This window comes from Maniola jurtina, chromosome 10 (assembly GCF_905333055.1).
Source record: "Maniola jurtina chromosome 10, ilManJurt1.1, whole genome shotgun sequence".
Taxonomy (NCBI): domain Eukaryota; kingdom Metazoa; phylum Arthropoda; class Insecta; order Lepidoptera; family Nymphalidae; genus Maniola; species Maniola jurtina.
This window is the reverse complement of record NC_060038.1, coordinates 6,815,622-6,959,800: the sequence shown is the minus strand read 5'-3', so window position 1 is coordinate 6,959,800 and position 144,179 is coordinate 6,815,622. Positions and strand designations below refer to the sequence as shown.

General features: G+C 35.5%; 8 protein-coding genes across 11 annotated transcripts; 2 read left to right on the top strand and 6 right to left on the bottom strand.

The window, feature by feature from the left end:
* Positions 1–54,926: 54,926 nt before the first annotated feature.
* On the bottom strand, positions 54,927–66,667 carry LOC123869056 (WD repeat-containing protein 36). The gene is made up of 8 exons (XM_045911792.1): positions 65,571–66,667; positions 65,082–65,251; positions 64,145–64,381; positions 62,988–63,170; positions 62,462–62,657; positions 62,081–62,159; positions 60,862–61,024; positions 54,927–55,638 (listed from the first exon to the last, which is right to left on the bottom strand). Exons 1-8 carry the CDS (start codon positions 66,515–66,517, stop codon positions 54,938–54,940), a joined length of 2,676 nt encoding a protein of 891 aa, XP_045767748.1. The 5' UTR covers positions 66,518–66,667; the 3' UTR covers positions 54,927–54,937.
* On the top strand, positions 64,960–88,775 carry LOC123869061 (ATP-dependent RNA helicase DDX18-like). 2 transcript variants are annotated; one of them, XM_045911797.1, is made up of 11 exons: positions 64,960–64,970; positions 81,945–81,956; positions 82,921–83,172; positions 83,906–84,055; positions 84,417–84,581; positions 84,857–84,995; positions 85,644–85,806; positions 86,181–86,333; positions 86,829–86,996; positions 87,570–87,747; positions 88,660–88,775. In XM_045911797.1, exons 3-11 carry the CDS (start codon positions 82,926–82,928, stop codon positions 88,710–88,712), a joined length of 1,416 nt encoding a protein of 471 aa, XP_045767753.1. In that variant the 5' UTR covers positions 64,960–64,970; positions 81,945–81,956; positions 82,921–82,925; the 3' UTR covers positions 88,713–88,775. The 2 variants fall into 2 exon arrangements, with proteins under 2 accessions (XP_045767753.1, XP_045767754.1); XM_045911798.1 differs by lacking the exons at positions 64,960–64,970; positions 81,945–81,956 and adding an exon at positions 82,838–82,846.
* Positions 67,442–77,820, bottom strand: LOC123869060 (splicing factor 3A subunit 3). The gene is made up of 11 exons (XM_045911795.1): positions 77,538–77,820; positions 77,387–77,434; positions 76,517–76,675; positions 76,095–76,167; positions 75,360–75,451; positions 75,072–75,293; positions 74,557–74,717; positions 72,110–72,238; positions 69,988–70,180; positions 69,105–69,306; positions 67,442–67,657 (listed from the first exon to the last, which is right to left on the bottom strand). The coding sequence occupies exons 1-11, from the start codon at positions 77,631–77,633 to the stop codon at positions 67,524–67,526; spliced, it is 1,509 nt and encodes a 502-aa protein (XP_045767751.1). The 5' UTR covers positions 77,634–77,820; the 3' UTR covers positions 67,442–67,523.
* Positions 78,654–81,145, bottom strand: LOC123869059 (glucosidase 2 subunit beta). The gene has a single exon (XM_045911794.1). The coding sequence runs from the start codon at positions 80,992–80,994 to the stop codon at positions 79,417–79,419; it is 1,578 nt and encodes a 525-aa protein (XP_045767750.1). The 5' UTR covers positions 80,995–81,145; the 3' UTR covers positions 78,654–79,416.
* LOC123869058 (probable ATP-dependent RNA helicase pitchoune) lies at positions 88,768–94,666 on the bottom strand. The gene is made up of 11 exons (XM_045911793.1): positions 94,457–94,666; positions 93,751–93,837; positions 93,526–93,660; positions 92,981–93,241; positions 92,289–92,438; positions 91,874–92,038; positions 91,166–91,307; positions 90,741–90,900; positions 90,374–90,526; positions 90,016–90,186; positions 88,768–89,360 (listed from the first exon to the last, which is right to left on the bottom strand). The coding sequence occupies exons 1-11, from the start codon at positions 94,560–94,562 to the stop codon at positions 89,037–89,039; spliced, it is 1,854 nt and encodes a 617-aa protein (XP_045767749.1). The 5' UTR covers positions 94,563–94,666; the 3' UTR covers positions 88,768–89,036.
* Positions 94,667–95,890: 1,224 nt separating this feature from the next.
* Positions 95,891–101,990, bottom strand: LOC123868694 (spermine oxidase-like). Its single transcript, XM_045911244.1, has 8 exons — positions 101,771–101,990; positions 100,292–100,474; positions 99,785–99,994; positions 99,432–99,648; positions 99,134–99,312; positions 98,409–98,673; positions 97,967–98,070; positions 95,891–96,314 (listed from the first exon to the last, which is right to left on the bottom strand). Exons 1-8 carry the CDS (start codon positions 101,836–101,838, stop codon positions 95,960–95,962), a joined length of 1,581 nt encoding a protein of 526 aa, XP_045767200.1. The 5' UTR covers positions 101,839–101,990; the 3' UTR covers positions 95,891–95,959.
* A 2,020-nt stretch (positions 101,991–104,010) lies between these two features.
* Positions 104,011–111,424, top strand: LOC123868695 (probable ATP-dependent RNA helicase pitchoune). 2 transcript variants are annotated; one of them, XM_045911246.1, is made up of 10 exons: positions 104,011–104,171; positions 104,993–105,333; positions 105,848–106,000; positions 106,787–106,948; positions 107,470–107,611; positions 108,122–108,284; positions 108,640–108,792; positions 109,784–109,951; positions 110,864–111,038; positions 111,254–111,424. In XM_045911246.1, exons 2-10 carry the CDS (start codon positions 105,090–105,092, stop codon positions 111,349–111,351), a joined length of 1,458 nt encoding a protein of 485 aa, XP_045767202.1. In that variant the 5' UTR covers positions 104,011–104,171; positions 104,993–105,089; the 3' UTR covers positions 111,352–111,424. The 2 variants fall into 2 exon arrangements, with proteins under 2 accessions (XP_045767202.1, XP_045767201.1); XM_045911245.1 differs by having other exon boundaries at positions 104,011–104,267.
* A 1,048-nt stretch (positions 111,425–112,472) lies between these two features.
* Positions 112,473–120,751, bottom strand: LOC123868696 (modifier of mdg4-like). 2 transcript variants are annotated; one of them, XM_045911249.1, is made up of 4 exons: positions 120,351–120,751; positions 119,612–119,757; positions 118,312–118,909; positions 112,473–114,244 (listed from the first exon to the last, which is right to left on the bottom strand). In XM_045911249.1, exons 1-4 carry the CDS (start codon positions 120,553–120,555, stop codon positions 113,937–113,939), a joined length of 1,257 nt encoding a protein of 418 aa, XP_045767205.1. In that variant the 5' UTR covers positions 120,556–120,751; the 3' UTR covers positions 112,473–113,936. The 2 variants fall into 2 exon arrangements, with proteins under 2 accessions (XP_045767205.1, XP_045767204.1); XM_045911248.1 differs by lacking the exon at positions 112,473–114,244 and adding an exon at positions 115,682–117,691.
* Positions 120,752–144,179: the final 23,428 nt, after the last annotated feature.

Below are 144,179 nucleotides of genomic sequence, written 5' to 3'. Positions count from 1 at the left end.
CAATTTCTAAAGGACAGCCTTTGTTGCCAACGTAGAAGTTATACTCCCAAGAGAGCTTTCCAACTATTATGGAGGCAGTTAACGAAACGTTGGCTTTGAACTTGTCACAATTTTTGGGTTCTGTATATACAATATACATTTCCTTAGTTTTTTATTTCCATCTAATGTCACTTTCTTATTCATTAGTATAAAACGTATAAGTTATTAAAGCATTACAAGCATGCATTAAACATAAAAAATATTTTAAATTGGAAAAAGACTATCAAAAATATAACCCTCTAATTTAAGGCCTATCCTTTCCTCTCTAATTTAGAAGTCCACTGTAATATTCTTGTTAAAATTGATTATAATTTTTAGAATTTTAAGCAATTACTGCATCCTATAACACTGCTTTTAAATATAATGTCTGCTTCTGGAACGATGTTGGTTTTAATCTACGACCTTTAAATTTACAGCTGCTTTTTAACATATTATAACGAATTGAGGCGGAGGAGGATAATTGCATGAAATAAAATCTTACAGGAGGACAAAAAGAATGAAAACTGATGAAACTTTACTGTAATTTTACCGTTTTGATCGAAATCACGAAATTTGGTCTCAATTTAAGCTCATTTTTAGGCCATTTTGCTTGAAATGAGTTGAAATTTACATTTGGTGATCGTAATTATTAACTTTGGACTCAATTATAGTGCAGTTTTAAGTCGTTTTGCTTGGAAATGAATTCAGATTTGTATTCAGTGGGCCAAAAACATCCATATTACAGAAAAAAATCAGAAGTGAATTATCACACCGTTTTGTTCGCCAGTTCCTTAATCAATAATTCACAAAATTTTCCACGCCTTTTAAACAGAAAACATCACTTGATTCGCGGTAAATTACATTTCGATTCGATTACGAAAGGAATTTTTTAATATCTTTTTTTAACTTCATTCCCACGTTAAATATTGCAACGAACTCGACAAAAGGACTCTCGTTAATGTGAATTGTTTAATCATTTTGACCTGCCCCTAGATTACGTAGCTTTTGATTGGTGCATTGCCAATGTTACAGTTGAAAATCAGTGTTGTTAAATCGTAGTACCTACTGCTATAATATATGCGACCTATTTACATGGTTACATCTTCAAATCTACTGAACCGATTCTGATGAAACTTCACGGGCAAATAATCTAGGTAATCCCAGAATCTTTGAGCCAACCCCAAAGCCTTTGGAATAGCTTTTGACTATTTCAAGGCACTTATAAAAGTTCAAATTTCAAAATATTAGACCCGATCCTAATCTTCTTGATAGAAAAGAAGATTTTGAACCAATGGCATTCATTTGACTATTTCGAAGCATATCCCACCAATTATCCCAAAAAAATTAAAACACATTAAATTAACGATAAATCTTATTATGATGTGTAAGAGTTCTTGGAACGCTAGCACATACGAGTATTAGCTTGTTTTGAAGAAATCGACGCGGCTTGGATATTTACAAGCGAAGTGCGATAAGTAGTTTCTCCTTAGATTTTCTCTTTCAACGTCGTCAAAGGGCTGCGAGTCTATTCAGGAGTTCTCATCCATACAAAATACTTCCCAGGAACTACATGGAAGTAGCTATAAAGCTCTTCTTAGAATATTCACCAATACTTACTCTTATTTTATAAAAAAAAATCTTATGTTGATGTCAATAAAAATTTTGTCTGCCAATGATAGGTGATGTAAATTGCAGCACATATTTTTAAAAACTTTCAAGATGATGCGCGCGACTTCATCCTCGCAGAATTAAGTTTTTAAAAATTTCTTGGGAAGTCTTAGATTTTCCGGGATAAAAAGTACCGTTACTTTCCAGGTCTAACTATATCCTGAAAAAAATTAACTTGATCAGTTGATCCATTGCGTTGATAGAAGGACAAACTAACAAACAAGCACACTTTCACATTTATAATGTGATTTATTTTTTAATTTATAAACTAGCGCTGGGCTGCAATCAGACCTGCTGCCGCTGGCAACTGGCAAGTGATATTGTAGTCTATGAAGGAGGGTGCTTGCCTAGAAAATGCGTATTCACTGTCGATATTAAGGTAAGGTAGATATATTGAAATTGGAGGAGGAAGCTGATGATTTTTTATTTATATAATTTAAATTTCTTTAACTAACCTCTTCAGCAAAATATGAATATTTAGATTTTTAATATACAAGAAAGTCTGTAGGTCTCAGAAGTTTATCACAATACTACGATTGTCCTAAAAGAAATTTCATCCGAGAGCTCTCAATTTCTCATGAAGCCTATCAAATCATTTGTCGGCATAGCAACGCTCAACTCCAGCCGTTATTCCGGCCCGTTTACTAAAACAAAAGTGTTCTTATTTCTTGATCTGGGATTATGAGTGATCGTTACTTTTCATGGCATTGCTTGACGAGCACGAGAGTCGACTACTTTGTTTTTCTACCTTACTACAAGCGCTTTTGTCCGACAACGGCTGAATTTAAACGATAGTAACAAGAGGTGCCTGATTTTATGCTAATTCAACCTCTCATCAATTTATATACTCAGCTTATATTGCTATATATTAGCAATTTATTACTGTAGCACATGTTCACTGGTATGTTCTATGCTTCACTCCATCAAAACTTGGATTGACTCAGAGAGAGAGCATAGTAAAATATACGACTGCGCCGAAGCCCAACAGGAGCAATGATTACGTTATTAGATTCGTCTTGATGGCATGAGTGTCACTGGATACGCATAAAATTCTTAAAAAATCAAAATGGCGGATTTTATGTGCTTTTAATTATGTGCGAGCTGAAAAAGATGCATTGCACACCAGAGTTGGGGTTTTTTATAAACTTTTTAAATTATTTGTTGTAGGACTGTTTTTGTAGAGAGGCTTTAAAGTAGGCATAGCCGGCCGCCGCGCCTGGTCGAACCTACTATTATCTTCTGCGACAATTCTTAGTTCTTGCTAAAGATTTAGAATCTTGTTATAACTAGAATAAGTATTCTAACTTAAGTAACCAAATTTAATGTCCTGAAGTTGTAGCGTCCGAATGAAAAGTAAAGCGTCGGGTGCTTTTTTTGCTTATAAATTTAGAGGAGAGGGCCTTTTCCACTTTTGTACCTCTCGCTGATTAAATTCTGTAACGTTAACTTATACAGACTAATACTTTATTCAATCGTCGATGAAAACGTAATGTTACACATATACAGAAAAAACTGTGTTTTATAGGTATTTAGTACGAGTAGGTAGGATAGGTTATTCAATAAAGCGACTGAAAGTCTTTTTTTTAATAATATTCGATGTGTGTTTAGGTCTAGAACCAGCGCGGCGTCGCGTGTGAGCGAGTAACTTTCGGTTCGATCTAAAGTTCGAAAATAAGATTGTGCCGAGCATCCACTGGTAATAGCTTTGTTGTGTTCCGGCTGCAGTCTGCCGGCACGCGAGCTTCCTGTACAGATATTTTGGTAAGAGTTTTCAATGCACTCTACATATGTTTAGGTTAAGTTGGCTAAACTTAATACAACGATTCTCTTGTGACAGCTTCTCTTTGCGGGGCAGGTTTATGGAGGTAATCGAGGTAAGTAGGGGACGCAGTACGCTCTACCGAAATTACTGGCGCAAGTGGCACTCATAACTTTTAAATCAATGTTTTTCAATTTTAATATTTTATATATAAATAAACCTAGATAATGACGGGACAAATCGATGTAATACTTAGTTTGGAGCGCACATTGTCAAATAATACAGTAATTGCCCTCCTACGTTTGTATGAAGAAAGCACCGGCTTGGGTTAACTTAGATCTCAGCTTAGAGCGTTTACAGACAAGATGTTGCAGAAAACAATCTATAGCCGAACGTCTACTAGAGACGAAGCAAGGCGTGCCAAATAAAATCGGGTAATATTACAGTCTGCTAATACCTATATTTAAAGTTTCGATTCGGTTTGGAGTGCCACCAATGCTAATGACCGCACTTTCATAATGCTATTCTATTAGGCAACGTAATGGACGTAAGACTTTATGCTTGCTACCTTTCCACTAGAGATTTACTATGTTCCTAATCGTGGGGTTAAAACTATATGAAACTATGTGTCTATTTCCATGAAAGCTAAAAGATGCGCGTTATGTACGGTCGACGTCGAAAGTCCATACATAGCTTAAAGGCTAAATCCGTGCAGCAAGGAATGCTTTGAATCACTCGCATGCTCACTCACACAAATAAATATTAACTGTCAATAATATTATCAACCTTAAGTAAACTACATAAGGTTCAAACGATTTCGGTTCAATACTTCCATAAAATGTCTACAATATCAACCTTAAGACAACAACCATTAAGTTTAAAATAATTTTCTATTCCTACTCAACCTATCTACTGACTTTAGTGATTGTTTATTTCATATCTCTGCGTATACTCACTCTCAGTGTCGTAGTACCATAGTCGGCACACAATGCATTAGCTCCAAATGATCTAGGATCGAATCTCTTATTGCATTTTTTTAGTTTTTAATAAAATGACTTTTTGTTTATATAATTATTGTTTATTGATATTATAAAAAGAGTAAATAAGAAAAAAAAACACTTTTTACTAGATAATCGACTTTATTGTGATTTTTTCATTGTTATCTTTTTACATTTGCTAAAAAGTAATAAATAGATAATATTAGCTATTTTTTTCAATCTGTTTTAAAGGTTATAGCTTAAGTAATCGTTTTCATAAAGAAAAGAAAATTGAAGCTAAACCTTACAAAAACTAGTAATCATTCGGCGGCGCTGCTTTTGTTGTCTGTTAATTTTAGTAAGATATATTATTAACATAATATAAGTTAAGAAAAGAAAATACTTTATGTTCTATGTTTAAAGACTTAAAAAGTAAAATGGATATAACTTTATAAGTAAATTGTTTAAGTATTTAATATAACCTCCACTATTTTCAATAACAGCAAGCAAGCGCCACCGCATGGATCCTATATTATATCGCTATATCGCTATATTGAAACAGATATTATCCGTTCTTCTAATATTCTCCCACACTTCCATATAGTGAGCCTCTAATTCTTCTGCAGTCCTCTCGTTTCGCATATCCCGTCTGGTGATCTTGCTGGCCAGGGAATAATAGTTATGTCTGGGTTTTCATTAAGCCAATCACGCACTATATGTGCTCGATGCACAGGACAGTTATCATGCACAAAAGATAGTTGTGGCATATTAACAACTGGATACACACACCACACAGTCGGCAACATGCTGTCACGTAACACTTCCACATAATGTGCAGCTGTGGGGCGCCCTGCAATTGACACTAGTTCACCAGGTGCAGCGGCACTCATCTAGCCCCACATATTGACAGATATCCGTCCAGATTCCATGTTTGGGACAACATTTTCATATTGTTCGACCATAGATCTCCGCTGTGAATCATTAATATGACGCGGGTGGCCACTTCGCGGTCTAGATGTTAAATTACCTTCTTCTTCGTGGCGCGACACCCCCAACGCTTTTCGGTGATCCACTAAAAACCAAACAGTGAGATTAATATAACACCAAATAAAACAACACTTTAACCTACTAAGTATCTTGTCTAAATTTTATGGATATTCCTTCGATCACTTATTCGAGTATTCGAGTATTATTTACTCACAAAACTTTATGTAATGCTATGTTTATGAACACAATTTCTTAACCTAATACATGTTATCTAACAATAAAAACAATACTCACGGTGAAATCAGTTTCATTGCAAATGTTCAAAATCAGTTTTATCAACAATACACATTAGCCTGCATTATTCTTGAAGACAAGTAAAATAAAACGTTATCAACACCCAAGAAACAACATGAATTAATGTTGTAGCCTTTGCAAGTAACGACTGTCAAAATCTTTTGTCCGTCGGTACTCAGTGACCATATTTTATCTAACTTCATAACTGCGATTTTTTAAACTACCCACTTAAGCTATTATTAGTCTAAACGTATCATTTAAAAAAATAAAAATAGAAAAAAGCATACACGGACCCGAGATTCGAACCATAAACCGTCGCGTTTGCAGTCCGGGTACCCCCGCGCTGTGCCATTCAACTCTTTTGCTTTATAAATGAAATTTTTAGATATAACTCAGGCTTACAAATTGAATGACTTGTATAATATTACAGTGCAAGTGTGTGCGTGACAGAGTGCATGCAAGGCAACTTGTTTACTTATTCTATATGGACTTTTGACGTCGACTGTACATAGCTGTGTGAGTAACACGCGAGCTAAAGTACGCTTAATCATTGGCTCCATATTTCCCATAAATAATTTATACCACTTGCCTATGCCTAGCTCATATCCTTTGCTCGCATCTCTCGCTTCAACTAGTATGTAAAACGTTTCGTTGAACCCGTTCATAATAAGCTCTAAAAATAAAAATCAAGTGACTCTAAATTAGCGGGCTATAAAAGCGTTGAATAGAATGTGAAGAACACCCGAGGAGTATTGATATATAAACAGACTAATGAATGACCGCGATGTACTGCTGCAGCAATAGTGATAGATCATGATGATAGTGTACTACTATAGATAGAAAGATTTCATTCAAATAAACTTTTAATGAGAGATGCTTCCGAAATAGTGGTAGGTTTATTTACCAGTATTTCAGAATAAATAAGTACGTAGTTATTTACTTTTTTGGTATAGCTAACGTATAACTTCCATGCTCTAATTAGATTTTTAGTTTCGTTTTTTCAACGCTGATTGCACTTAATTAACTAGTTTTGTTTAACTTTCATAATAACGGACAATTCCGAGAACACTCTGGAGCTAATTAAATGCTTGCGCTTCAGAATTTATTCTATTGCTTTTATTATTTCTTTAGAAAATCCTAGAGGAATCTTTCTGTACTTTTATTTTTGTTTAACAGAAGAGTTAACGATAATTATGAAAGTCGACTAAGCAAAAACAATTCTATTATTGCATTTACCTTCAATGGAAATAAGTCGTTGTCGTTTCCTACGATGGACGCCCACAGCTGAAGGCCTCTCTACGGCTCTAGCAACTCCCTGTAACTCATTTGATTTCTCTTTCCACGGGGTTGTATAAACGTTGCGCTTTTTTTAAAGTTTTATAGACTACGCTTTCATAATGAGGCCTCAATTCCAACATGATTCAAACCTCCACTTGGATAACCGATGGATGATGAACTATATGCCCCATCCATTGCCAAATCAGCTTTGCGACTCGTTGTGCTTTGGTTCTTCTACGTTGTTGCTATACAGTTTTAGGTCAGGAAGTTACGAATGTAACCGTCACTTACCGTTGTGCCAATGCTGGGGACGTCCTATACCTGAGTTTGGGTACCCCGTTCAGGACTCCAAAGGTATGCAGCGATTCTAAGTACTGCTGAGTGCTGGTCACCGTGGTAATGGGGTATCGTGCCAACATAATGAATTCACACCGGGCCGAATTAAGCACGTAATTACGTGTAATTAAGTATGTGTATGTATTTGTTTTGATGGTTATTCAACAGCTAACAATTAGCTCTAACAATTCAGCTGTTTTGCTTTGACCCTAATTGGTAGATGATTGGCCGTTACAGATGCACGTTCGGAAATTATGACATATACATTCGTTTGATTATTGTAAAAATTAGAATTTGGAATTATGGCAATTAAAATTATTTCGGTAGTTGTGCTTACACTTTTAAGAAACAGAAAGATATATACTTATTCTATGAAACATTCGGACCACAAAAAGCTACTTCAAGCGCGGCACTTTCCATCGCTTGTTAACAGGGCTCTCTCCGTCACTCGTTTCATACAATCGTAGTTCCAATTTCATTTGAATATTAAGCAACCAAAGTCCATGAAATTTTGCAGACATATTCTAGAAACTAATATCTGTGTCTGTGGTGTTTTAGATTTTTCTAAAAATATGTAGTTTTAAAATTACAGGGGCTCAAAGATTTGTATGAAAATTTTTAAGACCACGTAACTTTGAAACCGAATATTTTAACAGAAATCTGTAAAACAACAGACATAGATATTAGTTTCTAGAATATGTCTGCAAAATTTCATGGACTTTGGTTGCTTAATATTCAAATGAAATTGGAACTACGCTTGTATGAAGCGAGTGACGGAGAGACCCCTCTTAAGAGGGCTCTCTCCGTCACTCGTTTCATACAATCGTAGTTCCAATTTCACATACAAGTCTTTAAGCCCCTGTAATTTTAAAACTACATATTTTTAGAAAAATATAAAACACCACAGACACAGTTTCTAGAATATGTCTGCAAAATTTCATGGACTTCGGTTGCTTAATATTCAAATGAAATTGGAACTACGATTATATGAAGCGAGTGACGGAGAGAGCCCTGTTAATAAGCTAATTTATTATTCTGAGATTTCTTATCGGACCCGTAAAGAATATGCAAAAAAAAGAGTATATTATAATAATCACTAAGAGAATCTAAGAATATGTTTTGGAATGAAACCGTATGTCATCCGTGGAAATTTCCAGGAATTTCAAATAGTACTTTTGAAATCCATAAAATCGAGTCCATCATAGAAATAATGACGACAGAATGAAACTTTTCCCGGTAAAGTATTGAATGGAAAGAACGTAGCGTACAACCTATACGCGAATAAAAAATGTATCTTATTTTTTATTCGCGTATACATACGATACTTGATATTAATTTGTATCTATATTCTTTATAGCATACCATTTCACAGGAAATATTCATTTTGCTCCATTGCAGTGGAGTAGAGTACTGACTACTGAAGAGCACTCTCGACTTTTTCATTTTAGAAAACCCCGCACGAGTGAAGTCGGTAGTGAAATTGGCTGCTACTAGCCTATTCTATTAGTATCGAATGAGGCCTTTCATACAGACCTCAGGCCTTGAGTAGGGTAATATTGTGTGTTCTAGCTCAAGTCTCTAGATGACGCGGCGCGCCAGCGCGCCGGATCTATAAGACTTAAGCTAGAACACACAATATTTTCACAATAGATATCAGTTACAAGAGAATGATCAGGTTATTGTTACTAACTCATGTAGAAAGATGATTCAATGGTTGATTTAGCACATTCTTAAGTGATGCAACTAGTTACGATACTGAGTTGGAATATTTTATAGAAATTCTATTCTTAAGCATCGATTAGATTATTTAGAATAATTTATATTTTGTACTGGAACCCTTAAGAACCTACCTAATGCAATTAATGTAGCACTCATCTCAAATTTATGTTAAGCGGAGGTTCAGTTTAAGATGGGAGCATGTTAAAGCGGAACAGGTATGTCAGTTTATTAATATAAGTAATTAGTAACCACACTCCTTTATCGTAAAGTAAAAATTCAAGTGTTGCGGTATAAAGGTTCAAACACGATCGTTCAATTATTCAATCATTCATTTATTCATTTATTCAAGTATTCAACTCATGGTAAGTGGTGTGTCAGTTTAAGATGGAAGCATACTAAACCAGAACAGGTACGTTTGTCAGTTTATTAATATAAGTATAATTAGTGACCACACTCCCTTACCGAACATTCAAGTGTTGCGGTATAAAGGTTCAAAGACAATCGATCAATCATTCAATCATTCATTCATTCATTTATTCGAGTATTCAACTCATGGTAAGTGGTGTGTTAGTTTAAGATGGAAGCATACTAAACCGGAACAGGTACGTTTGTCAGTTTATTAATATAAGTATAATTAGTAACCACACTCCCTTATCGAAATTCAAGTGTTGCGGTATAAAGGTTCAAAGACGATCGTTCAATCATTCATTCATTCATTTATTCAAGTATTCAAAACATGGTAAGTGGTGTGTCAGTACTCAGTTTAGGATGGAAAGCATGCTATGCCGGAACAGGTAAGTATGTCGGTATATAAGTATCAATAATAATTACTAACCACACTCTTATAATAGAAGGTTAAAATTCAAGTGTTGTAGTATTAAGGCTCATCCAATTCATTCATTCATTCTAGTGTTATGGTATCCCACTAAAGCAAGTGTCCGAGTCAGAGGTGCATGCCCGGGATCGAACCCCTGCCCGACTTATAACCGGAGGCAGCGGACGTCTTAATCACTATGCTATCATGACTCATAGAGTAGATCGAGTTCGGTTGATAGACCTACTATTCCATAAAATACTTACATTAACACCTTTCTACCTAACTATTTTTGCCGATAAAATCATATTTCATATAAGTAAGTATAAGTACTTTTTATTCTCTAAATGGGCGATAATTTTTATAAAATTATTATTAATCGATCCGCTTTTGGTAAGTAACTAATGAAATATTATATTGTATTTTGGCATTACACTATTTCAACTGCTGTAAACATTACCTACATAGTGCATAATATGCATACTTATCTAATGTAGAAATACAGAACAGACGCCATGAGTGTTAAAAAATAATATCAAAGTAGGTATAGTCGGGATACATCATGTGTTAACTAAAAGTGATTCTTTTTCGGTGTCTAATGACTCGTATTGCAGGATTGCATATTTGCAGTTTGCTTCCTAATAGGGAATCCTAAACATGCATGCGGCATCTTATGTATGTGTGTAATAATGAGATCTTTGAATGTCATTCTAATTACTTTTATGTTTAAGAGTCATTATTCTATGCAAATACTATGAACTTTTGACTTTATTGATTGACTATTAGAAGAACCTAAATTCTGTAAGCACTGTTTTCACTACGCATTTCTTTTGTGAGCACTTCAACGAGCAAACGTTTACTTAATTCACTTAAAAAATCATTTTTTAAATTTCAAAAAGCAGTTGTTTAGCTTCAGTATGTATGTATTTTTTTATTTATTTTTATTTTTTACATATTTTAATGAAAGAGTTGTTGCATCTACAGAGAAATAATATTTTTTTTAATATTAACTTCTTACCTAATAGTATTTTAAAAAGTTACATTAAGTACATACATGTTTAAATTTCATTTCACCAAAAAATCTTTAATTGTTTCAGAACTAGATAATAGTATGATGTAACAACATTAAAAAAATGTTTTTTCTATAACAGGGCTTCGAACTTTAGTAATAATCCTTTTAATTCGGATGACGAATTACCTATAACTTCAAATTCAACTTCAAAGAGTAAATCACTCAATAAATTGAAGAAATCAAAAAAGCGACAGTCAGATTCAGAATCTGAACCGGAACCACCTGTAAAGCGTAAGAAAGCGCTTCAAAAAAAGCCTGTCAAGGCTGCACGTCCTTCATGGGAGTCTGAGGTGAGTTATTACACTTTATTTTTACTGTAAATATAATATTATTACAATTGTTTTCAAGAAATATTAGAATTCTGACTGAATATAAGCATCAACTAAACCCTTTAAGAAGATATTAATGGTTTTTTTACATCATTATATTTAATTATTTAATTATTAGTTAATATTAGCTTAGCACGTTTGAATATGGAGCCTAAGGTCTCAAGTTCGATTCTTGAGCTGGATCAAATAAATTGTTAGCTTTAGGGAAGGTTTCGCAACTCAACTCTGGGTTGTTGAATTTATTGATGGAAACCTATAAACAATTTATTAATAAACATTTTATTAACTGAGTTAATATTTTTTAATAACTAAAAATATTATTTTTGTCTTTTCAGTACGAAGAAGAAGTGGTGCAAAAGCTTGAACCACTTAAAAATTTTATCACCAAGAAAATAGCATCAGGGTATTCTACCCAGCGAAAACCAGAGAAATTAATAACGGAAGGCGATTATTACTTAGAACTCCGCATCTATAACGCTGCTGAAGCATCAAAGATAAGCCCGGGTAATCGATGGCGTCACGCCCTTTTTACTTATAAGTCATGTATGGATACCAACTCAGAAATTTGGCAGGCAACGAATCGCTTGGTCGCTGCTGCTAAGGAAGATTTTAAAGGGGTTAAACCTACACTATACCCAGCATGAAAATTTTAACTGCATTTTACTAACTTCAAATAATAAGTACTCTTACTTAGTATAATCTCATAATGACTTTTTGTGATATTTGTAATATAACAGTGCCAAAATACTTTTCACACAAGAAAAGTTATATTCATAAGTCTAATTGTTTACTTCGCACAGAATTCGATAATGTTCAAATAATTGGAACTGCTTTTAAGAACAGAATACTAAGCTATCGTGTATGTCCATCAAAAAAATTTTTGTTACCTGAGCAATTTTTATCTGAAGTTGTAAATACGATATGTAATTTAGTAAAAAGAAGTCTTGAGAAACATAATGCTCTTAAAATAAATTTTGAACTATTTGCGACTTTTACTTTGCCAAAAAATAATGAAAAATCTTTGAAGTCGTTTAATACTAAATATGTACAAATTTTTCAATCCACAAACATAAAAAATATATATTTAGAGTGTGTAAAAAGCCTGCTTAACAAATTATCAGAGTTTGAACATTCAGAATCAGGCTGGTCTTTTGACTCTTTGAATAATTTAGAAGTAAACATTAATAAATACAATCCTTTAAGGACAGGCTCCTATATTCCACTACCAATAAAAATTCTGAAAACTAGATCTTGTGTAAATATTAAAAATAGTGATGATAAGTGTTTTCTGTGGAGTATATTAGCACATATGTATCCCACCAATAAAAACTTTAATAGAGTATCTTCATATCCTCATTATTCAAAAGTTTTAAAAATAGATGGTATGTCGTTTCCACCATCTTTTGAGGATATCACATTATTTGAAAAAAATAATTCTGACATAAGTGTTAATATATACAGTTTAGAAAAAAATGGTGATATTAACGGACCTCTGTACAAAACCAGCAAGCGTAAACTTGTTCATGTTAATTTGCTTTACATTACTAAAAACAATAAAAGACATTTTTGTTTGATAAGAAACTTTGAACGGTTGGTTCATAGTCAACTTACTAAAAATAAGTCTAAAATTTTTTTATGTGAGGAGTGCTTCATTTATTTCAATTCAGAAGAAAAATTATGCAAACATAATTGTGCTAGAATTAAAACTGTTCTTCCAGAGAAAAATAGTAAATTATATTTTGATAATTATGAAAGAACTCAAAGAATACCAATTGTGATTTATGGTGATTTTGAAAGTTTATTAAGAGAATATTCTGATAAAAGTAAATCTGGGCATACTGAAACCATACAGGTTCATGAAGCCACATCTTTCGCGTACTATATTTGTTGTGAATCTAAACCTGAACTTAATGAACTGGTTTCATACATAGGAGCTAACTGTGCTCAAAAATTTGTAGAAACAATTTCAAATGATGTCAAACGATTACATGCAATTTTGTTAGAAAATAATCCCATGAAACTACTTACTGAAACTGAAAAGAAATGTTTTCATAATGCAAAAGTTTGCTGTATATGTAAACAAAAATTTACATCCACAGATAAAATTGTGGCAGATCATGATCATTTTACAGGGGAATATAGAGGCGCGGCTCACAACATTTGCAAGTTGAGTGCAAAGAAATGTCCTTTTATACCTATTATATTTCATAATTTAAGTAATTACGATTGCCATCTTTTTATTAAAGAGTTAGCGAGTATTAACGGTCGTATAAATATTATTCCGAAAAATAAAGAAAAATACATATCGTTCACAAAATTTATATCAGTTGATTCAAAAACTGCTGCTCAACTGAAATTCATCGATTCTTTTAATTTTCTCAGTTGTAGCTTAGATAAATTAGCTAGATCTTTACATCAAGACGACTTCGTAAACTTGCGTAGGTATTACAGTGATCAGTATTTATTTGATTTGATTTGCAGAAAGGGTGTGTACTGCTATGATTATATAGACTCTTTAAAACGTTACGATGAAACTGAGTTACCAAAACGAAAACATTTTTTTAATAAACTTACTTCAGAACTTATTTCTGAAGAAGATTATAAACATGCATTGAAAGTTTGGAAAACTTTTAAAATAAAAAATTTAGGCGAATATACAGATTTATATTTAAAATGTGATGTACTATTACTAGCAGATAGTTTTGAAAAATTCAGGAAAATTAGCTTAGCAACCTATTGCTTAGATCCGTGCTATTATGTTTCTTCACCTTCTTTAAGTTGGGATGCAATGCTTTTGCATACCAATGTAAAATTAGACCTTATAACTGATGTGGAGATGTATCAAATGATTGAAAAAGGTATACGAGGTGGTCTAGCTCAGTGTTCATTAAGATATGCTAAAGCTAACAATAAATATATGTCTGACTATGATATCAACAAATCAAGTAGCTTTTTGGTATATTTAGACTGTGTGAACCTGTATGGTTATGCAATGATGATGAAACTTCCTACAAGTAATTTTAAATTTTTGAACAAAGACCAAATTGAGACTTTTGAAATTGATTCTATTACTGTTGACAGTAACATTGGGTATATACTTGAAGTAGATCTTAGTTATCCATCTGAAATACATGACGCTCACTCAGATTTACCATTTGCTGCTGAAAAATTTACACCTTTTGGTCATAGAAATGCCAAGCTTATTGCAAATTTATACGACAAATGTTCCTATGTTATTCACTATATCCATTTAAAAGAATGTCTTAAAAACGGTCTAAAATTGTTAAAAATTCATAGAATTCTATCATTTGAACAAAAAGAATTTTTAAAACCATATATTGAATTGAATACCTCTTTGAGGCAAAAAGCAGAGTCTGAATTTGAAAAAGACTTTTTCAAAAAACAAAATAATGCTATTTTTGGTAAAACCATAGAAAATAAAAGAAAACAAGTAAATGTAAAACTTGTTAATACATGGACAGATAAGAATAATAAGACAAACAGGATTATTGGAGCAGAAAAGTATGTAAGTGCGCCTAACTTTAAATGTTTGTCGATATTTACAGATAATTTGGTAGCAATCCAATTAGAACAAACGAAATTAATTTTGGATAGACCAATTTATGTGGGGTTTACTGTTTTAGAGTTAGCTAAAACACATTTATATAACTTTCACTATTCTATAATGAAACCATTATATAAAGAAAATATTGAACTTTGTTATACTGATACTGATAGCTTACTATATCGCATATATACTGATGATTTTTATTCAGACATGAAAAAGAATATTAAGTTTTTCGATACCAGCAATTTTAGCGATAAAAATGTTTACAATATCCCTCAAGCAAATATGAAAATTCCGGGGTTTTTTAAAGATGAGATGGGTGGAGATGTTATTGTTGAATTTGTTGGCTTACGAGCAAAATTGTATTGTATTGAATCACAAAAAATGTCTATTAAAAAGGCAAAAGGAGTGACAACATCTGTTACCAAAAGGTTGGATATAGATAAATACAAAAATGTGTTATACTACAATCAATCAGTCAGAAAGAATATGTGTGTTATTAGATCTAAAAATCATAATGTATATACCCAAAAAATTAATAAGTTAGTTTTAAATAGTGAAGATGATAAAAGACAAATTTTAAAGAAGCAATTTAAAACGTTGCCGTGGGGGCACTACAGTACAATTTTTTAGTTGTTAATTTGTACTAGATTTTATGTGATTTATTACTGTGCAATTTTGATTGTTCATGTATGCATGCAAATATTGAAATAAATATTTACTACTCATCATCACTGACATTTTATTATTTTACCTTTCAGTTTTTTATTTTTATATTTATCGAGATCAATAACTTGAGTTATAGTGATATCATAGCAGGTGATAATGTTTGCTTACTGACCTTTACGTTTGTTTATATAGACCTTCAATTTCAACATTATATCCTTATCACCTTGGTCAAGAAATGAAAATGCAGGAAGCAAACATTAAGCAAAATTAAAAAAACCTTTACATTTAAGGGAATCGAACCCTTGAAATATTTGAAAAAACTTGATTGTACTACCTAATATTTACATGGAATACGTTAATATTATTAGGTACTTAGTACAATCATAATGTTTTCAATTAATAATTTAAAATTTAAAAAAACAATTTTATTCTTTAAACCACGTTTATTTCATAAATAATGAATTCATGCTACAGCTCCTTACTCTAAAAAACACTATTTTTATAAACAAAAAATATGATGATATTTAAAAATAAGCAAATTACATTTCAACAATAGTTCACATTTATATGGAGTGAGTAATTTTTGACATTATTTTACCTATCAAATTTTCTGTAGCATCCATAACTTCATCGTAATTATCCTTGACTACATACTGTGCACTAACACTAGGAGTATCACCATTTATATTTTCATCTTGTTCTCCTCCATTTAGTCCATAAATATTTATTTTTATTAAATGAAGCCGTCTTCCAGTTGCTTTGCGAATAACATAGGATGTTGATGTAGAAGTCGGGGGTGAAACAGGCTTCAATAGTGATAAACTGCATTTTTTCTTTTTTTTCATCTCCTTACTAGATGCTTGAACTGGTTCTGCTGCTTGTTTTTGAGCTAAATCCTCGCAAAGTCTCTGAAATTCAGTTTCCGCGAACCCGTTTACATCTTGTGCGTAGTAAAAAGGATTTGTTAGACTTTCGTTGGGTAAGATAGGAGTCGACATAATTCTGAAACAAAAAGAAAAATAATTAATAAATAACGGTAAAAAAATACATGCTTTATTAAAAGTCAGCACATTGTTATAAAATAATTATAATAACTTACCAAGTAAAATACTCGATATTTATTATGATAAAATTATGAGCGTGGCTACTGTTTTCTTCGGGAGCTGTAGCAGGAATGAAGCTTTAATAAATAATAATTAATCTAATACTGTCTTGCGATCTAAAACGATGTAATTTGAGCAAAACGAAAACATAATGCTTTAGTGACACAGCATCACATTCCAAGTTTTTCCCGAGAGCTGTAACAGGAATGAACATGCATCGATAGTAAAATCTTATATAATCTTGTATTCTCAAATGGGTAATTTGAGCAAAGTGAAAACAAATCTTTAGTGACACAGCAACGCATTCCGAGTTTACACGTGTATGGTGTCATTTCTTTAAATTGGTTATTAACATTATGTTACATTTTAGTTATAAAATTATATAGAATATAATGTGAAGACTTTATAACAGGATTTTATCTTTTTTAACAGAAAACACAATGAAGTTGATCAAACAACCAGTAACATTGGAAATTAACAATTTAAATATAGAAGCGTCATCAATCCAAAAAAGGCATAGTTTGCTGTTGCCCGATACGATTCGCTGTATAATATGTGGACCGTCAAATTGTGGAAAAACAAACACAATGTTAAGCTTATTACTACATCAAAATGGTCTCAAGTTTCAAAATGTTTACCTATATTCTAAAACAACATTTCAACCAAAATATTGTTTTTTGAATAAAGTTTTAAGCATGGTTCCAGCTGTTAAGCTCTTTACCTTCAAAGATGATAAAGAGGTTATTCCTCCTACTGAAGCCTTGAAAAATTCTGTATTTATTTTTGATGATGTTACTTGCGAGAACCAAGTAAATATCCGAGATTATTTTTCAATGGGTAGACATAAGAACATCGACTGTTTTTATTTGACTCAAACATATTCTAAGATACCAAAACAATTAATTCGAGATAACGTAAATTTTTTAATAATTTTTAAACAAGATGATATAAATTTGAAACACATCTATAACGAACATGTCAATTCTGACATGACTTGGTCAGACTTCAAAAAATTATGTTCAGATATATGGAAAGATCCATACACATGTTTAATAATTAACAAAGATTGTGAATTAAACAACGGTAGATATAGAAAATCTTTCGACGTTTTTGTAAAATTTTGAATGAAATTATTTAAACAGATTGTAATTTAAAATTAGTTTCATTTTAATTTTTGCTACATAGTTCAATGGTTGTGTAAAATAATTAAAAAAAGAAATGGAAACAAGTTTGAAAAAAGAGTTAATTAAAGCAGTAAAGGCTATTAAAAGTAAAGTAAAAAGATTACGTGATGAAGATGAAGAGTTAGAACTGAGGCGGAAAAAAATATTTAAACCACTGTCTGATCCTTTGAAAGCAATTGTTACACTAAGTAAATATGCTACAAACAAATCTTATCACGAAACTAATTGTAACAACGCAAGTGTTGGAAATAATCAATCGCCTGAAATTCCAAATATAAACTCAAAACAAGATGGTGATATTGAAATTACTTACAACGATAATAACTTTGAAGAAAATCCGAAAAAACAAGAGGAAATGTCTGAACCTTTGGAATTTCTAAATGATGAAGTCAACATTTCCGAAACACTGGCAGACAATGATCTGTTTGGCGAGCAAAGCAATGTATCTATACCATTTGGTATACGTCGCATTAACAAAAAATTGATGATAGGAAATACCCCCGTCAAATTTTCAACTGTAGATGATATGTCTTCAAACAAATTAACGTTTATTACTATTGATGATAAAAGTTATGAACTAACTGCTGGTTTAATAGAACTTTTATTAAGAAATAAACCAAACTTGAATAAAGTAACTGAAAGTGATAAAATCACATATAAAGATATCTTAATTAGTACTAGTGCTCATAAAAGAGATTACAATCCTGCTAATCAAATCAAAGGTGACAAAGGAAAAAAATATTCTCAAATCATCAAACCATTATTTTATGAAAAGGATATGTGTGAAACAAACAAATTAAAGTACGGTGGTAGGCTACCAGTTTTAAAGAAATACAAAACTGATACTGATCTCATCTATTGGGATGATCCTAATGAGTTAATTGAAAGATTAAGATTGATTATTGCGTCCAGAGACGCTGGCAACACTAATCATGATAATGAAATTCTTTCGATTATTGAAGAGTTAAAAGAAGCGGGTATAATAAAAGAATAAAAGAAAGCACATTTATGGAGCGTGTTCAGTATTGATAAGCAGGTTGAACATGAAAGTTGATAAGTTTGGACATCATGTTAATAAGATGCGAAGAATGAAAGGAGTGTTATTCGAATGCGCTTTGAAGTGTACAAACAATAATTTGGATGCTCAGCATAAAAGAGTAAAAAATCTTGCGCAACCGGTAGATTCTAACGATTGTGTTACAAAAGAATACGTTGATGTTTTGGCAGACAATCTTTCAAAAAAAATATCATCAATTAATCAGTTTATTACAGAAATAAATATTAAAGTAAGTAATTTGATCGAAATCACCGAGGCTAGTAAAGTAAAACATGAGCAAAAACAGCGTCGTAAATGAAATACATAAAAATGCAAGAGTAAACTTTCCTCGTCGACATGTTGTCATGAGAGATATAGACGATTTATGGCAAGCTGACTTGATTGATATGAAATCTCTTTCGAAACAAAATTCAGGTTATAAATATATTTTAGTTATAATTGATACATTCTCAAAATATGCTTGGGCATTTCCACTAAAGTTTAAAAATAAAGATCAGGTCTCTAAAGCGTTTGAATCTATATTAAAGAAAGGACGTATTCCAAAAAACCTTCAAACTGATTTTGGAACTGAGTTTTACAACGAAAATTTTAAAACGATAGTCAATAAATTTAACATCAATCATTATTCTACATATTCCACTAAAAAAGCTTCTATAGTTGAAAGACTTATAAGAACTTTAAAAAATAAAATGTATAAACAATTCAGTTTCCAAGGAAACTACACTTGGATTAAAGGTGTGCTAGAAGAAATAGTTGAAAATTATAACACCTCTAAACACAGAACGATCGGTTTATCTCCTAAGGAAGTTAATGAAAATAATAAGAAACTTATACTTCAAAGATTTAATGTAGGAAAACAGTTAAAAATCCTTAAGAAGAGAAATTTAAAAGTTGGAGATTTTGTGCGGATTAGTAAGTATAAAGGTGTTTTTGAAAAAGGTTACACTCCTAATTGGTCCACCGAAATATTCCGTATTAAAAAAGTACAGAAAACGAATCCTGTTACTTACCTTATAGAAGATGCTAAACATCAGCCAATTTTGGGCTCATTTTATGCAGAAGAACTTCAAAAAACAGAAAATCCTAATGTCTATCTTATTGAAAAAGTTTTAAAAAGAAAAGGAAACAAGATATTTGTAAAGTGGTTAGGATTTCCATCGAGTGAAAATAGTTGGATAGATAGAACGAATATTTTATAACTAACCAGTTCCCAATTTATTTATTGTTATTTAAGTGATAGTATAGTTATTTTACATTCATTGTAATAAAAGTAATGAAAGAGAGCAGTATTCTCAATTGGTTTATAAATCATTTACCATTTGAACTTCATCTACCTGGATATAATTACTGTGGTGCTGGTACAAAATTGTATAAAAGGCTTGCACGGGGAGATCAAGGTGTAAATAAATTGGATGAATATTGTAAACAACACGATATTGCATACGACTTGTCAACTTCATTAAGTGATCGTCATAAGGCTGATAAAATATTGATGAAAAGGGCTAAGCAACGTGCTTTAGCATCTGATGCAACTTTGAGAGAAAAGATAGCAGCAAATTTAGTTAATAAAGCTATGATAGCTAAATTGTATACCGGGTCGGGACTGACTAGTAAAGCCAACAATTCTAAAACAGTGTCGCCAAAAAAATCCGCTTCAGGCACTGGTTTGAAAAAACACTTTAAACATGTTGTTGCTCATGCAAAAAAGCATGTGCAAAAAATGAAACCCAAATGTAAGAAAATGGCTATAGAATTAGCCATAGCAGCGGCTAAAGAATTGACTAAAGACTCGTCAATAAAACTTCCTCGAATTATACCAATTCCAAAAACTGGTGGAGTACTTCCTTTGATACCTATTTTTGCCGGATTATCTGCTGCGGGTAGCTTAGCTGGTGGTGCTGCAGGAATCGCTAAAGTTATAAATGATTTGAAAGACGCTAAAAAACGTTTTACAGAATTAAAGAGGCATCATGAAAAAATGGAAACCCTCCATATAGGCAAAGGTTTACATATCAAACCGCATAGAGGTAGTTTAGGAATTTACATTTCAAATGAAAAAAACTAAGAGAAAGGCTACCCAAACGAGCGCTCACCAATATCGACATCATCAACCATTCGCAAGACATTCCTTACTTTCGAGGGGTGTTTATGAGAGATGAGATGCCAACACATCCTTTTCGAAAAGAATGTGGTATAGTTAATTTGGATAGCTCCAATAATCCTGGCTCTCATTGGGTAGCCTATGCAAAAGTAAATAATGAAATTCAATACTTTGACAGCTATGGAAATTTAAAACCACCTAAAGAGTTAATTCAATATTTAGGAACTGGTATGAGTTATAATTACAAAAATTTTCAAGGTAGTCATCCTTATAACTGCGGTCATCTATGTATAAAGTTTTTAAGAAGTTTTTGGAATACACAAAATAAAATGTATAAATAGTTCAGTAAAATTAGTAAATTTTTAGTTTATGATCATGTCTGTAACAATCACTATTACCGGGCACAAATCTGTGTTGGAATCATTTTTTCAACCTCCTCTTATTCTCGATGGTGAATATGAATGCGGTTTATTATATTTTTCTGCTCTGAACTCAATACCAAACATAAATCATAGCAATAACATATTTGCATATGGTGATGAATGTAAATATTTAAAAATTCCATATGGTACTTATGATTTATATGACATAAGAGAATATCTTGCGAGTAAGTTAGACAACTGTGAAATTGAAATAAAACCAAATAATAATACTTTAACATGCTCGCTTTTTTGTTCCAAAACTGTACATTTTGACGTAGAAAACAGTTTAGGACGCTTACTTGGTTTCCCAAATGTAAAACTTGAAGCAAATAAATGGCATGAGTCTGTTAATCCAGTTAACATTCTTCCCTTGTCTGTCATCAGGATCGAATGTGATCTTATATTCGGATCATTTAATAATGGGTTTGCATCACATATTATTCATGAATTTATTCCTAACGTTCCTCCAGGATATCGATATATAGAAATTCCAAAAAATATTATTTATCTTCCTGTTAATAAGAGTAATATATCATCCATAACTGTTAAAATCATTGACGAAAACGGTAACAATATTGATTTTAGAGAAGAAAATATCCAACTGAGACTTCATTTACGTAGAGCAAAATGATAGTGTTTAATAAAACACTTGGATATGAGGTGAAAAGAATCAATCATTTGCCTGCTACTAAAGCGCGTACACGTATTAAAGCAAATCGTAATATTGTAACAAAAAGAAACAAAGATTTTCTCCGATCACTCGGATTCAAAGTATGAATATTCTAAATATTAATAACACCCCAGTATTCGATAATTCTATCGAAAGTTATGAGATCCACACGTACAATCCATACAATAACAGCTTTAAAGAAAATGATGAAATTCGCATTCCAATACATCAGCAAGACATATACATATTACCATGTAATAGTTCAATTTATGTTGAAGGCTTTGCCACAGTGACTGGAAAAGATCAATCGGGGAAAGAAGTAAAGAAACCTGTAAATTTTACTAATAACCCTGTTATGTTTCTATTTCAAGACATTAGGTATGAAATGAACGGTATTGAAATAGATCGCGTAAGAAACCCTGGAATAACCACAACATTAAAATCATACATATCGATGAATGAGGGGGATAGCAAAGTCGCAGCATTGTGGGGTTGGCAAATGGATGGTTTTAAAATGACAGAGGGATATTTTAATGCTGTTATACCATTGAATAAAATAATGGGATTTGCCGAGGATTATAATAAAATTATTATAAACTGTAAACATGAACTTATTCTGAATAGAAGTAATAGTAATTTAAATAGTGTAACAATTCACAAGGATGATAATATACATATAGAAGTACGAACAATTCAGTGGCGTGTGCCGCATATAAAAGTTTCGGATCGTGAAAGACTCTCACTACTTAAGTATTTAGAAAAAGACAAACCTATTCAAATAGCATTCAGAAATTGGGATTTATATGAATATCCTTTACTTCCTAAAACTACAAAACATTCGTGGTCAATTAAAACTACTTCTCAACTTGAAAAGCCTCGATATGTTATTTTTGGTCTACAAACTAATAGGAAAAACAGTAAGACTAATGATAGTTCTATATTTGATCATTGCAAATTAACAAATGTAACACTGTTTTTAAATTCACAATATTACCCATACGATTCACTTAATTTGAAATTTGATGAAAATAAATACAGTATATTATACGAAATGTACACTCAATTTCGTCAGTCTTATTATAATCTTCCTGTTGACCCGTTGTTTGATCTGATCACATTTAAAGAAAAGGCACCACTGTTTGTAATTGACTGTTCAAGACAAAACGAGAATTTAAAGACAGGACCTGTAGACGTACGTTTGGAAATTGAAAGTTCGCAAGAAATCCCGGATAAAACATCAGCATATTGTCTTATAATAAACGATCGCCTCTTTGAATATAAACCCTTAAGTAATATTGTCCGCAAGTTGACATGAATGTCATCATTGATGTACAAGGATTCAAGACGGATTCCAATGAGTTTATAGTAAAAGAAATAGCTATATTATGTAATAACCATATCCAGACTTATTTAATCAAGCCACCATACCCATTTTATAATTTAACGAAAACGGAAAGAAAACAAGTTTGTTGGATAGAAAGAAACAGAGGAATACATTGGAAAGAAGGTTTTATTTCATACTTAAACTACAAAGGATATGTAAACATGAATAATTATTTAAATAATAAACGTGTTTATGCTAAAGGTGTAGAAAAAGTGCAGTGGATATCGAAAATGTTTGGTTGCGATAGTGTTTATAATTTGGAAGATAAATCTTGCCCTAGCTTATTAAGTTTGTATGAACAATACGAAACGAATAGTGATGTGTTTAGTTGTTTATACCATCCTTCAATATGTGCATTAAAAAACGTGCTTGTTTTAAGAAAATGGTGTCTCGATAATAAAATTTTCTAATAAATATATATCTAGTAGTTTTTATTTACTTTCCTTTTGTTAAGGGTTGATTAGTAATATAAGTATGACTAGCAAAGCAAAGTATAGTCAATATTTTTATTAGTTGTTGATTAATACGACTTTAGTTTATTCATGTACATGGTCTAAGAAAGTCATTCCTTTTCAAAAACTCAAAGTAATCATCATAATTATAAACAAATAAAAATGATATTAAAAGTTAATGATTTAGTTGACGTTGTTATTGCAAAATGGAATTTGTGTGGGCTGCATCATGTACATATATTAAACTATAAGGAATACGATGGTATTCTGATATCAACGATCTCAAAGAAATCCAACGTTTATTATAAAGGTCTTAAAGTTTCCGCACGCGTATTAAGAATAAATAATAAGTATGTTGACTTGATACCATCAGCTGATTAATGTGTAACTAAAACCGTCTGATTTTCATAAATAACCTTATAAAGCTGAGTCATTAGGATTTATCTGAAATTGACACATTAAAAGTAATTTGTTGAACGATTTAAAAAAACCATTACTTATATAAATCCAAATAATTCTAAAATGAGATGTCAATAGTGATAAGTAGGCTATCCAAGAATAATATCACCATTGAATCATCTTCGAGGAGTTTGTGACAACCTGATCATTCTCTTGTTACTGATCATATTTAACATCGATCGTGAAATTGGAAGTTGTAGCTCACGTCTATACGATGCGCGGCGCGGCGCAGCTACACCGCTAGACGCGCCGCGCTTTATCTAGAGACGTGAGCTACAACTCCCAATTTTACCCTACTGCCTTGTAATTATAGATATGTGTTGTGAAGCTTTTCAGGCCAACTGCGTGTTTTTCAGCCGCATCGTATTTTCCAAATATATATTCTTTTATGTTATCTGTCTTGTAACTTGTTACTCTACACACTATATTTTTAACCGCCTTCAAAAAGGAGGCGCATATTTCTTTTTTTGATATTACTTCATAGCTCCGTCTAATCGAATTCAATAACCATGTGACCAAGTGAGCCCGGCCAGAATGACGCACAGTAGGTACAAGGAAGTGGGTTAACTTTGAATTATGTCTATGTTGTGTTACTGGATGTCTATATTATAATATAGGTATTGGCCTGTGTTGACCTCTATTGAGCCACGTGTAAAGCCGTAAGACAAATCACTTAACAACTTAGTAAGCAACTTTAGCCAACTTGAAGCTTCAGTAAAATCAATACTTCGATAAACTCTCAGCGATAAACCGATTTCAAAAGGAATTTATCTTAACACCCCATAAATGAAACCCAAACAAAATGTTTGTGAACTATTAATAAATCAATATAAGCGTAAACAGAATTTCAGGAGAAATAATAATAATGGGGGTCAGTATTGTTTCCATAATAGTGTCGTCGAAAATGTCAATCGCTGAACTTTGAAAGGTCTACTGAGGAAGCTTATTAATGAACCGTGTCGTTGTAAATCGATACATAATATTCTGTCAACAAAATTAATGAGTTCTAAGGCATTACGCACACCTAAAGAGTGAAGTGGAGCCGAAACGTAGCGTCTATTTATTTAGGTATAATCTTTATGCTAGTTTTTGTGGTAAGTTGCATTCAGGTTCAGCTGTATAAGAATAAAAACAAAGACTGTTAGTTCAGTTCACGGTTGGTAAATGTCTGCTTTATATGCTTCGGAATCCAGCATTATTCCATAAAACCTCGTCAACCCTACCCGATAATTGCAAACCTTTTGGTGTACCTATTTCGAAACCGCAGTTATATGGCACAAAGTGAAAACTGTCGCATTTATTGAAATCCGATAAGCCGCTGTTCTGAAATGAACGTAAATTTCAATTTATTTTTGTATGCGCGGTGTAAAATTTTGTAGCTGGTTATGTAAAATAAAATTATTTGTTTACATATTCGCTTGCAAATATGGGTTAATAATATGAGCATAAAAGCGGTTAATAATGAAGATTATACCCGCAATAAACCTTAAATACAGTACGTAGGTGTTTGCAATATAAAGACTTGTAAAACACAACGCGCGGCGGCAGCGATGCAATACCATAACATGTTCAGCTCCTAGGAGTTGTTATATGAGGTCACTTCATATTGCAAAAGACAGGAATGCTCCATATTGTTCCTTATATTATTAATTTATTAGAAATCAAATTTCGAAAAATCCAAATTAATTTTTTTTACCAACTCATGTAGAACAACTAGAACCGGTCCGGAAAGAAAATTCCACTGCCAAAGTCAGCAAAAAACTCAGCATTTAACTACTCTTTACATATCATACACATGGTTACTACACTAACTTTCGGGCAACTGAAAACTCAGCTGATTCATCAATAAATAATTATTTTAAATGTGTTTTTACTGGGTACTTGCTTTTGCTTGCTAATGCTTTTTTCGTAATAGCACTAGAAATAAATTCGGAACCATATTAGGTATAAAAGCAAATTCTCAGCCCTACAAAAGATATTTCTGTATCACAAAAAAAAATTACACTCTTCTGTGTAACATTTTTTTTCGCTGTTGTCGTACCTGTGACTTCTGTTATTTTGTTTTATGCCTTGAATTTGCACTTTTTATCTACCCAGACCTTACACGTGTTTGGGTGTCTTTTTTTACGCTAATAACTTTGTATAAATTTAATACAGCCGCTAATAAGCAATTAGAATTTTATTTTTATCTCTACTTTTTTAGGTTACCATTGAACAGTATCTTACAGACTAAAGTAAGTCAAGGTAAAAAAGCAGTGTCTAAAACATTATATCACCATCATCTTTTTCAGCACTCCATCATCGACTCACTACTGAGTACGAATCTACTCTCAAATTAACAAGGGTTCAGCAATTTAGTTCACCACGCTGGTCAAGTCCAGATTGGCAGACTTCACAATCATATCAATAATGATCAAAATGTCATGAAACACATTTTTCATAATGAATGATATACTTAATTACATATAGGCACCTCCTTCCCGACGTATTGCGATAAGGAGTCATTAATGGATGTCATTTTCTCCTTCGCTAGATAAGCAAGGCTTGCCTACTTTCAATCTCGAATAAAGAGACAATCTAAATTGCAATTTCTGTATGAGAGGTTAGGAGACGTAATATAAAATTAACAGTAGAAGGAACATAAAGATTGCAGTTCAGAGCTCATAATGGAAAAGTTACTCGAGTCAAATGGCGGACAAAGTAATCAGCTCAAGTTATTATTTATATAGGGGAGTGAGGATCTTTATTACCAAGATACTTTTTTCATTAGTACTTTACAAATTCAAAACAAACCTGAACGAAATATCATATTGTAAATAGGTAACTTCTATAGGTAATTCTATAAATCTTGTATTGTATTGTCACATAAACATTTTTTTTAACTTCTATAATATAAATGCTGTAGTCAGTACTGAGTGAGCATACATATAGTTTGTCACTGGCAGTAAGCGAACCCTGGATTAGCAGTCAAAGTGTCGGGCGCGAACCCAGAAGACGCAGGTTTGAATCCTGCCGATTCTGCAATTTTGCATAATAATGGTACATATTATCACACTAATATTATAAAGGAGAAAGTTTGTATGTGTGAGTGTGTGTGTGTGTGTGTGTGTGTGTGTGTATGTTTGTTACTCCTTCACGCAAAAACTACTGGACGGATTGGGCTGAAATTTAGAATGGAGATAGATTATACCCTGGATTAGCACATAGGCTACTTTTTATCCCGGAAAATCAAAGAGTTCCCACGGGAATTTTAAAAACCTACATCCACGCGAACGAAGTCGCGGGTATCAGCTAGTTTATTATATTTTAGAAATTTCCTTGAAGTTTAGGTAAAAAAACTACCCTAAAAATTATAAAAGATTCCGCCGTGCGAAGCAGGAGGTGGGTCAACTAGTTATGTGCATTTGCATAATATGGACCTGGCCATCCGATACATTGTTAAAGTAGGTAAAACGTTTATTAAATAGCCTTCCGTATAGCAATGCACTATAAACAAAGCTGATAAAAAATTAAACTTGACATGCTTCTAGCTTATCGAGGGAGTCATGCTAACACAGGCGTTGCGTGTTTTATTTATCACGGTAATGTATTAAAGTCTACTCTAATGTGCAAAAGTTTATTTTGGTATCAAGTTCAAGAATTATAGCGTCCGCCGATTCACGACGGTTAGGCTACGGTATTGGCGTAGAAGCGCTACGAATATTCGTAGTCGTAACAGTTGTTTTCGTAGTACGTTCTACGCAGGATTTTAAGTATTCTTTTTATAATTGTGTTTTATGTTAGTTTATAGTTGTTAATGTTAATAAGCTCTTAGTTGATGGTAATAATTTTTTTCATAATTTATTATCAAACATATTCCACTAGATCAAATAAGTTTCACAACCATATTTTACAAAATTTGTCGAAGATGATGATAATTCAACCCTCGGTTTTTATCAATGTTTTAAAGATGTCTTATACGTTTTTCTGCCGTACAGTTACTGTCCTGCTGTCTAACGATTTGTATGTTTCAGACTTAACAAAACTTTTTTAATTATATAAAGTATCTTAGCTATCTTAATCATGACTAATATTCCCCGTTTCCCCTCCATCTAAGCCTAAACCGCCAACCTTTCAGATTTTAATTTGCTCTTTAACCGTTTAGCTATTGAGGCTATAAAAAGTGGTTACAGAAGGTGTAAAATGAAACAAAGCTGTATATTTTCATGAACGCTAAAGAAGCGATGACACTCAGCGGCTCAGCGTAATTACAGAGATAATGATGTCAAGAAGCGGAAGAAGCAATTAGTATCCCGAGCAGCTTGCGTCGCTCAGAACCGCTTGTGAGCAAAGTAGGTATTTACACAGACAATTTAAATTACGCTTTTAATTCCTTTGAATTGTGTTGCTTTAATGTAAAGCAGGCTATAAAATGAAGTTTTCGAGAAATGATAGGCATGAGTAGCTGTTTTTTATTGTAATATGACTTAATACCTAGCCTAATCTAATTACAGTACAAGTCATAAGCGCTTGGAATGGTGCGTGGGTTTTTTTTATTGCCACAACGCTTTGTGATCGTACCTATAGGTAGAGTGATAGCCACAATACAAATTTCGCTATAGAACTTTTCTGTGATTGCCATAACGCGTCGTGAGCGTTTTTATAAAAGCCATAACATGAATTTCGCGTCGTCGGTCGTGGCCTTTCTGCGATTGCCACACTGCGTTGTTTTTTCGCGCGTAACTTATAAACTTTATAAATATAAATCGTTCTTTTGTGGTAGTTTAATATAAACATTTAATTATAGGTAAATATCGAAAGATAAGATTAGTTGGGCACTGGGTAATAGCCTTACAGCATCAAGATTAAGTAGCTCGAACCCAAGATCCACATACGGTTGCAATGAATTCCAGTCCTGAAAACGAAATTCATGCTTTTTCTTACGAACTTTTATAAGAAACGGTGCAGAAAATTAAAAAATCCATCGCAATATAAATGAAACCAATATATACAATAGGGAGGAAGAAATATTAAACATATATTCCATTGAGTCCTAGATTTTGCCAGTAGGCATATACCACATTTTAGGTGGTATCATTAAATGACTTCGAAAAAGAATCTCAAAGAGGTTCTCAAACCTCAGTTCGGCACATATGTTTTTTGTACCTATTTTATGTCTATTTAAATAATTATCCTCGAAACCTATTTAAATTTTATGCTATTAATGAATATCTTTGAAACAACGCAATAGCAAAGCGTGTCAGCTATCGCGAACTGGACGCCTCGTCGCTCAGAATCTGATTTGTCCACAATTTGTGGCCATTTTGCCGCTACTTTATGCTCTTTGAGTGTGTACAATCATGTGGAAAAACTATTCTATTGGAATTAATGTTATTTTTATTAATAAATATTCCATCCATGCTTATACATTTGCGATCGTCTCCATCCATGTAGCTGTCTAACAGTAATTGTGCTAAAAAACATTTAATAAATACCTAAAAGTGTAAAGTTTTCATTAAAATTGCATTTAGTAGAGCATTTAAGTACTTAATAAGTTAAAAAACACGTAGATACATACCTACTCAAAAACAATTTTGATGGGGATGTAAAAGAAGTTAGTTAACTTTACTCGGTGAAGTTAAAGCCCGGCCACTCTATTGAAGTTCTTTTTCAGCATGAGATGCGTAGATACTTAGTGTTAACCATCGATGTATAGTTAAGCAGTTTGAAACTAACGAAGCAACGACTTGACTGCTAAAATTATTCCCCTCACCTTTGTTAGCCTGCCTTGTTTTACCGTAGTCGGTTAAATATTAAAGTTGTTTCACCCATCGATCAAAACGGTGACACCGTTTGTGCCGGGGTCCAGTGATTGCGCTCACGAATGCAAACGGGCAATGGACGCCCAAATCTGATTTACCTCTGATTTGCGGTCGCACCGACAACGTCGCTGCATGAAGGATTCATACGTAGTTCAAAAACCAAGCATTGATAGTTCACACATTGTTATCATAGTTTTGACGAACTTTCTGATATATGACGCGTGGTGGTGCATTTCTAAATAACGCGGACCTCTGCTAAGTTCATCTATCTTTACCACTTAGAACTGTTTATAAAAATCTGTACTCTTGTTGTTGTATAAAGCGTCTATACTGCAACACAATCTTGCTATAAATACATTGCTTGACTTATTAGCAAATAGCTGTTTTTGACAAGTGTAAATTAAAAATTTATAACACCCCCGACAAGTGAAGGTTACAGTAACTAGAAAAGAGCTGATAACTTTTAAATGGCTGAACCGATTTTCTTGGATTATAGCTAAGAACACTCTCGATCAAGCCATTTTTCAAACAAAAAAAAATAAATTAAAATCGCTTCATTAGTTTAGGAGCTACGATGCCACAGACAAATACACAGATACCCACGTCAAACTTATAACACCTCTCTTTTTGGGTCGGGGGTTAAAAATAAAGAATAAACAAAATAAAATAGGAATTGTGAGCTTATTTTGTTTAATTTTACTTTTATTTACGTTACCGTCATAAACTTTCTATAGCCATAAATATCGTAAACAGAAACTATGCCTGCCCATAATAGATTATTTTGTAAGAGCTTTTCTGAATCGTTCTTATTCACTTTACGTGTTTTATATTGTCGAGAGAAGGCCTGAATAGACTGGGGAACGCTTTGACGGCATAGAAAGGAGAAAATGCTTACACATAGCTAGTAGCGGGGTGCTGATTCCTTCGAAAACACACTTATCCTTTCAAATCAAACTGTTTACACGTTTCGTCCCCTAACCTGGAACTTATTTGCCAAAGTCCTTTCAGAAAATAGTTCGTTTTTTTGGCGATAACTATGAAAAATGGCTTGAGGGGAAATTGATTATCACGCATTGAAATTTTGCCAAATTCAAAAGCAAAGTTTGTAAAATATTTTTTTGGGCATCTGCTGTCGCCAAAATTAAACATGAACACTTCGAAACAGGAAAAAACTAATATAGGTACTCTAGGCTAGCCTCATTTTATTAGGGTTCTTATAGTTTCGTCCAGTCCGTCTTTCTATCTGTCTATCCCGTCCGTGTGTCACAGCCATTTAATCCAGAATTAAACTGTAAAATTGAACTTTTCCAGTTTTGTAAACTTGTAACCAACTTGTTATATAGTTGTTGTTGTATTGTTGTTGAGTTGTAGAGGAAAAAATTCAGTGTAATGAGACAAAAAAATTGACTAACTGGCATATTATCTTCTGAACTAGCCAGTTGTTAATGTTTATGTCATGTGTCTTTTAGTTATAAATCCTTAGTAGTTCTTAGAGCCTCGGTAGCTTAACGGTTGAGGAGCGAACTCATTACTAACATTAGTTTTAAGGTGTGTTATTACTAACAATTATGATCAATTTTATGGTCGAAGTAAAGGATTTTTTTTTTTTTTTTTTTTGTTTTTCATTTCCGAAAGGTCGGCGGTTCAAACCCCACCCGTTGCGCTATTGTTGTACCCACTCCTGGCACAAGCTTTACGCTTAATTGGAGGGGAATCGGTCATGATTAGCATGGCTAATATTCTTTTTAAAAAACCCTTTTTCATTTATGTAAATATTAGAGGATGCCCGCGGCTTCGTCCGCGTGGATTTAGGTTTTTAAAGATCCCGTGGGAACTGTTTGATTTTCCGGGATAAAATGCCTATGTCAATTATAGGGACGCAAGCTACCTCGGTACCAAATTTCATACAAATCGGTTAAACGGATGAGTTTTTAAACATCCCGTGGGAACTGTTTGATTTTTCGGGATAGAAAGTAGCCTATGTCCGTCCCCGGGATATAAGCTAACCCTGTACCAAATTTCGTCAGAATCGGTTAAACTGTTGGGCCGTGAAAAGGTGGCAGACAGACACATAGACAGGCAGACAGACACACTTTCGCATTTATAATATTAGTATGGATTTTTTATGTAATGAATGTTGTTTGTCAGTCAAATAAAATAAAAATATCAATGTACCTCTCAAACCGCTGGTTCATGAAATTTAAGTTTTACATGTAGGTTTTGTTTATGACATAGACCCTCCCTAAAATGGATTTTTAGAGATTCGACCCGAGTAAAGCCGTGGTGTGTCAGATAATATTATACTAAGTTTCGTACGGGATAAACCTATGGAAATATACAATATCTCACATAGGTAGAACTCAAGCGTTAGCAGAGTGCCTGAGGGCGAACAAGAGCGCAAAGCTTAAGGAATAGGGATGAGCTCGGCTAATATAAACGGACAGCGATATTAATAACAATTATTGTGAATCTTCGCTAGCTCTTCAATTTATACTTATCAACACTCAGAATATTATTAGCTTGTGCCCACGACTTCGTCCGCGTAGACTAAAAAAATTTCAAATCCCTATTCCCCTTGGTAAACCCACCAACTTAGGAATAGAATGTTCAATAACTCAAAATTTAAAAACCCCCGACACAAAAACCTCTATAAGAAAACTAGAAAAGAGCTGATAACTTTCAAACGACTGAACCAATTTTCTTGGATTATAGCTAAGAACACTCTCGATCAAGCCACCTTTAAAAAAAAACTTAATAAAAATCGGTTCATACGTTTAGGAGCTACGATGCCACAGACAGATACACACGTCAAACTTATAACACCCCTCTTTTTGGGTCGGGGGTTAAAAGTCTTTTCTAGCGGATGTCTACGTCATATCAATCACCTTTTTACTTTTAGTCATGTAACAGCTACTCAGGTAAGTAAAAGTAAAAATCTCTATAATTTTAACCATAGATAACGTAATGCACAAAAGTGACTAGTTAATTATTTGTTTAATTTGGGTTTATAGGTACTACCTAAGTTAAACTTTACCCAAACTTTAATATGTCAATATAGAAACAATTTGTTTAGTACGATACGCTCCAACCAGTTTTATTACAAAAGTCAGTAGACCTTTTAAAGTTCAACCATTGACTTTTGCAACGACACTGGTATAGCGCAATTTTATCAGTGACCCTGGAAGTGTAGATACTTTATTGCTTTCTCTATAAGTATACCTAAATATTACGTACAATAGTTACTTGTATATTTCCTCATATGTTTGAAATCGTACGAGTGTACTTTAGAAAAGGATACTTTATTAAAGTTTCGTTTAACTCATTCTATAAGTATTGCCAATTTATTAGATTGAGATTGTATATTTCCTCAAATAAAGTTCAGTTCTGCAGAAAATGAGTTTCGTCTTTATTGAACTCTACACCGAGTTTAGAAAAATCTAACCTACGAAATGTTGAATTTATTTTAACCCGCTTATAGTAAAAAACTCGAATTTTGCTGTCTCTGCTAAAATGTATTCATATTAATTAAGATTAGTAAGTTATAACGAGGCCAACATTTAAAACGAATAGAAAAATAAACTCTCGATAGCAAGGGATATGATATCTTCAATCACCACTTACTATTTCAAACTAGCTGATGCCCACGACTTCGTCCTCGTGGATTTAGGTTTTTGAAAGCCCGTGGGAAATCTTTGATTTTCCGGGATAAAAAGTAGCCTATGTGCTAATCCAGAACATTATCTATCTCCATTTCAAATTTCAGCCAAATCCATCCATTAGTTTTTGCGTGAAGGAGTAACAAACATATACACACACATACACACGTCATACACACAAACATTCGCCTTTATAATACTAGTGTGAAATGTGATTCAAGTACTATGTGATTTTATGTTGTGATAACATAAAAACTATCCTCCTATCTTTTAATGGAATCGAGTTAAAAACGAATGTCAGTGTGAACGGTTTTACGAAGAAATGTACCTAACTGTTCCTATCTTGTCTGTTCAAACCATTCTCTGTCGTAAAAATAATTATTCATCCATTTTTTTCTAGTTATTTGTCTAATGAAAGGCTTTGGCCGTGGCTACCACGGTACCGGCAAAGATGATGCCGATACCGGATATATTATATGCCCATCGTATGTCTCTTCCAAGTTAAACCGCTTAGGTAAACAAACAAAAGGTAAACTGAGGAATTTAATTTGTGACTCTGTACAGTGGATAGGAATAAAAATACACAAGGCTTAATTCGTGTTTAAAGTTGGACGTCAGTTAGCCAAATAGGCACTATGGCCTGCAGTTCACTTAGCCTGAAGTGAATGGTCGCTTCTTTTCAAATATTCAACAACTCAATAAAGCAGCTTCGACCATCGTGACTCGGGGTAGCAAAAAAATGGCATATTTTAAGGATTTCATAGCTGCCGTAGAGTTGCCTAAGCTTATATTTTTATACGATACTAGAGGTTGCCCACGACTTCGTCCACGTGGATTTAAGTTTTTAATGATTCCGTGGGAACTGTTTGATTTTCCGGGATAAAATGCCTATGTCAATTATAGGGACGCAAGCTACCTCGGTACCAAATTTCATACCAATCGGTTAAGCGGATGGGTTTTTAGGAATCCTGTGGGAACTCTTTGATTTTCCGGGATAAAAGTAGCCTATGTCCATCCCCGGGATATAAGCTAACCCTGTACCAAATTTCGTCAGAATCGGTTAAACTGTTGGACTGTGAAAAGGTAGCGGACAGACAGATAGACAGACAGACTCACTTTCGCATTTATAATATTAGTATGAATGGGGGCCAAAGGTGGTCAGGCGATGGTAAACAATGTGCACCCAGTCTAAACATTAAAACTCTTCAATGTTCACAGATAAACTTAAAAAATTATTTACAAAATGATTATGCAGTAAAAGCATAGTTCTAAAAACCACAAGTATTAGCTGGAAGAAGACTCATTTATTTAATTGCAGTGTTTTGACTGTCTTGCCGTAAAATGAAACCGGTGTTCTTTTGCTGAAAATTAAAACGTGTTGCATATTTTAATGAAATAACACGCGCTGTTGGCTTTACTGAAATTTAAATACCTTGTTTGTAGCATATACAGCTTACATAAAAGAATTACTTAAGCTAAGAGTTTAAGTTTAAATAAACTAAATGTGAACGTGAACCTCTCACAATATTATCGGGAATCAAAAAAATGCCCACAACCACCCCAACTATAGTGATCATAAGCATATTAGTTTAGAACTATTATAATAATATAATAGTTTATATACAAGATAAAGTTGAAAACTAAAACCCGACTGCAATCGTCTTAAAACATTGAAATATTTGTTTGTCTGCCGTTTGGTGTATTCTATTGTTGTTGTACATTTATACCCATGAATTCAGAATTTTCTCCTCTTTCATTTGACACCTCACTCTATATAATAGCAAAAAAATATTTTCCGAGACCCCCGCTTTTTTTGATGTAACATCCGTTAGGTTAATTTTTTTCCTATAAAATAATATAGCCTATGTTACCCGGGCCTTTACAACGAATCAATTGACACTTTATTCATCAAAATCAGCCCAGTAGTTTAGGCGCTATGGTGGAACACACAGAATCTGGATACAAACATACAAACACACATACATACATAGACTGCTAAAATCATTACCCTTCCTTTTGGCTTTGCCGCAGTTAGGTTAAAACGTGTGCCTGATCGTAGGGCGGCGGCGATCTCAGGCGGCGCAAAACTGAGGTGTGTTAAAGTCCCTACAAGAGACCTATTTCACGCAGTGGACCTCTATCGGTTGATAATGATGATGATATTAAAACCGAGCATAATAGGGGTTATTGAAACACGAATGTGAGTTTAATACCCAAGCCACGGGCGAGGTTTTTAATTCATAAGGAGGATTTTAAGATATGAGTGAGATTAAATCTAGAGCTCAACCTTTTAATTACTCTTTCGCTTTTGTAAAGAGTATACCTACCTATTTTTTTATCATCGGAAGATTTTCGTCATATAAGTAATAAAAATAGCGATATTATTTACATACATAATTTAGTGTTAATCTCAATAACTTAACTTGTACCGTAGTATCCATTTTGCAGGACACTGTTTCTCTAGAAAATAGAATTATGTCAGCTACTATGCCTCCCTATGTCCTAGTCGAGTATTTTATTTGAGTGGCCTATAATAACTAACGAATAATTATGAAAAACGATTTATTTGATAATTTCTTCTTTCTTTTGAAAGTGAATTGTTTAAGAAAAAGTAGGCAATCAAAACAGTAATTTCGCCAAGCTAAATATTAAGAATACCTTAAATAATATAAAAAGCAAGAAACTAAGAGTACGATTCAATTACTAGGCAATTACTACTATAGACACAGCACTCAAGTCACCATATTTACGAGAAAATGAGTAAATAGTTATTCATTATTTTAATAAAACGTTTCTTTTTAAGTTTTTTAGTATATTATCTATCAGAACAATGTTTTCCACAGTTTTAAAAGACCTTCTTTATAATTACAATCTATACAACAAGAAAAAAAAAACAGGCAAACCCACATTTTCGCGATAACAATATGAGTATAAACTTTTCACAATAGCTTCCATATTTTTTTATCCCAGTAAGTATTTAATTTTCATCCCTGTAAGTATTAATAATTCACCCGGAAAAATAATATCCTTGTCGCAAAGAAACACTGAACCCGTTTCAATCATATTACGACGTTGACACAAACCCATATCATTTGAATTTTTAGGTTTCAATCCGCCCACCTTTGGATACCTTTTTACAGAAAAAAAAAATCACAATACAATAATCGTTGTAGTTGACTACGATTTATTATTTATTTTTAAACAGCGGAACGCAAGAGCGCTTAGAATCTAAATATCTAAATCTAAAATCTAAACTTTTGATGCCAACGCCAGAAACGCTAAATGCTAAAATTAAAATTGCGCCGTTAATGATTAGTCACCTTTGAAATTTTTCAGGACTTCGGGTCTGTCGATGTATTAATTAACCACTCCTATTATTAAATAGCCCCACGTGGAAGCTGGTTCCGCAATTTGATATCCAACTAGATGAAGCCCGCGAATGTTTGCGTGGATGTACCTAGGTTTTCAAAATCCCGGGGAACTGTTTGATTTTTGGGAAAAAAGTTGGGGGTGTTTTACTCCTAGTGCTTCGGATAGCATGTATAACCATCGATCCTGCACCTGATCTCTCTCCGATTGTGTCGACTTTCCGTTCCATCGGGTTATGAGAGTTAAGATTTAGAGAGTGCACCTGTAGATATTTACGCACTCTCTTGTGTATTATAATATCTCCCGCGTAGATGGCTAATATCTCTGTGGAGACTGGCTGGCTGAAATTCGGTCATGAGGACATTATTATTACTACGTGAAATAAAGGTTTTCCTGACTTGCATGTAGCGTTTCACGATCGCAGTAGGTAGCTATATTTGTTGGCGTCGCGCGGCGAATCAGCGATAATTGTGGTAAATCTGATGTGGGCGCGCGTCGGCCACCCGTTGCATTCGTGATCGCAATCAAACTGCGACGAATGCAAACACTGCTATGAATATTTAACGGAAAGCGGCGTTTGCAACATCGATCAACAATGCAACTTTAAAACCACTCTACGAAGATATATCTACGTGCACTTATATAATGCTTTAAACTGTATTGTATTGTCTTCAATCATTAAAATGCTATGTCCTCCTTCGGGGTAGAGAGAAGCAGATGAGTGGGAATAGTTACAAGATGAAAAAAGTTACAAGTTTAGATAGATCGAAATTTTTCGGCCGCCTTAATTTTAAACTACCCCAAAGTAGGTAGGTACTAAGTGTTATTTAATATGTGCCCCAAAAGAGCCTGTTCATTTCAGCGTCGAATCGTGTAGTCTATTGTTCATGAGATGCAGCCTCTACAAGCATAACCAAAAAAGCAGCAGTCGGTTCAGAGGGTCCAAGATTCGATCCCGGGCATGCACCTCTAACTTTCAAGTGCGTTTAAATCGCTTGCTATAACGGAAGGAAAACATCGTAAGTAAATCTGCTTGCCTGAAAATTCTCCATTTAATGAACTCAAAGATATGTGAAATCTACCAATCCACACTTGGCCAGCAGCGTGGTAAACTATGGTCCAAACTATTTTCTTTCCGAGAGTAGACCCTTGTTCAATTGTTCGTTAGAGCTGGGTTGAAATTATGTGATAACTAAGTACGTGCTACTTAGTTAAAAACTTTAAAACAAAATCGGTGTATACTTACGTCATGTTTTAAGCATAGCTACAACTTGAACTGAAATTGTTTGGTATTGAAACCAGAAAAATGTCTAGACCGTTTGATCTGAATAAAATATATCAATTTCTAAATAAACCGATAGAGCGGCATAGCTGACACGAAGCCAACCAATGCAAAACTTGGCAAATAAGTTAGCGACATCAATCGGTAATGGCTTTGTTGTGTACTAGGAGTTTGACGGTAACGGAAATTCCCTGCTGCAATATTCGGATGCAACCTATCACTGTACTCGTACATACAGTACTATACGTCAATACGACGATTAGGTAGGTACTCAACTTGTTACTATTGTTGTCTGTACTGTTATGTATTCTGTTGGCTGACCAAGTGCGGATTTGCATACTTTACACATCTTTGAGAAGATTATGGAGAATTCTCAGGCATGGGGTTTTCTCATTCAAAATACCTATATGTATATAATTAGAAAGTTCGGACAATGTCTACCTAAGGATTATTGTAGTACCAGCCCTGCTCTTCAATCCTATACTAACTGCTACTTAATTATCATCATGATCAACCCTTTGCCGGTCCATTACTGAGCAGGGGTCTCTTATCAGAGTGAGTTTATTTGTAGTTTGTTTATTTGTTTGTCCTTCTTTCACACCCTAACTAAGCAACCAATCTACTTAATTTATTGACATAGATATAGTTGAAAGGACGGAGAGTAACATAGGCTACTTTTTATCCCGGAAAATCAAGGAGTTCCCACGGGGTTTTTAAAAACCTAAATCCACGTGGGTGAAGTCGCGGGCATCAGCTAGTTATAAATATATTACTACCTACTTTAATCAGTGAGCTCTAAACAAGGATACGCCACATGATAGTGTAAAAAACTGGCTCCATTTTCATGTTTGCCTACTGAAAAATAACTTAATTGAATTTTTAATTCAATACTTGGTTTTGCGTCAACGTTTTACAACAAATACCAAAATTTCAGGTTTGCAACTCATTTTTTCTCTGAGCTAGCGACTTGTGATAGACAGACAGCAGAGCGTCATTAATACGTTTTACCACTTTGTAAAGTTAAAAAAGCTAAAGTTAAAAAAAACACTGCAAATCCGTGCTGCAAATCGACGTCAGTGTGACAACGCAATGGCGAAGCGTGTTTGCTATCGCAAAATGGCGCTCCGAAACTGATTTGTTCACAATTTGTGGCCGTTTCACTGCTACTTTACGTACTTACAATGTGTACAATCGAGTGGAATAATGGACTGAGCATTTGATTCAATTTCCTTAAAAGCTCAAGGGCTGAGAAAAGACTATTATTATATACTACGACAAGATCAAAACAAGACTACGACAAGACAACGACAAGACTACACCAAATTGATGGCAAGTATACGACAAATCCACGACTTATCTACGATTTAACTACGACAAAACGAAAAGAAAACAAAAGACGAGCAAGTTAAGGACAAGTCCACCACACGACCAAGACGAGACTGCGTGAAGACCAAGAAACGACCAAGTGAAGACCAAGACACAATCAGGACGAGACTAAGACAAGACTAATAAGCTAACAGCTAAGGTAAGCGGATGTTATCTATTCTTTGAAAAAACTATTACAGACCCAATTGGTGCATTTCCATTAGAACTTTACTCAGTAATTAATCATGTTCTTCGTCTGATGTCTTTAATTTAACAAGCGGAGCTATGCAACTTTACAAGTCATGTCTCGCCTTTATTTGGCAAATTAATTCACAAACTTCGAAGTCTGCCTTTAAGACATGGGTGCAGGGTGAAAGCCATTCGCCCAGATAAACTTTGTCACAAAGTGTTTTGGCGATTTCAATTAAAGCCCTATCCAATTAATATGTATCTACATAATTTTGTTGTCCTTTAAATAAAATGCCGTTAACTGCGAAATATATTTTTTGAGTTATCGACAAAATTTTCGTCGCAGGACTTTTCAAAATTTAATGTTCCTAAAAAAGAATTAATCTGGAACAATTTTTAGTTAGTTTTTCTTTATCAGAAAAAGTTAAGTATCTTTAGATCGAAAAAATATAGTCAAAAGATTGATGGATCCATGTATTTTTAATAATTAGCATAACTCTATGACGTAAAAAGAAGAAAATGTTATTTCTGTGGATTTATTACATTTTACTCATTTCATAGATCAAGGAGTTACAGGATTATAGAAAATTTCAGGCAAGCAAGGTAATCGTTCCTTGTACGTGTATTAAAAGTAGGTATCTAAAGAAGCATAAGAGACACTGTTTATTTAAAGGTTTTCTCTATCTCGCAAGTTGTAACAGTTTAAAAGCTCCGTCGTGAACAAAACTTGGCAGTGTTGTGTTGTGTAGAATACACAAAGAGGCTTTCATTCAGAAGTCGGTGCGGCGTTTCACAGTTGCAATTCCCCGAAGGTTTTCTCCGACCCAACACATGCGAATTTTCATACTTTCGCGAACGCAAAACAAAATAAGTATTAGCTTTTCCTGTGTTGAATGTCTGTTATTAGGTATCTATAGATTTTATTCTAGACTAGCTGATGCCCATGACTTAGTCCACGTGGATTTAGGTTTTTGAAAATTCTTTAAGAACTTTCCTGGGGTCAAAAATAGCCTGTCTTTCCCCGGGATGCAAGCTTTCTTTATACCTACCTTTCGTCAAAATTGGTTAAATGCATGGGCAGTAAAAAGCTCTAACAAACAGATAGTCAGACACACTTTCACATTTATAATATTAGAAATTCCCTCAGGATATAAAATAAAAAATGGACTTCGTCTGTTTTGGTGTTAGCTGGCGGGCGTGCTCTGCCTTTTTGGAGTGTTTTTTTTTTTGTTAAAACTGACTGGAAAGCGCTCTAAGGGGGTGCCGTGCGTATGTCAGCGAGCGCCGGCACAGACGGGGTCCATACTTGTATAGTTTAACTAACTTGTTACAAATAACTACAAACTTGACATTGGCTAATCTTTGTGAAGCCAGACGAGAGACAAAAAAAAAAGGATTTATTTTTCGCCGGACGAATCCGCGGGCGGTTGCTAGGCCTATCATACGCTTAGTCAGTATAGTGGTCGACTTTTAAAAAATAAAAAATATTTCATTGAACACACACAAACCAGATTTCGTGTATCTACACATTTTAATCCACGTGGTGTTCTGTATTAATCAAGTTGATTGCGTAATTAAGTTTTAATCCATAAATATACGCAGCCGCTTCGGGCGCAGATGTCGTATGATAATCCCGAACACCGCAAGTGTCTTGGTAAAATTTTGAACGCAAATAAATATAGATTCATGCCGTAGCAGTTCCGAATATATTTGTGAGCATCTACCAAAGGCAATGTTTATAGACGTGAAGGTTCCACCCTCCCCCCCCCCTCCATATATCATATCATCATCAACCATCATCATCATCAACTCATCACTGGATTACTACTGCGGCGAGTGCGGGTCTCCTCTAAGAATGAGAAGGCTCCAAATATTATAAGCGCAGTTCGCTTATAATAAATAATATGTGGAGCCTTTTAATAATCTATTTAATAAGCTATTACTACTTCCGGATTACAAGCTGAAAGAATTCTCTGTTTTGGGATAAGCATTTCCAATGTAACAATTTACTATTACTTTGTAACTACAATTTTGCTAAATATGAAAAATAAAAATTAATAAATAAAAACTAAAGCAAACTTAGCATTAGGAGAGAACAAAGACATCTTTACCTACGCTCGCCGTACACTGAAGTACTGAAAACTTACTTTTCATTATTAAATTGTGTTTGCTGTTTATACAAATTAGTAGCGGAAACTTTGCAATGCATATTGTTATGGTAAACAATATTCATATTAACGTTAACGCAGTTGTTAAATTTTGGTACGTAATTCTAAACGTTGCATCATGAAATTCAGTTATTACAATATACATTTCTGATAATTTCAGTGGTTTCCTAATCCCCAATAGAATGCAGTGATATAGCTCATATTTTAGTGAACCTATAAAGCAGATAATATCTAGTAATAATAATATAGTTACGTAATAATTCAACATGTATTCGAGTACTTAATGTATCTAATATCTATAGCTTAATTTTTGTTATGCTAGTTTAAGTTCTATTATGCTACTATTAAGAAGTACTGAAGTTGCAAAGTTTTCCTACATGTTTCATTCGTTATAGACTCAAAGCATATTGCGGCAAAGCCAAAGCGGAGCGACGCGGATGCTTCATTTCTAAAATACCTAGTTAACAAACCGAATTTTTCAGCACTCCACAATGTAGCAATCTAAATATTTGAACCAAAAGGTGACTAACTGACTTATTATCATCGCACAGCTCAAACTTAAACGGATCGGCCTGAAAGGCATACAGATAGCTAGTATGACGTAGACATCCGCTAAGAAAAGTCAACCCCTAAGGGGGTAAAATAGGAATTTGATGGTTTATGAAGTCCACGCGAATGAAGTCGTGGGCATAAGTTACGAGTTACATAATTAACATACTGAACTTTTCAGCACTCAAGAATGTAGCACAACAAAGGCATATAAAAGAAATACGAACGCATTAGACGACGACGGTCCGCATCGATTTGTTTTGGTAAAGTTTCTCAAAAGTAAGTATGCGTGCACATTATGCAGAGAAGATAAAATTCAGTTTACTTTGCAGCATTTATGCACTTCTATTCTCCTACAATGTGGTTTGAGCCGTAGTTTACGTAAGTACTTCACATAAGTACTAATTAAGTAAGCATAAAGCAACTTTCACAAGTAAATTAATAAATGATAGATCTAACATAGATGCTGTGTATGACAAAATGTGACTTAGACGACGTGGCGCGAACTGGTCTCCTCAATAGACTTGTAAGACATAAATATTGGGGCCTGCGCCATTAACCATCTGCATTACCATATTTTATAAAGGAGTTAAGTGTCCGCGCCACATTACTTCTGTATCACTACTCATATTATAAATGCAAGTGTTTACCTATTTGTTGATTTATTGATTTGTCCTTCAATCACGTCGCAACAGTGCAGCGGAACAACGTGATTTTTTGCATGGATAAAGACCTGGAACTTGAACGCTACTTTTATCCAGGGAAATCAAAGAGTTTGCTCGAGATTTAAAAACCTAAATTCACGCGAACCAACTAATAAACCACTTATTATGTGGTAGATATCCGAGATTTGGTTCATAAATCCAAAATGTTTCAACAAACTAATTCAGAAAATTTAAATAAGTACCTACGTTGAAAGGATCGCAGGTACCTACACCAATCGTAATAATTAACACAGGTGTGGTGTGGCAAAATATTTTTCTTTGATATTCGAGGGATCGCCGGAATTATTTTCGGGGCTGAGGTTTTCAATGTGAAACCTTCTAATAACGTGGCAAAAATAAACCTCTCCTGTATACCTGTTACATGTTCCCTTTCATGTATAAATCAAGCTTAGGCAGGTACTGCGGCGAAAACTTGCTCGTCTAGGCGTACCTTAACTAAAATCTCCAATTATTAGAAAAATCCGCGCGGAAGTAAACAAAATACCTATGATTTTTCAGTATTTCAGATTTTTTCTACATTTTAGCTTCTAAGATTTTAGATCTCACCTTATATTCAGAGACGATGCTAGGCTAAGAAAAGAGTCAAAGGCTTCAATCGTTTTCTACGTCGCATCGCACCAGAGCGCTAACTAATTAACAGCTAAATCTGCGGTACGTAGGTATACGCTTTATAGCTATAACTACCTAAATATCAAAAATATATCCACCGCTTAGAAAAGTGTCTCAAATCTAGTTTCTATACCTAAGTACCTTTTGTAGTAGATATTATGTTCTTTTATAGAAACAGAAAGAATACATAACATTTTTGTATTTTGTTACTTTTTAAAACTAAAACTCTTTTAACTTTTGTTTTCCTTCGCTACGAGCAAAGTATATTTATTCAGAGCTCTACGTCAAAGAATATTAAAAAATCCTATTCTGCTAGTAATGAAAACGACAAATGGCTGCCATTCTTATTCTAAGCTTAATTGATTCCACTAGGACCTACTTTGTTACTACTACGCTTTTTTGTACAATTTACATTTTTTTACTTGATAAGAAGTCTTTCTATCACCAGATAGTATCTTAGTGCAATGATATCTAAAATAGATAGGTACCTACCCGGTAGCCTGGAAGGGGTTAGGCAATTTATAAGATGGCCATAGATTTCTTATAATGCACCGTACCGAAACGCTGAAAAAAGTTTATACTGGCACGGATTTACCAGTGAATAAATAATCGCAGCCTCATCCTTTTACCATTCCAGAACCAATGCATGAAATATAGTTTCTCAAATTGACGCAACAGTACATCGAATCTGAAACTTTTGGAGTTAACAGTAGGTCCACACTTCTGCGCTAGATTATATTTTAATAAAAGATCCACTGGTGTAGACAGGAATATAGGGAAACACCTAAATCAATGGAATTACACGAAAGTACAGGACCTCATAAACTCACATCTAACTGGGGCACCAATTACAGCCCTATTCCGGTCCACGTTGACATATCCAGCCAAATTGTACGTCCATAATTAAAGCAATAGGCACTACGGAGGCCATACAAGCTGATCGAATGTGCATAGCTTTGGATCGCAGCCATCTTTAGTACAACCATCGCTATTTTAAGGTACTGCACATTAGTAACAAGTGTATATTAAAAATTTTCAACACCCCCGACAAGTGAAGGTTACAGTAACTAGAAAAGAGCTAATAACTTTCAAACGGCTGAACTGAACCGATTTTCTTGGACTATTTATGAACCTAAGGGTTATCTAACCTTCTTTTCTACAAGAAAACTGGAAAAGAGCTGATAACTTTTAAACGGCTGAACCAATTTTTTTGGATTATAGCTAAGAACACTCAATCAAGCCACCTTTCAAACAAAGATAATATCGTAGCAGTTAATAAAGAGCTTCAGAATCATACGTAATGTAATCCTGTTAATCCTACTGAAATACACAGGATGCACTGTTTCATCGGTAAATCGTTTCGTTTCTGTAATAACTAGTTAATGTTGAGATTTTCTAGGAATAACTAAGCATATCATGTTAGTGTGAAAAAAATAGACTCTTAACTGAAATAAATTATTGAATAATGCATACGATTAGGTCTGAGCATCCCGACTTCAAGCAGTCCTATCTGTGACCCTAGTAATAATTTTGGAAAGCATAACGCCATAAAGGTACTAATATTGCTATAATATTTCCTATGTGAAAACGTTTCCGCAGTGTCGCTCGTAAATCGGGGCTTTTCCGTTAGAGGCAGGCCTGCAGGCGATCACTAACCATGTGAACTGCTAGAAATGATATGCTAATTATTATTAATTGCATACTCATTTTAATACTAGGATGTAATTAATCATGTGAACGATGACCTAGATTCAACCAGCGTACTCGTAGGTACCTACTATTTTTTTCCTAAGGCGTCCTAATAAAATTAAAAGAGTGAACCCAGCTTATAGTAATTTGCATATTAAGTAGGTCTAGGTTCCTATACTTATTATGAATATTCTCTCAAACTTGTATCTAGCTGCTAGCATCAGCAATAAATATTTCCGTTTGATTTTATTTCACTTTAACCCGAACAAAAATATTATTAGTAGGTAAGAGTTAAAAAATAAATAGGATTTGAGTTAAATATAGCAACGCCAAACAATAATTTGTGTTGAAATATTTATGTTTTAACAACTGAAAAGGTATTTATGAAAAGCTAATTATGAAAAACATTCGATTATGTTATTTATACGATGTTACCTACCTACAAATACGCTTCATATAATTTGAATAATTTTACGCATTCAATATTCATATCTATGCTCGCCGCGACACATAATAACAATATCCGACTTTCATAGGGATAAATTTTAATGCATTGAATAATATATTCCACGTTTATACTCAGTTTATGAATTTCCCTTTATAGCCAGAGAACTGATGAAAAATTTTGTGGAAAATCTTACTTGTTTAAAAGCAATAGGTATAATTAATAACTCTGTCCTACATACCGTAGTACAACCTACAGTATATAATATGTATCTATGCCATTGGAAAAGTCAGCCAAAGATAAGAGGACATCGAAAGAGAACATCGAAGACCCCCCATTAGGTACATTAGGAGATAGACAGGCGTAAAAGGCGTTGAAAATCCATGATTTTACATATATTTTTATGGAAATCTAATAAACCACAGATACGGTATGTATATTATAAGATTCTAGAGCGCGTTTGCAAATCAACAGTTTGACTTCCTAAAATTTACCTACCAGCACTTAGTCTACTATAACCACGCGACCGCTGTTTGACAACGACGATGCAAACTACCACGCCTAGTGTTAAAAGGATTATGCTATAATGGAAATTTCGTTCAAGCACCTAATTTAAACTAGTACAGTAAGCAAAACTTAATGTTTGTCAATTTATGCAGAGCTTTGAGTAGGTTGTAATTATCATGATCAACCCGCCGCCGGCTCACTACGGAGCACGGGTCTCCTCTCACAATGAGAAGGGGTTGGCCAGTGGCCACAGTTTATCACGCTGGCCAAGTGCGGACTGGCAGGCTGAGTAGGTAATTGACTTTAATTAACTTAATACTAATAATGGAGAAGGATTTGGGAGCCCACCACATTATTATACTTATAAAACAATTACTATTACAATATAATTCATAATATCATTCATATCAGTTAATAAGAGGAGACAAGTCAAATGAGGGATATAATATTATGACGCAGAGAAAGACACCTAATTGTGCATTCCTAACTTATCCAACAGACCGCCAGGAAGTGCTAGAGCCGCCAAGAACTGAAAGAGGCGCATTTTTCAGCACTGAAAACGCAAATGATGTCAGCAGTATCAGGCGCATTATAGAAATGTGAAGCAGATGCCATGTCTGAACTGACCTTTGCTGATGACGTCAGCAAGTGTTCAGTTGAGTCAATGCGGGTAAGAACTCGCTGCTGACGTTAGATGGATTTTCAGTATTGAAAAATTGCGTGATTTTCAATGTATATATATATATACATATACTTGTATATATTACGAATTGAGAACCTCCTCCTTTTTATGAAGTCAGTTAGAAACGAAAAACTTACTGACTGAATATCAAAGTATACCTACAACTCAACCGCTCCAGAAACTTAAGATTTTACACGTAGATTTTGCTTACAAAAAAATTGGTTGTCTGTATAGTCGGTTTACTGACGATAGTTGAACGTGACAAAAAAGGCCGAAGGTGTTTCTTTGTCGCTCGTTCCGCGCTCTCGCTTGCACTTCAAGCCTTACATGGAACGCCTCAGAGCGAGTTAACGCCGCATGAGTCATGTTTTTTTGTGCGTGCAGCCGGCTCTATCGAATTATAAGACGTTGTCACGTCAAAAGATTTGCAGATATTCCAGCCGAACTATGTCGGGTCGGGTCAGTTAGTATTGTCATAAGTATAATTAATGAAATGTATTGTGAACTTCGCATTACATTTTCTGTGGATCCATATAAAGATACGTGCAGAAATTACTTAATCATCAAATGCAAGCTCGCATAGAGAATGTCGGTAATGCCTTTACTTCATAACGTGAATGTTACTTCGTAGAGCAAACAGCATTGAAAAGGCCATTCTTAATCACTGCACGCCAAAGCCACATCAAAAGCAAGAAATCAACCACACTTCACTTACATCCATTGAGAAACACATCCTAGGAGAAGACATAGAGTTTAATTTTAAGTTTTCTTTTTTTTTTTGTAACCTTTTATTTACATTGTATGGTGCAATAAAGTATATACATACATAGTAAATAGAGCCTTAAATTAAGAATTTATTTCACAACTTCGCACTTTTCCGTTCCGCGTGGTTCTTTGTATTGCATTATGTAGGTATAAGAAAATTATTATCAATCGGAAAAGTTTTCCTTGGGTATTTCTGTTCTTGTTGTCTGACTGGATTGTTAGTGTAGGCAGGTAGATAGGAATTTATAGGCAAATTATAGTGAAGTGATTACCTAGAATGTGAAGTAATTACCCAGTAACTTATTAGTTACCGCAATAGCTAGAGAAATAGCACTGTCACCAACTTCCTATATTCTCAGATCGAATAGCCTTAACAGGACTCTCTCCGTCACTGGCTTCATACAAACGTAGTTCCGATTTCATTTCAATATTAAGCAACCCAAGTCCATGAAATTTTGCAGACATATTCTAGAAACTAATATCTATGTCTGTGGTTTTCCAGATTTCTGTTAAAATATTCGGTTTCAAAGTTACGCGGTCTTAAAAATTTACATACAAATATTTGAGCCCCTGTAATTTTAAAACTACATATTTTTAGAAAAATCTAAAACACCACAGACACAGATATTAGTTTCTAGACTATGTCTGCAAAATTTCATCGACTTTGGTTGCTTAATATTCAAATGAAATTGGAACTACGATTGTATGAAGCCAGTGACGGAGAGAGTCCTGTTAAGGCTATTCAATCTGAGAATATAGGAAGTTGGTGACAGTGCTATTTCTCTAGCTATTGCGGTAACTAATAAGTTACTGGGTAATTACTTCACATTCTAGGTAATCACTTCACTATAATTTGCCTATAAATTCCTATCTACCTGCCTACACTAACAATCCAGTCAGACAACAAGAACAGAAATACCCAAGGAAAACTTTTCCGATTGATAATAATTTTCTTATACCTACATAATGCAATACAAAGAACCACGCGGAACGGAAAAGTGCGAAGTTGTGAAATAAATTCTTAATTTAAGGCTTGAGTTAACTGAATATAATAGAAAAGTTGTATTCAGCCAACCTCATTACCTAGGTACCATTTCTTCTAGTTAATGTGAATGACCAACAACTCTATTCCATTAGTAAATAAAGGTTTTAAGGATGAATAATGGAGAAACAATGAGGAATATGCAGAGAAACTGAGATACTACATTTTAATCAAGTTATTCATACTAATCTATACTAACATTATAAATACGAAAGAGTGCCTTCTGTCTGTCTGCTAGCTTTTCACTACCAGTCAGTACAGAGATAACTTGCATCCCGGGGACATAAGCTTTTTTTGTGCCGGAATATCAAAAAGATCCCACTGCAATTTTCAAAACCTAAATCCAAGTAGATGAAGTCGATGGCACCATCAATCGGTACAAAAATAACTTATCCTTAGATCTTTATCCCGGAAATCCAAAGTGTTTCCGCGGAATTTTAAAAACTTAAATCCACATGAAATCGAAGGCATCATTTAGTTTTCAATAACTTCAAAAATATGAAACCGAATAAGGAAATAGAGACCAAGCTTCCATTTTCTATTAGATACAGATGCCGTTCCGAGCCGTTTAACGTTTTCCCCCGACAGTTGGCGTTTCGCTTAAACTGGAACACTGAGAAAAGCCACAGCTTGCGGTCAATCTTGTCCGCAGGGACTGAACGGACGATGTGTTAAGTAAGTAGCTAGAAACTATTAAAATATGAATTATTAATGCTAAGACTAAAATAGGTACTTAGTTGAGTTCTCGCTTCACTGACCCGTGTCAAACTCACGCCCCTAACCTCACCCTTTATGTTGTACTTAATCGTCATTGCTGAGTTTCGTACTTAACGTCTTGGTAGGGGCTATCTTGGAAAAGTAAAGTGGTGGTTCCTAGATCCTTTTGTATTTGACTCGATGAATGGCCAATTATAAGGGCAGTGCATAACAAGCTGTTATATAAGGTTACCGTTAAATTTAAAGATCACAAAAAAGCGACATTGTAATGTACGAGTACAAGGGAGGATTTGTCAACATAAACAAGCAGATTTGAATACTGACTTCTTTCTTTTATTGCTATACTTTGTTATCTATCAAGTGGTCAAATTTAACTTTAACGGTAACTTTACCTACCGGATATGCTGATTTCCAAACCAAATTCGAATGTCTAAGTCGGTCATCCATCCAAATACCATCTGGATAGATCTAACGTAGATCTACGTTGTTTTAACAGCAAAATAGACCACATATACCTACCTATAATGCGCTGCCACAACTAGCTAACTAATTTCTGCTTTCACTCGACTTTGTACCACTAGAGTAGACGTGCCATGGTAACTCTTCTCCTTGTTATACCTACCTGTGATCACTGAAATGTAATGAACACGCCTAATGGACTAGAACTCTACAGGGTATAATAGAGACGCTAACAAGTTTAAGAAACGATGATTTTGTGTCATTATCATCTTTATCAACCGAAAGACATCCACTGCTGGCCATAAGTAGGTCTCTCGTAGAGACGTCTTGCACCCACCACACCTAATGAGGGATTTTCCAACGCTGCACTTTCTGGTACTAACTACTAAATGATTTATTAGATATAGTTTCTACCAAACAGCAAGAGTTCATCACGTAATCATGAAACAATCAGTTTTAATCTCTTGTTAATACTGAGGAATTGTTGACACGAAGTAATTTACCAATTCGTAAAATGTACGCAAACAAGGCACTGCATTAAGTGTGGGTATAGAGCGTACCTGACTGTTTACTGAAGGGTAATTGAAAGCAAACATTGCAGTTTACCTTGCACAGTTCGCAGGACGAATTTGTTACATACCCATGTCGTATAATTGGACCAAAAAAATTAATCTTTTTAAACTAACTGACCTATTTTCACGATTTTTAACAGCGTACCTACTTTATACAATACAGAATACCTAAGAACCTACCTAAAGCCGACATAATTAGGTAATTACAAGTAATAACTAATCTCTGTTACAGTGAAAGTTACATTTTGATTAAAAAACCGGCCAAGTGCGGGTCAGAGTTCCGTACTCGGGTATTTTTTCCAACATTTTGCACGATAAATCAAAAATTATTATAAAAATAAATAAAAATTTGTTTTAGAATGTACAGATAAAGCCCTTTCATATGGTACCCCACTTGGTATAGTTATCTTACTTTGAAAATTGGAACACATTTTAATTTTTTTTTTAAATGATATAACCACAAATTCACAGTTTTCAGATTTATTCCTTTACTTGTGTTATTACACCTACCTACCTGCCAAAATTCATGATTCTAGGTCAACGGGAAGTACCCTATAGGTTTTATTGACAGATAGACAGATATTTTAAAATATCGATAGGTAATAAATATGTACGTATTTTAAGGTAGGTATTGCATATTTATATAATAAAGTATTTAATAGATATGTTGACAGAAAAGCTCTATATTTTATCCAGTAACTAGGCACTAATTAACCGTAATTAGAGAAAAGCGATTAAGTGTAAACGAGACATGCAAGAGAAATTCACAATAGATCTTAAATCGCTCAAAATGTAATTAGCAATTCTATTTAGTCCGAACTAATTCTGGACGCGAAATCTGTTGGTACTTACTCTGGAGTTAGATAAAATTAATGGCATTTGAACATTGGAGCTCAATGGACCTGCATACTGATAATCCAAGTCACAAGATCCAAGGCATTACGTAAGATACTAAGTTTAGGTACTGTTAGTAAATTGCATTTATGTGCCCACGAGAATTGCAAGAATGCATGACCTACCGCATTGGGTTTTGTCAGGATTTAGAAAGTAGAATCGACTAGATTACATAAAGTAGGTACACTATCTAACTACATACTTACATACATAGGTAGGTAAGGCAAAACGAAATACATAATATGTACTGAGATTACAAGACAAATTCTTGACTGTTTTAGAATATGCAGGTAAAGCCCTTTCATAATATGATGCCCCACTTGGTATATTATCTTACTTTGAAAATTGAAACACATTTTAATTTTTCTTTAATGACCACAACTATTTTTTTTAATGTAACCACAAATTACTAATTACTATACGACCTACCTACCTGCCAAATTTCATGATTCTTGGTACACGGGAAGTACCCTATAGGTTTTATTTCGGTAAAGACACGACGGACGGATAGACGGACGGACGAACGGACGGACAGACAGACAGACACACAGACAGACAACAAAGTGAAGGGTTCCGTTTTTCCTTTTGAGGTACGGAACCTTAAAAACGTACTATACCTCCCTACCTAATAGTTTTACCTACGTAATAAAAGCCCATACAATGGATCGGTAGTAGGTTACTAACTCACTAATCCCAACTATTCCTAAGTTCTCTAAATATTTTTTGACAAAAACTTGTATTTTTTTGTATGGAATTAAATAAAGCTTATTATTATTAGGTACCTACCTAGTACCTACTTGTTATAATTTTGCAAGAATGGTAACCATAGATTTGCATGAAATAATTATAAAGTCTTCTCAGTGTCGCAATCGACAATCGCTCCGAGGCGTTTATTGAATATTTTTTGAAGAGAATTAAACCGCGGCCAATCGCTCGCGACGACAGAAGACGGCGTTCATTAATGGCTTTCTCGTATTTCCAATAAGTATTCATTTCTTCGATAGGTAGGTAAGGGGAGAGGTTTGCAATGAAAATCGGATTGCGCTCCTTTGCCTTAGGTACTATCTATCTACCCTAGTCCCTACCTATTGATTACCTCTCGAGTTTCCTTTATCGACGATAGATTGGTAGGTACCTAGGTCTAAGTAGGTCCTTTATATCAAGGTAAACTTTTCTGTTTTTTTTTTGGTAGCAAATAGTTAAATGAACAAGTAATTTAGGTAGTTAGGTACTGTTTAGGTAAGCACGTTTTTATTAAAATTACTAGCTGAACCCGCGACTTCGTCCGCGTGGATTTAGGTTTTTTGTAATCCCGTGAGAACTCTTTGATTTTCTGGGATAAAAAGTAGCCTATGTGCTAATCCAGGATATTATCTATCTCCAATCCGAATTTCAGCCAAATCCGTCCAGTGGTTTTTGTGCGAAGGAGTAACAAACATACACACACACACACACATACAAACTTTCGCCTTTATAATATTAAATAAGTGTGATAAATATAAAATATTATAATTATAATTACGTAGCGTTGTACGCTTTGAGGAAATTTCTAAATGATTTTAATAAGGATAAGTGGACCGTAGCCTAGCGGCCAATGGCGATCCGGGCCGCGCGTAATACCCAGAGAGACGCAAAGTTTCAAGTGAGTTAAGAATTTTTGATAATACCTACTCGTAATAAGTATCCAGTACCTAAAAGTGGGAGAGCTCGGGCTCACATTATTTATATAAAGTTAGGTATTTCTTACCTAACTATATTATCCGTCTCCGGGATTCACGATGTCTGTGACTTTCGTTGAAACTTCAAATCGGTCCAGAGGTCGAGTACCTTTAGTTTACTTAGGTAGGAATAGGTTTAATATCTAAATAACACAAAAAACAGACACTCCATCAGAAATTTTTAATAGGTAGGTATGTCTTTCATTTTGATTTCTTTAATAGCTGGCTTCCTAAGTGAAATTGCCAATAGTTTGAAGGTAACGAACATAATGTTCGGTAAACTAATCCAGAAATTATTGTTTGATAATGCAAGCTCACAACGCGCCTTGATAGACTTTTTTCATCAAGAGTATATGAAGCGTTGTTGGTCATACATTAATTAAAACCAAACATTAAAGTAGGTGCCTACACGTTGTGTGCATATTACATTGCGAAACGTTTATTTTCATTTCTGGGCGCTTAATTGCAGTAGGGTAGGGCGGGGCTGAAAGATCCAATTTGACTATTTCGAATTATAATGTAAAAACTGAGCTAACTATATCAAAATAAACAATACTAATCAAACAAACAGTTATCTGACCCTATTCACCTCAATTTTTGGTTGAATTATTACCTCGCAAAAAAAATAGGTAGGCACCTATTTATACAAAAAAAATTGGAAAACGATATGCATTTTATAAGTCTCTATAATTAGCAACGGGAATATTAAGAGATTCGTTTTTACGTAAGTACGTAATGATAAAAAAGGTTTCATATGGAATATTTATGACGGGCCGGTTACATTTACCCGTGTTTTCAATTACCACCTGCACAGCACTCGCCTTTGCATAATTTCCGAAACTCAAAGCGACTGATATTTTAGATTTGAACAACAAAATCGCAATGTGCTAAGAGATTTAGACGACCTCCCTGCCTCAGTGGAAAGCGCTGTGGTCTTATAAGTCGAAGGTCCCGGGTTCGATCCCGAGAATTTTATAATTTAACTTCTGGTCTGGTTTGGTCACCCTACCGGCAAAAGCCGTGTCGCCAAGTGATTTAGCGTTCCGGTACGATGCCGTGTAGAAACCAGTGGCGTATAGAGTTTTATAAAAAAAACTGCCATAGCCTTTCCAGGTTAGCCCGCTTCCATCTTAGACTGCATCATCACTTACCACCAAGTGAGATTGCAATCAAGGGCTAACTTGTATCTAAATAAAATAAAAAAGATCGATTTTTACATTATTTTGCAGTCGTATAAATAATCTGAATATATAATGGAGCTATACTGTATTGAGTCTTTGCACGTACTTTTAGTAGGTACCTAAGGTAACTACTTACAACTAAGTGACTACTTATAGGGTTCCTGACAAAAGAACCTAACTAGAAATTCGATGTTTAGGAAATAAGGAATAAAAACTACAAAATCTAAAAATAATTACATATCCTTTAATGCTTTAACCACGCAAATATTGTACAACAAATGACTTTGCAATTTGGACCAAGCCTGCGTTGCCGACTCTTCGACAGATTCGAGCGTTTTTCTCAACTCCTCGTTTTCCGAAATAGTTTTTGTATGCACTTTCAGAAACAAACTCAAATACGATTGAGCCAACTCGAAATCTTTGTTCGATTTCAATAATACGTCGATCATTTTGAGAAATTGGTTCATAACATCTATCGACCCTCCAACATCTGGCGCCATACTGACTACTTCAGCTTCAATCGAAGATGGAGAAAGTATTTTTAACTTCTCTAAGCATTCCTTATATTCTCCATAATTTTCGCAAGCGTTAAGTTTCTTAGCGAAAGGAGTTAATGTTGATAACGACTCGGGAATCAGAAGCTTTTTGTCGGAGCTAAGTTTTTCTGTTTCTAAATCGAACTCTAGTTCAAGGCTAGGAATCGTTGGTAAGAAGAATGGGGCTGATTTGGGCACGGTTAGTTGTGTCTTCGGTTTATTGCGCCTTTTGACTATGTCTAAATTGAGTAAATTCAGCCATCTTGAAGTGGGTTGACCGGATAAAGTGAGAAGCTCTTCACTAATCTGTTCCGGAGACTTGTATTCCGGTTCGTCGCCTATGTCGATGATGCCGAGGTCTTCAATATCTGGTTTTTCTGCAGCCGTTGTTGGTAGTTCTGTTAAAAAATAATTAATCAGCGTTAAAATTGTTTTGCGAAAAATTTTGTGACTTGATAGTTAAATATTCCATTGCAAGCCCATATCCCAGATTTTTCAAGATAGGAAAATATACCAGATTGCATGATCTCAATTTTCTAGAATGTTAAGCTAATTTGCAAAATTCGATTGATTTGGTGCTAAAGATCGAGGAAAAAAAAGTACAGATTTGGTCGTCAGTCGGACATACGTTCCCAGTCGATGCTGTTTGTTCGGGATAAAAAGTAGTCTATGTCACTCTCAAACTATAAATCCATACAAAAAAATCACGTCAATCCGTTATTCCGTTGTGACTTGATTGAAGGACAATGAAACACTTTCGCATTTATAATATAGCAATTTTTTGATTGCGATAGGCTTATGATGTAATGAGGCAATTTAGGTAGGAAAATGCTTGCCTAAAGATGATGCCTATTCATTATTACTTTTGATATAAATAGATTATACGCGTAGCAGGAAATTTGGACGTCGGGATGGCATTCCCCACCTTAGCGATTCGTATCAGAAACGTTGAGCAAAAAACGTTTCGTAGGGGTAGACAGAATTTCAACCATATAAGGATGCAAACATTCACGGTTTTCCCCAGTTCTGTGGTGAAGGAGAAACCAGGCCTAATGATAGGCCTGTTTATACAGAGGGTGTAAGCAAAACGTTCCATAAATAGGTCACTCGAAGTCAATGCCGCATCGTAGGTGGGGCATTGACCCGAGTTTTGCGCGCTATACAATGCGGTGATGAAAAATACTAAACCACTAAAGCTACAAGATAAGGGAAATGATTATCGGTATTGGATTGTGTTAAGGTAGTATAATAATAGCGCTAAGTTTTTGCTAGCGTTCTGGCTACACCATTCATGATCAACCCATTTCCGCCCCACTACTGAGTACGGGTCTCCTCTCGGAATGAGAAGGGTTTAGGCCATAGTCTGTTTAGGCCATTGTCAGCGCAGTTCTGCCGCTAACAATATTACCTACAGGAAAAAGGCGACTGTTCTAGCTTCTAACGCGGACGAGCAAGAAATACAAAATACTGAAGACCTTCGTCTGGAAATTAAACAACTGCGCGAAGAGATTTTTGGCTTAAAAAACCAACTTAGTCAGGCCATGACTCTGCTGACATCATACCACGCAAAGTGCGATAGTTACTTTTCGCGCCTTGATACTGTCACGGCAGTTATCGACAGTTGCGATCAGTCGAAAATGTACAACATAGCAAGCAGCAAAGACGAACAGAGTCAACCTGTGATAGGTGAGACTGTCAATATACAGAACGTGGCTTCGCAACCCGCCGTGCTACCCTCGCCAATCGATAATCTCGTGCCGAATCCGCGCGAACTTCGAAGCTATCGGCAAGCCGCTGGGCAGCGCCACTCGCGACCCTCTGGGCCTATAACTGGGTCGTCGATGTTAAACAGTGTACCACAGCCACCGGCTTCTACAACCCAGGAGGAGGGGTCTGAATCTTTAGGACAATGGGTAGAAGTCCGCAGGAAAAAGCCCCGAAAGCCTAGCATGATTTGTGGCACCGCGAGCTCATCTGCGACATTCTTAAAAGCAGTAGAACCCCGGAAATACCTGCACCTCTGGAACATGGAGTCGGGTGCAGAAGATATATTGAAATACCTACAGCAACTTTGTTCTGCGAATACCTGCACCGTGGAAGAGTTAGTACCTAAAGGTAATTACAAGTCATTTAAAATCGGAGTTCCAGTGGCTGATTACGATAAATGCCTTTCGGAAGATGTCTGGCCGATCAATGCAAGGATCAAGACCTGGATTAATTTTCGTAAATCCTCAGGTAACTCGGGCAACCCGGAGGCCAGGCGTCAGCCCTTTCGCAACCCAAACGAACAGCTGCATGGATAATTCAAAAAACCATTCTGCTTTTAACATCTTGTACCAAAATGTTCGTGGCCTTAAAACAAAAACAAAAACTTGGACCATGAATCTTTTGTCGCAAGCATGTGACATGGTAGCTGTTACGGAGTCATTTCTCGATAATACCGTTGAAGATGCAGAAATAGCCAGTGGCAGCTGGAGTGTATTGCGCCGCGACAGAGGCTCGCCGTGCGGTGGCGTCCTGATCGTAGCTCGTTCCGGTATACTTATGCAACGACGACGTGAGTTGGAAACCGACAATGGTGAAGATCTATGGATTTCTTGTAACATACAGGGTCGGTCTATGTTTATATGTGTGGTCTACATAAAACCCAGTGCCTCCGACGAAGACTACATGAACTTGTTCTGCAAAATAGAAAGCTTTATTCTTGAATTAAAAGGACTAGTGGTAATCTTGGGAGATTTAAACTTAAACAGTGCGTCCTCAAACATAATTCGTTATTACTCATATTTTGTATCACTCTGTGGTTTGTCCGAAAGAAATAACATTGTAAACTCTCACGGGAGTATTCTAGATGTAGTACTTGTCCAGGAGCGTGTTGAAGCGATAGTCTCTGATACGGAGGGAATGGTTCGGCCTGATTTATATCATCCTCCTCTTAACATCAGAATTAATACTCGTGCAGCCAAGCACTCTGAACGATTGGAGCCTAGCAACATAAGCTCCTCTAGAGACTGGAATTTTCGAAAATGTGACCACGACCAACTCGTAACGCTAATGTCTTCAGTTTCTTGGGAAGATCTTTTAGCCACAATGGATGTACAGTCAGCCACAACTTGTTTCTATAATATCATGTATGATGTTTTTGACTCATGTATCCCTAAAAAGAGTAGGAAAAAAAGTAGGGTTAAACGCTATCCAGTTTGGTTTACAAGCGATATAATACGAGAAACAGAATTGAAATTAAAATTGCATACTAAATGGATTAAGACTAAATGTGTTGAGACTTATATTAGGTTTTCAGAAATTAGGTCCAATTTGAAGGCTCGTATTCCAAAAGCGTTTGACGATTATATTAGGAGGGCCGAAAGTAACATTAAAACCAATCCTGTATATTTCTGGGACTTCATCAGTAGCCTTCGGTCTAAAGGGGGATTTGAACCTAACGTTACATATAATGGTAGTATGCACACAGGAGTAGATGCGGCTGAAGCCTTTGCGAATTTCTTTGCAAACGTGTTTCTGTCTGGGGTGCCAAAGTTGAGTGTAGTTGAGGCATGTCTTAATGACGGTAAGCTAAATAGTACTGTCTGCCATATCCAAAAGTTTACAGTAACCGACATAAAATATGGCATTGATAAACTGAAGCTAAATTGCTCAACTGGACCAGATAACTTACCAGCAGATGTTTTGAAAATGTGTCGAAAATATCTTTGTCTCCCTCTTTGTCATATACTTAATTTGATCTTAAAAACAGGACAATATCCTTCTCAATGGAAGCTGACCCGAGTTACACCAATACCTAAAAAAACCGGTACGACGTCCGTCCAGGAATTTCGTCCTATAGCTATTCTCTCAACGCCGGCCAAGGTATTCGAAAGAATCGTGCATAGAATGATAAGCCGGCAAATTGGTAATTTACTTCGTGACGAACAGCATGGTTTTAGGGCCAAGAAGTCTGTCAACTCCAACCTATTAACAGCTGCTGAGTACATATCGTCCTGCTTAGATAGAGGGCATCAAGCAGATGCCCTTTATTTTGATTACCGTAAAGCTTTTGATAGGGTAAATAACGATATTCTTCTTAGCAAACTCAGTGCTATTGGTTTATCTCCTCAGCTTCTACACGTGATTTCTGACTATCTCCGTGATCGTCAGCAATTCGTTCGCTATGGCATATATGAGTCTAAACCTTATCATACGCGATCCGGTGTAAGCCAAGGCTCTATTTTAGGACCCCTATTCTTCCTAATTATGATAAACGATCTTCCAGAATGTATAAAATATGCAAAATGTCTATTATATGCTGATGACCTAAAACTTATATTAGAAATAACTTCTGCCGAAGATTGCCTCAAGTTGCAACGCGATCTAACAGCTGTATGTAACTGGAGTAAAACGAACAAAATGGAATTCAACCGTGACAAATGTTCAGTCATGACCTTTGGTAAAGTTCGGTATCCCTTGATACATGAATATAAAATGGATGGAATTCCCATTCCCAGAGTACAAAATGTGAAAGACTTAGGCGTAACTTTTGATACCAAATTAACCTTCCGAGACCATATCAATACAGTGGCAGCTGACTCATTTCAAAGATTAGGATTTGTATTGCGTAACTCTCGGGAGTTCCATAGCCCTTTAGTAATAAGGTTACTATATTATGCCTTGGTCCGAAGCAAACTCGAAACAAGTACCTGTGTCTGGCATCCGTACGAGAAAAAATATGGACTTATGTTAGAAAAAGTGCAAAAGGCCTTCCTAAGATACTTGTATAAGCGTTGCTATGGATATTACCCCTTCCTATATCCAACCAAATTTCTTTTAGGTTGCTTGGGTTTTAACTCCTTGGAGGTCAGACGGACTAGCGACCAACTAAAAATCATGTGCCGAATTTTGCGAGGGGATGTCGACGCTCCAGACCTTCATGACCAACTCTGTCGTATACGAGTACCTAAATTAAATAATAATCTTCGTCCACGAAAGAATAAACTTTTCGTGGTACCAGTTCATCGTACTGTTGCTCGATCTATGGCACCGATACCGCGTTCATTGGCTTCCTTCAACGCGCTCTCGGATATAAATGATCAATGGGATCCATTCAATGACGGGTGGACATCGTTGGTTCAGGAGTTACTGAGGTACGCGGAGAGCATTGAATGAACAGGATCATTCAGTGCTCTCAGCGTACATACATTCAAAATTTAAAATCTTTTATTGTAACATATTTTGTTCTAGCTTTACCTTTTATTTTATTTTTCTCTTTTTGTATTTGTGTAATAATCATCTAGTTCGTGTAAGTGGCACTGCCGTTCAATTAGATGTAAAATAAAATAAATAAATAAATAAAATAGTCTGCCACGCTGGCCCAATGCGGATTGGCAGACTTCACACACCTTTGAGAACATGGAGAACTCTCAGGCATGCAGGTTTCCTCACGATGTTTTCCTTCACCGTTAAAGCACGTGATATTTAAATGCTTAAAACGCACATAACTGAAAAGTTAGTGGTGCGTGCGGGGATCGAACCCCCGACCTCCGATTAGGAGGCGGACGTTCTAACCACTAGGCTATCACAGCTTCACAGCTGGCTACACCATGTATATACGAAAATAGGTAACTCACTCAAGCGCGGTATATCAACGGTGCGTCTATCGATGGGCCTGAGGAACACTTTATCGTATAGCAGCTTGTTGGCCCACAGAAACACTCCAAGCTCGCCCGCGTGGGTACTTGCCAGAAAGTCTCCCGTGGGCGACATACTCAGCGATGTGCACGGCTTCTCCAACTGACAACAAAACAAAATTATACGACCTCCCTGGCGCAGTGATTAGCCCTGTGGTCTTACCCCCCGTCCACACACTGCCCGTGTGGCATAGGAAGAAGCGAGGAACGGAGGCAGAGACGTAGTGTGGCCGCGCTACTCGCATGTTCCTCGTTCATGCCCATCGCTCCCTATTTTGTCGATAAGTATGCAATAGCGCGCACACTGCCACAGTTTCGACGTCCATCGTGTTGCAAAGGTAAGCGACTTAGTGCGGCGCGTCGCGATTAATTGCGCGAGTAGAGCAGTGTGTGGACGCTCAATTATGAGTGGAATACCATGGGGTGAACTTCCAGCTGGGGTAATTTGGGAATTTATTATTTCTGAATGGTTTCTGGTCGGATTGGGTAAGAAGCTTGATGGCAAGCATAGTTTTTTTTGCTTGCTCAAGCAGCTCGATGCGCCCATCAAGCAGCTTGAGCCAGCACACTTTTCTAATTCCCGAACAACGTCAGAACTCAGTGTCACTCACAGTCAACCACGTAAATGCTTGACTCAAGCATCGAGCAAACATTGAAAATGATCAACACGCTTGGGTCAACGAAAATCTATGTGCTTGCCATCAAGCACTTGACTTCACCGTCTCAGAAGCTTTATAGAAGCTAAAATAAAATGCATATCACAAAGCGTTAGGTGCGGATACGAATGAAAGTTTGGACATAAAAATTTTAATCTATTTTTCCTCAGATAACTTAAAAGATAAATAATTCGGAGAAAACTCGGAAACACGCGTAAGTGACGCGCTTTGCTCAGTCAATGCGTTCTAAAGTTTGGTTTCCGATTAGGTATGGTTTGACAATAAAATCAAGCAAAACTTCTTTTCTCAAACTTCGCGGTAGAAACTCCGGGTGCGCCAGCCATAGTGTCGCTTACGCGTATTGCGAGCACCGAGAAGTGGCATGTTTACTTTTTAAGTCAACTAAGGCAAAATAGTAGATGCAGAGGAGATCGTAGCTATTTGATTATTTATTTACAGTAAATATAGGGCCCTGCTTGAAAGTGAATTCATAAAAAACTTACAGAGAATATATCAACAAGTTGCCCACTTGGTATGTCCCATGTACATATTGTACAGTCCATTGATGAAGTAACCAGCCATCTAAAACATTAGAAAAAAATAATTAATGATAGGTACTCAAAAAGGCAAAGGTTCTCAATTCAGTGCATATAATATTTATTTCTAGAACAGACTTCAATAGCTAAAAGTAATGCATGTACTAAAACATTAAAATTAGCTACTAGTTATTTAATCTACAAATCATGGTAAGGGAATGCCATATCTTACTAAGAAATAATCTTACAAATGAACAAAAATGGCACATTTATAAACTTGGCTATTGCTTGCCATTTAACACTCAGAGGACTATATAATAATGAAAATATTAAATAAATTAAGCTTACCGACTCTGGCAATCAAAATCAATGTCATTAATCTTCCCCATGTGGCCTTCAAACTTCCTCACCACAGTCATTGTGTCAATATCGACGAGGGTGATGGTGAAGTCTTCATTTGCTAACGCCAGCAAACCACTGTCCCTGTGACATCTCGTCATATTCACTGTTTCCTCTAATCTTAGCACGTAATAAGGAGAGGTTGCTAGAAGTAAAAATTCAAGGCTAGAATTAAGAATCAGTTGCAAAAACCATAAACGTTTTTGTTTATCATCAAAATCAAATTTAACATACTGTCGTAGCATATGTAAATTTTTGTTTAAAGTAACAAAAAGTACAGGGTACTTTTTGTTCTTTTTGGTAACAAAAATTACCCTGGCACAGGTCAGGGTACTTTTTGTTACCAAAATACTACATGTTACATAATTATGGAAGTAAGAAGTTAAAATTAAGAAGAGGGCTTATCCTAAAGTGAAAATTCATTGCTGCGTATGAACACAGCATATAAACGCAGAGGTGGAGCACTATTACATACCATCTTTAAAATGCCAAAACTTGAGTCTTTCATCAGCACCAACTGTGATCACTCTCTGATTGCACAAATCAGTCTCAACTCCTCTTAAAGCTCCTTTATGAGCTGTTTTGCCCTTTTCGCCATAGTGTCCCCTGTATATGCCAGACTGCATGTTGAATTTGTGGACCTGGCCATTGCTGTAGCCTGCAAAGCCAATGTTTATTAAGTACCTATTATAAGTGACTGGACTAAATGGATAGGATCTGAGAACCAACTATATTAATATCCAATAAAAAAATTAGCTAGCATTACATGATTAATCCTAATCCTAATAATATTATAAATGTGAAAGTGTGGATGCTTGGATGTATGTTACTCAATCACGCAAAAACGGCTGAGCGGTTTGGATGAAATTTGGAATGGAGACAGATTATACCCAGCTGATTAACACATAGGCTACTTTTTATCCCGGAAAATCAAAGAGTTCCCGCGGGATTTTGAAAAATGTAAATCCACACGTACGAAGTCGCGGGCATCAGCTAGTTTAGAATAATATGTCTAATAAGTCTAAGACTTACAAAATTTTGAATTTTGACCATCTGAAATTAACCCTCATAAATTATGATAACGTAAATATAAGAACTGAACTAAGGAAATTAATTAATTTAAAGCTGCCTGTGATCTTTTGATTTTTTATAATTTATACCACTGCAAACTGATGGTTAGTTGCTTGGTTGATAGTTAATAATAAATTGAATCATTTTTACTGTAAGATGAATATTAACAGCAAACATCATAAATAGCAATGAAATGTGAATCAAATATTTATAATCCATCTATATCCATATTAATACTATGAAAGTGCATCTCTGTCTGTTATCATTTCATATCATGCCTAACCTATTTTTACAAAATTTAGTTCAGGGATGCATCTTGTAGATAGAAATAGGCTACTTTTTATCTTAGAAAGCGAAGAGTTCCATAGGATATATAAAAAACCTAAATGCACACAATATATAAAAACTTAAATGCTCCCTAAGTCCTCAGCATCTTGACGTAGTTACTTCATATTTTGTAGTGCTTTATCAATACAGTATCAAAACAAAAATGAAGCCAATAGTGAAGCAATTCTAAAATGTTTTATGCTAGCCTTAGACAAAGAAGGAAAATTGACTCACCTATAATAACAAAATTCCCACAATGTGTAACTGTCAAACAAGTTGCTACTACATCCTTCTGTACTCCTGGGGGCTTCAGTATATGGCTGCCCATACGGATTTTGTTGTAAGACCATGTTGTTGTTAGGTACTGATTCTCGTGAAGTGATGCAATGCTATCCCATTGCTTATCCCTTTGCATGCAGGAACTTAACTTTATTATTGGTGGTAGGATGAGATAGTCTGCTTGGGTACTTTCTGTAAAAAGATTTAATAAATATAGACAGAACTAATTCCTGAGTCAAATATTAAAATTGTAATAAGTGCTTTTGTTTTACATTTGAGAAAAAAAAGACAAAATGAATTAAAGAAACACTTTAGTGAATGTACATTCAAATGTAGTGTCAATTTTATGAATTTCATGAAACAAAATCATCTAACTCTAAATGAAATTCTTATGTGAGTAAGTATATGTAAGTTTTTTTTCCTGTCTGTGGCAATAATATTACTTAGATACACAAACATCATATCTGGTTAGCAACTAGTTTTGTCATTCTTTCATTCATCCATACTATCTATACTAATATTATAAATGCGAAAGTGTGTCTGTCTGTCTGTCTATCTGTCTTCTGCTACGTTTTCACGGCCCAACCGCTAAACCGATTTTAATGTTTGGTACAGACTTGGGATACATCCCGGGGAAGGACATAGGCTACTTTTTATCCCAGAAAATCAAAGAGCTCCTACAGGATTAAAAAAAATCGAAATCCACGCGGGCAAAGCCGTGGGCATCCCCTAGTAAATGATAAAATAAGAATTAAAGTTTTATGATATTGTTAACTATTTTGTACAGAATGCATGAATATGTTGATATGATAACTTATACATATTTTTGTTTCTTTAACTATATTTATTATATTATAATGTAAAGCAAATAAAATATTCAAGGAATGTTTACTTTTCTTCTTTGAAAGTTTTCTATTTTTAGATGCTCTTCCCATACTCTTATTAAAGGTTTCAGTGACTGTATTCATGATATGGAGGCTACTATCTCTGCCTGCAGCAAGGATATTTTCACCCGTCGGCTCACAGTACCGCACCAGGTTTGGAGGTAAAGCATGACCTTCTCTATAAAAAAGAAATTATAAGATAAATTACTTATTATAAAAGGTTTCAGATTAGTAATTTGGTGGCAATATTTATTTACTGCTAGCTTATGCCTAGCATGCAATGCGGAGGTACTCTGGCAGAAACCTTCTGTCAAGTGCTGACAGAAACTTAACAAAGTTTCAACTCAATCAGGTGAACAATGCATAAACATGTAGGTAATGAATAGATAAACAGCCATATATTATTTTTAAATAGAAGATTATTTATCACATTCCTACAATGTTGCTTATAAAAGTTATAACAGTAAACAAAACAATATCTACAAATCATAACCTACCTCTTTTTTAGCAGTCTTGCTCCACCGTCAGGCATGTCAAATATCCACATCTTCAAAGAATTGTCTTGAGAATTAGTTACCATCAACGGTTCTGACATGAGACATTGCAGGCCGGCTATCTTTGAAAAATGAGCAGACTGTATCTGTGATTTCACTTTTTTTTCTTCCAAATCCCACATGACTAGGTTTCCATTTGTGCTGCCAGTTACCATTAATGGTACTCCATCCATTCGGAATGATAAGCAACTAACTTTACCCCAGTCCTGGAGAAATTCCATAACTATCTGATCATAGCGGATATTATGAAGAATAATTCTCCCATTAGCCAAAGAAATGGCAACCACATCTATGGCAGGTGCTGGCTCTGTTACATTAACCGCAGAGTTCCATCCTTTGAATAAATACACTAATTTTGAAGTTCTTATGTTCCACAACTGCAGCTGACCTTGTTTGCTGCCGAGCAGTATTTTATTGAGATAAGTAGGCGGATGACATAATGTCGTTACCTTAAAGTGTTTTGCTTCAAACCGCAGATCAAGAAATTCTGTTTCTTCTTTTATATCAAATATTTTCAGAACATTATCTGTGTCTATAGATATTATGTGTATAGCGAAAGGTAAGATTATGCGTACAGGTGCCTGGTGTCCTTTATACACGTGTTTAAGTTCGCAGCCTCGTCTCCAAGCGTAAATATTGTTTTCGCTAGCTGTGTACACGTGATAGCAGTCGCCACTCATACATGTTATGGGACCTGGATGTTCCCCACTTACGCTCAACAAACGGAACTTATCACATCCGTACGTATGAAACCATTTTCCTACACTCGTGCATAACAATGTTTCGCCTCTTCTCTTAATAAATCTGGATACAAAAGGTATGTGTGTACTGACATAACCTAACACCCGCGCACCGGTAAATATTTGACTGCGCCTATTTCCTTCTGCCATTTTTTTGTGTTCGCTACATTACCACGATGCACATTAATGGATAATTATTTTCAAACAAGAAGAAACCAATTAAATTAGTGAAATAAAAATACTCGATACTTGGTACTTTATTTATTATGACATGACCATTGACCACGAGTTCATGACATATGACATTGACATTTCATTTTTTTTTCTCTCTCTCGTCTGGCTTTACACTGATTAGCCAATGTCAAGTTTGTAGTTATTTACAAGTTAGGGAAACTAAAGTATAAGTAACTGTATAAGTATAGACTTCGTCTGTGCCAGCGCCCGCCGACATACACGCGGCGCCTCTTTAGAGCGCTTCCCAGTCTGTTCCACCACCAATAAACACCAGCAGAACACAAAAACCAGCCACTTCTAACAAAAACACTCCAAAAAAGCACCACACGCGCGCCAGCAAACGCCACCACAGACGAAGTCCCCATTTATTTTTGATCATTAATCTTTTGTCTATGGTTTAATATGACTGCATTTGACATTTTACTGAGAATTTTCATGGAACTGCCCATCTTTTTTAGGGCTATGTACCTCAAAATGAAAAACGGAACCCTTATAGAATCACTTTGTTTGTCTGTCTGTCTGTCCATCTGTCCGTCTGTCGTGTCTGTCAAGAAAACCTATAGGTACTTCCCTTTGGCCTAGAATTATGAAATTTTGCAGATGAAATAAATCTGAAAACTGTTATTAAAATGTGTTCATGAAGTAATTAGTATTTTCAATTTACAAAGTAAGATAACTACATGGTACACCAAATGGGGTATTTACATTAACTTTGAAGTTTTGGTTTTCCTAATTCCTTTTAGGTTGTATTAGGTACTATTTCTAAATTTCTTTATTGTTTTAATTCTGTTATTTACGGTTCCCTTTCTAGGAATTACTTAATTATATAAAAACACATTTTTTGATTAAGTAATTATTTTTTTAATCCACACTTATTTTATCGCAATATGAATACATAATAATAATTAGACTATTTAATACTTTAAAGAAGCCCTTGTCTTTTCAAATCTTCATACGTCTTCCTGTTAACAACATTTCCTTGGGAATCTTCATATTCTTCATCATTTTCTGCAACAAACCTTTCGCCTTCCTTTTGGTTTTTAATTTTTTCCCACACTGAAATAAAGAAAAACACTTTTAATAAGATACATCTTCACTCCAAATTGATCCTTTTCAGTTCAGCGCATTTTCAGGTCCACCTCCATAGTTGGAAGCTACAGTACAGTCCGACAAGGCTCTTTTGGCACTTGAGTGAGGGCGCAGGTATCGCTTTATGCTGACATAGCGAACTATCAACAAGTGCACTTCTTTAGATGGCGGCTTTAGTTCCGATTTTGGCCACGCGCCAAAAGAGCCTTGTAGGACTGTAATTAAGATGATGGCCATAGAAATACAATACTCAAGAATTAAAAGAAGTGCTTCAATAATGGCCCAAAAAATAAGAGCCAATATGCTTATTTTAAAATTACTCTAATTTTTAGACTTATCGCTTAGGTATTAAGTTTTATTTTAGAATAAATATTTTTGTTCTCATTTGAAAAATTGGAATAACTATGTACTTTTAATTTTACTGTCGAAAACAAGAGGTTTTTAATATAAATGTTTTGCAATCCTTCTTAAACTTTATGTCTGAGTGTTAAGATCTATACTAATAAATAAAATTGGAGTGTCTGTCTGTAATTTCGAAATAACTACCTCATATTAAGCTCATATGGTTATTTGAACGATACCATAACTGAATCACACGTTTTTAAAATTTTTGTCTGTCTGTCTGTCTGTTTGAAAAGGCTAATCTTTGGAACGGCTGAACCGATTTTGACGGGACTTTCACAGGCAAGTAGAGGATTGACCAGGGCGTAAAATAGGCTACTTTTTTAACCGACTTTCAAAAAGGGAGTTGTGTTTTTCTACCTATGTACACCGAAATCTCCGAGATTTCTGAACCGATTTGCGTCATTTCTTTTTTAATCGATAGAGGAACTTTGCGACATTGTTTCATAAAAAATTTGGAGTCCAACTTCTCAATCCTGATGCTGCAGGGGATCTGACCAATCCACGCGGGCGAAGCTGCGGGCATCAGCTAGTTTATAATAAACCAAAGTTGTTGATATCATAAAACTTTTTTCTACATTTCGTAATAAGAAATATAAATGCGTATTTGTGTGCAAACCAGTCCACCTGAGCTATGATGTTTTATTAGTGACAGCATTCCGAACCAGTGGTAGATTATTTTGACGATTCAAAAGCACTTGTAAAAGTTTAATTGAATAAAAATAATTTGAGTTTGAGTTTGAGTTTGAGTGACCTGTCATCTACCTACGATGATGATGATACATGATAAATGTATGACGATAGCTATCACTTCTGATTGACCTTGCTATTGGCTAAAATGCTCAACTGGAGCAAAAAAATACCATAATAAGCCAATTATAACAATTGAAATTAACGCAATGTGATAATCACTGCTAGGCCATGTGGGTAAAATGCATAGTTGACTGCATTGCCGTTCACCATCATGTCAGAACCAGATCGCAATCAAACATTGTTTTGTGGTTGTACTTACACGCAAGCGCGTCTTCAATCTGCGTGACGTTAGCGAAGTGAGCCGTGTTAGGGATGCCGAGACAGCGCATGCCGTGAGCGTGGCGCCATTCCGCAAAGTGGCGCTGGAACGCCTTGGGACCCTTGTATGTGAAGTTGCCGCAGATCTCGCACGAATAACTGATGTTGAGGCCGTGCAGTTTGTACAACCAGTAGGGTATAGGCTGAAAATAAAAATTGGTTGTCTGTAAAGTCGGTTTACTGACGATAGTTGAACGTGACAACAAAGGCCGATTGTGCTTCTTTATAGCTCGTTCCGCGCTCTGGCTTGCACTTCAAGCCTTACATGGAACGCCTCAGAGCGAGGTAACGCCGCATGAGTCACGTTTTTTCGTGCGTGCAGCCGGCTCTATCGAATTATAAGACGTTGTCACGTCAAAAACAAATACTTCTATCTAATTTATCTCTTCTTAATTGTGTTTCAAAACTCATAAATAAAGACAAGATATTGAACTGAAATAGAAACTTTACATCGCGTCTCTTACATAAACCTAATAGCTAAAAGTTGTCATCACTTTCCATCTTATCCCAAAGGTAGGACGTTGACGCTGATGACAATCCAAAGATTGTCATCAGCGTCAACGTCGCCAGTGACGCAGGTATCACTCCCATCGCAATGCTCGCCTACGGCTCGGGCGGCGCATTGCTTCACTTATGTAAACCTAATACCTAGCTAATAGTTTTTTTTTAATATTCTTTAATTTTATAATTTTCTAGGCTATCTGCAATCAGTCAGTTATGTGGACTATAATCAGATTATATGATCGTGTTAAGGGTATTGGACTGAAATAGACACTTCACATCGCATCCCTTACATAAACCTAATAGCTGATAGTAGTGATCACCTTTCCATCCCATCCCAACGGTAGGTTCTTCGGGTTGTAAGGCACTTCGTCGTCATCAGAGTCTACGTCGCCAGTGACCGAAGCGTCACTCTCTTCATCACTCTCGTCGCGACGCTCGCCTGCGGCTCGGGCGGCACGTCGCGTCACGTTCTCTATTGTTGCCGTACGAGTACTGCTTACTATATTTGCGAATCTGTTGTATAAAATAAAGGTCTCGTCCGTCAAAAGGCAAAAAGAAATTAGAGAAAAAATTTGACCCATCTTGAATCATACAAGCATGTTTACAGGCCTAGCTGGAAAACATTCCCCACTGGGAAAATAGTATAGCAATTCAAACAAATATTAATTATTTATTCATAAACAAACACGGTAACACATGAATACGATAATAACATGTGCTACTTTTGCTAATTGCCATAAAAAGTAAAGTATGCAAATAGGTAATGTTTAAAACATTTCATATAGGTATGATCGGAAAGTTTCTGTAGGTTAACGTGATTATCTATTTCTTGTAGAAAATGCATAAAGAATTAATCACTACCCATAATTATTATTAATATTACAAGGCGGAAATATTTGTTTGTTGCTTTGTCTTTCAATCACATATCGCAACGTAACGTCCGTGGTTTTTTTTGCATCTGTATAGATAGGTATGATTTAACAAACCTGCCTGTTGATTCCGGGAAACCTGCATCAATCATTATTAGGTACAATCCAATAGAAATAGTAGTGATTGGCTGAATATATGGTAGTCTTGTTGCAACAATGCATTGTATCCAATAGTGAGCGCACAGATAAAGGAAGTGTCGGCTAATCAGAGGTGATTGCGATCGTCACACTGAAGCTGTCATTTTACCGTCTGGAGAGTAACATAGGGCCATAGGCTAGTTTTATCCCGGAAAATCGAAGAGTTCCTACGAGATTTTTAAAAACCTAAAACTGACGAAGTCGCGAGTATCAGCTAGTTTTACATAAATAACAATTAGATCTGTTTCTATGACTTCCGAGGTGTAAATAATTGTAATACTCAATAGCTTCAAGAATCAATAGCTTTATATAAATACTTAGTCATTTAAAAGATAGACTCACATGGATATAATAGGTATAAGTAGGTATGTATCATAAAAATAAGTGTTCGATGCCATTGACATAAATTCTGAAGTTACACAATATCAACATCGCTGGTAATATAGCTGATTCCCGCAACTTCATGCCGTGAATTAAAGTTGTTTTTAATTATTTTAGACTAGCGCTTGGCTGCAATCAGACCTGCTGGCAAGTGATGATACAGCCTAAGATGGAGCGCGCTTGCCTTGAAGATGCCCATTCACTCTTGACTTAAAGGTACGCAGATCAAAATTTTTCCTTGTCGGTAGTCGTACTAAAAAGGGTCTACGTTATAAAAATAACTCACATGTAAAATTTCAAGTATGTGCGTTGTCGGTCAGTCAGTCAAGGTACTGATTAGTACGTAATACGTATAGGTAGATTGTGTAAATTGCACCATAAGCAGCTTAAGTATTTGGAAACAATGTAAATTCTACCTGCTTGCAGCCAAATATAGATTGCAGGTCCCCAAGTCGCTCAATAGGACTATCTGTCTGTGGCATCGTAGCTCCTAAACTAATGAACCGATTTTAATTTAGTTTTTTTTTTTTTGTTTGAAAGGTGGCTTGATCGAGTGTTCTTAGCTATAGTCCAAGAAAATCGGTTCAGCCGTTTGAAAGTTATCAATTGGTGTATGGATCCTATGTGATATTTTTTACACTTACTATTCCAATAAACAATGGAATATGTAGTACGATTGTTGATAAAATGATGTGATAGTATGAGGAAAATGATATCAGTCTATTAATACAGTTAATTACAATTCCTCATTAATATGATGAAAGAGTTTATCAAAGGCTAGCCTTTATGCCCACATTACAAATGTGAAAAACAACTATCGGGAAAAACTAAGCTACTTAATAATAATTAAACTAGCAATATCGATCGATCGGTACCAAGGTAGCTTGCGTCCCTGTAATTGACATAGCATTTTATACACGCGGACGAAGCCGCGGGCATAGACTAGTAATGAATAAGTTTGGAACATGCTAAAAAATTAAAAACAGAATATGACCTGTAAACTTGTGCCTCAATAGCTGCAATATCTTTGTGCCGCTGCAGTGTTGTGGCCTTGGCTTTGTTGGCCCCCTTCTTTGCGACCAGGGACTTATCTAGCGCCGTCTGACCTTTCGTGCTGAATAATCTGCGAAAAAACACCACCTTTACCAAAACAGATAAAACACAAATTAACCACGTAGGTAAACATGTTTATCAGTGCACTTGTTAACCTGTTTTGTTATCGTTAATGAATAAAATTGCTAACATATTGATTAATACAAAAATTTTGTTTCAATTAAGTATTTATCGGACAAAAATGCTCTTGTGATGTATTTCAAATGTAGTTAGTTACCTATACAAAATTCTTCTTGAAAAAATGTTTCTTTGCATTTTCCTTCTCATAAAGTCTGTAGCAAGACAGGAAAAGTGATTACATAGTCTTACAATTTATCAGACAAAAATGTAAGTAATGTAAAGTCTATCACGCAAACAGAACGTAGCTAAGTTATATTTTTCTTCTCATACTTTAGCAGAAAAGGAAAAGTGATTTACTTGGCATGACTCAGTTGTACTCAAAACCAAAGTTATGTACTGTGTATGGTTAAAAGCCTACTTTTTACTAAACTACATTTTTTTAACTACATATATAGATACCTAATCCTTTTTGTTATACACAGATCGCGTTATTTGCTGTTATCTACTAGCTGGGAAGTTCAGTCCTTCATCTCTGGAACTATTTATCAGCTGATCTTCATTAAAACATGGGATTTATCTTATAGTACAACCTACGTTAATAGATAAGAATTGTTAAAATCGGTAAATATATTTTGTCAACCAAAAATTTCATTGACCTTGCCTAGGGACGCTATTGTTTTTCGGGATAGAAAATATTCCTAAATGTTAACCCAAGGTTCAAGCTATAAAAATCTATTCAATAATTCCTGCAGCTTGATTTTAAATACTGTTTTGGGATTCCTTTAATCAAAGTATATTTAATGTACAGAAATTGTCCAGTTACAATTTTATTTATATTAAATGATTAAGTTTAAGTATTAATAATTTGTTTATCGTATTATAGTTATGAAGGTTGCTAAGATCATTGATGCGTGATCAGTTATGTCAAATTAAATGAATCATAACAGCTTCATCTCTTGCAACACAAAACCTCTACTTTCATCCGGAAATAGGTTTTGTGTTGCAAATTTGTTTAGTAATACTTGTGGACATGATGACATTATTATCAATGAAATTAATATAATAATAATCAATAGAAATTAAAGATAAACAAATGAACTTTACTATATCGTATCAACTTACTACGTGTTTGTTATCAACATCGTAATGTGTGCAAGAATGTATTGTTAGCTTTCCTATTAGCTAATACTCTCTATATAATTTTGTTATGAAGATATTATATCTATTTTTAACCCCCAACCCGAAAAGAGGGGTTGTTATAAGTTTGACCTGTGTATCAGTCTGTGGCATCATAGCTCCTAAACTAATGAACCGATTTTAATTTAGTTTTTTTTTTGTTTGAAAGGTGGCTTGATCGAGTGTTCTTAGCTATAAGGAAAGTTATCAGCTCTTTTCTAGTTACTGTAACCTTCACTTGTGGGGGGGGGGGTTTATAAATTTTAAATTTACACTTGTATTTTTATTAAATCGTAACTACGATGTCTTTATTATGCATACTAATCTGATAAATATGAATAGGTATCCGTCTATTACCATACTAGATACCGCTCAAAAGCTAAATCGGTTTTGATAAAATTTAGCAAAGCATCTAGCAGGATTCGTTTCACATAATACCTGCGCAGTAGGCGATTTATCAATCTAATTGGTGGTACAACAAGTGTAAATTAAAAATTTATAACACCCCCGACGATCCAAAGTATTTGAGTTTTCCAAAACATCATTTTCAAATAAATAATTATGTATTTAGGCAACGTCCATCTTGACAGCTTGACATTTGTCTATTGACATAATATTATGAACCTAACGGTTATCTAACCTTCTTTTCTACAAGAAAACTAGAAAAGAGCTGATAACTCTTCAACGGCTGAACCAATTTTTTTAGATTATAGCTAAGAACACTCTCGATCAAGCCACCTTTCAAACAAAAAAATCTAAATTAAAATCGGTTCATTCGTTTAGGCGCTACGATGCCACAGACAGATACACAGATACACAGATACACAGATACACAGACACACAGATACACAGATACACACGTCAAACTTATAACACCCCTCTTTTTGGGTCGGGGGTTAAAAAATGCCATTTATAGTGCGCGTCATACAATCCAATTCTGACCAAAACTACGCATTGTATAAAAAAACAGATCTCAGCCAGGCTTGTGTGTTTAATCCTTAATCTATGACATGCCCAAACCATGATGTTACAACAATAGTCAATGTAGAACAACCAATATCGACCACTAAGCATAGATAAATAGACGTATACCTTTGTGCCCTTTCTTCCAAAGTGCCACCGCATTTCAACCCGAGGGCCATGAGAGCCGACTTCAACCTGTCCAGCCCGAGTGACGCAAGCTCCTCCCAAGACGAAAAGGCTGATAAATCCAAATGTGCACCAATGTTTGTCAAGGCTCCACCAGTTTCTTTCTAAATTGAAGATAAAATTAAACAATTTCTTTAACTAGCTGTCTTTTAATTCTAGATTGTATTTATCAGTTAAGCACTGATTCCTACTTATACAAGTACGCTGGACCTACGATTGTTGACCTTTTTAGGGTTTCGTATTTCTAAAGAAAAAACGGAACCCTTATAGGATCACTTTGTTGTCTGTCTGTCTGTTGTGTCTGTCAAGAAAACCTATAGGGTACTTCCCGTTGACAAGAATCATGAAATTTGGCATGTAAGTCTAAGAGCAAAAGTAAAGGAAAAATCCGAAAACCGTGAATTTGTGGTCACATCACAAAAAAAATTAAAATGTATACTAGCAAAAGCTGTACTCACTGGCCATCCAGGAAACATTCCAGTTTCCCACTGCTTGAGAAACTCTTGATGTGCGGCGGCCATCTCTTGTGCTTGGTCCTGTAGTGGCTTCACTCGGCTCACGAAGACCTTGAGGTACGTCAACAGTGCCCGTATATAGTTCCTGTATTCACTGTTCTTGCGCTCTCGTGGAATGTCGAATAGATGGTCGAATATACTTAGATATGTAATGTAATCAACTTTCTGGAATATTATAAAAATCAGAATAGGTTCGCAAACAAATAAAAACATTTTAAGTACATATAATACCTCTATCCCTTTCAAGTTGATGTATTTTTCGTAACACTCGTGCAAGTCAAGGTATTTTCCATAGCCCTCCTCATCAGTGAATTCAACTGGTGCTAAAACAAAAAAAAAAAACTGTTACGTTATTTAAAGTTTGTGAGTTGAATGACATATTTTATAGCTTGTATCTCTACAAAAACATAAAATTTGATCTTGATTTAGAAATTTTAGTATCAAAAAACCGGCCAAGTGCGAGTCAGACTTGCGCAAGTGCAACGGTTGCGGGGTTTGAACCGCCGACCTTTAAGATTTCAGTCCGCTCCTATAACCGTTGAGCTATTGAGGCTTAAATTTGTAAGAGGTTGCATGCAATGATAGTGGCTTAATAGACATGCAACAAGTTGCGATAGTATCGCAAATCACATAATAATGTTCCAGGATTTATGTTATAACTAGATAATGCTGGTTAAAAATCTCTCAGATGGATTTTTACAGGATAAAAAATAACCTGTGTTAATCCAAGGTAAAATATGTATATCTCCAACCCCAATTTCAGGTTTTTACATAAAAGAGTAACAAACACACACACACATACACTTTCGCCTTTATAATATTAGTTTGATGGAAACAACATTACATGACTTACTTATGCAAAATTGCAAATGTTCCTGTAGGTGGAAATGCACCCTAAGCGCCATTTTCTATTTTCTACATTAAATTATGATAAAGCCTTATATTTCATGAACATTTGTCACTTACTTGTATAATCTTCTGAAGGATTCTCTCTGAGTTTCGCAATTTCTTCAAATTCAACTGACATTGGCACACAGATCTGTAAAGCCAAACTTTGTGAGGAAAATAATAGGAAAAAGAAGTACCTAGTTTATAAAAAAAATTAGTGAATAAATTTAAAAACTAGTGACTAATTTATAGTTAACCTTAAATGATAATATACACATACTATTCTCCGTATTACACATATTATTATAATAAATCATTAAGACTTGATGAGTAGTTGGTGTTCAAACTGTGACCAGGTCTAATGATGGAGCAGGAAGTTAGTATTGGGTCTCGGGCCTATTAAATATAGCAAGAAATACTTATTGGATTTGTCTCTATCACCACTCTTTCTTATTTAAACTTATATAACAACTAAATTATGTTAATTCATGTCCACATACCTCATTAGGATGTTTCCTATGAAACTCTTTAATTTGTTTAAGTCTAGCATAGAACTCCTGAAACTCGTTAGGCCCTGATAATGCTGCAATTTCCTCTTTTCGTAAGCCATCCTTATCCTCATACAGCTCTTTGAGCCTTATTGTGGATTCTATGTACCTCTGTAAAGGAACACTTTTAAAACCCTGACATATTGCCTAGCTACAATAATTAATATACTATAAATAAATTTATTATTTAATTTTAAAGCTAAATAAATGACGATGACTATAAATAAAATGTTACACAAATCTATTTACTACAGGGATAATAATGAACCTACAATTAGTGAAAAAAATATTTTGATACACATATTGTGTGCCGATTAGTGTTGATTAGTAAAATTATAAAAAATAAAGGTAAACGATAAGTATAGTCGCAATAGAAATATTCATTGCATTTTTCAAAAATTTACGTTTTGCTGCAAATCATTAGTAATGGAGTGTTTTGGTGTGAACCTCCACATTCCACAATAGTTATTATTATATGAAGTCCATATTTATACATATAGTTTCCCTAACTTGTAAATAGCTACAAACTTGACATTGGCTAATCAGTGTAAAGGCAGACGAGAGAGAGAAAAAGTTATTATCATTGTGAAGTTGAGATGAAGATGTATCATTTTTCAAAATTATACAGTAGCTCGTCAGTCCGTTAAACCTTCATCATTATTACAATCGCAATTGTTGTTATTGGCTAAATTTATGCTATTCTTGTTGCAACAATATATTGTAGGCAATGTATTGTAGCTGCTGATTTGACAAAATTATAAATTGATTTTTCTAAGCAGCTTAACATGTTGAATAGTAAGTTAATAGCATTTGTGAACTTACATCGTGTAAATTTTTGAGACGGTGGTCTGCATTGATTGTTTCTCGATGCTGAAAGTAATTTTTAGGTTAGGTTACATTTTGTGTATTTCGGTACAAACCTTCATAGTTAATCAGGAATTTAAATAGACAATTAGTTTAACTAAGTACATACCCCAGTTTTTTTGTGCAAAATCTCTTTAACCATTGCATCCATAGCCCGTTCCCTTTCTTCATGATAACTTCGTTGTTGTTCTAAGATTGTCTCCATTTTCTATGGTTAGGTATAGGTATGTTCTCCAGTGATTGGTTTAAGTATTATACTGATTGAAATAATTAAATAACTAGCTGAATATTAGCTTTACTTTCCAAATACTTTTTTATTCGTAATGCGTAAACATAACAAGCAACAAGCAAAGCAAGCACTTTGACATTGTTAAAACAATATTTTGAATTTTTACAAATGAAAGTTGCCACTTGACAAAATGATGTAATTTTCTTTAGTCTATCACAGATAATGTGTTTTCAAAATTCGGAAAAAAATATTTAAAAAACAAAAACTTATCGAACAAGTTACGTGATTCATTTCACAAGGTATTATATTTACATACATTCACATGTATGTAAATAACTATAATACCTTGATTCGTAACCCAATTTCAATAGTTTTATCAGTTCAGAAGGTCGTTTTTTAAGATACCGTACCGGACAGAACGAGACCATAATACTAAGACTCCGCTGCCCGTCCGTCTGTCTGTTAGCGGTCTGTATCTCGTGAACTATAATAGATAGGTAGACCTTTCAATAATGTGTATTTATGTTGCCGCTATAACAATAAATACCAAAAATTTCAAAATTGCCGCTATTAAAATTTAAAAAAATTAGTGTTATTTCTTGCATGATTCTTGATTCGTACTTGGCTGATTTTCTTACATGTTATTTAGTTCTTTTTCAAGATCTGTCCAAAAAACATGTTTGATAGCATTACTGGAGGGTTAACCTAGTTTTTTCTATCTTACTTTTTATGTTCAGGGGTCACCCTCAAATACCTATTTTTATTCTTTATGCCTATGTGTGGCACTTACAGGCAAAGATATTATAAAATAAAATATCTTTGGTAACAGCCAACAGGTTTCTATAACTATGCTAAATGACAACTTTACAGCTCTCATAGCTGATTAGCCACCCAGCTGTGATACACAGACAGACAGACAGACCGCAGACTGGACGAAACTACATAATATAAGAGTTCCTTGGTACAGAACCATAAAAAGAATAATAAACTATACAGTTTGTAATCAAAAACAATATTTTATTAATCATTTACAATGTTTTGTTCACATCATGATTTTTAATCATCCTACTGTTATAGAAGAAAATAATACAACTTTAAACTCTAGGAATGTGTAAAAACCTTAAACAGTAGTTATGTTAAAAACAATAGTTAGTCAGGTCAGTCTTCACATGAAATGATTGATTTTTTACGTAATAAATAAGTAATCTTAAATGTAACATAATTTATGATAAATGCTACAAGTTCAACAATAGTGTTTATTATTATGATTGACCTACTTTATTTCACATTGTGAATTTCAGATAGTATACATACCCCATTCATAGCCACAATGTTATCCAACATCCCAATGTATACATGCAATGGTGTGTTGTAGCTAATTCTGATGTACATGATCTTTACCTAAATTTTCAGATCTAAATCTAGTGCTATCCTTCTCCAAGGAGCATTAGGAAAGGAATAGCAAAAAATTTGGACCTGTCATTTAAGTTTTGTTTAGAAATTTCTACAACAGAATTAGCCATATGGTTCACATTTGTGACTGTTTAGGGTTACAGTTTGTGATAGTTTAGGGTTTTCGGACAAAGAAACTGTTATAGAACACTCATAAAGTCTAAATTTGCTGTCTAGTATTTAAACTAGATTTACAAATTTGACCTGACAAATCTAAATTATCATTTAAACTTAGAAAGTGATCAAAATGAGTGACCTATAAATCTAACTTTCAACACACAGCACATAGAAATAGAAATATCTATAACTACAACTCATCATGTGAAGTTTGTTGTGAGAGATTAGAATCATCACATGCAGCTGGTGTAGTTAACTCTATTTTGTATTCACAACGGAATGGTTCAGTGACTGAGGTTAGCTTAGACTCTAAACCACAGTTAATATGTACTGTAGTCATTCTATTTGGCCCGTTCCAGCAGGCTATTCCATTAGTGTATTTCATCACTGAGTACTTTTTACCCTCTTCCCCAGCCCATTCTCCCCAATCACCGAGTCCAACTTCCATGCCACCGTTCTTTGACTTTTGAGTGACTTTCTGGAAGAGGCATAGTTTATAGATATACTCCTTATCTTCATATTCCAAACATTGACCGTCTAGTGTAGCATATTCCTGCTGTAAACCATAATCTTTCTCAAGATTTTGCTGGAATGTTCTTATATTTGAATCTATCTCCCTTATTGTGCGTTCGGAATCTGTGAGCTGACGTCGGGCCTCTGTAGCTTCATCAATCAGTTTTTGTGTTTCATCATCATATGTCCTGGCGTTGTCAGGGTCTACATCATGCTCATCCGTTTCTTCATGCGGGGCATCATCAATGTTTTCATCATCACCACCTAAATCCTCTGTGTCTTCAACTCTCTGGGCATCCTCTTCTTCATCAGCTTCAGTTTCTTCCCCTTTTTCTTCATCACCAGCTGGACGGAACATACCTTGGTCTGCCATCAGCAAAGGTTTTAATATTGGCCAAGTTGTTGACATAAAGTCTTCTTTATTTACACTATCTTTGTCACCAAAGAAATGTAGGATTTCATCTTGATCTACTTCACCATCCTTATTTTTATCAAAAACATTAACTACTTTAATTTCATCAGTTGTTAATATACCATCACTATTAGAATCAAACCTAGCAAACTGTTCACTAGCTTCCTTCTCTTCTTGCTGGCGTGCTAGCTCAGCTCTGCGCTGCCTATCTTTCTCTTCAGCATCCCTATAAACTTTGAGAGCTTCATTTTCTTTGGCTTCCAGTTCATTTTTTATAGCTTCCTTCTCTATTTTAATTTTTTCAGCTTCAGTTTTATCTTTTTCTAGCTGTGATAGCTGTTCAGCCATTTCACTTCGCTTTTTATTACCTTTCTCTATAAGCTCTAACCTTATGTGGTTTCCAGCCTTGTGCAGGTCAGCCAATTGTTGGGCCTTGGCTCTGGCCTCTTTGCCCAATTCTTCACAAATATTGGAACACGTGCCTGGCGTAGAGTATTCGTCCGTGCCGTCACAGCAATCACAGATCCCATCGTTGACCCGAGAGCTTGGAATGTTTTGCGGTCGATGTCCTGCATTTGTGCAGTGAAAGACTCCGTTCAAGCAAGCGGCTGTCCCTGGTTCATCGCTGCCGTCGAAGCAGTCACAGTAGTCGTCGTTTACGTAACTAAAAGGAATAGTACTTGTTCCGTCGAAACATGTAAAATCTTTAGTCGGCGAATACAGGGACGCTTTAGATAAAGAAACTCCGCGCGGACGCGGTACGTCCGTTTGTGCGGAAATTATGAACGTAAATATGACTATTGTTAGCGAATGTAGTTGCCTAAGCCAAGCAGAATAAATCATGATTAAATACAACACCTCCTCTTGCACAATTAATCAGTAAATACGAAATAAAACTTGATATTGATGATAAATAGAACGTGTAGAAAATTGACAGCTGACCGCTGACGAGCCTGACGAGTGACGTTGACCGATTGTGGATTGGATTGAACACTATACAGTGTTACCAAACCAAACAATAATAATTCGCTAGAAAGTAAGGTAGGTAACTGGGTACAAACTTCAAAGAATCGGAAGAAATCGGGAGAATTTAAATAGTGTAGTTACACTGCAAAAATAAAGCATTGTTGGATGGATTTTTGACGTGACAACGTCTTATAATTCGATAGAGCCGGCTGCACGCACGAAAAAACATGACTCATGCGGCGTTACCTCGCTCTGAGGCGTTCCATGTAAGGCTTGAAGTGCAAGCGAGAGCGCGGAACGAGCGACAAAGAAGCACAATCGGACTTTGTTGTCACGTTCAACTATCGTCAGTAAAACGACTTTACAGACAACCAATTTTTTACAAACGACTCCGAACACAATAGCACAGTGGTACATAAGTTTCACATCGCTAAATGATTTAAATACTCTTCCTGCGACACAATAAATGGAATTCAGGTCGCACAGCGCAACGCTTTTCTACCTACCGCTATCTTTACCTAGAACTTAGAAGTTGCCTCGCTTTCTATCATTAGCTCTTATCATTTCTTGCGCGCGGCAACGGTCTGAATCCCCCGATTGGTCGACTAGAAAGTTAGTTAAGTACCATCTCACGGTGGTGGGCCTATCCGAAGATGGGATGTGGGGAGTAAAAGCAGGATCTCCCGTAAAAACGGGAGATCATCAAAACGCTGTACGCTACGTAGAAGCCACAGATTAATAGAGAGAAGCTTGACTTACGTAAAAGTTAACCATGGGACTTCATCTCTGTTGGTGTTAGCTGGCGGGCGTGCTCTGCCTTTTTGGAGTGTTTTTTTTTTGTTAAAACTGACTGGAAAGCGCTCTAAGGGAGTGCCGTATGTGTGTCGGCGAGCGCCGGCACAGACGGGGTCCATACTTGTATAGTTTCCCTAACTTGTTATAAATAACTACAAACTTGAAATTGGCTAATCTTTGTAAAGCCAGACGAGAAAGCAAAAAAAAATAAAAATCATAACCCTTCCTTTCGGCTTTGCCGTAGTCGGGTAAAAAGTTAACCATAGAGGAGAATACACAGGAATATAAAGTGTTTTTTTTTTTTTTTTGAAAAATCTTTACATTTTTATGCTTCATACATTTTGATAAAATCAAACAAAACCTCTTTTTATATTGAAAAAAAAAGAAATTTATTGAGGAGGAGGAGGTCGCCATTAACTGCGTGATATATCTGAGACATCCTATGGATGATAATATAGGTAACTACAGTGCGTTTCATCGAATAATACCTATGGCGTTATGTTGGCTCCCCTATCTGTCCAAGTCATTGGCACCATATTTGCATAAGAAGACGCAGATTTTGTTTATTTTCATTTGATTTTCCTGAATGAATGAATGAAATGAAAATCATCTATAGGTATTTAATTTTACCTATACATAATTTAATTTAATTATGTAAATTATGTATAGGTAACGTGCTTGTTTGCTTATGTTGGCAGTACTGTCTTTCTGTCAGTGTGAGTGCTATAATGTTGGTATTGAAGCATGCAATCCACATCATACATTTTCACGTGCGTAAGCCCCATAGAGTACTTTGCGGAAGCCCCGCTTCCCATAGAAATATCCTTCATCCAAGCCGCTTCCTCATTGACTTTGACTGACGTTTTGACTGCGATTGTGAGGTTATGTTTATTATTTTGGTCATCATTTGATCATTGGTGATCTTCTTTTTCTGGTCGGTGGATTATTAGATTAGGTTTTTTAATATCCGCTTTGGATTGAGTTCTTGTAAATCACTGCTTCTATCAGAAGCCATGGAAGAGGAAATTATTTCGCAGTTTAGCTTTTCTATGTTAGAGAGTAAAATTGATAGTTGTATCTTGGAATCATTGAAATCGATGGGATTTCTAAAACCAACAAAAATTCAAGCTAAAACGTTGCCTCACATACTCCTTGGAGACGATATTATAGGTGCTGCGAAGACGGGCAGTGGGAAAACTTTGGCGTTTTTAATACCAATTGTTGAAAAATTAATCAACATGGGATTTAGTAAGAAACATGGTAAGTTTTAAATGATTGATTTAACTACAAATCTGTCTTGCTGTAAAATGTAGTGAGTAGGATATTTTCAATTACCTACAATAGTTACCAGATAACACAGTGCAATATTACTGGAAAGTTAACTATGAGTAATTTGAGAGGGAAGGTCAACTTTAACATGGGACAGTAATTACTTGTTTATTTATTTATCTACATCTAAGTGTTTAAAAGGAAAAGTCTTGACTTACTGACTAACTTATAACACCCAGCCCAAACTCAGGGACCTAGAAAGCTGAAATTTTGCACAGAGATTTATGATCCCTCTATAACATAGATAATAAAGAGGGTTCGCCGGATTCGGGTTTTCGCTGAGTAAAACCGCAGGCAGTCCCTAGTATAACTCTAAATTACGCTATTGTATTACATTACATTATGGGTACCTATGGATACAGTATATGCCAACATAACATGCATTTCAGAGTATACCGGAAAATAAGTACCTTCACTGTATTCAAATATCTTTCTAAGTGTTAATAAAATAATGCTCATTTTGTATAATTCATATTTAACTTTATTAACTTTGTAAGTGATTTTTTAAATACTTACATTTGAACATCTCTTCCGTTAAAATTGAGGCTGAGTGCCATTTTCTGTTCAGTATCTTAATATACTAAAATTTGAAAAGTATTTTGAAATAAACATTTTAATAAAATTATAAACCTTGTAAGCAAAACTAATCATTTGTTTGTTTCAGGTGTAGGTTGTTTAATCATTTCCCCAACCAGAGAATTGGCTCTACAAACCTACATAGTACTGAAGAAACTGTTGGCTGATATCAGTTTAACACACAGCTTGATTGTTGGTGGTGAGAAAAAATTAAAAGAAATTGCATCATTGCAAAAAGGTACTTACCTATTAACATATTTTATGATATTATACATTTTAATGTTTATTAGTACTGCTCTATATATCAGTGCAGTGAATATATCTTTATAATAATATGTCTTTTTAATCTCCTAATTATATAAAAAATAAAAATCCTAACTCACTGACTCACTGATTAACACCGATTAGAAATGTACAGAAAACCCCTCTTTTATGTAGACAAGGAATAAGGCTGGCTTTTAAGAAATTAGCATTGAGTTCATACAGAATATTTTGCCAAATGTTTTATACTAATAATATTTAGTAATTTGTAGTTATGGGAATCCAAACCTTTAAGCTGTTTTTGTCTGTAATGTTTTAAATTATTATTTGTATTATAGGTGTTAATATTATAGTTGGGACACCCGGCCGAATACTGGACCATTTAGAGAATACTTCTGGCTTTAGCTGTGATAATCTGAAATGCCTTGTCTTGGACGAAGCTGATAAATTGCTTGAAGCAGGATTTGAGAAACACGTAGCTGGAATTATAAGAAAACTGCCAAGTAAGCACACTAACACTTCACTGCTTTCTTGTAGCAGTTTAGCGAGCATAGTGCTTGATACACAAGAACGTTGTGAAGTTAAAAAATATTGCAACTCTTTATTAAACGTCAAAACGCGCGCTTAGTATGGCAGCTTCTATGAAATATAGTGAAATAATGTGATATCGTAAACATTTCATATATTTGTAGTAAATCAATAATTTTAAATAGTTATCAAACTCAAAACTTACATAAGAGAAATTATTACATATTTATATTACTTACATATTTTTCAGAAAACCGACAAACTGTACTATTCAGTGCAACAATAGATGAAAAAGTTGAAAATCTAGCAAGACTTGCCCTAAAAGATAATCCCAAATTGATTTCTGTGAAGGATGAAAAACAGTCAACAGCCTCGGGTCTAGAACAGGGGTACTTATTTAGTCTATCATTAGAATTTTATTAAAATTAAAAATATCTATCATATAGATAGAATCATAAAATCATAAAATCACGAATTTTGTAGAACGCAATGTCTTAGAGCAGGAATAAAGTAAAAATTCAGAAAACCATGAATTTGTGGTTGCATCACAAAATATGTTTAAAAGTTTTCACGATCAACCAATATATTTACTAAATCACATCATAGATGGCACTGTTCGTCATTAACTTTAATAATTGTTGTACAGTTATTGGAGCGAACATATTATGCTGGTTTGAGATTTCTTGTATGATGATACGGAACCTTTTGTGTGCGAGTCCAACTCGCACTTGACCAGTTTTTAACCCCCGACCTAAAAAGAGGGGTGTTATAAATTTGACTTGTGTATCTGTTTGTGGCCTCGTAGCTCCTAAACTAAGGAACCGATTTTAATTTAGTTTTTTGTTTGACAGGTGGCTTGATCGAGAGTGTTCTTAGCTATAATCCAAGAAAATCGGTTCCGCCATTTGAAAGTTATAAGCTCTTTTCTAGTTACTGTAACCTTCACTTGTTGGGGGTGTTATAAATTTTTAATTTACACTTGTTATAATACTTAGTTTATATTACAATACTCATATTCTTATCTTACTATGTTACAGATATGCCATTTGTTCAGTGGAAAAGAGATTATGTTGGCTGTATAAAATGCTTAGGAAGTGTAAAAAGTTGAAAGTTATGGTCTTCTTTTCCTCATGCAAATCTGTTGATTTCCATTATGAATTCTTCAAAGTACATTGTAAGGCTCCAGTCATTAGCATACATGTGAGTATATTATAATATTGATACATTCTTAATTTACTTTTACCCAAGTTGTAGAAAGTCAGCTTCTATACCTATTATAATTATTTAGCTATAATCCATGAAAAATTTCTATATTCTTGACCTACGTTGATGATAATAATTAATAATCTATGATAGGAATTGGTAGAGTACAATAACTTGGAGATGTTAAAATCTTCAAATATATTTATTAATTTATTATTGTTGAATCCCGCGATCCAGGGAACTCGCTCAGTGGTCTGTTCGATTGATAGAATTATTTAGAAATCTATGGATGAAATAAATAGTATTTTAGTTATGCACTTCATTGCCAATAAATGACATTTTACTTAAAATTAAAATCCATTGGATTTTAGGGTAAACAAAGTCAGTCGAGAAGAAAAGATGCATTCCAAACGTTTGTCGAAGCAGAAAAAGGGGCACTGTTTTGTACGGATGTGGCAGCCAGGGGTTTAGATATTCCATCAGTGAACTGGATCGTGCAGTTTGACCCCCCTACAGATATGAAGGTAACTTATAACCCTATACTGAAAAGGCAACCAGTTGTTAAGACCATCTTAAATATTAAGTAGCTATTTTTTGGCGATATGGATAAAATGTTAAATGACAAAAGCAAACGTCGAACACAGCCTAAGGATTGACAGAAATATCGGCAATCTGTAAACTGAAGGATGTTCGCGTCGGTTTAATATTTATTTAGTTTCGTTTGTTCGAAAAATTTACATAACAAAATTCCGTAGAACTAGTAGATGTGTATTCCATTCCATTCCATCAGCCTGTATGCTATGAATGTTTTCAAAAAAACATTCAAAATTCAATTCAAAAACTCGAGATCTTTGTCCTTATAGTCATTTTGGTAAGATTGTCTACGTAACAGAGAGAGCCCTATTCTAACTTCACATGGTTAAAGTATAGTAAATGTTATAATAGACTACCTAAAGAAAATCTTTCTTTGACTAGTTCAAAGTGAGTTAAATTCAGTACCTACTTTTGTATAATTTTAGGAATATATTCACAGAGTGGGTCGCACGGCGAGAGGGCTAAACAACACTGGCAATGCCGTTATTCTGTTGCGAGCGGAGGAAGAGAAATTCGTTGACTATTTGAAGAGAGAGAAAGTCTATTTAGACAAATACAATTTTGGTGAACCTTCTGATGATGTGCAGAAAATGGTATGGTTTTGTTCTAAGTAATGACAGTAAATAATAATAAATAATCAGTATAAAGACGTTATGGTCCGTTAAATTATTATCAAACAAAGCTTCAAAATTACTGTTACATAGGAGTACTAATTACTAGATGATATCGGTGACTCTTCCTGTCTGCGTGGATTTAGGTTTTTTAAAAACCCACGAGAATGTTTTGATTTTCCGAGATGTTCATCCAGCATTAGTGCATCCAGGAGACAGATAATAACTATTAATTATTAGCTGATGACTGCGACTTCGTCCGCGTGGACCTAGATATTTAAAAATCCCGTGGGAATTTTGATAACGTGGGATAAGAAGAAGTGTATATAACAGCTCTCCAGGTCTTTAACTATACTCATACAAATAATCACGTCCGTCGATCCGTTGATTCATAGCGACGTGGAAGGAAGGAAAAGGACACCAACAAACAAACATACTTTCATTACATATAAATATATGGGAAGTGGCTTTTTATTCCGGAAAATCAAAGAGTTCCCACCAGATTTTTAAAAAACCATGGGCATCATCTAGTACCTAAAAATAAATCTTTTGCAGCTAGAAGACCTCATTCAAAGGGACGGCACTATGAAGATCCTCGCGCGCAAAGCATACCTTTCATTTCTGCGATGTTACAATAAACATTCACACAATGAAGTGTTCAATATAAAAAACTTGGACTTGAAGCTTGCAGCGAAAGCGTTCGGCTTCTTGGAACAACCGCACGTCGATTTCTGTATCCTTTCATAATATACCAACCAAACCAACACCAATCAAAGGGAATGGGTTTAATAAAAACTGCCATAGCCCTTCCAGGTTAGCCCGCTTCCATCTTGGACTGCATCGTCACTTGCCACCAGGTGAGATTGCAGTCAATGGCTAACACGTATCTGAATAAATCTTTTTCATCAGCCATCGAATCACTGGCTGCCCCACCGATTTCCTGTCCAGTTTGGTATAGCGAGAGAGATGTTGAGGATGGGAAACATGGAAAGGGAATTGCCCTTCCCCTCGAGAGGTCCTGTGGATGATGGACACGGGACAGTCCGTCGTTCAATATGGTCCTCGGGTTAGTTGGCGTGCTGTGGTTCCGGCAAGTCTAACGGTGTTTGGGGTCGCGTAGTGTCCCAGTGGTGGGTCTGCTACGGCGGACATCCGGTGGCGGAGTAACGAGACGTTGTAGGTTCTTGTGCTGCGTCGTCAGCGGTGGGATGGAACTTCGTGAGGTTTTAAGTCATTAAAGTCCGATATAACCACTGTGCTCGCCGTGGCGGGTGGTATCCACGACAGATTTTCCTCACGAAAAAAAGGGGGGATAGGAATCATATTGAAAAAAAAAACTTGTCTAACATGCTTTTAATAAATAAGTTTTTACTAGCTCGTGCAAAGGACTTCGTTCGCGTCATATTCAGGTCAAGTTACTATAAATGCCTAGTGAATCCTTGAAAGTTTTCGAACTTAAAATTGCAAGTCTCATCTGAATTGGTTCAGGTTTTTTTGGCGTGATATTTAACACGCGTAAATCGATAATACTAGGTACTTATTAGGTATATTCAAATGCAACTTTTGAAATTGCGAGTCAGCCCATTTGTAATTATGGTTCTGGCCATTATTCTTTATAAATAATTCTTTAACTATTCAAATTCAGTGAATACTAGAAAACGCAAGAAAATCAAAAGCAATGGGACATCTGAAAGATAGCACAACGTTCTGTCACATTATGAAAATATTTCATTATTTTAATAAAACAACAGAATTGTTTAATTTACGTGTTTTATTTAAAACCAACAATGTTTTTATTAAATTATACATACACAAGTACAATATTTTGTTTGAAACATATTTAATAAGTCATTCAAGAAAAACATATGTACATACAATGTGCTGATCGAATATTCCAGTACTGAAATATGCCTTCATGCAGTTTGTCTCAAATCTCAATACATCCAGCTTTAATGGCTTTCTGCAATATTTAGTTTAATAGATTTTCCTTTAAATTTAACGTATTACAAAAATAACACAATTCTAGCTTACAGATCTTTTATTGTTGCCCTTTTGTCTGTAAACCTTAGTTTTTTCATTTTTCTTATGATGTGGGGCGTTAAGCGACTTGAAATAACCAAAACCACCACCTCCTTTCCTCTTTTGCGGTGGTCCTTTGTTCGCAACCTTGAGTTCAATGGCCGGTGGGACGGTGAAACCAAACGATTTAGCGACTTTCGCTAAGTCTATCGTGTCGATATCGAATATCGTTTTGAGATGGTGCGAGTCGTAAGCCCTGATGTAACTCTTGAACGCTTCCTTTGCAGACTGGTTGAGGAAGTAGTTTCTTGATATCAGTTTCTCAAGCTAAAACAGAACAACAATGATATTATTATCATCGAAAAATTTAACTTTAGACGTTAACATTAATTTGTATCAAATTTTTAAGTTCTGTACATCCAGACAAAAAGGAACCCTTACAAGATCACTTTGTTTTCTGTCGCGTCTGTCAAAACCAGTCAAGAGAATCAAAACTTATAGGGTACTTTCCCGATGGCCTAGAATCATGAAAGTCAGGTTTATATAAAAATCTTTACTTGAAAGGGTCCAGTTATAAAAAAGAAATTAATAAATAGAAGAATAAAGAAATTAATTCGAGTATCGACTAATTTGTGAGAATAGTCGATCCTAGAGCTAATTTCTTAAACTGGACCCTTTCAAGTAAAGATTTTTATAAAAACCTGTGAGGATGATACTGCCATTGTCGCAATTAAAATACCATAAGCCTACGTTGTCGTATTAGTTAACAAATTGCGAAAAACCAAATTAAATTTGAATTTCGTGGGCAGACCCGTCTCATGCCCCTTAACGCGCACACAACTCTATAAGTCTGCGAACCCCAAACCGCGCTAAATAAGAAGACGAACGTCTTCGCCACCAGACTAAGTCTAGCTAGACTATTGCGCTATGATTGCGCTTTTTATTATTATAAAAATACATAAATAAAAAGTTAGTTATTTACCTGTAATTGTATGTCAGAGACTTTATTCCAAGAGAACTCGAATTCGTTGAGGGTCACTTTAGACTGCTTCAAATATCGGAGGAACCCTATCTCCTCCGGGCGTAAGAACAACAACGCATGCCCGCTCGTGCCCAGACCTCTCGCTGTTCTGCCCACTCGGTGTATGTATTCCTACAAGACAAGTGTAAACTAAAAATTTATAACATCCCCGATAAGTGAAGGTTACAGTAACTAGAAAAGAGCTGATAACTTTCAAACGGCTGAACCGATTTTCTTGGATTATAGCTAAGAACACTCAATCAAGCCACCTTTCAAACAAAAAAAAAAACTAAATTAAAATCGGTTCGAGAATTCTCACCTTTGGATCATCCGGTGGATCATACTGTACGATCCAATCCACGGCCGGAATGTCGAGCCCTCTAGCTGCTACATCGGTGCACAACAATATGCCACTCTCCGCGTTGCAAAATTGGAAAAACGTGGTTGTGCGTTTTGTTTGCTGCTGTTTACCCTGTGAGTTAAAAAATTATGCTTTAATATTGAAGTAATCGCCACGAAAGTTTAGACACAGCCATTGATTTAAGATGCCTATCCACCATGAAGCTGAGATGTGTTTACATTATTAAAAGAACATTCAAAAATAAAATTAACAGGAATGTTAAATTTTGATCTACTTCCTGGCACCGGAGACCAAAGGTGTGAAGTGTCATAAGTCCAATACTTACGTGTATAGACATAACGGGGAGGTCGATATAGTTGAACAGCTCGTTGTGGTACTTGACAGACATGCAGGTGGACAGGAACACCATCACCTTCTTTTTCCTGTTTTTCTTGAGGAATGTGAACAGCACCATCATGCGTTTGTCTGATGGGCACACAATGTATCTGAAAGTAATTTATAATGTTTTTTAGGGCTCCGTACCTCAAAAGGAAAAACGGAACCCTTATAGAATCACTTTGTTGTCTGTCTGTTTTCAATTTTCAAAGTAAGATAACTTATCCAAGTGGGATATCATAAGAAAGGGCTTTGTACATTCTAACAGATTTTTATATATTTTTATGTATAAACCCTCGGTGCGCGAGTCTGGCTCGCACTTGGCCGGTTTTATCAATTATGTGCACACAACTGTATACTATAATATGTTCTCACCCTTGTTCCAACGAGTCCACTGTGGCCTGTTCTCTATGGTCATCGACGCCGACATAAACAGGTTCGTGCTTGACCGCCAAAGCTGTCAACGCTTCCGTCTTTTTTGTCTGTGTTGCACTGAAGAGCATAGTTTGACGTCGTTCTGAAATCAAATGTGTTTTTCTTAAGGTGAAAGGGACGGGCCTGTCCGCGAAATTAAATTTGAATTTCGCGGGCAGGCCCGTCTCATGCCCCTTAACTTCTCACGGGAATGGGCCCTTATTCAAATTGGGTATCGTTGTACACTTTTTGATTGTCAAATTGTGGAATTATAAACATAAGTACAAATAAGTTAATACTGTAACAGTATTAATTAATTATGTAAACTTAAAACTAAAGCTACGACGGCTCCAAACGCGCCCAGGTCTGTGAAGAGCACAGTTGTTATGCATCAAATATGTTGTATAGCATCAAAATCGGAAGCCTCAAAATCAGGTTGGATTGTGTCATTTCGTGTTAATTTCAGTAAGCTTTAAGGCCTACCTACTAGAGTTCAGGGTTCTGCAATTCACTGACAAAACTGATCAATCAAAGACTAATCACTTTACAGTTGGCCGTGGCGTGGTTAACTCGCTTCTTTTGACTGTAGACATAGATTATAACAAAACTCGGAACTATTGATAGTAGATGACTCCCGAAAACCAATGACAATAAAAATCGTCTGCTTACTTGGTAAAAGTCTTATAATCTGTTTGACTTCTTCTTCGAAACCAATTTCCAGTATTCTGTCTGCCTCATCAATTACAAGACATTGCAGGTTTTTGTACAAGAAATCTGGTGTATTCTGCAGGTGGTCTAGCAATCTACCTGGTGTAGCTACTAAAATGTTAATTCCTGAAAATAAAAATTGTAGTATTATCAATAAACTAATCATAACCCCAGAAAATTAAAGAGTTCCCATGGGATTCTTAAAAGTCTATATTTCGATTTAGGTAGCTTGCATCCCGGAAATTGACATAGGCAACTTTTTATCCCAGAAAATGAAATAGTTTCCATGGGATTTAAAAAATCTAATCCACACAGGCGAAGTCGCGAGCATCATTAATTCTTTGTGCATAATTCCCAAAGCATTATGTCTACATACCTTTCGAAAGTTTCTGTGCCTCTGTACTCCTGTTTGCTCCACCCATAACCAACCCATACGTATGGTGATGATACTTCATCAATTCCATGAGCACACCAAACGTTTGCATTGACAACTCACGAGTCGGTGACAAAATTATGACACCAGTACCTAAAAACACATTTTTATGAAAAAAACTACTTATATATCAAGCATTAGTTATGTGCTAAAAAGTTAAATAAATCAGATATCCATTCTCTGTTCATGAAATAACTCTGGACATACCATAATTTTGTGAAACTGCAATGAAACAAGACGTGCCTCTACAGTTAACTGGAGACTCGATCTGCTTTTATTACAGACTCATTATGGGGTCCAATTTTCACATTCGCCTTTCTTATCATCACTTTAAAGCCTATTTCAAAAGCAAGATAAGCTCGAAACTAAAATCGGACTAATATATTTACTAATTTTATTTATTCTTTTAATTTTATTTTTGTGTCTTATGCGCCATATTTAATTTGTACCTACTGTTCTTGATTTAGTTATCAAAATTAATATTTTGGCAGTTATAAGGGAACCAATGAAGGACAGCAAAACAAACATATAGACACATCTCTTCCAGAGTAGAGGAAATATAGACAAAATAATATTAATGTCATTGTATGGTTCAAATCTTTTTTCCAAAAAAAACCATTAAAGAAAAATCTTACCATTCCTTGGTTTGAACTTCAATTTGTATATAAGATCAATAGCAGGTATAAGAAAGGCTAGAGTCTTCCCAGACCCAGTTCTCGCGGCTCCGACAAGATCTCTCCCTTCCAACAAAGGGGGGATAGCTTTAGCCTGTATCTCTGTCATGGTAGTGAAACCCATATCCTTGATGCCCATAAGAGTTGCCTCACACACTTTGCCTTCCAAGCAAGAGAACTTCTGATCTGATAAGATTCCTAGGCATAAACTTGAGCCAGGTACTGTAAATAGCATTTTATATTACTGAAAGTCATTTGTCAAGTAATTAAATTTTTCAAAATATTATACTTCTTCTACGCTGGATGCTTGCAGCGTTCCTTACCCAGAAGGTGCCAACAAGACCCTATTACTAAGCCTCTGCTGTCTGCCCGTCCGTCTGTCTGTCAGTGGGCTATATCTTGTCAACCATAATAGGTAATAGATATATGTAGATATGTAGATTAAAATATATTGGACGTAAGTTGACACAGTATTAAAAAAAGTGATCCTAAAACACATTACTTACACTGACTTTCCTCTTTTGTTTTAACCTCATCTTCATTGTTGTCCTTAGTCTGTTCTTGATCTGATTCTTCTGAAGCAGGCTCATCTTTTATTTCTTCCACCTCTACTTTAGTGACATCTTGCTTTTTTTTCTTTTCTATAAAAATGATAATAATTTTTACACAATCTTTAACATTTGTAATATTTGTAAGGATTATAATTAATAGAAGGTAAATAAATTTCTTACTTTTTGGCAATGTAACATAATTTGTTTGTTGTTCTTCTAGTGGTCTTTTCTTTACTTCTTTTTCAGAAACTTCACTCTCTTCAGTTCCTGTAGATTATTGTAGATAAAAATATATAGTACTCTATGAGGAAACATACTTAAAGTAATTATCATAACAACAAAATTGACTTTTTTTTTTTCATTTTAAAGAAATCTTACATCCAGTTATATTTGCTGTATGTTAGTGGTGTGACGGAAGCATGCTGGAAGCACTATGAGAGTGAATGAGGCATATATGTTTGAGTACAACCATCTTTATTAATTACTATTGTAAGTACCTTTCACAATTCAACATTATTATGTAAAGTTAATAGGTGTTAACCATAAGCATGTGCCTAGGGTTATAAATTAAGTTTATAGAGTTATTGTTCACACAAGTTCAGTAAAGCTAATATGGTAATCTCTGATTATGTGACGCCATTAGACTCGTAGCGAGTGAACACTTAGTTTTGAGCAAACCTATGGTTATATTCATAAATGCAACCAAAACATGCTGCTACCGACAGTAGAATTTAGAATTTCACTTTGCAGTTTATCGTAGTTTGTAAACGTATGGTAACATCTATAAGCTAGCTTTACTGAATATCATCAAATATCAAGGAAAATACCTACATTCATAATATGGCTTTCTTATGGTTTCAAGAATAAAAAGCATTGTTGAGGTTACCTGTGTCATTATTAGTTACGCCTTTTGCTTTTTGTGAAATAAGTTTTAATTTCTTTTTTTCACGTTTCTTTATTTTTCGCATTAGTATCTTATCCGGAGTCGGCATTATAGGATTTTATTTAAAGAAAATCAAAAGTTTTCACATGGACTAGGACTTATTATCTCAAACTCAGCAACACCGCTCCACCACCGCTCAGCAACATAGACCAGCAAGTAGCAACCGATCAAAGAGTAAGTAATCACTACGTTATACAACCCATCAGCAACCATTCGGCAACCAGCTAACTACTTTAGTGATTGGTCTGTGTACTTTTTATTTGTTGGATTGGCACCGTTGCTTTACTCTATGGTTGGCATTACAGGCTGGATTCGTGGTCTGTGATTACAGGTTGGTACATACTTGGCAAAACTGACAAAACCATGGCAATATAGAAGCTTGGCAGCTTGGGTGTCTGATCAGAATTCAGATCACAGATCAAAACACTGTCTAGTACGCCGCTAGTGGTACTTTAGTAATTCCGTTAAGGTGGAAGCGACGGGCCTGCCCGCGAAATTCAAATTTAATTTGGTTTTTTTGCAATTTGTAAACTAATACGACAGCGTAGGCTTTTGGTATTTTGATTGCGACAGTGGCAGTATCATCCTCACAGGTTTATATAAAAATCTTCACTTGAAAGAGTCCAGTTTAAGAAATTAATTCTAGTATGGTATTCTCACAAATTAGTGAAAAACCAAAATAAATTTGAATTTCGTGGGCAGGTCCGTCTCATGCCCCTTAAAGGACCGCATTTGGCAAAATAACGTGTAATTGCTATTTAGCTACCACAAGACGTGGTACCTACTTTTGTATTCACGCTCTAGTGAATCCACCGAGTGAACCGCTGTCGGCAAAATAATGCGTAATTGCTATTATACCGCTAGGTATGTAGGTATTGTCGTTAGCGAAGAAGCGAAGTTTATGTAACTAGGTATTTATTTATACATATTTATTTTAAATTGCCACGCCAGAAGACTCGCTCTGTCGTTGCTTCATTCAGCTTCACCACTCGACTTTCGTTTCACTACGGATGTCACCGGCTCAATACTGGGGCCAGGAGTCGGGACAGTAATTAAGACCACGTGGGGTCGGAAAAGGAACTCGGGGTCTCGGGGTGTCCAGATTTTGATTTGGAGTCTGAGTCTACAGAAGAGGCATTTGTAGATACACATTAATTTCTAGATGTTCTATTCATCATCATCATCAGCCTGTGGACATCCACTGTTGGACATAGGCCTTCCCTATAGAGCGCCACCACACACGGCCCACAGCCCTCCTCATCCAGCCGCTTCCCGCCAGCCGCTTTATATCGTCAGTCCACGAACCGACGATATAAAGCGATGTTATAAATGTTATATTATTAACTAAAACAATATTAAAAACAATACAAATTAATTTTATCACACAAGGAGTTTTATTTTTATTAACATCTGGGTACTATTTTATTCAAGCCAGAGGTTTTTAAGCTAAGCTGATTCATAGTTTTCACGGTTTTTACGAAGAATCCAGTCGAGATTGGCTATGTTTCTCCGTAGGTTTCTAATAATAATATACAGCAAAAAATCTCGTGGGTTTGCTATTTTTGTAGCTGTGCTTAAGTGCAATAATCTTGAAGCTTCTCTGAAACCTGACTCGCTGGCCCCGTGGACGGTAGAGAAATGATCTAAATCAGTCGCCTCGCCGGCGAATAGCACTTTGGGACTTCCAGTTGCGTCTAGTAAAGGCTCTCCTAATATCGCACGTGCGTTGGGATACTCATGCTTTAGAAGATTGTCATACGTGTAAACGCCCCGTGTGTATGGATTGGAGTTCCATTTCGATCTGTGATAGAAAACATATTATACAAAATGGACCCGTGAGCAAATTACCTATCTACTTCCAAAAGATACTCAGTAAAGCGATTATTTTTGCAAGTAATATCTTATGAACTATGAATAAACGAGATAACGTCTTATAATATCTTTGATAAATATTCATTATTAAAAGGAGACTACCTAATAAAAAAAATTGTAAACTTCTAGGTACCTACACAAAGCATAGGTAAGCGATAGTAAAATATTAGGTACCTACTAGAGGATCCCCGCGGCTTCGCCCGCGTTGATTTCGGTTTTTTTGAATCCCGTAGGAACTCTTCAATTTTCCGGGATAAAAAGTAGCCTATGTTCTTCCCCGGGATGTATCCCAAGTCTGTACCAAATTTCATTAAAATCGGTTCAGTGGTTGGGCCGTGAAAACGTAGCAGACAGACAGACACACTTTCGCATTTATAATATTAGTATGGATGTTTGCCAATCGATTTCAAACATGAACATGACGTAGCGTTTAGGTACCTACATAATTTAATTTAAGTTTGTATCAAATTGGAACAAATGAAAATCAAAGTAGTAAGTATAAGTACCTAGGCATGTAAAAAAATATATAAGCAATCTACCACAATCATGTATATCGCGGCGTGCTTAATACATTGTTATAACTTATTATACTTACCTACCTCCTAGGTACGTAAGGAAACTAATAAAATCCGGTCGGTCGGCGGTTGACAGTTGGACTTGTACATGTAGGGTACCGACTTCCGTGCCATCGTACAAGATTACGTACCTACCACCTATTTTTTAAATTTATATGTTGGCCATTTTGATTTTTAAGGTTCCGTACCTCAAAAGGAAAAACGAAACCCTTATAGGATCACTTTGTTGTCTATCTGTCTGTCCGTCTTGTGGCTGTCAAGAAACCTATAGGGTACTTCCCGTTGACCCAGAATCATGAAATTTGGTAGGTAGGTAGGTCTTATAGCACAAGTACAGGAATAAATCTGAAAACCGGGAATTTGTGGATCCATAATTTAAAAAAAAATTAAAATGAGTTTCAATTTTCAAAATAAGATAACTATACCAAGTGGGGTATATGAAAGGGCTTTACCTGTACAATGTACATCCTAAAACAGATTTTTATTTACTTTTATGTACCTATAATAGTTTTTGATTTATCGTGCAAAATGTTGGAAAAATACCTGAGTACGGAACCCTCAGTGCGCGAGTCTGACTCACACTTGGCCGGTTTTTAGCTATACTTAAACTATATTAACCTTGATAATTTATTATCAAATAATATCTTGCCATCTGATAAAAGAATTAAAAGGCAATCACGGACTTTCATCAAATTCGCAACTTAGATGACCGTTGACCGCCTCTTGCAATTTCTACAAGTATCGATAGATAGATACCACTATTATTCGTGGTACCTATATTTTATTGACGTTATTATCAACAATGGACAATGTACACTCTGGGAAAATTTCAACTCTTCACCTCTTACGGTACATGAGATACAGCTCGCTGACAGACAGACGGACGGAGAGACCGACAACCACCACAGAGGCATAGACAAACCTACAGTAATACTGGCTGAGTGGATGCTTACTAATAGGATCCTGTTGGTACCCTTCGGGTAAGGAAGCGTTACAATCACCTCACCTGATCATGTCGGTTGGTTCTGGTACAGTCAGATTCTTTCCCATAAACTTTTTGATAGTTTCCATGATTTTGCTCTTTACAACATCCTCTGGTAATGTTTCAATCTGAGAATTGTTTTCAATGTAATCGATTTCATACCTCCACAATCCATTAACCATACAATAATTGGAAAATTATAATAAGTGAGTAGGTATGTACAACCGTGAAAATAAACTAGAATGTTGTATAGTCAGTGGGGTGCAACTTGCAACCATCAACTCAAAATTAACAAAATTAATTAAATTTATTCGCACCCTTGATTAAAAATTAGCGCACCGCTGTATGACAGATTGCCCAGTGTGCACACCCTCTGCACTATTACTAAAATTCACGACACACTACAACACTGCAGTTTATTTTCCGCCTAAGTATCTATATAGACGATATAGACTTAGAAACTGACCAATTTGGCCGTATCCCCATTAGACCACACGATTAATGTATTGTTAGATCCCATTGACCTTGCCACGGTTTTAATTTTGACTACCCACGAATCATTTTTGTATGCCTCTTTATCTTCGGGAGACCAAAAGAAAACAGATATAGGGTCATCAGGCCACCAGGCTCGCTGGAATGAAAAGATGGTTTTCCCAACATGTCCGAATGATAAGATATCTATAACTGTTGCTTTGCTAGCAGGAATTGACGGTAAGAACAGACTATTATACCTGAAAATATTAATGAATTAAGTAGGTATCGTTTTTTTTATTTATTTGACAAAAAATGCATAGTACCTACCTACGTTGTTTTTAACCCCCGACCTAAAAAAAGGGGTGTAATAAGTTTGACGTGTGTATCTGTATGTTTGTGGCATCGTAGTTTAAAGTAATGAACCGATTTTAATTTATTTTTTTTGTTTGAAAGGTGGCTTGATCGAGTGTGTTCTTATCTATAATCCAAGAAAATTGGTTCAGTCGTTTGAAAGTTATCAGCCTTTTTCTTGTTACTGTAACCTTCACTTGTCGGGGGTGTTACAAATTAATTAATAAATATACGTAAGTAATTCAGGTTCAACCCATTACGATTTACAATTCGCTACGTTACCTTTAATTTCCGACGCAATAAATTATTTCAATGCGTTACATAGGGTATGCTCTGCAGCTGTTGCTCTTACTACCCAATACTTACCTTTCCTTTAGCACTCCTAGAGATACTGTTACAATAACATTATTAGCTATGTATACGGAACCATCTTTGCACACTACTTCCACATTGCCGGTAGTGCTTTTTGGCCAATTTATCAATGTAACCTCTTTATTTAGCTTAATTTCTAATGTAGGCCAGCCTGTTCCATTCTTGTATGTATTCTGTTCATGAATAAAATCAAATACTTAGTAGGTAATTCACATTCCAGCAAATTATTAACGAAATGAAAACTTAAAATTAAGGATTATGCAAACTTTTACGTGTACAAGTCTAAGCTTACCAATAATATCTCGAAAAAGGTCTTGTAACCATATCGATGCCAGCTGATATACTGATCTCCTTCAAGATTCTCGTAATCCGGCTGAGCAGTAATATAATTCCAATTTTTGGCACCGTAGTCACTATTGATGATTAAGTCCGTAAAATCCAGGAACTCATTGATGAAATCGTGGTCGTTGAGGACTTCTGGATAATTCTCTTTTAGGTATTCCATCAATCTGGAATTAGGATTTAATAATTTATTCAGTTTGTATTCAATAATAAACAAAAAAACAAAATATCTAGATCTAATGCTTGCGGATAAAGCAGATTGGGTAGGTAATAGTTACCACCTCATAAGTATGAAAAGCTTACGTTTCGGTCACGAATTTTCCAAGCGGCTCCGGCTTTTCAGCTGGCTTATCTGTAACCTCAATTAAATACCTCAAAAGTTCATCAATTAATTTCGTTTTACCCTCAGTGCCATCGGATTTGTATACTTTGAAAGATGTGTTTTGAGGAAACACAGGAATGTTGTTTTGTACAGCCGTTTCGTACACCCAACTGTTTTCTGAGCCATGGATCCTGATAAAGAGGAAGGATGTTTCTTAAGTAACTTAAAATCCAGCTGTGTAATATTTAAACAAAAAACCGGCTATTTTATCGTTTTTTTATAACCCCGAATTAGAGAAGAATTGTTTAGTTTTGTAGTTAGGTACCGTTTGCCTGCTTAGTCAGGTGCATAATAATAACTTAATGAAACCTTTGCACAGTTCCTCTTAAAATTCCAACTGTACGGATAAACACCTGAACTATTAGATATTTAATGAACTTCCCTTTCCCATTAAAAGAAGTTAGGTAAATAGATTACAAAAATCTCACCATTCTGCACCAAGCTCCACAATTCCATCACCAAAAGGCACGGTCCACACTCTTCCACCGATTCTGTCCTGAGCTTCCAAAGCAAGAACCGTTTTACCAGCTTTGGCCAAAGTAGAGGCGGCTGTGGTACCAGCTGCGCCGAGGCCAATGATTATAGTGTCGTAAGTTTGGCGTGTTTTGGATCTTTAACAGGAAAGACGAATGTAGTTTAAACTGTCATCTTAATCCTAAGATCTTCACCTACACCCTACAGATATTACGTTATTTTGACTTTTTAATCTGAATAGAGTTGTAGTCCTACGTGGTACAATAGAATGCCATTACACTTCACAAAGACATTACATAATTAATATCATTTCCTGTTACGACTTACTGCACAATAAAGTGCACTAAGCTCACAAAAATTTGCGGCCTAAAATTTAATAAACGCCTCTCGTTCTATCGGTAAGTGTCATCAAGGAGTGCGCCTCCATAAGTATATTTTTTGGGTTGCGCGTTGGCTCTGCGTGGCTGGACCGTGCAGTAAGTATTAAACGGGTGAGGGATAAAATAAAATTTAAATGTCACGTTTTTCCCGAAACACAACATAAAACACCATACCTATGTACCTCACCTATACACATTAATTATGACGGTTTAGGGTTCCGAACCAATAATATGGTAAGAATGAAACCCTTGTGGTGCAACCAGGCTGGGACTTTCTTCGTCCGTCCGTCTGTCTGTCTGTCATAGTCGATTATTTCAGTAAATATTTAAGCAATTGACATAAAACTTGCCCAACCTCATTGGAATAAAAGAAATTGAAAATTATTTTAGTTTAAAGAAAAAAGGAGGGAAATCAGGGGTTATTAGGGGTTAGGGGAGGGAAAGTAAGGTAACTATACCGAGTGGGGTATCATAGATATATGAAAGACCTTTACTTGTACATTCTTTATTTTAATGAATAACAGTTTTTGATTTAAAATGAATGGAAATGAGTTGAGCGATTACCCATAACCGCGCAAAACTAAAAAAAAACAATTTCATCCAAAAATTGCATATTCTACCGGTGTGATGGTTAGTGATAATAAGGGCATACATCTTATCGGGTTCTCCGAGACACGGAGTAAATGTAAGGACCAAATTTCTACGCCCAATGTCGGTCACCCATCCAGTTACCGACCGGGATCAACTTGCTTAACCAGCGTGAACGATTATATGATACGTAGTCACAACTAAGCCACAATTAGGTACTCGTACCTAGCTATCGGATAGGTACCTAGTCTATCCAATGCCATCGATAGCAAAAACCTGATGGCAATAATAAAATAAATAGAGAATAATTGAAACTTAAAACTTAAAGTCCTTTTGATTAAGGAGTTATTTTTTTAAATACAATGGAATATGTTGGCTTAATAGGTAAGTAGTAGGTAACTATAGAAGATTAAATATAATGAAAATTAAAAATAAAATATTAATATTATGGTTTATCTAACTTACACGCAACAAACATCATAATATCCCAAAACGAAAAGTAGAAAAATCAATTTGAAAAAACGTTTCCCCATGATCTTTGTATTACGATTACGACCGTATTGTATTGACTCTCTCGTAATACATACTTATGATCTCCTTATTTATATAGGAAGTTTGCGTACAAAGTTGTAGTCTAAGGCTAAGGTTGGGCGCACACGCCGTAAAATTAAATGATTGAATAACTACCTACAACCAGCGACTAGAAAAAAGGTTAAAACCCAAAGCCGTAAAGCCAGTAGAACGTACCTACTGTAAACATAGATATGATTGAAATGTAAGTCGTTGGTTTAGGTAGGTACAATTATTGCATGCAATGGTTGCATGACTGAGTCTCGTATATAATATGCTATCGATGTCGATAATTTAATGTAGGATTGTGTCCCATATGGTCCCAACACTTCTTCTTGCGTAACAGCGCTTTGCGAATGCAGCGGAACTAACCGTCAACATTGCACCACTAACTGTCTCGTCTCTAGACTATAAAAATAGTAATCTGTGGATAACACTCTTCGCCAAGTCAAAGAGTATATGATGTTATTGGTCTGTGGTTGCAATTACCAATCACTACGTTATAATATTATGACTTCGTTTGTGTTGGTGTCCGAGACATGCTACCTAAACAAGATTGTGCACTGAGACACCAAAAACGAGCCTAAATTGGAGTGTGTCCCTTTCTATTAGGGTGACAACACGATTTGATAATGTAAGACATTTGACGGATTATATGAGAATAGGAGAGGATGAATCATCATGATAACCCATCGCCGCTCACTACTGAGCACGGGTCTCTTCTCAGAATGATAAAGGTTTAGGCCATAGTCTGCCGCGCTGTAGTTATAAAAGTAGAGAAATTCAATTTTTTTTTGTTCTGCGAAAAAGTACCAGTCATGTTAAGTATGGGTACCTATAATATAGGTAAGTAAAATTATTTTGTATAATCTGGTGCATGTGTTTAGGTCCTAAACAGTTTTAGGAAGTTCGTAAGCAAGGCATACTTTTGGGAAAATTGATGGTACAGCGTTTCTTTTTAAAAAAAATTCAGTGCACACGAAGCCGTAGCAAAATCTTCCGCTTTAAAATGCATTCCGCAAACTGCCGAATATTTGGTGATATTTTCTGGAACGACAGCGATCCATTTTTGCCTTAAGTCTTCATTTTTGAGAAACTATCGATAAACAGAAAAAAACACTTCCATTAAACAATCAAATTATGGTTACCTTACTACTTCTGTATAGTATAGTACAGAATGTTCGCCATATTGTTTTGCTTGACATCCAGTGTTGTCATCCTATTAATTAAAAAAAATATTTATAATACTTTTTAAACTAAATGATATTGTAATGACATTATAAAATAAAGATAACGGTATGAAAATTACTGCGAAAACAAAAGAAAGTAATCTTATTGTTTGAAAATAAATAAACAATGAATAAGAACTTTGTGAGCTACATCATAATTCGTACCATAGAAAATATTTTTTTATGCTTGCAATCCATTAGACAGTGACACAATCCAATTTATAGACCTCTCGCTCGGCTCGTTTTTCCGCTTAGCATAATTGTATTAGAAATTGGACTTTATGCTAATGCAACAGAGTTTATTTTAGCAGGGAATTAAAGCTGAAGTGCACAATCATGTTTAGGTAGCACGTCTCTGGTTGGTGTTAGCTGGCGGGCGTGCTCTGCCTTTTTGGAGTGTTTTTTTTTTTCTTAAAACTGACTGGAAAGCGCTCTAAGGGGGTGCCGTGCGTATGTCAGCGAGCGCCGGTACAGACGGGGTCCATACTTGTATAGTTTATCTAACTTGTTACAAATAAGTACAAACTTGACATTGGCTAATCTTTGTAAAGCCAGACGAAAGAGAAAAAAAAAATAGACCAGGCAATAATATATAATATATGCCAAGTATGACCAAGTAGGACTTTGTCTGTGGTGGCGTTTGTTGGCGCGCGTGTTGTGACTTTTTGGAGTGTTTTTTTGTTAGAAGTGGCTGGTTTTTGTGTCCCGCTGGTGTTTATTGGTGGTGGAACTGACCGAGGAACTGACTGAGAAGCGCTCTAGAGGGGCGCCGCGTGTATGTCGGCGGGCGCCAGCACAGGCGAAGTCCATACTTATACATATAGTTTTCCTAACTTGTAAATAACTACACACTTGACATTGGCTAATCAGAGTAAAGCCAGACGAGAGAAGAAAAAAAGACCAAGTAGGACGTTCGAACTTCGAACCCATTTCTAACCTATAAAATATGTTAATGTATAAATTGTTACTTGCTTCATTTAATCACATTTAATTACTGTGCATCTGCATGATCTGCATAGTTTGAGCATGAGTAAATTTTAATATAACCTTGGTGCGGTAAAATGCGAGTGAGCATCATGAGCATGCTAGAATGTTTATTGTCTGAGGAGTCAAAGTATTTTTATGTACTAGGAAGTAAATAAACTTTACAAAGTAATCTACTGGTTAGCATAAATACTTTTAGCTACTTACTGGACTGGAATATTTATCCTTTAGTAATTAGTATAGATAAGATACAATGTAAATGTCTATTTAATGTCTTACTTAATACAAATAATAGTCATAACTCAATATACAATAGAATGATTAACTTATTATTTGTTATAGGTGCAAAAAATTAATAAGTTTAATATTCCTCATTCTATGATATGTACCTTTTATTCCAAGGAATTTCCAAGGTAACATAATTTATTATTCCTTTGTAACTACAATTTTGGTACATGAAAAATAAAAATAAATAAATATCTATTTAAAATAATATATTAGTATAATATCACTGATCTACATGTACTTAAATCGTTTTTACTTGACTGCGGCAAAGTAAAAGGAAGGGTTATGATTGTAGCAGTCTATGTATGTATGTATGTTTGTATCCAGATACTGTGTGTTCCACCATAGCGCCTAAACTACTGGGCCGATTTTGATGAATGAGGTGTCAATCGATTCGTCGTAAAGGTCCGGGTGACATAGACTACACTTTATACGAAAAAAATTGACCTAACGGATGTTACATGAAAATAAGTGGGGGTGTCCAAAATTATTTTTTGCTATTGTATCGAGTGGGATGTCAAATGAAAGAGAAAAAAATTCTGAGTTCATAAATGTAAATGTACTACAACATTAAAATATACCAAGCAACAGAAAAACAAATTTTACTATTATATTTCAGCATTTATTAAGAAGATCGCAGTCTGGGTTTTTCCTTTAATTAAAACTTTCAACTTTATCTTGTTAATATTGAACACTGCTAGTATGAAATAAATAATATGGAGGAGAAAACTAAAAACCCCAAATTTAAGGACCTCAAGGACAAAATATCAAAGCCAACTTTGAGTGCTATCAAAAACATGGGTTTTAAACATATGACTGACATTCAAGCTGAAGTACTTCCAAAAGCTCTACACGGCGATGATGTAGTTGCCACTGCTAAGACTGGCTCAGGGAAAACATTAGCCTTTTTAATACCGGCCGTTGAATCAGTGGCAAAAGCTTTAGTTGAATCTAAACAGGGTATGTATTATTTCTTTAATTATTTTAAGCTATGAGAATATATTTGTAGGCTTCAAATTTCAATCTATTCATCATAATCATCATGTTAACTGACACGTCTGTCACAGCCACAGCTGGACATGGGTCTCTTGTAGGGATTTCCACACAGAAGTCTTGCACAAATTGTATCTAGCAGCTCCCTGTTACTTGTTTGTATTATCTATCCACATGCAAAGTCGTCTTCTTAAGGATCCAGATTATCTTTGATTTAAAAAATTTTTGGCTTTGTGGGTCCAAACTAACACCAGTCTCAAAAAGGTACCTATGTGATTGGGCACATTACAATGTATACATTTACATGCTCCAATAAAGAGCTTATATGGCTGATTTGTGAGGTAATTTATTTAATCTAACATTTAAAACTTAATTTCATTTAGCTTAGAGATTGTATATAACTGAATTAGTCACAATACCTTAGGAATTGCTCTAATTGTGGTAAATAAAATTATAAATTACTGTGTTGATATACTTTCAGGTACATTCTGTATAATTATATCACCGACGAGGGAACTAGCAACGCAGACATACACAGTACTACAAGAAATAATTTCTTATTGCGAATCTATTACATCATCACTTGTAATAGGGGGGGAAAGCAGGAAGGCACAAAGTGCTGAACTAGCTAAAGGTAATTTGGAACTAACATAAATGTTGTGCTTATCATATTGTAAGAATCACAATAATCTAAAATATCTATTTATCTATTATAAAAGAAAAGGTGTTTGACTGACTTATCGGATGGATCACCATTGGCATGTAGCTATTATGAAGTAGACATCAGATAAGAAAGTATTTTTGAAAATCCAACCCCTAAAAAGGTCAAATAGTGTTTTATACGCACACTAAGGCTGAAATCTATAAAGCGCACTTTGACTTTGCTCTGACTTAAGATTGAGTTAAAACGAGACAGATTTATGTGAGAAATATAGCTCTGTCTCGTTTTAACTCTGTCTTAAGTCTAAGCAAAGGCAGAGCGCGCTCTATAGATCTCACCCTAAGTCTTGGGTATAAGCTAATTGTCTGAATGTTTACACAATTTTGTCCAAAATATTTAACACACTACTAGATGAACTTTGTGCATGTGGATTTAGGTTTTTAAAAGTCTGTGAAAACTCTTTTGCTCCAAGATAAAATGTAACCTAGGTCCATCTGGCATGCATACTATAGATTATGCCCACAACTTTATTCGTTATTTTTTAAGGATCTTTAAAACCAGTGGGAACTTTTTCATTATCCAGGATAAAAGATAGTCTACATATTCTACGGGAATTCTGGGATGCAAGCTATCTCACCAGATTTTGTCAGAATCAGTTAAAAAAGGTAACAAACAGACAGACAGACGGATGGATACACTGTCACATTTTTAATATATGTATGGATTGTATTATTATTTTGAGAATAATTTTTGTTTTAGGAGTTCATATAGTGGTAGCAACACCTGGGAGGTTGTTTGACCATATGAGAACAAAAGAGTTTGATTACAGAAATGTTACTTGCCTAGTATTAGATGAAGCTGATAAAATATTTCAGTATGGTTTTGAAGAGGATTTAAAACAAATCATTAGCCGTCTTCCAAGTAAGTAAACTTTACAGTTTACACTTTAAATTTGCAGCTAGCTTTATGCCAGGCAGACACTATTTTGAAAAACAGATGATGTCTGCAAATTTGTCAATGTGGATTTAGATTTTGAAAATTCTGTGGAATATAGGCTACTTCTTTTCCCAGAATCCTATATACCTATATATCCATAGTAATGAAGTCTTGAGCGTGATCTATTTGGTGCAGAAATAGCTTGCATTGGGAATATATGCTGCTTTTGATGCCAGAAAATCAGAGTTCCTACAGGATTCCATGATATACAAGTCTGTCTTGGTGGATTATAGCAAATTGACATAGACATTACGAGTAGACATATAAAAAAAAATACAGCTAACTGCTCGATTTCTAGAACCAAGTGGTTTAAGATTTTCTATTTGACATAGACATAGACTCCGATTAATAAGGATTTTGACCTGAACTAGCTGTAGCCATATTGTTTGCTGACTAGTCATGGTTTTCCCTAATAGTGAACTGACATGAGTATGTATTATTTATAGAAAACAGACAAACCATGTTGTTCAGTGCAACACAGTCGGAAACAACAGAGGCATTGATCAAGTCTGCCATGAAGGAGGATGTGCGGGCCATTAACACCAATGAAGACAATGACAGAGCTACTGTTGAAGGACTTAAACAAGGGTGAATAATAATTTTACCGTTGCGTTAAAACTCGGCGTTGCGCTGAAAATACAACAGTGCGCGATAAAAAAGCGTTGACGTGTGAACAGATACTTGGGAATGCATTTGTTCTATTTGAACGCTTTTTTAACGGACGTTAAAAAAGCTCTCGTATGAATGAGGCCTCAGTTACTTAATTATTGGCCACCTCAAAATAAGTGTGATTAATGGACTCCTACTAATTATTATTTACAACCAAGCGGATATGTTACGATTAAAATCGGTGGTACTGAATTTTCGACTCTAAACCAAGGCTTTTAGGTCAATTTTACTATGACGTTATTGTGTTCGTCGCTCGAATGCTAAAGTTGGTGAGATTTGATGGTGAAAATTTCATATCAACCCTACTGGTCCCTATAGATACTTTGTCTATTGCAGTCTATCTGTTTGTAACGCGGATTTTTTATTCAATACTATTTAGGGGATAAAATCATACAAATATGACCAATAAATAATAATATTATGTTGCAGATATGTTATATGCGAAACAAAATTCCGCCTGCATTGGTTACACAAACTGTTGAAGAAGACACAAAACTCAAAGATTATGGTTTTCTTCTCAAGTTGCAAGTCTGTGGAGTTTCACTATGAGTTTCTAAGCAAACACTGCAACATGCCTGTACTATGTATACATGTAAGGATATATTTAATCCATACTTATTAATTATTATTGTGAAATCATGTCTGTTTGTCTCAGTGCTACGTTTTGACAAAATAAAGAGTCCCCATGAAATTTTTGAGGTACCCTCAACCCATGTGGAAGAAGTCACAGACATTATCTATTTAGTACTTACTATCTATCCAAAATCCTAGAGGCTATATTTTATTATCCTGGAAAATCAAAGAGTTCCCACAGGATTTTTTTAAAACCTAAATCGCGGACAGTTAGTCAAGTTAAGCCTAAGTTAACCTAAGTTGCGGGCATAATCTAGTTAATATTTAAGTAGGTATCAAGAATCCAGGAGTGCTATAGGTATTTTGTATTTAAGGGAAAAATGAATCAAGCGGATAGAACGGCAACAATAAATAATTTCTACAATGCCAAAAAGATGGCTCTCTTCTGTACTGATTTGGCTGCAAGGGGACTGGACATACCGGCTGTGGATTGGATAGTTCAGTTTGACCCACCCTCAGACACCAATGTAAGTAGCATAGCTTTGTACAGTTATTCATTATATTGTTCTAGATCTTGAATCCGCAACCGCTAAGTATTATATTATTGAGCACTAGTAGTACATTCTAAACAATTTTGTGGGCTACAACTCGTTTGGGTATTTTCCACTAGTACAACTGATAAGTTTAACCGTTGAATTAGTGGGATTTTTGACTGTATCATTTTGAGACTCAAACTTCTGAGATAAATTTGGATTGGAAACCAACCAGGTTTAGATTAAGTACCATTGGAAATCCCGGCACGCATATATAACGTACATTTTAGACAAATATCGCGTCTCACTTTAACTGTGAAGGAAAACATCGTAAGGAAACAGTATGCATGACAGTTCTCCATAATGTCTTCAAGAGTGTGAAGTCTGCCTGCACTCTTGGCCAGTGTTGTGGACTATGGCCAAACCCTTCTCATTCTGAAAGGAAACCCTTACTCAATAGTGAGCAGGGGATAGGTTGATGATGAATGTTGAATTAATCTTCTTCTAGTGCCGTTTCCTAACGGAGGTTCGCAACCATTAGGGCTTTTGGGTATGCATGCTCTCCAGAGCTTGGGGCTCGGATGCCGGCCCCGTGTGGAGTCCCACTGCAGCGCCGAACTCCTCCAGTCCACCACGGTCGTGGTAAAAATAACACAATTGTTCACTTTTGAATAAATCGCTGTTTATTTATTTCATCATCAGCCTGTGGACGTCCACTGTTGGACATAGGCCTTCCCTAAAGAGCGCCACCACACCCGGTCCTCAGCCTTCCTCATCCAGCCACTTCCCGCCAGGCGCTTACTATCGTCGGTCGGTTATTTACTTTACGAATCTAAATTACAAGACGCGCACGCGGCAGATGTAGGGCAACTGGCTTGACGTGGAACGTTTCCACTAAAAAGCCAACACGGCAAAACGTTGAACGACCTCAGGGCTATCTGCTAGGCTAGATGAATGCATACACATTTCTGATTCATATTTCAAGGAATACATTCATAGAGTGGGCAGGACGGCGCGCGGGCTGGGCGCGGAAGGCCGCGCGGTGCTGCTGCTGAGGCCTGAAGAGAAAGATTTCGTCGCTCACTTGCGCGACGCGAGGGTATACCTTGACAAGTACGAGTTATGGGACCGCTATAGCGATTTGTCGTCCACGGTAAGCCAACGAGGTGACACACAAGAAACCAAAAGCTTAATTTGATATAATCTGCTGAAACAGACAAATCTGTTTGGTGCAACATGCAGCATGTACGTTTCGCTCTGATGTCGGCGTCGAGAGTGTTTTGGGGCATTTTTTATTTTTTTTAAAGAATATTAGCCATGTTAATCATGACTAATATTCCCCTTTCCCCTCCAACTAAGCGCAAAGCTGTATTAGGAGTAGGTACGACAATAGTGCAACGGGTGGGGTTTGAACCGCTGACCTTTTAGAATTCAGTCGGCTCCTCAACCTGTTGAGCTATTGAGGCTATTTGTGTCGTGCTGATGCGTATTGCTTGCTTGGTAGCTGGCTTTTCCTGCATGTTTAGCAGTGGAAGGGCGGGTGTTGCATATCGCATGCTGCAATAGCAAATTAATCTTTAGGTTCCTTGTATATCATGGACTTCCAAAAGGAACAACCAGCTTCTATAGAACTAGAGACAACGAGCTGACAGATACAGCAATCTCGTATCTTAGATACTACCATTTTTATAAGTTACGGCGATGTACCTGCGCAGAAATCTTATTTTTGAGTGGTGCAAAAATATCTCGGCCAATCATAGCGTGCGTCCGTCCTCTATTGGTTGTTGTCTCGGCGCTGTTTTGTACGCGCGAATTTTGAGCGAGATAGCGAATGATGATCTTGATCTTTACGTAAAACGTAAGGTCTATATTTCATTGGTGTGCATTCAGTTTTAGTCGGCGTTAGGTTGCGCTTTTCTGCACAAGTTAAAATAATTACTTTCACTGAGATATGCGTAGAAGTAATCTAAGAAAAATTCTTTTTTTTTTTTTTTTCTTAGATTACTTCTACGCATATCACGCTTCTATGAGACCATCCCTCGACTCCTGAATTTTTTTTCTTCAGATGAAAACAGCGATGGAAGATCCTGGATTCCACAAGTTAGCGATTGAAGCTTTCGAAGGCTACATACGAGCGTTCGAAGTTAAAAAGCTAAAGCAAGTCTTCAATTTACTCAATATGGACCTAGACGCTGTTGCCCGGTCGTTGGGGCTCGATGAGAAACCAGATGTAGATATTCGTAAGTATTTTTCTTTGTTACCATTGACCTCTACTAATACAAGTATGCTGGACCTGCGGTTGCCGACCTTTTTTTGAAGCAAATCGATTTCCGCCATTTGGGCGCTGGTAGCAGCTGTGAGTGTACTTGGAACTAAATGATAGTGATAGACATCTGACAACATAGCGTCGATACTTTGTTGTGCTTATTTCATCAATGGAATAAATTGGTTTCAGGAGTAGGATTCAGTAAAAAGCATAGACCAAGGAAAAGGATGGCTGCGGTTCTAGCGAACAAGGGCACGGCAGTACCATCAAAACTATGTAAAACTTAAATAATTTATTTTAATAAGTGTAAATAAATGTATTATAGTAGTTACAAAATAAATGTTAAGTATTATCATTATTTACACGTATTTTCATTTTTTACTCGTAACTGCCTTTATACAATAATAATAATTATGAGTTATTGTGGCTGATTGTGTTTTATACAATCTAAACTATACAGGGTGTAACCAAAACACTAGCAAAAACTTAGCGTTATTATATTATACTACCTTAACACAATCCAATGCCAATAACCGTTTGCCTTATCTTGTAGTTTTAGTGATTTAGTATTTTTCAAACCCGCATTGTATAGCGTGCAAAACTTAAGCCAATGCCCCACCTACGACGCGGCATTGACTTCGAGTGAACTATTTACGGAACGTACGTTGACCTCTTGCGTCTGTAAGATGTTAATTTGCAATATATTTTGTAGTTTTAAAAAATACAGGATTAAAAAAATTGTAGTTTTTTTTTTAATGGTATCTTATCAGTAATCATAAGTACCTATCTTCGTTTTTGCTAGCGTTCTGACTTCTGGTTACACCCTGTATAGGTATAGCACATAATTGAGTAAGCTCCTGCGGTATTGGGGCGGTGCGGGAGGGATGATAGTTGCCACAAGTTGACGAATCACTGAGCTCCACGTCACGTCATCACACCGCTGCCGCACCGCTCCACTACCGCAAGGACCTATTCAGTTGTGTTATGGCTGCAAATTGATAGATCTAAATCTATACACTATCCTACAGTAAAGAAAAAAACACAGTGGGCGTTAACCATTTTGAGTGACCAACCAATCACAAACATGTTTTCAAAAAATATTCGAAATTAAATTCGAAAATATTTTCAAAAAACGTTTTTTTTTCTCTCTTTCGTCTGGCTTAACAAAGATTAGCCAATGTCAAGTTTGTAGTTATTTGTAACAAGTTAGTTAAACTATACAAGTATGGACCCCATCTGTGCCGGCACTCGCCGACATACGCACGGCACCCCTTTAGAGCGCTTCCCAGTTTTAACAAAAAAAAACACTGCAAAAAGGCAGAGCACGCCCGCCAGCTAATACCAACACAGACGAATCCTCAAAAAACGTTTGAAATTCAATTCGAAAACATAGTTTTGTTTGTTATTGGTTGGTGACTCAAAATGGTTAACGCCCACTGAGTTTTTGTCTTTGTCATTTGTATGGGATAAAGTAACTGAGAGAGCCTTCTACTAACTTCTCACTGTGGATAGAGTAACTACACTTCCGCAGGGAGCATTATGAAACTGAAAGACAACAGAACTGGCCAAATTGTGGCTAAAATTCTGTTGTACCTACGAAATCTCTAAGCTGAAATAAAATGACAGCTCTCTCTAAAGAAATATATTGCTATCTCTTTCATAATGCTTTCTGAGAAAAAGGATAACACTAGATTTAGATATGTCCATTTTTTTTTTTAGTTATGAGTGTGTACAGCAAAATTAGCCGCATTGTTTTAGTATGCAATAATTTATTACAAACAAATACTATGACTAGATAATGTCAAAAATAAAATAATACAAAAAACGCTGATAGATGATTTTTTTAAACTATGTACAATTTTTATAAAAAATTATCCATAAAATAGTCAGTTTTAAGTAAACCCATTTGAGTAAATATTATGTAACAGCTAGTTTACACCTAATTAATTAAAATATGGTAGGAACTTTACACTTTTTATGTACTAATATTTTTTTTGAATAATACTTTCTTATTACAACTAGGTAGGTATTTTGTATTTGTATACTTTTAATTTACGTCTTAACTGATGGTCTATTAGTCTGGTTTCACACGAAAATAACCGTACGTGTTTTTGCAGGATAAATTTTACCGAATACGTAATATAGAACCGTTCACACAGTTAAACTATACGTAATATGTTTTTTGCAGTAGGTAGGCACTAAAACACCTACGTTTGAATGGTTTCATACTTATTGTATCCGACTTTTGGATTTTTGGACGAAGCCGAAGCCGAATAATCGAAAAAAAGACGGAAACTGGCTAATCTGGAAGAAGAATGGCAGTTATTACATTTAGCCCATATTGGTTTGTACCGGAACACTAAATCGCTTATCGGCACGGCTTTGCCGATATGCTGGTAACTAGCCACGGCCGAAGTCTACACCAAAAACAACGATTTTTTAGTACGAGACGAGCCGCTACCAACCCATTAGCGATTAGCGACTTCGAATTGAAAAATTCACCGCGTGCGGCAATTTGGTTATGATGAGTGGTCGCCATTAAGTTTCGACGTTGTCGTTACCATCGCCGACTCACTACTGAGCACGGGAATCCTCTAAGAATGAGAAGGGCTTGGCCATAGCTCACCACGCTGCGGCTAGCAGAGTATGGTTTGGCAGACTTCACACACAATCCTTTGACCTAATTATACTACGTAACTAAAATTGTGATATTCGTCATCACTTCAACAGATAAATGTCCACAGCTGGACATGTTTTTTTGTAAGGAGTTCCACAAAACATAAGACACCACTCGTAGATATCTATCGAGAGATTCTCAGCGAATTGCTTAATCTTAATTCATCCATCTAATATCAATATTATGTATTAAGCTTTATTTACTCTGCAATCCATCCATTTCGAAAATCTTATTCTTCAACAGTTTCTCGTAACAATCCTCGTGGTTGTGTTTGTGGTTCACAGCGTATATCATTTGGTCTATGGTCTCCACGGTGGCCGGACATCTGTTCAAAGAGAAGTACTGTACACATCTCCACGAAGTTTTGCCATGAGTGGTTGAGTGCTTGGTGTACACGAAATTCATATAGACTAACTGCTTGTGCCCCTTTCTACTGTAAATATATTTGTATCTGACTGGTAACTGGGACTCGCAGCTGCCATTCATAACCAAGGATAGAGCATCTGTAATAGGGTAAAAAAATATTATTTTAATTTTTTCAGTTGGCGTCAAGTAGCGATCACAAAACAAGTAGGTAGGTATGACTAGGTAATCTATCTGAATCTTGAGTTGCGACAGGCCATAGACTGAGGATTAATACACAGGCCTATAGTGCCCGACAGGTTGAGATGGCAACTGGGATGGGGACGTCCCGCATACCCGTACAACCCCCGCGCTAACCCGTTGCGGAAGAGCGTGGGGGTCCCCCGCCTCATACCCCGATTCCCATCTCACCTGTCGCGTACTATAGCTGAGATCTGACAATGCGCAGTCATATACCGTTCATTGGTTCGGTCTGGATCACAGATTTAGAAAATTCTGTGGGTGGTCTGGATAGATTTGACTATTAGTTTTGCGCGCACCATGAGGCTCAATATACATTGCAGCGGAACGGAATAGAACAGAAGCGTCAATTTCGCGAGAATGCTCGCGAAATGTCGCGACTGTGCATTGAGGCTGTTTCGTAGACGCTTGACGCCGTACTGCGCGACTCCCTCCTTCGCGCGATTTCTCTCGGATTCAACAGTCGCCGACAGTCGCTACGGAAATCCTCAAGAACGCGCGAGAATTCCCCGTAAGACGCGAGACCTTTTTTTTTGACTCGTATCTAGTTTGGGCGTTACAGTTATCATGAAACTCATATACGATGTACAATTTCGTTCCAAGAATTCGCTTCCATTCCATTCCGCGGCTATGTAAAATGAGCCTAAGAGTTCTGCTGCGCGCGAAAAGGTTAACTTGACGAATCAATAGCGCGGTGAAACAGACAGCCTCGCCGCCGTCGTGCCTCACTTTTTGCCATCGAATAAATCGATAAATCACAGCGCAGGTTGAAGATCAGTTTTTGCTTGGCAATCTTGGTATCAACTGTAGGCAGAATTATACAGGTGATCGCACAATCGCATCAATCACATGCGGCATACATTTTTCAGGTTAACCGTTAGCTGCGCCCGCCGCACAGGGCTGATATTTCGTATGCGATCAGCTTTAAGAAATACGATATCAAAACAGTAATGCTGGCCGCACATTGATATTATTGCTTAAAGTTAAACGATAGTCGCTCTCACTATTAATCAAATGAACAATGCAATTGATTTTTAATTGCATTTATTGAGAAACGAGCTAACGCGATAGCGGCCAGTGTGGTTAATATTCTGTTCAGTCTCTAAACTTGACTGTCTTTCTAACCATTTCAAAGTAGGTACTCTCTATGTACGTGTACCTATTTAGACGTGTCAATTTAGTTAAGAGATTGCCTACAACAGAATTAGCTACTTTAACCAGCCTAAGGCTAAGTAAACGCATTAGCTAAGAGAAATCTGATCTTAACATATTTTTTAAAATTGAAATAAAAAGCCCTGTTAAAAAAAGGAAATATAAATTAAAAATAAAACCGAACATATTTGTATACATCCTTTAATATTCGTAATATAAAACACGCCAGTATACTTTGTTATAAAAACTCACACACGCAATACAAAAATACTTTTTCTCCCCAAACAACATATTTTTTTATCCTAAGGACCTTAGCCGATACAATACGAATTGAATATATTTTATCACGTTTTGGAATGTAAATATAATTTTTATTCAAAATTTCACTTCACCAATACAAAATAGAGATCACTAAATATCATAAGTCACGGGTAAAGACGCGACATTTAGGTTGTGTTTATTATTTTGCTTAGAGTTTATTCAGACGGGCCACACCACGGCGGCTAAAATGTCGCCAGACAGCAATTGTGCCTTGTGTGTGAATGGTTCAGTTACATTCCATCAGCAAGTCCAGAAGTCGTTTGTGGGAATGAGTATTCTTTTTGGCAGGTAGGTAGGTCTTATAGCACAAGTAAAGGAATAAATCCGAAAACCGTGAATTTGTGGTTATAATCACACAAACAAAATTAAAATTTGTTGATTTAATTTACTAAATCACATATAGATGGGGCAGTCCATTAAACTTGTAGTGTTCTACACAAGTGTTAGGCATACCTTGTTATGGAACAGCAACCGCAGAGTTTTTTACTGGATCTTCTTGATAGGAAAGGCCTTCCGAACCCGTGGTTCACTTAACGACTCCAAAACACTTGTAAAAGTTCATTTGAATAAAAAATCTTTCTATTTCTATTACAAATTACGTTTGGTTGCGATGGAGTTGCGTTTGTCCAGCACAGCTTGCGTTTAAAGACGCCATGTTATCGGTACTGACCACACGTTCGCAACAGTCCTTGAACGCGACTGCAAATTATCGTATGTGTGAATGAAACGACGCGTTAACGAACTAAAATTGAACACACTGCGAAACTAAGTGCTTTTAAGGAATGTGGTTGTGGCACGTCTGAAAAGACGCTTATAAAACGTCTATACTATAGTATACCTGCATATTGTTTCACATGCATTTTACAGCAATGCAATTCACAACACAACCTTACATTAGTCGCTTACGTAATAAGCCCTAATTAAATACAATAAATAGACTAGAATATGAGCAATCAAGTCTTTTGAATAATATGGCAGAGGATTGATGGCACAATAAATTCACACAGTTTAAAGAAACTAAGCAACAGAGTGTATTGGCACTGGAGAAAAGTCCCTTAGTATCTACGATAGGTTACTAACATTATAAGTTAGTATACCACTGGTAAAAATTCTAAAAATATAGATTTCTTCATTTAACTTTGAGTGTAACTTTCAGTTATATAAAATAGTTATGTAACATCTTTTTTCAAAAATAGTTAATGGTTTAGATAGTTTCAATCATTTTTACTTTCTTTCTGTGCTATAAGTACTTGTATTTCAAAAAAATATGAGTCTTGTTCAAATGCTATCTTAATACTAGCAAAATAAAATGATAATATTATTTCATACACTTCAAAGAAACTAATGCACAAATGAGTGGAACTATCTTTATATTTCTTTCTTCCATAATTTTATCATAAAGTATTTCTCTCATAAACATTTTGGTCCCAATCTAAATGAATCTATGATTCGTTTATATTGTTTTATGCTTTATATCACTTGTGATTACAAAAATATACTATTTCTTAATACTAGCACCTCTTAAGAGGCTAAAAGCAATAGCAAACCTATCAACTAATTAGCGTAATAATCTCCTTGTATTTGTGATACTTTGAACATATCGTTAAAATGTATTTCAAAGCATGGCGACTTGCAAAACGGCAATTCGCAAGCGCTGCACATGAATCTCGTATCTCTACGACGACCTATTCTCCAGCAGAGTCTGCACGATCTTTGGGGATATTTCTTTTTCCCATCTTCTTTCTGGGGAATTGTCACGAGACGATGCTCCATGGCATTTTTTGGAAATTCCTCGTTACTCGTTAAAGTGTTCGTGACTTTACCGTTCACTAAGTTTTTAAGGTCCATGAACAATGCGCTCAGACTGGTGCAATCTGAAATCACGATGGGCATTTTCAATAAATATCACGATAATATTCAAAAAAATTGTAGGAAACTGACTGACAATGTTGAAAATGCCATCGTGTTTTCATAGCATCAAGAGTTTGCAAAAGAAAACAACATATGCTAGAAAAATTAACAAATGATTGCATTTTCAACACAATCTCTATTCTTACTTGCAAAAGAAAGCTAAGAAGTAGCAAGCAAAGAAAATTAGTTTGTGACAGAAAGTTGAAAATTAACTGTGAAGCCTTTGTCTGAGTTTTGAATTAGCGTGTCATGTTTACTTCAATCGCGCGTAAAAGTTACTCTACTTTTGTTTATTAAACTTATTTGGGGCTCTAGGATGTTGACATCATAATATTTAAAAAATTATTGTTGTTTGCTTGTTATGTGTTCATGCATTGTTCATCCGATTGGGTTAAAACTTTGTACAATTGTTGTTGTTGTCACTTGCGTGTAACTGCACCACCATTGTAATTTTTCATGATAAAATATGTGTGCTTGGTAAGTAAACTAAAACTATGTAGATAATAAAGTTTTTAGTTTTTATGTTTACTAAAATGATTTACTTCTAAAAAAACTACAAGAAACTATATGAAAATATACTCACTTTCTTGTGGCGACTGATACTCCATAGGTAGTAACATACTTGGCTTTCCTTCTCTTGAGTTATCATAACTTTTTGGAGTGGTACATACAGCTGGATCTGTCACTATAATATCACTATCATCACATTCCGTTTTTAATTCCACTGTGTTTTCTGGTAAACAATTATTTTTATGATCCATTGCTTCTTTTTCTGTACACGACTTTTGCATACTCGGATTTAGAGATGTAGTAATTTCAACAGCATTTTCTTCATACAAATTTCTAATATTTTCAATCTTACTGGATTGTAGTAATTGATTATTTGACTTACTGTATGCAGTTTTATCAGTGACCTTTGGCCTTTTTTCTGAATTGACAACATCTGAATTCTGATTCTTTTGTATGAATTCCTCTGATTTTCTTTTTAAACTACTTAGTCTTTGAAGTTTCTCAATGAATTGCCTTTGTTTTCGTAAGTCAATATCGTTATTTTCTGGAATTTCGTTTGTTGTCGAGTCATATGCGTCAGATGTGCTTGATTCTGCATCTGGACTGACATTTTGAGGTTCTAGTCGTGGTTTAGCTGCCTCTTTATCAGAATCAAACACTTCTTCTTCAGTCTGTAATTGAAAGTACCAATGTATTAGTTTTTTTATTATAGTAACTAGCTTTTCCCTGTGACTTCGTTCGCACGACAAGGACGATGCATTACAGCAAGATTAGTGTTTCTTGCTAATATAACAACAAGTGAGATTGAAAAAACGGGCCAAGTGTGAATCAGTCGTCACCAAGTTTCATACTACAGAAGTAAAACAATAAGAATCACTTTTTTATGAATACCTATACTAGTTAGAGCGTTGGTTTAATTTTTCCTGTGAAATATATTATATAAACTTCTATTGGCCATAAATATTGGGGCAATGGTATTTTTTATGACAGATAAATAAAAATTTGTTTTAGAATGTCCGTAAATCATCATAAGATATATGATGATTTACGGACTGATGATTAGAATGCACCTAAATCCCTTTGATATGATACTTCACTTGGCGTAGTTAGCTTACTTTAAAATTTTCAAACCCCCTATTTTCCCACCTTTTTTAATTACAATTTTTTCACATCACAATTTTGAATTACAACAATCAAAAACAATTTTAGATTTTTTTTATTCCAATTTCCAATGATTTGGGCCCCTAATATATACAACTACTATTCCAAATTTTTTATAGATATCCTTAATAGTTGAAAATCGCACCACAAGGGTTCCATTTTTACCATTTTGGTACAGAACTCTAAAAACTGAGTTATATTAGACAACATACCTCCTTATTAGTTAATCCTTTGATCTGTAACACTTCAGCAGTGCCTATAAAGCTAGTGAGATCTTCCCGCTTCACACTCACTTCACCATGATACATAAATTGCAATAAATCTCTCATGGCCTTGTGTGTGACATCTCTTAACACCACTGCAAAATATAAAAGGTAAATGTAACAAAATAATATATATGTTATCAGAACTCAGAACATGTACAATGCGTAGGCCAAGGTTCTTATAGTAAACTAACTGATGCCTGCGACTTTGTTTGCGTGGATATAGGTTTTTTAAAAATCACATGGGAACTCTTTAGTTTTTCAGGATAAAGAGTAGCCAAATCCATCCAGCAGTTTTTGCATTAAAGAGCAACAAATACACATACTTTCGCCTTTACAATAATATTATGTAAGCTTGATTTAGTAATTTCTAGTAATAATTCTATCTTTGATGTTTTCAAAAATCCTTTTTGGCTACTGCAAAAGCATAATTTACCTATGCCATTTTGTTTATTTACAAAAAGGGGATAAGAAAAGATGTTTTTAATTAAAATTTACAGTAGTTGTTGCATACTTAATTATCAATTAACATTTCTAGATTTAGTATTTCTGTAAACCGACCAAGTAGTTACAAGAATAACAGCTGTTCAGACTAGTGAATTTGGATGTTAATGTAATACATCATTCGTTTTTACTGGCTTTAATTAATTCAGTGTTACACAAGTCAGTACAATAATCAATTACTTACCAATTGGATGCTGACAGGGATTTAATTGGAACATTTTTTTGAAATATGGAGAGCATATTGAAAGTATAACTTTATGCGCTTGTAGCAAGTGGCCGTCCACAGCAATGGTTACATCAACGAATTCTCCGTTTCCTAATAAACTTGCAAACCCTTTACTGAGGTTCCCGTGGAAATTGTTCCAAGACAATGAGAATTGTTGGTCCATTTCTAGTCACTTTTTGGACGCATCTGAGGCTCTTATTTGTTCTTTTGCATTGTTAGACTGGTAAAATATCATCGGAGATAATAATTACATAAGTTATTAAATAAACTTTATCACGTTAAATGCAAAATAGCAATGTTTTTGCGAATAATGGACTAACAGCAAAATAAAAATGACTTTGTGACTAGTTTTTTTTGACTTTGACATTAGCAAGCAAGCGGCGCGTCGCATAGTGCTGTGCTGCCCATAGAAGAGCAATGATTGACATAAATAAAAAAACCGGTAGCAACTTATCGGTAATTTAATAACATTATAAAACCTTTTTATACTTTGTTAAATCATGCAAAATACCTGCACTACCTACTGTACCTACTACAATAAACAGAAGTTTTATTTATTGCATTATTCAAAATTCATATTTCAATAAATGCATAACTATTAGCTGTTAAAATAACGTTCCCGGTTTAGTTCAGTCGTAATTCGTAACTTGTAATAGAGTTTGGCTAATGAAAGATGACACTCGGCTTTTTTCCAAACTTTTTAGATGGCAACCCTAAAATGTCTATCAACGTCGGTATTTAGTATGACAATTTTATTTTGATACTTGGTTTAAATCCGTAAAAGATATAAATATTAATTATGTTTTCTAAAACCATACCTCTCATGTGCTAATATTATGTTACGATTATAAGCGATACGATATTACATCATTGGTTACGATATGTGATAAACACACACAAAAATGTTTTTTTTGACAGTAAAACTGGAAGATGTATCAGGGGCATCAGCGTGCCAGAGAATCGAACCCCCAACCCCCTGATGAGGTGTAAAAAACAGAGAGGTTTTCTAAAAACGGAGATGTGTGAAAACATTACTGTGCGGTTTACATTAAAAAATTGCAAGTATCAAATTGAGTTAACTATTCAAATTTTTTCACTATAATTTTGGGGATGCCCTCCGATTTTTTTTTTAATTTGCCGGGTAATTTCAGTCTCATCTTTCACTAGCCAGACTTATATTATATCCTTCGGTCCTCCATTACTTACCATAAGTCCTAAGTTTATGTTTTATTTTTTAAATTTACCTACCTCGTGACCTTGGTGACCTCGGTTAGTTTGGGTTCGAGTCTTTTGATTGTCTTTGTGTACCCAACCATGGAATTAAAAGTTACCGTCGAGTCCCTTGACTTCCATATAACCATACTTCGCCTAATTTTATAAACATCGAAAAATCTGCTAAAGTTGGGAACCGATCAGCTCAAAACCTACCAAATACAATACTAGTGTTATCTACGGCAATACTATTCCTGACCATTTGTAACTAACTTTACAACAATAGCGACCAGAGCCATTTATCTGCTGCGGGAAGTGAGATGTTTTTTTCTACCGGTCAAAAACTTTACGTGCCGCCAAGAATCTACGACAAGTATGGCTAAATTTTATTGTAAAATAAAATCACTACTTTATCGTCTTTTATGTTGTACAATTGTTTTCAATATATCTTATGTAGATAATGAGTTACATCAAGATTTATCAACAAGGTAACTGCGGCCACCATGATGGTACCGTACTTCGCCTAACCCTAGGGTTGTCACTTAATCTTTGATAAATTTATTTGTACCTATCAGTTTTGGTGGTCAGGTCCCCTGCAGCATCAGGATTGAGGAGTTGGAATGCAAATTTTTTAGAAACATTGTCGCAAAGTTCCTCTATTGATTAAAAAAAATTACACAAATCGGTTCAGAAATCTTGGAGATTTCGGTGTACATAGGTAGAAAAACAAAACTCCCTTTTTGAAAGTCTGTTAAAAAAGTTCCCTATGTTATTCCCTAGTCAACCCTCTACTTGTCTATGAAAATCCTGTCAAAATCGGTTCAGCCGTTCCGAAGATCAGCCCGTTCAAACCGACGGACAGACAAAAATTTTCAAAAAGTGTAATTCAGTTATGGTATCGTTCAAATAGCCATATAAGCTTAATATGAGATAGTTATTTCGAAATTACAGACAGACCCTTCAATTTTATTTATTAGTATAGATAGATTAGTATAGATAATAATAGGCACCTATCCAACTGCATACAACAACACAACTGAACAAACAAATCTTAATTTTAAAAAAACTGTAAAAAAACTGTCTCGTGGGTTCGTACTTTGTACTGTTCAAGAAGAAAAAATATTGATTTATTTCTGTTTGTATATAAAATATAAGCAATCAAAATTTTTACTACTTACTTTTATTGTGTTATATAATATACTTAATTTGTTCAAAAATTATTGTTTCTATTTGTTATTGCAACATTTTATGTTTTGTGCGCTTTCCTACCTTCTATAAAAGCCTGATTTTTTATGGTACTTCTACTGATTTAGTTTTTAGGTTTAATTTTGGTTTTAGTTTTCTCATTAAAAATTTCATAAAAACTTTTACGGATTTGTATTTTTTTTAATGAAAACCATGTTCAGTATTAATATGTATTTTTTATGATTCCTTTCTTTTGACAACCCTTAGCAAAAAAGAACAAATGTATGGAAACAACGGCAGTTGGGTTCCTAACTTCGCCTACCGATAATTTTTTTCTAAAATGAACTTTGTTTTCTGCCATATACGTTTCAAAATGATTTTTCGGCATAATTTATAGGTCTTTCGCTTTTTCAGAGACAGTTATTATAGACAATAAACATAAGTAGAAACGCTGCTAGGCGAAGTTAGGAATTGTGCCCTTATTTCGCCTAGCTCAGTCAAAACAGTTTTTGAGGCATTCTAAAAACTGCATTACTTTTCGTAACAGTCTTAATTTATAGTCATGTCTAAAGGCCACCATATATTAAAAGCAGGACTTGAAATAAAAAGCACTCTCTGGGCGGGAAGACAAAAACTGTCAAAAACCAGGCGAAGTAACGGGACACGACGGTACCTACCTACTGTCTTTGTACTTTTAACTTTTAATAACTGTACTAGGTAAGTAATTTAATTTTTATATTCTCAAATAAAGAACCCAAATAGGTACATATTATCGAATCCGATATCCATACTAACGAAAGTAGATAGCACTTTCTTTTCTCGTTTAAAAACTACTGAAACGATTACATAAGTATGACGAAAAAATCGACTTCCAAAACCATTTTAAAGTAAGTATAAATACAATTTTTGTTTCTACACGTGTATGTATGTATGAAGTCGGGCGAGCGTAATAAAATAAACTAAATCCAAGCATGAAGCTCGCCCGGCTTTTTTAATAGTTTTATTTTTTTATTTTAAGCTTTTAAGTGTACCTACTTTAGTACCTAGTCAATGCTTGGTAAGTATTCACCAGCAAATCTTTCCAAATCCACGCGCCTTAGGAGTTCAGTAGGTAGACCAGCATCAAGATTGGTTGAATCAGTTGGAACATGGAGCATCAGTTATGTACATTTTGACCTATACCTACCGAATTATTAGAATCTACTTTATAAATTGGTCCATGACAGACGGCCGTGATTCCGAGTTCCAATCAATTCCGGCAAAGATGAGTTATTCCAATCACAACTCAAATAAAATCTGAGGATCATAAATTAATGTTTGTTATTAGTTCATAGTTTTAGGAGATGGCTAACTAATTCACAATACTTATTCATATAAAAAATAGTTCGTAAATTACACCAGGCAAGTTCTGGAACTTTCTGAAACTAATGGAAATTGATAGTTCTAAACCTAAAACGTGAAAAGATATAGTTTCAGAAATAGAGAACAATCGAATACGATGTAAACTACCACAACAGACAGTTGAGTGATTTTTCGTGATAAGTTTAGGTTAGTTTGAAAATACCGCACTAATGGTTATACTAGTTCCGACTTTCGGTGCCCCTGGCGCTGACAGTAAAATTGCACAAATTGCTCGAGTTGCACGACTTACAAATACCTACATTTCTAACTCAGTTTCTAGTGATTTTGTTCGCGTTCCATTAGTATAGAGCTCGCTGAAACTTTTCACCAGTGACCGCAAACCAGTCTGGCTAAATTAAGTTTCCACACAACTTTACAAAGTTGTCGTAGATCCAAGATTGTACATTAACCAAATGTATGTCAGGCGACTACATTCAGACAAACGGGTTCGTGGGTACGTACTTGTGGTTCCTATTCATCATGGAGGTAGAGTTAGAGAGACATGTCGAAACATTTTCAGTACTACTTAGCTACCCAATTACATAATCATACTGAGAAACTTCAGATTTGCACGAGCCTTGTGCACGCCATTATGGACAATTAATATAAAACATAATAATCTGACGGGAATCAAATCCACATACCTAATATTTTCTCCTGGTTTTCATGGCAGGAAAGCTTCAGTGAAAGGCATTTGATATTGAGCGAATACTGGGGTAGGTGGGTAGGTACCAACAGTTTTAAAATTAATTGCGAATGAAACCTAAAAAGAATATTTCGTTGCGTAGATTTTATATTTTAGAGACGTCCGGCCCAGTTGAAGTACCAATTAATTAAGCTTTGTAAGAGCACAGTCACCCTATTCCCTAAGATAGCCTAACCGTGACGGGGCACTTTTAATTTTCTGGTGTCACGAGTTACAGCGATAAGGCCGTTCCCCTTTTCACCCTCTGACGAAAGTATGCAATGAATGGGTTTCTTATTAAAAGTGTAGAAAACTTTCATCATCAAGATAAAGTTGCTCATTGTTCTCTAGACCAAAACTGCGACTTTCACTCTATTATTTTCTAGGTAAATTAATTATTATCATTATCGTGATCAATCCATCGCCGTCTCACTAGTGAAAACGGTTTACGTAAAATTCGTAAGAAGGGGTTGACCTTGGAAACGCTGAACCTATTTTGGCGGGTCAAAATAGGTTCAGCGTTCCAAAGATTAGTCCGTTCAAATAGACGGACATATAAAATGTTTAAAAACGTATGATTCAGTTATGTTACACTTTGAATAACCATATGAGACAGTTTTTTCGAAATTGCAGACGACACTTCAATTTTATTTATTACAAGAAGAAGATAGAAAAAAAAGAAGAAGCAGAAGTATAGATAGTAGGTACCTAGTTAGTAGTATGCTCAGGCTCATGAGCCGAGATAGTCTAGACTCTAGCGGTTAAGACTTCCGCCTGCTGTTAAAGTTAGGGATGTGCGTTTTTAGCAATTAAAATATACCACTTTTTAAGCAATTAAATACCAATTGCTTTAACGGTGAAGGAAAACATCGTGAGGAAACCTGCATGCCTGAGAGTTCTAGGTAAATAAAACAAAGGAAAATAATAGGCTCTATTAGCTACCCAGACATCACGTCATCTGTGTAGCTACCGACGAACTTAAAATAATTAGCTATCTACTATCTATGAGTATTGAACGACCCTGTATATCTAAGTAGTCTTTGAAAATGAAATTGAAACTTAGAAGGAATATTTTTAAAATAAAGTTGGACTGAAAGCTAAATGGTTAAAGGTTCGGAAGTCTGAGTCGAACAATGCAATTCAATATGCAATTTCATTCCATCTCAGCGTCCTTATCGAACTTCCCCTGTAGTCTATCTATCAACTAAATCTATCAGATAAAGCCCGAAGTTACAGTCTTGCAGGTATATGACGTGTTGTATAGTAAATAGGTCGGTGCGAACTTGTGGTGCCGTGTGCTGGTACCTGAACTGCAATAGATATGGCAATGCTATTATAATTATCAAACTTGCACAATAGAGATGTACTACTATCTTGCTATGTTTAGAACTAGAATATATTGCATAGTGTATTTAGATTATGTATTGTGCGCCGTACTGTGCTAGAATAATATCTACACGTAACGTATTATTTGTTATCGAGGACGAAGTTGTGGTAGCTAGCTCAGATTAACAACTACGTTGATTTACCTAGATTCAGAACAGTGGCGAAATCATAACTTAGTTACTCATGTAAAGGATTATTTAAATGATACCAAAGCTTGGGAATGAGTTGCCAAACAGCTTTGATAGTTCTAATAAGTATAAGTGAGTTCGTAAAGTGGTGATAGTTAAAAAAAAATAACTAGCTGAGTTTGTTGTGGGCTCTTCTCAGACTTGGACGCGTTTGGAACCCTCGTAGTTTTAGTTTCCAGTTTACGTAATTAATTATCACCACTATATCATCTTTCAAATCAGACAAATCGGACAAACAAAAGGTGTACAATAGTACCTATTTTGAATAAATGGTTTTGACTTTGACTTGTAGGTAAATAATACTTGCAAATAATTAGAAAGCTACATAATATTATAGTAACGTGCTACGTGGCTACGCAGCTACGTTCCTTCGTAGCTAAAGCGTAGCACATATTTTGATTTTAGCTGTTGATAGAAGTTGCGTGGCGCTGACTTGGACTACTTACAATGGGTGTGTGGTTCAGGCATCGCCGCTTTGAAAATAAATAAATAAATAAATGATGTTTATTTGCAAAAAATATATGAGAATATATTGTGTTTCCGCCAAGTAGTCGCTACTAGCTACATCTGCATAAACCGCGTCTTAGGGCAGAGTAAACAATCATGTGTCAAAATGCAATAATATTGTTTTCAAATAAATTCATTAAAAAAAGATTTCGATTTTATTACCCCTAGTTATTACTTAATTCCGAAAAGCAGTCGCGTAGGAACATACTCAGAAGTGTAGTACGTGCTTCCAAAGATCTTGGGGCTTTGATATTATGTATGTCTGATTGGCTTCATTGTGAACAATCTCAAGAGTCGGGTATCGAAACGATTGATTTTATTACGGTTCCGCTTAGATTGGTATGCATAATGTGATATGCATTTGAAATTCTATTTTGATGCACAAACTTTTCATAAAACATGTCTAAAATTTTAATTAATTATTATACCACCAGGTATACCAGACTTCAAATGAACATCATCAAATGATATTATGTTTTTTTTTCTGTCATTTATTTATTTTTACACTAAAATGTCAATAACCCATTTAAATCGAAGTTATTTAACCTTATAGTTAACTAACGCAGAACGCTGTAAAATGAAAACTATGTTTTTTAGGAAAAACACGAGGAGAGCTCATTCAAAAACTATCGAATTAATCGGAGTTTTAAATAACATTCAAACGAGTATATGGCGTGAATGCAAATATCACGGTGGCGTAACGATTGCTGTGAGCCGCCGTAAGCCGAGATTAGGGCGGATTTAAACCGTACCTACATCTACTATGCGTGTCATTGCTCTATGTACACAACCATGGTAACGGGTCGCCATATTTTGAAGCACGCTTGAAGGTGTCATATATAAACCTTGCGAGAATATCTATGTGATCTACTCGTATGTCGCTACGCGGATAGCACACACACACATGTATACTAACTTGTCTTCACTTTTTAAAACACAATTGTATGAGCTTTGCTTGGTTCTCTTATCACCAGTGAGATCTATGAACTTTTGATAATCTAGTGTAATAATAATGATTCTTCTGATTTCTCTGTCGTGTGTTACACTGGCGCGATCGTAATAATGCAGAATGTAGATTATATTAATTCATCTAACTCATCTTCGAGTTAATAATTAATTCAGGCTATTTAGGCAGATTAATGAAGTTTGCTCGATAATAATAATATAATTAGTAACGTTTAATGTGACTGCATTATTAATTAAAGTAATTAAGTAGTTAATCAGAAGTACTTACTAATTTTTAATTTAAAATTATATTTTGTGATTTAATTATCCGAAATTTTATTTGTAAATCATTTTCATGAGAATATAAAAATGAATCTTTATAACTCTGACTCAAAATCAATTGAAAATAGTTTAAATAGCTAAATTTAACTTAGATACTAGCCATATTATTATTATTAGCTTTTATTGGTTACGGTTATTTTATGAATATGGCTCAGTTCGTTGTTTGTGTTAATATAACACAATATACATAATTTCTCATCCCTACAAATTCTTATTTTACAAATTGCGGAACATTTTGCTTAGAATCATTAGTCAACTTTTAGCTACGAATATATTATGAAACGAAGATTATTTTATAAAGGTCTCACGGCAAAGCCCGCGGCGGGTCGCGCGGCGCAATATAATAATAGTGGTCGGGGCGCGGAGGAATATCATCTCGGTACATTGTGAAGCGCAGGATGCTCATTAGATGACGCCCCAGGCAGCCACCGTCCTACCTTCTATACCTACTAGTCAGCGGCCGCCCAAATTAGTTTTATTATACCCTAGCTCAATACTCTACCACGCTACTTAAACCTTTAGCTCGTCGCCTCATTTTCTTTGTGGTTTGATTATAATTAACACGTTTTCTTTCTCCCCGTTCTAAAAAATTGCAGCATCAGTGGAACCGCCAATGCATTGCCAGCCTTTCAGGAATTTTTTGGTCTGCTTCTTGAATAACCCCATGTTGTAATCTAGTGGGAACACCGCCGAAGGGAGTTGGGTCCACAGTTCACATGCCCCTGAAAAAAAGATCTGACACTACGGGCGGTCGAAGTGCACCAGATACCCAGGTTGTGAGTGTGAAATTGCTTGCCCTGTTTTAGAAAACGAGAATTTTCGATTAGTTGAACTTTATGCAACCAAATTCTCGGATATGAAATTGCACACTCGTAGAGTGCAGTGTGTAAAGCCTGCAAGTTTAGCAGTTGTGACTTGTAACTGAGTGCGTATTATGCCTTATGAAGAAACTTTGATCCATGGAACGAAATCTAGAGAAGTCGCTACCAACTTTTCTTCTCTTTGACACTAAACTGTGCTATTAGTAGGTACATTAACGAGCGATTCTAGTATATGACGGTTTCGTATTTGATGTATTTGGACTTTGAATTTGGCAGTGGGAGCTAATGAGAAATATTGTTAGTTACATTTACAGGGGAACACCCAAGTGAGTAACCGGTGGAGCACGTTTGTTAATGAGGATAACACCTGATGATGCAGGCCACCAAAGGTTTTTTAGTGTGTAGAAGTCCCACATAACCCGATCTCTCCACAAAGATAATAACGGGCAACTTAAGAAGATTTCCCCTCCGTCAACTAATCACGTTAATAATAATCAGTAAAAGAAAAGCAGGGCAGGTTAGTCTTGTTGTCAGTATTAGCGGTAAATCCATACAGTACGTAGATCGATTTATCTCCATCGATTAAATCGGCCAGATGCACATGTCGCGAACTGTCCCGATGGCCGAATAAAGTAGCGCCGCACATCGATTTCCTGTCGTTGGCAGCCTAGTGTGACCGCAGCAGCTCCGCTGTGATCGTGCTACTTCCTAAACTCTTTGAAAATCTTCTGTAGGTATCATTTGAAAACATTCCACTTTACATAATTTCTGGAATTATAATAATCCGTACTAACATTAAGGTATAAATGCGAATTTGTCAGTCTGTTTCCTTTTTAACCCCCGACCAAAAAAGAGGGGTGTTATAAGTTTGACGTGTGTATGTGTGTATCTGTGTTTCTGTGTATCTGTCTGTGGCATCGTAGCTCCTAAACTAATAAACCGATTTTAATTTAGTTTTTTTGTTTGAAAGGTGGCTTGATCGAGAGTGTTCTTAGCCATAATTCAAGAAAATCGGTTCAGCCGTTGGAAAGTTATCAGCTCTTTTCAAGTTATTACTGTAACCTTCACTCGTCGGGGGTGTTATAAATTTTTAATTTACACTTGTTATCCCTCAACAGGTAAAGCTGACTGACGTAAAGCCAATAGTAATTACGGATGTTAATTATACATTTTTTAATCTATCATGAGTTTTTGATAAATCTCGCATGATGGACTTCGAAGGAATGCGAGGCAGTTTTTAATTAAATTAAATAGTTATTCTAGTAGCTAAGTGGTAGTGGTACCTATCCTAAAGAAAGTTACACGTGGATGAAGTTGTGGGCATCATCTAGTGTTAGAATAATCACAATTACTCGCACCAAATTCTGCGGTGTCGTATCCTTCAACTCGGAAGTGCGGGACGTGCTTCCAAAGGTCTTGGAAGTTGGAGTCGTGATATGTCGGTTTAGTGCGAGTCGCCTGATTGCCTCCATTGTAGACGGTCAATACTCCATCTCAAGACGCTAACTGAATCGCTTCATCTTATTAAACGTTTACTTTTCCTCCTTTTTAGGAAGCTATTGTTTTTAATTTTTGTACTAACCAAGTCAAGTACTAGTAGATATTTTATAAAAAAAGAAGATACGTGCCTAACTGCCCACTGTGAGTTTGCAGTATACCTACATTTATATAAAAACGCTTTTAAATTTCTAACACTAAACTCACGGTTAATATTAATAATTTAGCTATCAAAACGTGTTGCATAGGTAGGCTTAAATTTTCAGATTCTGAATCACATTGTAGGTAGTCATTGATGACTGTAGAATCTGGGACTTTTATAACATAATGCTATTTTTTGCTCTTGTACCAAAAAATATCCCTACAATGTTTTGGTTTAACACTACAAAAAAAAAAAAGATTTTGAAGTATTTGTTTTTACTAAAACAGGCATTGTTAGAGTCGATTTGGAATAAAAATATAAACAATGCATCGTTATTTTCGTACGTTTGTCTAGTTTTTAAAAAATATCGAAAATATTTGTACGCATTTCTGTATCCCGCTGCCAATACATATCCGCATTCACAGTGTTGCGGTATTTAGTCCTCACGTGCAACGGTGATTTCGGGCCATTTTTGTGAGATGCCAGACAATAGCGGCTTTCAGGCAAATGAAGGAAAATATCGCTATTCAAAAGTGGTCAGCCATGATTTTAAATATGGCAATACCTAGTCAATCTTTTAAGCATGCAGTCTGATATTTGACAACATGTATATTGTATATCCTTACATAAGAATACTTTTTGCTTTTATATGTCACAGGACTGGGCACAGTCATTTATTTTTGAGAGCTGATTCATAGCTCCATGATTTCACTGATTTCAATCAACAACGGCATAGGTAACATAAAATTAAGAAAATTCAAATAAAGTATCTACTAAAAAATATGATAACTGTCAAACTGATAATATGGAACTATTTTACCTAATAAAAAATATTATGATGAAATTGTGGATATTCATGTAAAATGCTAATATACAGGTTGTTTGGTAATTAGTATATAAAGACGACACGTACCCATGCTACCTTGATCTGATAAATACAATACTGAAGTATAATGACGAAATAAAATTATAAAAATTTCCATACAAAATAAAAAATAAAAATTATGTCAAAGTTTTCATGACCCTAACGTGCCCTAACTCACTGAAATCGTTGACCATCTTTAGATAGGCCAAGGCCAACGATCTCAGTGAGTTAGGGCCCGTTAGGGCCATGAAAACTTGGACATAAAAAAATTTAAAATTTTGTATGGAAATTTTTATAATTTTATTTCGTCATTTTACTTCAGCATTGTATTTATCAGATAAAAGTAGCACGGGTACGTGTCGTCATTATATACTAATTACCAAACAACCTGTATAAGGCCTAGCAGTAGATAAAGGTCTCAAATGCAAATGCTAGTGGAAGTAAATAAGTGCTAAAGAGGAAGTATCTGAGGGCAGGCAGGCGCTTGTATTTGTCTGTCGTGGTCTAAACTCTAGACGCTATAGTTAGTACCCAGTGACGGATTAAGACTACTTGGTGCCCTAAGCAATCCATGCCTGTGGGCCCCCCTATAGCCCAGTAATTTGGTCGTCAAAAAGGGGCTTATCTGGAAAGTTTTCAGAATGTTATGCAAATTGGTGATTTTATAGATTTCGATGTGCTCTTTCCGAATTTTTATTTTACCACCTCGTACCTTTGCCGCTCGCGCCGCCATCTTGGAAAAATGGCGCCCAAAAACAGTTTTTTCACGATAACTTCTTTCCCACTCATTTTACGATAAAGATGGCTATGTAACAATTAAACTAAAGACAATTTCCTACAATTTGTGTAGTCACCTTTTTTTGTAGACTCAATAGTTTCAGCGTACGAGCGCCACAAAGCCCACTCCAACACTCGTTTTGGCTAAATAACTCATTTCCACACCACCATGTGGTAGAGTGAGTGGCGTAATTTTTTTTATGGTATCTCCAGGAGACGGTAGTCACCTTCAATTTAAGCCATCACTTCATTCAGAGAATACTAACACTCTTCAGAATTCTGCTCGAGATAAGAGTAAATATACTGCATCGCAGTTTCGATCTCATGTGAATATGGACCTTTTTTTTGGGTTTCGAACCCAAAGGATGCCAATGGGACCTTATTACTAAGTCTCCGCTGTCATCCGTTTGTCCGGCCGTCCGTCCGTTTGTCTGTCAGCGGGCTGTATCTCGTGAACCGTAATAGATAGAGAGTTGAATTTTTCACAAAATGTGTATTTCTATTGCCGTTATAACAACAAATAATAAAAATTTCAAAATGGCTGACATGAAAAAAAAAACAAAAAAGTAATGTTATTTCTTGTTTCATGGTACGGAACCCTTCGTGTGCGAGTTGGGCTTGCACTTGACCCATTTTTTTATTTTTTTAGATTGTAGTGCGAGGTAAAATTTTTCATGCACGAATTGCGATATTGTGTATTGACTGCGACCACATTATAAACATGCTCGAGACACCGAAAAATCGGTCAAGTGCGAGTCCAATTCACATAGGAAGGGTTCCGTACCATAATACAAGAAATAATGCTCTTTTTTATTTTTTTTTCATGGCGGCCATTTTGAAATTTTTATTATTTGTTATTATAACGGCAATAAAAATACACATTATGTGAAAATTTCAACTTTTTACCTATTACGGTTCATGAGATACAGCACGCTGACAGACAGACGGACAGACGGACAAGCAAACGGATAACAGCGGAGGCTTAGTAATAAGGTCCCATGGGCATCTTTTGGGTTTAAAACCCAAAAAAAAAAAGGCTCATATGTACGTGAGATCGAAACTGCGATGCAGTATATTTACTCTTATCTCGAGCAGAATTCTGAAGAGTGTTAGTATTCTCTGAATGAAGTGATGGCTTAAATTGAAGGTGACTACCGGTTCCTGGAGATACCATAAAAAAAAATCACGCCACTCACTCTACCACATGGTGGGGTGGAAATGAGTTATTTAGCCAAAACGAGTGTTGGAGTGGGCTTTGTGGCACTCGTACGCTGAAACTTTTGAGTCTACAAAAAAAGGTGACTACACAAATTGTAGGAAATTGTCTCTAGTTTAATTGTTACATAGCCATTTTTATCGTAAAATGAGTGGGAAAGAAGTTATCGTGAAAAAACTGTTTTTGGGCGCCATTTTTCCAAGATGGCGGCGCGAGCGGCAAAGGTACGAGGTGGCAAAATAAAAATTCGGAAAGAGCACATCGAAATCTATAAAACCACCAATTTGCATAACATTCTGAAAACTTTCCATCTCATATTACAGAATTACTGGACTACTATCCGTATGTCAACTAGAATCGGTCTTTAAACCTTTACCGCCTAAAAATATTAGTTTTTTTGTAAAATAAGATGATGAGATGTAATGTACTTTAGAAGTAGAGTAGTTAGGTTCGAATTGTTGAATGCACAAGCGGGCAGCGAGTGGGCAAGCGGGAGTGGGGTTATGACTCTGGATTGGACTCTATGTCAACTTAAAACGAGCGAATCTTCAAATTAGTCCCAGAAACTTTTTTTGGTGTGGTTTTTGGTGACGTGAGAGTGAGACGTGATGCCCTAAGGATGGATTTTTTTTGTGCTTCTTCTGGTGCCCCCTCAGACGTGATGCCCTAGGCAATTGCTTAATTTGTTTAAGGGTTAATCCGTCACTGTTAGTACCTCTTTGCAAGGATTATTTCAAAGGATTAACGTAAAACGATTGCGCTATCTTTAACTCACAGAATTGAATGACTTTAGGCTTTAGCGTAAGGCGTAAGCTGTGTAGGTACTAATATAGACTTGACGTTTCAACAGTGTAATTTCAAGCCTATTAGTAAGTACTAGCATTATATAAGTCTATGAAGTACTAGTCGTTTTTTCTGGTACTGTTAGGACTATTTAAAATTTACGGTAAATTTATATTAGGTGCAGAAGCACAGTATCTGTTTATCTTCATTTTCACATAAATGCTAAGAGCATTCCGTAGCAAGCATTAGAATAAGAGCACAACAATGCATCGGCGAGGGTTTGCTAATACCTCTCCGGAGCGGATTAGTTCAGAAATGGTCGTGCTTAAAATCTCTTAGCGTGAAAGCTGATCCGTCCGCACCCGCTCCACAGGCTCTCCGCTCTACAGTACAATCAAGTGCCTACCAGCCTTCAAATGGCATATTGTAAAACGGCTAAGCGTTCTGATATACCTATATCCAGTATCCACCTACAGTGATTCATCCTTACTATCCATACCTATCAATTAATAATATTATAAACCTATTAATAATATTTGGATGCAAAATGTGAATGTCTGTCTGTATCATCATTTTACGCTTATATTCCGGAGATGGATACAGGTTTACTTTTATCCCGGAAAATTAAAGAGTCCTCATAGATTTTAAAAACAGATGACAGATGACGTCCGTGACTTCGTCCGCATGGATTAACCATGCGGACGAAGTCACAGACGTCATCTATTGAGAGAAGCAAGATCTCCAGATAATATACTTGTCTGAATTTTGTCTGTCTGTCTATAGCTGTCTGTCCTTAGAATCCCTTGTTAGAGTCTTATTGCCTACTCCTGAATATTACAATGCTATTATTGCTATCATACAATTTTATATTTTAAGTGTAGTAAGTATAAGTTGCGGTGAACCACTAGTTTACAAAAAAAAGTTAACCTTCTAAAGAGCTGATGAATCTTTCATATAAACCCGTGTTTTTCGGGATTTTATCTTGTTGTTTTCGTTTCTAATCTTATTAATTTAGCGTTTCGAAACACTTTCTAATACTTGAACGAACTGTTTAGGTAAGTATCTATAATGTATCAATGAAACATTTAAGTATACAAATTTTTAGTAACCAACCACTTTCGTGTATAAGATCCCAGTTCCTAGAGCCTGCAACCTTTTAAGTACCTAGAATAACAGTGGACAAAAATAGTGGTTCTCCTAGGGAAGGAATTTTTAGTTATCAAAAAGAGACGCTTTTGGGAGATTCGTATCCAACGGGTTATAACAAAACTGTTACGAAGTTGGCAGGTATTCTCAGTGAGTTCTTGTGCGCGTTGTAATATTTTAATCTTATCATTCAAGTCAAGTTTCGTGTCTGACGAGAAAACTTTGATCCGTGTGAAACTTTCCAAAGAGCTCGCGACTTCCAACGAGTTGCCTCACCTACTTCATGGCTTGAGAGCCATATAATTATAATTTTAACAAAAATAGAAATATAGTAGGTTTTCTTATTCTTTACCGTGCCAAGTTACAAACTATATTTTTTATAGTATGAAAATATAGATCTTACTAAGAGTTCGTAAGAGTTGAAATATATCTATTGTAAAGGTCATTTTTCTTACCCGACTTAAGAATCATCAAAATTGGTCAGACCAACAAACAAGCATAATTATTATACCTACATATTATATTAGACTGATAAACACATCAATCTTAAAGAAGGAAGAAGTTAACCATTTTTAAATTTATTTGGAAAAGTACCCAATACATTCATTAAAAATTACATTATTTTTTTGTTAATTTATTAAGAAGTACCTACATTAATTACTAACCTATTTTAAACTGACCCTGGTTTATAGCTATGCAATAATAAATAGGCCTGTTATAAAATGCTTATCCAAAAATTCGTGTGGTAGGTGTATTAGTATATGATGGTGGTATAAAAATTGGGTAGTTACTTGATTACGAACGGTTCCCCGAATAGGATGTTAAGCCTTATGCCCCGATTATTATCGTTTTCATTAGTATAATCGTTAATCCTATCCCTAAGCGGACCCCGGAAATTCGGAATGAAGCTAAATAGTGAAATAAGAATTACACAATCGTAAACCTTCCAGTTAATCTCTATTATAAACAGATCAGCAGATCAGGATAGTAATCTCTCTTTAAAGGACTAGAGTGTTCTATTGGTTTTCTTACACGATTGCCCAAAAAAGGAGTGTAATATTTTCAGGGTTCATAAAAGTGTTGAATTCATGTGAGTTTCTTAATTCCACCGTAACTTCTAAATGCCTGAACAGATTTAGTTAGAATCCTTACATCATCCCGAGTACCTAGCAAAATATTTTCTGAAAAAAAAAAAATCAACGTGGTAATGTGAAAAAAAAAATTCCTCAAAATGATATTATAAGAGACACTGTCTGACTCGCATAATAAAGCGCTACGTTTTGAAACTTGACATTTTGCATGCAGGTTTTCTCTATAACAAGACCTCACTAAGAATTGTCAGACATTCCAACTGAAGCAAAGCTATGGTAGTCAAAAGTAAAAACCAGCCAAGTGCGAGTCAGACTCGCGCGCCGACGGTTCCGCACTTGGGTATTTTTTCCGACATTTTGCACGATAAATCAAAAACTACTATGCATAAAAATAAATAATAATCTGTTTCAGAATGAACAGGTAATAAAGCGCTTTCATAATATAACACCCCATTTGGTATAGTTATCTTACTTTGAAAATTGAAACACATTTTCTTTTGTGATGTAACCACAAACTCAGGGTTTTCAGATTTATTCCTGTATTTGTGCTATAAGACCTACCTACCTGCCAAATTTCATAATTCTAGGTCAACGGGAAGTACCCTACAGGTTTTCTTGAGAGATACGATAGACGGACAGACAGACAACAAAATGATCCTATAACGGTTCCGTTTTTTGGTACGTCCTTTTAAGGTACGGAATCCTAAAAATGGAGCAGTTTGGTTAGCGAGTTGAGATTGACTATTGAGTGATCACAATAGAGCCAATCATGCGGCTCCATCCAAACTTTCAGACCCTCCGAGGCACGTACTCGTATTACATACACTTCCGAGTTGGAGGAAACGCGAATGAAAAATTTGCTGGATGTTAATTATTGAGGATAAGGAATTTTTACAGCTTGTCACGATATATACATATACATATAGATATATACATATAGATGCCATAATTATTATAAATAGGTAAGAGGTTGGGTGTTTCTTTGTGTTTCGGTACAACCTATTAACTAAAAAACAATACAATTTTTGCGTATATATTATAATATTGTCATGACACAGTTTTAATCGTAAAACTTTGACAATAATTATATACCTAAGAAGTTTTTCTTTTCAAATATACCGATGGTCTTCCCTGCAGTTTTATCGCATAATATGATATACTTAATGAGGCCCGCGACTTCGACTGCGTAGATTTAGTTTTTTTTAATCCTGTGGGAAATCTTTGAATTTCCAGGATAAAAAGTTGCTACTGCCAATTTCCGGAACGCAACCTACCTCTGTACCAAATTTCACATAGATGGGTTAAACGGATGGGCTTTTAAGAATCCCGTGGGAACTCTTGGATTTTCCGGGATAAAGTAACTTATGTCCTTCCCCGGGATATAAGCTAACTTTGTACCTCATCAAAATCGGTTAAACTGTTGACCCTGAAAAGGTAGCAGACAGACAGACAGATGGACTCACTTTCGCATTTATAATATTAGTATGGATTATTATGTAACAATTCAATTATAACGCATCGATAATATTATGATATTTCCCCAGTGGATATCGCTAGGGTCTCGGGTGGTTCGTCGCGGTCACACGGGGCTGCAAGTGACAGGTAATCGATGTGGTTACTAGTTTATTCGGCTATCGATACAGTTTTGGACAAGTGTACTATCTGCTCGATACATGAGTATGTAATAATACATGCGAATAAAAATCGATATCGATAAATTGACGTAGGTAATTGAGTTCTAGTGAAATTCGTAAAGTTATTTTTTAAAATAATATACGAGTCGGTCATGTTGCCCAAAAAAGTCTTTTTTTGGGGTGCATGCATGTATGAACCTATGTGAGTTTCTTTATTCCAGCATAATATGTATGGGGTATCGTTAGAATCCTTACATCAAAAACGGAACCCTTACAGGATCATTTTGTTGTCTGTTTGTCCGTCTGTCCGTCTGTCCGTCTGTCAAAAAAACCTACAGGGTACTTCCCGTTGACCTAGAATCATGAAATTTGGCAGGTGGGTAGATCTTATAGCACAAGTAAAGGTCAAATCCGAAAACCGTGAATTTGTGGTGACATCACAAAAAAAATAAAATATACAAGTTACATTACGCAGCATCATGGTATACTTATTGTACTCGTATACTCATTGTATCGAGATAGTAGGATCGAGCCATGGCAATAAAAAAGTTTGAACCAATTTCATCCTAACACAACTTTGTTAAATGACCTATCAGAGGGCGGCTCCTATACATTAATTATCCGGTAAATATCCCGTCGCAGGCTAACAAATATCGGTCGACCAAACAAGGCGTTAGAGACTTCGAGTCTGCTGAGTCAGTTTCACGACAAAAGATAAGTTTTACTACGACAGAAAGTGCAATTAGGGGTTGTAACAAGAAAATTGTTGTCGACTACCTATCTAACATAGGTAGACCGTACGTTGGGTAAGAAATTGCTTACAATTTTGTTGTAAGCTAGGTATTTTTAAACTAGATAGGTACAACGATATTTTAATAAACAGATAATAATTAGATGATAATATATTATTACAGAACAATATTGGTTATAAACTACTACGTAGAAATATCTTAGCCTAATCGTGGATGTCAGAATATAAATTTTAACTGCAATCTTAACTCATAAAAATGAAATTGTGCCTGTTACGCCATTTATATGTATACAGTAAATAATTTGGAGTTATTAACAATTTTGTTAAAAAATTAAATCTCCTCCTATCTACTACTACTATATTTATTACTCCAAATGCCACATTTTTTCTTATAAAATTACTACGTATATTTAATTAATACACACCATATTCACACCCTTAACAGGGCTCCCTCCGTCACTCGTTTCCACTCGTTTCATACAATCGTAGTTCCAATTTCATTTGAATATTAAGCAACCAAAGTCAATGAAATTTTGCAGACATATTCTAGAAACTAATATCTGTGTTTGTGGTGTTTTGGATTTTTCTAAAAATATGTAGTTTTAAAATTACAGGGGCTCAAGGATTTGTATGAATTTTTTTAAGATCGCGTAACTTTGAAACCGAATATTTTAACAGTAATCTGGAAAACCACAGACATAGATATTAGTTTCTAGAATAGGTCTGCAAAATTTCATGGACTTTGGTTGCTTAATATTCAAATGAAATTGGAACTACGATTGTATGAAACGAGTGACGGAGAGAGCCCTCTTAAAATAAACACGGTTATATACAGAAATAAATATCGGACAGATCAACTCATACGACGCGTAAAGTTCTTCGGAGCATACTCACACTACCTATGAGCCTCATGCACCATTAAAACCGAAAGGGATCGACTGACTTTGTGTGACCGAAAGTTGTGAGTTCCTCTTGAACGCTGTACCGCAGATCAAAGTTTCTTCGTGACTCGTGAGACGTGGGACTTGACTGGAATGATAAGATTAAAATATTACATCGGCTACAGAAACTCAATGAGAGCGGCTGAGTGCTGACTTAGGAACTGTTTTAAAGTCGCTTTGGTAAAGAAGGATTGTAAGGTTTACGAATGCTTCTTTAGTTTTAATCAAACAAGTTACACCATTGACTTCGAAATTCTTACTCTAACTTTGTCAGAATTTATATGTTACACAAATTCTGAAAAGAGTTTGTTGTTTTAGATTTTTGGTAAACTTGTGCTTCAAACGCTTTACTATCATCATATCTACATAGTTATGATGCAAAGTCAGACCGACTGGTAGCGTCTACCTATCATTTGAAAAGCGCTCATTTCAAAAGTACTGAACGGATTTTTCAAGTTTTCAATCCACTAATTAATAATATTATTATGATCAAAGGTTACATATAGAGGTTGGGAATCGGGATATAAAATACGGTTATAAGCCACCGTAGATAATCTCGGCTTATCGGTGATCGCACCCATCGCATCGTTTTTTCGATTTTTGCGAGCAAACTGCATATGAAAGTTCTACTGCATGCTTCATACGGCAAAATATCTGTAGGCTTAGGTATGTATCTACAGAATAAATAAATATTGGTAAGGAAAAGTATATAAACATATTACAATAGTTAGAACATATGGAATGCTCTTCCGGCTTCACTAGCTTCACTTCGCTTTCCTCGCTAACTCTAATGTTGGTACCTTCAAAAGAAGAATGAACAGGCAGGTGCCTGTTCATTCTTCTAGAAGCCTTCCTAGAAGGTTCTAGGAAGGCTCGCTCCACCTTGGGCGGTATCACCACCTACTATTTGGTGTGATTGTAGTCAACCGCAAGCCTATATGTATACTTAGATAAACATAAATACGAACGCAAGGCAAATTGCTTTTTGACTAGTTCATTAATTAAAACTTAATTTAATTTAAAATCTGCATTTGCACATAGAGGATACTCGCCACAGTCAAAAGTGGTCGGCAACTTGTAAACTGAAATAGCTTCTACTAGTAATAAGTAGCGCGACTAGGTTCAGCGCAAGCGATACTATATTTACAAAAGTAAGGCTGCGAGTTTGCTTTGGACTTTAAACACAAATAACTTTTCAGGTAGGGCAACTTGTGCCATTTACACTACTTCTTCTCAGACTAGGGCGCTTTTAAACCCTTTTGGCTATAGTTTTAAGTTAATTAGGCATTGCAAAAATGGTTAATAACTGTAACGTACCTTCTGCTCCTTAGGGTCATAGCACACATATAAACTCGTGAAGGGATCGTCACCGTATCAACTCGAGCCGTCCAGTATTATTTGTATGAAACTCTTTACTGGAACGCACACTAATAGGAATCGTAGCCTAATCGCCTTGATATTGTGACGTTCCCTTTCCGAGCGGATGTGTGTGCTATCACCTTTAATCCTTAATCTACCAAGGCGTTAGGCTGCATAACAAATGACTGACACAATTAATTAGTTTCTAAAGAACAGCTGCACCGTTGCACTGATAACGTGGTTCTTAAGATAAATAGTTTCATCTTACAATAACGACTTATCATATTCATAATGTTTCAGCAGGCACGTGCAGTGCAGTTCTTTAGAAGAGTGCAGTAAGGCCTACCTAGTAGGTAGTAGTTATATTATGGAATAGGTAGGCAAAGCCGGGGCGGGTCAACTAGTGCTTCAGTACAGGTCCGTGGGGCAGCAAACTAAATAAATCTTTAACTTTAGGATATACCAGCTTTACTCACATACATACACATTACACATACAATATAGTCGGGCTTACATCGACTAAATACTCGTACGTAAGTATAGCTGATATTATATCCTAAACTTAAAAGTGGAAAATTAAATAAATTTTGTCGAAAATGGAATTCACACGATTATGTACTGTATGCGATGAGCCGCGATAGCCTAGTGGTTACTTAACGTCCGTCTCCTACTTGGGAGATCGGGGGTTCGATCCCGTATTTCTAACTTTTAGAGTTATGTGAGTTTTAAACAATATCGTGAAGAAACCCGCATGCCTTAGAGTAGGTACTCCATAATATGCTCAAAGGTTTCTGAAGTCTGCCAATCTGCATTTGGCCAGCGTGGTGGACTATGGCCTAAACCCTTCTCATTCTGAGACCCGTGCTCAGTAGTGGCCCGGCGATGGATTAATTATGATAATGGTGACCACAGAAATCCAAATAATATACGAACGGTAAATGTCTAAAACACTATACATTTCTCGATGCAAAATTCACCCAAAACTAAAGCCAACAAATCTGTTGCCTCTTATCCTTCAATCCGATCCCAATGGAATTTAGCCCGAATGATTTCCGTATCATTAACCGTTTCTCCGCCCTAAGCAAGACAGACAACACCAGCCTCAGATCTGTATCTCTTGGATCTGCGGTGGAGATTACTCGTAAATTAACTACAATTAAACTCAAGAACTATCTACGCACGTGAAGAAGTCTTGCTCAAAGACAAGGCACGACGAAATCACACGATAGGACATCACAATGAATGCGCGTGTACGCGTGTACGATTTTTTTAAATTCACAGACTAGCGCTTAGCTGCAATAAGGCCAGCTAGTAAGTGATGATGCAGTCTAAGATGAAGAGCGCTTGCCTAGAAGATGTCCATTCACCCTTGATTTAAAGGTACCTACTTATATTAAAAGTGGAGGGGAAAATTGATGCCAAAAGGACATTCCATATCCTAGCGGTTCAAATTAGAAACGAGGAAGAAAATCGCTTCGAACATGTCCGCGGAATTTCAATTACAATTTTCGTAGAATGGTTTTGCATGATACAGGAACCGACTTTACCACTAGCAGCTGTTACTTGGTACCTTGTTTCAAAAACGTTTTTTAATTTCCGGAATGCCCACCTTGTCACGTATCAACTACAAAGCTTTGACCGACTTGACAAACAAGTGGTGAGTGCAATAAATTCGCAATTTTAAACGCTGCCTACCAAATTTACTGACCGAAAAGTAATATGAACTGATGTCGAACGGCCCGGTTTTATTATTTGACTATTCCGTCTGTGTGTAGTTGAAAGTTTGTTGTAGGTAAATACCGCTTGTACTACTACTTACTACTAGTGAACTAAATAACACGTTCCAGATCCGTACAAATGACATTCACTATAAAAGAAGCTTTCTCTCAAAGATGCGCTACCTGCTAGTTAAAATCGAATGAATTGAGATGAGTATTTTCAATTAATTTAGATTTTAGACGCTTAGGGCTATGGTTTATATTTACTTTGTAGCAATAGGGAGACCCTAATGTAATGCTCATTGATCTCAACGGAGTTTCTCAACAGGTGTGCCTAAATATGAAAATAGGTAAGACTACGAGTAGAAAAGAAGTGATAATAGGCGGACAAGACAGCTAGCTTGCTTTGGTAGCTAAGGGGACTGAGTGCAAGAAACGTTAAAAGGCTGGTCCTCTAATGGCGACTCCACACTAAAAAATCCAGTGCTGGTAGATCCCACTAGATAAGGTCTATCGATCGGTCGATTTCGGAAAATCTACATGAATCATTTACAATCCCAATTGTGATGATTGGCTGATTTTATGGTGTTCTTGTTGCAACAATGCATTGTAGCCAATAGCGAGAGAGTGTCGGTCAATCAGAGGGGATTGCAATGGTCACACTGCAGCTATCATTTTACCGTAGGTAATCGAACAGTAGTATTGAAACGACGAAATAAATGAAAATAAAACATAAAATAGAAGATGAGAAGCAGTTTATTTTATTTTAATTAAATACAGCTGCATGTCTACGTCTCTGAGAACAGATTTACGTTGTTGTTTTTATTTTTCAACAATCCGTTAAGTAAGCGCCGAGGCTGTTGTTTTTTATTTTTTTGCTTCGTGTTTTATTCGTTTTCAGATCAACCTACTTGTTGAAACAGATTTTTATCTCTCGTTCGCTAAATGATTACTTTTAAACGTTTAAAAATAAATGTACGTACATTAAGATTATTGATTAAGTAGACGTATACTATAAACTTACTCATTGTAGTATATAATTTAATTGTATATTAATTAACTTAAAATACTTTGGCAACACTTACCTATCCCACACTACTCGATATGAGGCGTATTAATTCATACAAAGTGATGTGTGTTACATTAAAACACACATCACTTTTATGGGTGTTGGTTGAGTGTTCGGACTTCCGAG

Excerpts from the sequence above, each read along its gene's own strand:
- LOC123869056 (XM_045911792.1), bottom strand. The coding sequence starts at position 66,517 with ATGGCAGAAGGAAATAGGCGCAGTCAAATATTTACCGGTGCGCGGGTG. Across the intron at positions 65,252-65,570 it reads GCAAGACTGCTAAAAAAGAG|AGAAGGTCATGCTTTACCTC; the intron begins GTAGGTTATGAT and ends TCTTTTTTATAG. Across the intron at positions 61,025-62,080 it reads AACTTGTTGATATATTCTCT|TTGGAGAAGCCGTGCACATC; the intron begins GTAAGTTTTTTA and ends TTTTGTTGTCAG.
- LOC123868696 (XM_045911248.1), bottom strand. The coding sequence starts at position 120,555 with ATGGACCAACAATTCTCATTGTCTTGGAACAATTTCCACGGGAACCTC. Across the intron at positions 119,758-120,350 it reads TCCCTGTCAGCATCCAATTG|TGGTGTTAAGAGATGTCACA; the intron begins GTAAGTAATTGA and ends TATATTTTGCAG. Across the intron at positions 118,910-119,611 it reads AAGGATTAACTAATAAGGAG|ACTGAAGAAGAAGTGTTTGA; the intron begins GTATGTTGTCTA and ends TTTCAATTACAG.
- LOC123868695 (XM_045911246.1), top strand. The coding sequence starts at position 105,090 with ATGGAGGAGAAAACTAAAAACCCCAAATTTAAGGACCTCAAGGACAAA. Across the intron at positions 106,001-106,786 it reads AAGTGCTGAACTAGCTAAAG|GAGTTCATATAGTGGTAGCA; the intron begins GTAATTTGGAAC and ends TTTTTGTTTTAG. Across the intron at positions 111,039-111,253 it reads GAAACCAGATGTAGATATTC|GAGTAGGATTCAGTAAAAAG; the intron begins GTAAGTATTTTT and ends AATTGGTTTCAG.
- LOC123869059 (XM_045911794.1), bottom strand. The coding sequence starts at position 80,994 with ATGATTTATTCTGCTTGGCTTAGGCAACTACATTCGCTAACAATAGTC.
- LOC123869060 (XM_045911795.1), bottom strand. The coding sequence starts at position 77,633 with ATGGAGACAATCTTAGAACAACAACGAAGTTATCATGAAGAAAGGGAA. Across the intron at positions 75,294-75,359 it reads TCAACTTGAAAGGGATAGAG|AAAGTTGATTACATTACATA; the intron begins GTATTATATGTA and ends ATAATATTCCAG. Across the intron at positions 70,181-72,109 it reads ATTGAGGCACAAGTTTACAG|ATTCGCAAATATAGTAAGCA; the intron begins GTCATATTCTGT and ends TTTATACAACAG.
- LOC123869058 (XM_045911793.1), bottom strand. The coding sequence starts at position 94,562 with ATGCCGACTCCGGATAAGATACTAATGCGAAAAATAAAGAAACGTGAA. Across the intron at positions 92,039-92,288 it reads GGCACAGAAACTTTCGAAAG|GAATTAACATTTTAGTAGCT; the intron begins GTATGTAGACAT and ends TTTTATTTTCAG. Across the intron at positions 90,527-90,740 it reads TCCCCGTTATGTCTATACAC|GGTAAACAGCAGCAAACAAA; the intron begins GTAAGTATTGGA and ends TTTAACTCACAG.
- LOC123869061 (XM_045911797.1), top strand. The coding sequence starts at position 82,926 with ATGGAAGAGGAAATTATTTCGCAGTTTAGCTTTTCTATGTTAGAGAGT. Across the intron at positions 86,334-86,828 it reads ACCCCCCTACAGATATGAAG|GAATATATTCACAGAGTGGG; the intron begins GTAACTTATAAC and ends GTATAATTTTAG. Across the intron at positions 86,997-87,569 it reads CTGATGATGTGCAGAAAATG|CTAGAAGACCTCATTCAAAG; the intron begins GTATGGTTTTGT and ends AATCTTTTGCAG.
- LOC123868694 (XM_045911244.1), bottom strand. The coding sequence starts at position 101,838 with ATGGGGAAACGTTTTTTCAAATTGATTTTTCTACTTTTCGTTTTGGGA. Across the intron at positions 99,995-100,291 it reads GTGGAGCTTGGTGCAGAATG|GATCCATGGCTCAGAAAACA; the intron begins GTGAGATTTTTG and ends CCTCTTTATCAG. Across the intron at positions 99,313-99,431 it reads CCTTTTTCGAGATATTATTG|AATACATACAAGAATGGAAC; the intron begins GTAAGCTTAGAC and ends ATTCATGAACAG.